The following is a 144,179-nucleotide window of genomic DNA, read 5'->3' as shown; positions in this document are numbered from 1 at the left end:
ACAAGCTCAAGAAACTAAAGGACAAACTGTGTTCATGGGTATGAAGACTTCATATTTCATGATGTCCATACTATCCAAAGCAATTTATGGATTCAACACAATCTCTATCAAAATTCCAAAAGCTTTGTTTTTTGAGAATTGAAAAAGATATTCAAATTAATTGGAAAGTACAAAAGATTGTGCAGAGCCAAGACAATTCTGCAAAAGCAGAAATAAGTCAGAGGATGAAAAATTCTATATTTCAGAACTCACTACAATTCTACATTAATGCAAACCTCACTTATTGGTTTAAGGATAGACATATTGGTGGTGGACTTGGCCCAGTGGTTAGGGCATCTGTCTACCACATGGGAGGTCCGCGGTTCAAACCCCGGGCCTCCTTGACCCATGTGGAGCTGGCCCATGTGCAGTGCTGATGCGCGCAAGGAGTGCCATGCCACGCAAGGGTGTCCCCACATAGGGGAGCCCCACACACAAGGAGTGCACCCCGTAAGGAGAGCCGCCCAGTGGGAAAGAAAGTGCAGCCTGCCTAAGAATGGCACCACCCACAAGGAGAGCTGACACAACAAGATGACACAACAAAAACAAACACAGATTCCCATGCTGCTGACAACAACAGAAGCGGACAAAGAAGATGCAGCAAATAGACAGAGAACAGACAACCGGGGTGGGGGTAGGGTGAACGGGAGAGAAATAAAAAAAAAAAAGGATAGACATATTGACCAAATGAATAGAATTGTTACTCTGTAAATAAACCCATACCTTGCTGAGTAATTGATATTTGAAAAGAATGTCAAATACATTCAATGGGAAGAAAACAATCTCTTTAAGACGTTATTGGACAACTGCAGTAGTACACAAAAGCTGTGAAACAAAATTAACTCATAATGAATCATTGACTTAAATATTTGACCTACATCCATAAAACTCTTAAAGGAAAACATAAGAATACATCTTAATGACCTTGTATTAGCAATGGATATAATACCCACAATACAAGCAACAGAAGAAAGCCTAGTTAAATGGGATGAGGAAGAAGACCAAATCTATTTTCTTGGGGAACAGAGACCTCAGCTCCAGCACAAATCAAAACAGGAATTCTGACTTCTGGAGAAGAACAGCCTTGGCCTCCTTCCAGAATGGCAAACATAGTCCATCCCAACGAGTATCTGGTGTTCCAGAGATGCTTATTTTGAGCTCAAAGTAAGGAGCAAATGAAGATGCTCTCACCTCATGTGGTGGCCAGAAGAGCCACTGATCAAAAAAAGAAAACATGTTAAGTGGCCAGGCTATTCTCACTAGACAGTCCATGGAGGAAGAACTTCATGAGCAACATGGAGCCCAAAAAGATGATGCAGGTGCCTGATACAAATATTTGTAAGTTGGACCCTAACAACAGTTTTGAGCTGCTTGGCATGTTCAGCAGTGAGCGATAGAGATGTGCAGATGCTGCAGCAGGATCACAGCTGCATTCAACTTTGAAGGATATCTGTACCTACATGGACTTCAAAAGCATTGTCTCCAAGGTATCCAAGAAGTTTCAGCTTTTGAAATTTGCATGGAATCACCTGGGAGACCAGAGGAGGTACTGCAGAACTTTGCTGCAGGTGGCCATCCACCTCCACATATGTCACTGAAGAGACTGGACTGCTGTGCTTCCCTTGGAGCTCTACTCCCCTCCCCTGCCTTTCTCCACCTTTTCTTCTGTTTATAGGAGAGTGGAGTTGATTCTTGAGAAATAAAGAGAATTTAAATGAGACCAGAGGCTGTTTATTTAAAGTTGGATATTGCAAGGGGGTCAGCAGCACCTATTGGTTTGGCAGAGACTCCAAGATATGCAAGACCACGGGAAAGGTTTATAGTGAACAGCAAGATGGCTCAGATGTACTCCCCAAGGAGGTTGTTTGCAGTGAAGCTTGAAGAGGGCTAACTAAAGGCAACTCATGTGATTGTTTAGGGAGATTATTTGGCTTCCCCTGGTAGGTCCTTATTTGGAAGAGTGGGTGAGAATTGGAGGTTAAAAAGATAGGGTACCTGGTTATCATGGACCAAATTCCTCCTCTCCCAGGCCTGATGTTTACAGAGGCTTTGCATCTCTTGCTTCTTTCCCTACACAGAAATTCCCCTCCCACTCTGTCCCCTACCGGGGTCCAAGGAAGTGGAGGAGTGAAAAGGCAGCAGGGCTCTCCCACAAAACAGGTTGCATAGAGAATTTCCTCTAAACAGAAAAATATAGATATAACAACAAAAATAAATTTCCATGGGCCACTTTTCCTCCTGCTCCAGGAGACTAGATCTCAGGAGTGTACCGTGTGGCTGGCTCATGGTGGAACACTCTCAGGTCTGCTGGTGGAGCTCCCTGTCAGCCATCCCCAGGCTCACTTAGGCCTGCAGACACTTGTGGCCAGGTGGCCACTCACCCCCACCTAATCCACTTCAGAGACTTGCCTTGCATGTTTCCCCTGGGGCCCTGCTACCCTTTCCAGCATTTCTCCAACTATTCCTGTTTCTAGGAGAGTGGAGTTGATTTTAGAGAAATGAAGAGAATTCAAATGAGACCAGAGTCTGTTGATTCAAAGCCAACTATAGCAATCAGATCTGCAATCACTTCTTGTGTTTGGCAGAGACCCCAAGGTGGGCAGAACCATGGGAAAGTTTCATAGTGAGCAGCAAGAAGGCTCAGGTGTGCTCTTAAGGAAGGTGACTGGCAATGAAGCTGGAGGAGGATTAATTAAAAGGTAACTTTTGAAATTGCTTGGGGAGCTTATTTGGCTTCCTGTGGTAGGTCCTTATTTGGAAGAGTGGGTGAGAGCTGGAGGGCAAAAACATCAGAAGGCTGGTTGTTATAGAACAAATTCCTCCCTTCCCAGGCCTGATCCTTACAGAGGTTTTGGGTCTCTCACTTCTTTCCCTGCCCAGACATTTCCTTCCCACCTTGTCCCCTGGAGGTATCCAAGGAGATGGAGAAGAGAAAGGATGACAGGACTGTCTCACAAAACAGTTTGCATAGAGAATTTCCTTTATGTATGTGTGTGTGTCTGTCTGTCTCTCTCTATATATATGGGCTGCAGAGGTAAGCATGAGGAGCTCTGACCATGCTTGATACTGACCTCTGTGCCCTGCCTCCTTCCCCAAAGTTGGGCATATTCTTCCTCAAGCTGCTGTGCATGGGGTCTTGTCCTCCAAAGAGCCTGTATCATCACCTTCCACACAGCCCTCCTTCAGTGAGCTGCAGGTTTGTTGGGTTCCTTCAGGCTGCTAGGAGGTGCTTGGGCTGTTCCTCTGCCTGTGACAGGACACTGAGCATTCTTCCTCAGAGGAGAGGCTTTGTTTGAAAGCACACCACCTGCCACTCCTCTTCTGAGGGGATGCCCTTCACTCTTATTGACCCAGCTCATTCCAGTGACTTCCTCACACTTCTACCCCAGTGCCCCTTCCTTGCCTTCCTCTCCTGACAGTGGTTGTCCTCCAGGGTCCACAATACATGCAGGAGGAGGAAGTAACTCCAGTCTGCTTCCTTCAAGGCCATTTTGGGAGCAGGTGGATATGGGCACTAAGCTAGGGGGAACCACTGCATCCTTACTTTTGTCTCTGATATTTTATTTATTTATTTCTCTCCCCTTCCTCCCCCCCCCCCCCCAGTTGTCTGTCTCTGTGTCCATTTGCCGTGTGTTCTTCTGGGACCACTTCTATCCTTATCAGTGGCACCAGGAATCTGTGTTTCTTTTTGTTGTGTCATCTTGCTGTGTCAGCTCTCTGTGTGTGTGGTGCCATTCCTGGGCAGGCTGCACTTTCTTTCACACTGGGTGGCTCTCCTTACCTGATGCACTCCTTGTGCTTGGGGCTCCCCTACACGGGGGACACCCCTGCATGGCACAGCACTCCTTGCATGCATCAGCACTGCGCATGGGCCAGCTCCACACGAGTCAAGGAGGCCCGGGGTTTGAATCATGGACCTCCCATGTGGTAGGCAGACACCCTATCCGGGTCAAGTCCACTTCCCTCTGATATTTTGTATTTGAGATATTGGTGAAGGAAGACATGTACAGAGGTGCTCCCACCCTTACCTGGGCTGTGCACTTTTTGTGAGGGGTTATTTTTTTACTTTATCAATTTTTTTGATTTACAATGAATTCCCACCCAATCACGAATTTCCCCTTCCCCTGAGGAAGGTCAAGGCCTTGGGAATGTGCAGGAGGCCGAGCCAACATCAGTCCTCAGGTCCTACTTCCCATAGGCCCCCTCCCTCCTCACTTCCCTCCTACATGTGGAACAGCCCAGATGCTCTGAGGGTCCGGGAGGACACAACTTGGCTCCTAAAGTGGGTGGTGACCATGGGCACACCACCAAGGTAGGCGCTGCCCATTTTCAACATGCCATCCTACTCTAGATTCTCCAAGTGATCAAACATATACACACAAAAGAATGTTTTGGAAGGAAAAGCCATGTGGGTCTTTAGGACTCATAAAGACTTTCATCTGAAAGAAATGTGGAGGCATTGAGGGTTTTGACTAATAACTGACGTAATCTGACATGTTTTAATGGGACCACTGCTTTGAGAATGTGTTAGGGGGACATGGGCAGAAGGAGGTTGATAGTAGGAAACATTGCCATTATCCAAGCACTGGATCACTGGTCATGTCATGGAAGGAGTGGCAGAGGAGTATGTCCCTGTGGCTGACAGCTTGACCATGATCTGGCCTGATTTACAATGGACCTCTCTCTGCCTCCCAGGCTCTATAAGGCCCTATGCCCTCTTCTCCCAACCTCTTCTTCCTGATCATGCTTCCAGCTCATACCAGAAGTTTCAAGTAACAGAGGCAAAAGACATAAAAAAGGCTTATGGCAATAAAGAACTATAGAAGAGAAAACATGAGGAAGAGAGAGTGATCAGTTCATGGGGCTTAGCTGCAAGTAACATAACCCAACTTAGATGGATTTCAGTAGGAAAGGAATTTATGATATTGTGTAGATGGAAAAATTGTGACTATGGATGGAAATCCAGGTTCCATTTAACAGGATAGGATTGATGCCCACAAACTCGTGGCATAACTCATTTAGTGATGACATCCCAGCCACCACAACCAAGCAAAGGAATCTACAGTTGTAGCACCAATACACCACTAGCTCTGGACACAATCACCTCTATTCCACTAGCACAACTTCTCTAGGAACTCAGTGCCAATGAAGGTTCCAGATCCCAGTCTCTGTGTCAATGGATTCTTCCAAGGCTCAATCTGATTAGTGAAATGTCCTCACTTGACTGTGCCCTCAGTGCAAGGGAGTCTAGGAAGACAAGTGTTCGTTGCTTTCATCCCCAATTAGGTGAAGCATTTTCTGCCTCTCACTTTGACTAATTAAGTAGAGAAATCCCAAACATACATGGGATTGCAGATGCTTATCAGACTAAAAATCACAAGTGCACCGGAAGAAAAATTATGTCAGATCCAGACTACTGATGTCCTAATGACTTTAAAATGCACACAATGTTTTCCTTTTATGGCTCTAATCTACACTGCCAGAAAGAAATTCTGAATGAAAAGTTACAAAATGTTTCTTTCTTTCATTCTATGAATTAGCCTGCTGAAGGAACTAAGTAAAATGATATTCTTGTTTGTTTAAATATTGTCAAAAGCAAGATATATTAATATGAAAAGTGATATTATATACCTATATACATACACACAAATACATATAAACATGCATGCATATTTATATAGAGAGCGAGAGAATGAGGAAACCCTAAAACCTTAAAAATATCTTTTGACACCCTGCCTTTAACTAGCTGTACCTAGAGCTAAAAAAAAAAAAAAAAAAAAGAAAGAAAGAAAAAAATCGTGGAAATTCCTGGTATTGAAAAAATTAATTAATTTCTGGGTTATATTTAGTTTGCCTTGAGTTTCTGTCCTTTGCATTTATGACAGGTGGGAATAAATTAATAACCAGATTGCATTCAGCATCCAGGTGGAATCTGAGCCTCCTCTTGACATAAAGGTGCAATGGACACAACCAATCCAGTGTCCACATAGAAGAGGTGGCATTGGATTGGGAAAAGTGGACATAATGGACAAAGGGTATGGGGAAAGGCAGGAAGAGATGAGAGGTGGAGGCGTCTTCGGGACATGGAGCTGCCCTGGATGGTGCTTCAGAGGTAATCACCGGACATTGTAAATCCTCACAGGGCCTACATGATGGAATAGAGGAGAGTATGGGCCATGATGTGAACCAATGTATATGAGGTGCAGAGGTGCCCAAAGATGTACTTACCAAATCCAATGGATGTGTCATGATGATGGGAACGAGTGTTGTTGGGGGGGGGGAGAGGGGGGGTGGGGGGGGTGGGGTTGAATGGGACCTCACATATATATTTTTAATGTAATATTATTACAAAGTCAATAAAAAATTAAAAAAAAAATTAATAACCATATGAATAAAATTGGCAGTTATCATTTGTTGATTCTATTTTTTGCATTACAGACATACACGGATATGTGAGAGCATTTGTATATATTATAAGGAAATAGGGGCTAAAAACTGAAATTATTTTATATGTACTTTTACAATCCTCTGTCAGAGGTATAAAAATCTTTACATTTAAAAATTTCCCTTAGTTTTGAAGGTTTATTTTTCTTCTACTATGTGATGATGGGAAGCAAACATGTTTGAGAAAAAGAAGTAGAGGTTTTTTTTTCTTTATTTTCTTTCAAATGTTACATTAAAAAATATGAGGTCCCCATATAATCCCCACCCCCTCACCCCATTCCTCCCACATCAACAACCTCTTCCATCATCGTGGCACATTCACTGCACCTGGTGAATACATTTTGGAGCACTACTGTACCACGTGGACAGTGGTCTACATTGTAGTCTGCACATTCCCCAGTCCACACACTGGGCCATGGCAGGACACACAATGTCCAACATCTGTCACTGCAGCACTACCCAGTACAACTCAAATCCTGAAAATGCCCCCACATCATATCTCTTCTTCCCTCTCCCTACCATCAGCAGCTGCCATGGCCACCTTCTCCACATCAACGCTACAATTTCTTCCATTACTAATCACAATAGTTCCACAGCAGAACACCAGTAAGTCCACTCTAATCCATACTCTATTCCTCCATCCTGTGGACCAGGGGATGGTTATATCCAATAACCCTCTACATTAAGAGAGGTCTTAGATTCCACATGGATGATGGATGCAATTCTCCTGCTTGGAGTTGTAGGCACTCTTGGATCCCTGGTGTGACAGTTGACCTTCTTCACCTCCCTGTTAGCTGGCCGGGGTAAGTCCAATAAACCAGAGGGTAGGAGTTGGAAGTCTGCTGAGGCTCAGGGCCTGGCTGTCACATGGATAGTCTGGAGATTCAGGTCTCCTTAGTATACACCAACCCCAATGCCAACCACAGGTCTGGTAAAAGTAACAGAAGAGGTATGTGTAGAAAGGTCATATCTGAGTCCAACTCCATCACACTCAGAAACACAAACTCCAAAGTAGGGCCAACTGACATGGTACTGAACTTCAGAGTCATCTGCCATGACCACAGAACATGTGGATCTCTGTAGCCCTCAGGAGAACCAGTACCTCGCTTTCTATCTACTTCGGCTGTCTCTGGTACCCTGCTGAGGCATGCATAAGGGTTACCCCTCTGATGACCACGTGACTCTTTTGTGGAGACTCATAGCCATATAAACTCATTTGTCCTTTCTATTTCCCCCTTTCATTCAAAGTCAAAAATCAGTTTTTAACACCAGATATTACATGTAGGCTGAGATATTCTGCTGATCTGAGTTGACCCCTTTATTCAAGGTCTTTTTCTAGTTACATCATCAGTTGGTGTTTGTTAGTAATCCCTTGGTACCAGAGAGGCTCATCCCCGGGGGCCATGTTCCATGCTGGGGAGAAGGTAATGCATTTACATGCTGAGTTGGGCTTAGAAAGTGGCCACACTTAAGCAACATGGAACCTCTAAGGAGCTAACTCTTAGGCACCCTGCGACTCTAGGCCTAGTTCATATTTCAGGCACAAAGGCTCATAATTGTAGCCTTCAGTATCAAGGGCTCATTGTTGGACCATCCATCTTTATTGGTCTTTGCCATTGCACTTGGGGGGTTGTTGCTGTTCCACTGGGAATGTGATAGAGCTTCCCTGACTAGGAACTCAGCAATCCCTCAGTTGTCATTTTTAACTGAAACCACTATGAAAACATCTAAACAATTTTATGTACCCTGTATACATGCCCTGGAGAACTCCCTCCCAACCATGTGCCCCTATCAATAATACCCCACACCAGTGTTCCTTCCTGCCATAGTTGAACCTCTAAGTAGTCCAAAACTTCTTTAAAAATGAAGCCTAATATATTGCCAGGTTCCATTAACAGTAAAATGGAATATAGTGATGGGTTTAAAGTTTAAATATAGAATACATAGTAATTCAGAAAAATTAAATAAAGGAAAACAAATTGGGGTATCAAAAAATGAAAAGATGGAAAATTTGTTTTTGATATTTTGCCTTTCATCACTGCTATAGGTGTTGTCCTGTATGTACAGTGGCAAGGCAATTTCTTCCATTTCTTCCTATCTACATCATTTCTTTTTTTTTCTTTCTAATTATTAAGCTTGTCTTCACATAAGTTTTAGATCACAGTAGTTGACATATACAATATATGGTACTCCCACATATCCAGCTTCAAATGCTTTGTCCCTTCCCAAACAATGATCTTTTTACATGTTCATATTATATTTGCTGAAGCTGTTGCACAAATATTGAAACAATAGCTTTCAAATGTGGTTTCATTTGGGTTTATATTGTGGTTTATATTTTAGACTATACAATTTTCTAAATTTTTAGTTACATTATGTTTTCCATTATGGCTTACATTTTAGCCTATAGACTTTTATACATTTTTGGTGTAATTTAACATGTCCTATATCCATCATTGCATGATCTTGTGGAACACTTCCATTGCCCCACAATTACACTGATTTCATCTATTCAATACCTCTTTCCCCCTCCCCTCAGGGCCCACAGTGACAATCTTCATTACTTGAAGGACCATATTCACAGATACTTGCAACAATGTTGAGGGTTTGACATACTCGACTGCCCTAACCCATTAGGAGCCACCAATTCTCTCAAGAGATACAATTCCCTCTGTTTGAGAACATCAGTTCTCCCAGGGATGTGGGTATACCTTCACTCTCATTGTATGGATCTCCACCCAATGATATAATCCACTATGACAAAATGAGCACCACACACTCCCTAGAAGCTTGCCCTGTGTCAGATGCCTCCCCTTAAGCATCTTAAACCCATAACCTTCTGTATTATATTTTCTAAAGACTTTTCTCTACATTATAATTTCAATCACATACCTGACAATCTCCTATGTCCAAATGTTCCTCCCCCCCTCCCCCCCCCCAATTTCTTGGGCCATCTGACCCATCCTCCCATCCCTAGGCCCCCTCAGGTCCACAAAGCCCCACCCAAAGATATCCCTATGCCCCCATTTTATCTCATCCCTGTACAAATACTTACCTCCAGCTTATCATAGATTTCACCCATGTAGGTGTCAGCTCACAACTTTCCTCTATCCCCAACTTCCTTTAAGCCTATCACCTAGTCTCTAGCTCTCTGAGGCAGCTTGGTTTACTTATTTCATATCAGAGAGGTCATGTAGTATTTGTCCTTCAATGCCTGGGTTGCTTCACTCAACATAAGGTTCTAAAGATTCATCCATGTTATCACATGTGTTTGTACTGTATTTGTTCTTATAGACGAATAGTACTCCATTGTACGTATATACCACATTTTATTTATCCATTCACCTGTTGATGGGCATTTGGGTTGATTCCAACTTTTTGCAATAGTGAATAGTGCTTCTATGAACATTGGTGTGCGTATATTGGTTTGTGTCCTTGGTTTCATTTCAACTGGGTATATACCCAGCAGTGGAATTCCTGGGTCATATGGCAAATCTATAGCTAGTTTTTTGAGAAACTGCCAAACTGTCCTCCAGAATGGCTGTGTCCTTCTGCATTCCAGCCAGCAGTGCATGAGTCTTCCCATTCCTCCACATCCTCTCCAGCACTTGTAGTCTTCTGATTTTTTGATAGATGCCAGTCTTATGGGAGTAAGATGGTATCTCATTGTTGTTTTGATGTATATTTCCCTAATACCTAGTGATTTTGAGCATTTTTATGTGTTTTTTTACCCATTTGTATATCTTCTTTGGAGAAGTATGTGTTCAAATCTTTTTCCCATTTTTTAAATGGGCTGTTTGTCTTTTTATTATTGAGATATAGGAGTTCTTTAAATATGCAGGATATAAGTCTCCTATCAGATACATGGTTACCAAATATGTTCTCCCATTGTGTAGACTCTCTTTTCATTTTCTTGACAAATTCCTTTGAGATGCAGAAGGCTTTAATTTTGAGGAAGTCCCATTTATCTATTTGTTCTTTTGCTGCTCATGCTTTTGTTGTGAAGTTCATGAAGCCATTTCCTATTACAAGGTCCTGCAGATGCTTCCCTACACTGCTTTCCAGGGTCTTTATGGTATTGGTTCTTATATTTAGGTCTTTGAGCCACCTTGAGTTGATTTTTGTATAAAGTAATCCTCTTACATTCTTTTACATATGGATATTCAGTTCTCCAGGCACCATTTGTTGAAGAGGTCATTCTCTTTCAGTTGAGAGGATTTGGTGGTCTTGTTGAATACCATATGGCTGTATATATGAGGATCTATATCAGAATTCTCAAATTGGTTCCATTGATCAGTGTGTCTATCTTTGTGCCAATACCATGCCATTTTCACTACTGTAGCTTTGTAGTATGTTTTGAAGTCAGGTATTGTGATTCCTCCAATTTCATTTTTCTTTTTCAATATGTCTTTGGCTATCTGGGTCTCTTTCCTTTCCAAATAAATTTTGTAGTTAGTTTTTCTAGTTCATTAAAGAATACTGTGTTGATTTTTATTGGGATTGCATCGAATGTGTAGATCAGTTTTGGTAGGATGGACATCTTAATAATAATATTTAGTCTTCCTATCCCTGAACAGGGAGTATTCTTCCACTTATTTAGGTCTTTGATTTCCTTGAACAGTGTTATGTAGTTTCCTGTGTATAAGTCTTTTACATCTTTAGTTAAATTTATTCCTCATTATTTGATTTTTTAATTTATATTGTAAATTGTATTTGTTTCTTAATTTCCTCCTCAGATTGCTCATTATTGGTGTACAGAAATGCTGACTTTTGTGCATTGATCTTGTAACCTGCGACTTTACTGAACTGATTTACAAGTTCTAGAAGCTTTATTGTAGACTTCTCTGGGTTTTCTATGTATAGGATCATATCTGCAAATAGTGAAATTTTGACTTCTTCTTTTCCAATTTGGATGCATTTAGGTCTGATTCTTGCCTCAGTGCTTGAGCAAGTACTTCTAAGATTATGTTAAATAGAAGGGGTGATAGTGGGCATCCCTATCTTCTTCCTGATCTTAGAAGGAAAGATTTTAGGATTTCACCATTGTAAGTGATGCTAGCCATGGGTTTTTCATATGTACTCTTTTTCATGTTCAGAAAGTTTCCTTCTATTCCGATCTTTTACAGGTTTTTATCAAGCAAGGGTGCTGTATTTTGTCAAATGCTTTTTCTGCATCTATAGATATAATCATGTGATTTTTTTTCCCTTCAATCTGTTTAAATGGTGTATTACATTGATTGATTTTCTTATGTTGAACCATCCTGGCATATGAGGAATGAATCCCACTTGGTCATGGTGTATAATTCGATTAATGTGTTGTTGAATACGATTAGCAAGTATTTTATTGAGGGTTTTCGCATCTAGGTTCATTAGAGAGATTGGTCTGTAATTTTCCTTTCTTGTGGTGTCTTTGGCTTTGGTACTAGAGTAATGTTGGCATCATAGAATGAGTTAGGCAATGTTCCTTCTGTTTCAATTTTTTGGAAGAGTTTAAGCAAGACTGGTGTTAGTTCTTTCCAGAATGTTTGGTAGAATTCAACTATGAAGCCGTCTAGCCAGGGCTCTTCTTAGTGGGGTGGTTTTTAATGACTGATTCTATCTATTGTGAATGGTTCATTGAGATCATCAATTTCTTCTTTTATCAATGTAGGCTGCTTATGTGTTTCTAGGAATTTGTCCATTTCTTCTAAATTATCCTACTTGTTGGAATATAGTTTTTCAAAGTATCCTCTTATGATAGTCTTTATTTCTGTGGGGTCATTGGTGATATCTCCTTTCTCATTTCTTATATTGTGTATTTGCATCTTCTCTCTTTTTTTCTTTGCTGGTCTAGCTAAGGGTTTGTCAATTTTATTGATCTTCTCAAAGAACCAGCTCTTGGTTTTGTTTATTTTTTCAAGTGCTTTCTTATGTCCTATTTCACTTAGTTCTGCTCTTATCTTTGTTCTTTCTTTCTTTCTTCTTCCTTTGGGGTTAGTTTGTTGTTGTTGTTTTTTACTAATTCCTCCAAGTGTGCAATTAGTTCAATTTTAGCTCTTTCTTCTTTTTTTGATGTATGAATTTATGGCTATAAATTTACCTCTCAGTACTGCTTTTGCTGCATCCCATAAGTTTGGATATGTTGTGTTATCATTTTCATTAGTTTTGAGGTAGTTATTAATTTCTTTTGAGATTTCCTCCTTGACCCACTGTTTTTCTAAGAGTGTATTGTTTAACTTCCAAATCTTGGTGCCAAATCTGGGTCTCTGGCCCTTGCAGATTTCCAGCTTCATTCTACTGTGGTCAGAGAAATTATTTTGTATGATTTCAATCTTTCTGAATTCATTGAGACTCTTCCTGTGTCCTAGCATGTGATCTATCTTGGAGAATGATTCATATGCTGTTGAGAAGAATGTATGTCCTGATGTATTTGGGTGTAATGTTCTGTATATGTCTATTAGGTCCAGCTCCTCTAATATATTGTTCAAAGTCTTTGTTTCTTTATTGATCCTCTTTTGAGATGTTCTGTCCATAGCTGATAGTGGTATATTAAAGTCCCCCACTATAATTTTAGAGGTATTTATTCCTTCACTTAGTTTTTCCAGTGTTTGCCTCACATATTGGAGGCACCTTTGTTAGGAGCATAAATGTTTATGATTGTTCTTTCTTCTTGAGAGATTATCCCTTTCATTAATATGTAGTGTCCATCTTTGTCTCTCACAATTGTTTTGCATTTAAAGTCTATTTTCTCTCATATTACTATAGCTATTCCTGCCCATTTTTGGTTATTGTTTGCTTTTAAGATGGTTTTCCAGTCATTCACTTTCAACCTCTTTGAATCCCTGAGTCTAAAATGTGTTTCTTGGAGACAGCATATAGATGGGTCATATTTCCTTATCCAATCTTCCAGTCTGAGTCTCTTGACAGGTGAGTTTAATTCACTCACATTCAGTATTATTACTTTCAAGGAATTACTTATATCAACCATATTTTCTTTGGATGTCATTTTGTTTGATTTTTTTTCTGTTTTGTCTTTTTAGTTACTCTTACACTCTCCTCCAACTCTATCTCTCCTTTTTTATCTTTTTTTTTTCCTACAGAACTCACTTTCATATTTCTTGAAGGGCAGGATTCTTGTTGGCATATTCTCTTAGTTTCTGTTTATCTGTGAATAATTTTGAACTCTCCATCATTTTTGAATGCTAACTTTGCTGGATAGAGTATTCTTATTTGGAAAATTCTTTTAGTACCTTGACTATGTTATACCGCTGTCTTCTAGCCTCCATGGTTTCAGATGAGAAATCAGCACTTAATCTTATGGAGCCTCCTTTGTATGTGATGGTTCTCTTTTCTCTTCCTGCTTTTAGTATTTTCTCTGTCTTGAGCATTGGATAATTTGACAACTATATGTCTTGGGTAGGCCTGTTGGGATTTATGCTGTTTGGGGTGTGTTATGCTTCCTGGACATAAACATCCATTTCCCCACATAGGTTTGGGAAGTTTTCAACCATTATTTTCTCCAACATCCCTTCTGTCCCCTTTCCCTTCTCTTCTCCTCTGGATACCTCTAATGCATAGGTTTGTGCATTCTGCATTGTTGTTCAGGTCCTTATGTCCCTGCTGGATTTTTTTTTGTATCTTTTTATCGATCAGTTCTACTATCTGTTTGATTTCAGGTGTACTGTCTTCCACATCACTAGTTCTTTCCTCTCTCTTTGATTCTGCTGTTATTTGCTGAGAGTGTATTTTTTATTTCTTGAATTGTGCTGTTCCTCACCAGCATATCCGTGATCTTTTTGCGTATGACTGCAGTTTCTTCTGTATTCTCTCCAAGTGTTTTTTTAAAAGATTTATTTATTTCTCTCCCCTTTCCCCCCCACCCTGGTTGTCTGTTCTCTGTGTCTATTTGCTGCATCTTCTTCTTTGTCTGCTTCTGTTGTTGTCAGCAGCATGGGAATCTGTGTTTCTTTTTGTTGCATCATCTTGTTGTGTCAGCTGTCCGTGTGTGCAGCACCATTCCTGGGCAGGCTGCACTTTCTTTCACACTGGGTGGCTCTCCTTATGGGGTGTGCTCCTTGCACGTGGGGCTCCCCTACATGGGGGACACCCCTGCATGGCACGGCACTTCTTGTGTGCATCAGCACAGCACACGGGCCAGCTTCACACGGGTCAAGGAGGCCTGGGGTTTGAACTGCGGACTCCCATGTGGTAGACAGATGCCCACACTGGGCCAGGTCCACTGCCTCTCTCCAAGTGTTTTCTTCATATTCTTAATCTCTTCCTTCACTTCATCAAATTGGTCCCTAATATATGTTTTGAGAGCTTTAATTCCTTGTTCAATGTTCTGCTCCTCTTCCTGGTTTTTAGTCTGTTCATTGGATTGGGGCATGTTTTCCTGATTATTGGTTTGGTTTGTATTTTTTTGTTGCTGAGTGGTAATCATTTTATCTTGATGGGTTTAATCAGTTGTTTAGCTTCTTTGTCTAGTTTGGGGTTTAATTAGTTGTTTCTGTATGTGTGTTAAGTCTTCTGTTTGTCACTTTGTTGTTCTTATTCTATTTCCTTGTTGTTGGCTAAGTTCACTTGAAGGAAAATATTAGGGCCAGAGAAAGTAAAAGGAGTATGAAAATAAAATGAATAATAGTAGTATTGATAGTAAATATTAACAGAGGAACCATGTGAGATCTAGGAGAATAGATATTAGACTCATGTAAGGTATGTAGAGTTATAACAGTAAGAAAAGTAGAGTACATATAATGAGACAGTAACCTGAATATGGGGAGGAATATAGTGTGAATTAAAAGTCCAGTGTGTTCAGGAGAGAGGGAAAGAGAAAAGAAAGGACAATAATACAAAGAGTGAATATAAGACAGAAATCAGAATAAGGGTATTAGAAATAAAAGTCAGAAAAATGGGGCAAACAAACAGAGATGTAATGTAAGAGAAACAATAAATGATGGAGGATAGAAAATGTAGAGGAAAGAGGATAGTGTTGGTGGCTCAAATCAATACACACAGAAAAGAAGAAATGGTGGATGAGGAAATACAGCAAATGTGAAGTGCTCCCTGCAGTACCTAATATAAAAAAATAAATAAAAAAGAAGAGAAAGAAAAAAGAGGGGGACAAAAGGGAGCAGGAAAGCAAGCAAGAAAAAGAAAGACAGAAAAAAAGAAAACTGGGGGGAAAAAAGGGCCTTGGGGGGATAAAGAGGAAGGAAAAACAAGAAGACAAACCAACAAAATACTGGACAAAGTTTCAAGCAAGGAATACTCTTTGCAGTTAAATAAAATGCTTAGGAATCTGATGTTCCCCCTTTCTCCCTTCCTCACTTCTCTCTCTCCCAGGGCAGCAGGAAAGCTGCCTAGAGGTCTGGTAGGAGATTCAAGTGGGTCCTTGTTGAACCAGCTCTGCACAGTAAACAATGACATAATTCTCAGAGAGCACCCACACCTTGCCAGGAAGCCAAGTATGCTATTGGAAGTTTGGAAAGCACCTCCTACAGTCCCTCTCCTTTATGTGTGCTACCAGAGGGCTAGTTGATTTTCTGACTCCACCTTCTCCCAGACCAAGTTTCCTATCCCAGGGTTTTTAGGTAAATTGGGCTCTCTCAGCAGATTCGCCACTCCTTTCTTCCCAGGCTCTCCCCAAGCCAGCTGGTATGCTCCTCCAAGGGCAAAAAAAAAAAAGGAGGGGGGGACTAGAAAATTGAACCAGCACTTGCCCAGCTCCTCAGCTGCACCTCCCACCAAATCCCTCCCAAACACGGAGTCAGTCCAAAATTGGAGTGCTAGGACAATTCCAGACCTCCAGGAGCACTGGACTCAGGAAAGGGAAGTCTGGGACACTCCAGACTCAGGTATGTAGGTCTGTGGAATGCAGGCTATGGGGGCTTAGAGGACATGGACCTGGGGACCATGCATCTGAGGATCATGGGCCTGGGAACACTGCTGCACAACTGACAGTTCTCAGGGAACAATGCAGCTGCCAGCCCTAGTGGGAAGCTCCCCACAGCTTCCAACCTCTGTGCTTGTAACCTGCAATTCTACCTTTAGCAAGCCCTACTTTTGTCAGGCTCTCCAAATCTACATCCATACACCTTCTGCCTTGCAAGGCCCCGAAACAGCCCACTCTGGCAAGACTCCCACCCCACTCAGCCACTTCTTTGCAGGAAAGACTGTGAGGTGCACTCAATCAGACACCATCTTGCTCTGCCTTTCCTAGAGTTCTCATAATATTTAGGAAAAATATTTTTTAAGTTTCAATTTAAACTGTTTCTACTCATTCCTTGACAGTATGCTTGCTTTGACAAAGATTTAATGTTATTCGCAAAAGAAAGATCTTACAGGCATGCGATGTGTGGAGGGATAATGGAGAGTTTTGCTCCTTTCCCCAGGTCTGCTTTTGGTCCAAGATGCCAGCCCAGTATCTGCTGCTACCATGGAGTGCAGGTGGAGACCATCTCCTCTGGAGTGCACAGAACTGTGTGGTGCACTACACGGGAATGCTTGAAAATAGGAATGGGATTACTCCTGGGACAGAAACAAACTCTTTGAGTGTATGCTAAGCAAGCAGAAGGTGATAGGAGGCTGGGAAGAAAGGGCTGCCCAGATAAGTGTAGGTCAGAGAACCAAACTGAATATCTCCCCAGACTACACCTAAGGTGCCACTGAGCATCTGGTCATTATCCCACTGAATGCCACTCTCCTCTTTGATTTGGAGCTTCTAAAACTGGAGAGACTGAAATGGCCTCCTCCTTCCACTCCCTGCACTTGGATCTGCCATGGAGGGGTCTGGCATCCCCAGGCACATGCACGTGACTTCTTTTGAAACTTTCTCCAATATTCACTACACCCTTTGTATAAACTTCACTAGAGTGAATGTGTAATCACTCAGCTTTGATAACATCTCCCATTCCCTTTTCCCTTTTCTCCTCCTATATGTGTTAACTTAAACAGTATGCCATAATCCTCAAATTATTCATTTTTGTTTTGGTTTTGGGATGGTGATTCAGTTTCAGTCTTTTGGGTTCAGGTTTCCAGTTAAGTAAGACCAGGCATTAATAGCACAAAAAATGAGTTAACTAGAATAGGAATTGGTGTTTGCAAGAATCTTTATTTTAATATTATTTTTGGGTGAAATTCTTTTCTATTATATATTGCACATTCTTGCTTCTATGTTACAAAGCCAGAGCAGATTTGAGGCACTGTTGAGGGTTGAATCACTCTCCCAAGTTAGAGATGTCCTTGGGTTGAATTAAAATTGCTACTCAAAACTGAAATGGGTTCATATGTATAATAAAAATACTTTAAAAATTCTTTTTAAAAAAACTGAACTGGGAAAGGGGGAAGCCGTTTTCTCCACCAGCATGACCCCTCGAGCCCTCTGGCTTTTTAAAGCAGGTAGTTTTCACTGTGGTGTTGGACACTGCAGGGGTTCGTCCTCAGGCCAGCAGGGATCTCTGAAGACTTTCTTGTAGCTTATTGTTTTTTCCATCCTGTTGCTTTTCTAATACATTTTCAGGACTTTTGTACTCTTCTCATAGCTGTCAAATCACTATTTCCTAAATTTTAAGAACGCTTAGTTGAACGTTTAAATTGAAGGTGCTGTTTGCGTACACTTAAAACCCAGTGCAAGCCCAGCCATCTAACAAATCTTTGAGTGTTCCATTAAGAAAATGATCTCAGCTTCAGCATCTCCTGTTGTTTTTGATACTCAGATCCCCTGCTGATCTGAGTTTCCTGGTTTATCCTTCCCCCTTTACCCCTTTGCTGAACTCTGTAGTGATTTGGCAGAGAAATTGTTGTTGCCCAACCTTCCCATTACCCACAACACATGTGAGTTTGGAATTATTATTGCAATAAAAGTATATTTTGCTGGCTTTCTTCAAAAAAATAAAAATCTTACATCTTAAGCAACTTTAAAATATGAAGGCAAAAGAATAATGAAAATTATATTTGGGATTAAATATTTTACAAGCATAAATTTAGGCTCTACTAAGCACCTCATGCCAGTGCAGACACTCTTATCTTCAGTGCACACACATACACTACTTTTCTCTAAGGGTTTTAGAACCCTAGATTAAACAGTATTTGTAAATTAGTATAAGAACTTTATGAGACCCTTCCTAGTAATCACTAAACAATGAACATGGGCATTTACCTCCACTCTTTAACATAACTTCACTGAAATGATAGTAAACTGGAAGAAAAGATATGGTGTGGGGGCAGTTTCAGGATTTGGAGTTGTCCTGGGTGTTGCTGCAGGGACGGATGCTGGACGTTGTATGTCCTGTCATAGCCCACTGGGTGGACTGCGGGAGAGTGTGGACTACAATGTGGACCACTGTCCATGTGCTGCAGCAGTTCTCTAGAATGTATTCGCTGGGTGCAGTGGATGTGCCACAATGATGGAAGAGTTTGTTGATGGGGAGGGGTGGTGTGAGTGGGGTGCGGGGTATATGGGGACCTCATATTTTTTGAATGTTACATTTAAAAGAAAATAAAGAAAAAAACAAAACAAAAGGTTGAACCACAAAGATAAATAAAAGAGACTGAGAGGAAAGAACAATCAAATTTTGAAAGCCAGAATGCAAATCTATGACTAATAACTTGCAAACACTAGAAAACACAAACTCGAAACAGCAATGCAGAAGCACAAGCATGCTGATTTATGAAGCTAATCCCTGCAGTGCTCTGAACTGGAAATATCAGGTACCATGTGGTGGAACAGGTGGGGTGAAACATAGTAGAATTACATGGGAGTCTGAGAACCGTTAGAAGCCCATATCTCCTCCCCATTAGGGAAGACTGGAGGATTCTTCTCCGAAGATGTTGATTCAGTGAATCCCTGACTTTAAGCAGCCAAATGCCCCCTTACCACACTAATGCAAAAGTGTTAATAATACATGGGAATCCTGTATTTTTGCATGATTTTTCTGTACACTTATAAATTCTATAATTTAAAAAATTAAATTAAAAAGCCAAAGTAAAAGTTTATCGATAATCCAGGTTTGTATCATTTCTCTTATATATTTTCTTGCAGAAGGTTTATAGGTTTTCATTTTATGTTTAGGTAAACAATCCATTTGAGTTAATTTTTCTGCAGAATTTAAACATAAATTTCATTAATTCATTTTTACTCTGTTATTGTTAGTTTGGGTAATTTCCGATCTTTTCTCTGTTATCTAGGTCACTCAAGAGTTCATGGCATATATATATATATATATATATATATAGTGTTATTATCAGTGCTCACTCTAAAACTGCTTATTTTTCATGTAGATCTCTTTCAAATTGTGCTCTTTCTCACTTCTTCAGTTTGTATGCATGCTTTTTCATTGTATTAATAGTTGCATTTATTAAGTTACAGATGGCTCCCTTAGTCAACATCTCATTAATTGGAATTGTATGGACATGTTCCCTAGAGTCAGAGAATGTTGACAAGGAATTGTCTGCTTTCAAGTGCTATAAATAAAAATTGACATTTGCAGGTCAGAGTTAACTCATTTTGCTTGGAAAAACATATCTCTCTTGATGTGCTGTTCTGCCCACCTCTCTTCTTTACTTGGGAATCTGCAGCCACTTGGCCTCTAATGGTAAACTGCCCTCTGCCAGACTTTTAGATCACTCTTTTTGCTAATGAGGGAGTGGCAGCAATCTGTAGGTCAGAATCGCATAAGCTCAGTGTCCAGATATATGTGCTGCTAGTTCTGCTGTAATATGAATTCCATGGCTCCTCAATTCCGATTTTATCTTGTCTTTCTCTTTCCTCTGATGACTGGAATCTTAGTCTAGAGTTTTCCAATCCTTTTCATGTCATGGCACAAGTTGGAATCCTCTGGATTTGTGGTGTGTTATCAGCAAAATATCCTTTATCTTCTACCTCTTTTTTCCCTCCATTTAAAAAAAAATGTTATTTTGTACATTTAATAATTGAAAATACAAACAATTTAAAAATAAAAATAAAACAGTTGAATAAAAACATACATTTTTGAATTAAATGTACTGGATACATATAAATTTTTTTGAATCACGCAATATGTTACACAATATATTTGATTCATAGTAACACGATATGCAGTGTTTGCCCTTTTATATCTGGCTTCTTTCACTCAACAAAATGTCCTCCAGGTTCATCCATGTTGTCATATACTTTATGATTTTATTTCTTCTTACAGCTGCATAATATCCCATCCTGTGAATATATTACTGTTTATCCATCATTTGATGCACACCTGGGTTATTTCCAACTTTTGGCTATCATGAATAATGCCTCTAAGAACATCAGTGTGCAGATGTCTGTTCATGTCACTGCTCTCAGTTCTGGGTATATACCCAGGAATGGTATTGCAGGGTAGTCCTCCACAGTGGCTGTACCATCCTGCATTCCCACCAACAGTGAATACGTGTTCCTAACTCTCTACATCCTCTCCAACACTTGTAGGTCTCTGTCTTTTTTAATAGTGGCCATGCTGATAGGTGTGAAATGATAGCTCATTATAGTTTTGATTTGCATTTCCCTAATCATTAGTGATGCTGAGCATTTCTTCGTGTGTTTTTTTTTTTCCTGCCATTTGTATTTCTTCTTTGGACAAATATCTATTCAAGTCTTTTGCCCATACTTCTTTGAATGTTCCATCACCATTTTGTTCTAAGGAAGTATAATACTTCTCAACTAAGGGCAATTTTGCCCCCAAAGACACATTTGTGTATTTCTGGAGGCATTTTTAGTTGACGATATGCTGGGTTGGTGGGATGAGATGCTACTGGTATCTAGTGGGTAGATGGAGGTCAGGAATGCTGCTAAACATCTTACAGTGCTCAGCACAACTGGAAATGTACTGGCCCAGGATACCAACAGTGCTGAGAATAAGAAAGTCTACTCTAAGGGTAACACAACTCTGCTTGCAGGCCCTGCATCCATTGCAATTGATGGCTGTTGTTTTCCCACACACTCTCCTGTTACTGATCTAAAGGTGGTGTATGTCTACCTTGATCCTCACTATTGCTTTCAGACAGTCATTCCTCTTTCCTAAACAGAAAACAAACTCAGGTTAGAATCTCATGTCATCAGATGATATCACCCACTGCTCTCACTTGCTGATGACTGCAGGACCCTGTTATGGGCCCTCATTTCTTGACAGTTTCCACTACTGGCCCTCAGTCATTGTCTTCAATATTACTCACAGCTCATTTCTTGGAGGTTTCAGTATACATGTCCATGACCTGCCAATATCTAGTCCTGTCAGTTCTTTGACTTCTCTCCACCTGTGATCCTATTTACAAACTTTGCAGCCACCTACCACCATGAACCTCTCTCAGATCCCCTCATTACCAATAGCTGCAGACTCTCTAAAATACCACTTGCAAGCATCCTACTCTCAGACCACCTTCTCACATGAACTATCACCTTAGAGTTTGGAGCATGCACCTCAAGTATTCTCAAGTCTGTTTACTCTCCTAGAAACTTTCACATCTCCTTTCCCAGAAGAAACCAAGAGAGAGCGGGGGTTGTTAAATTAATTGCATTTTAAATAGACTTTAAGTAAGGAACTGTTAAGAGGGACAAGTATAGTCATTATATACTGATAAAGAGTGTAAGTAATTGGACTTGGCCCAGTGGACAGGGAATCTGCCTACCACATGGGAGGTCTGTGGTTCAAACCCCAGGCCTCCTTGACCCATGTGGAGCTGGCCCACATGCAGAAGCTGATGCACACAAGGAGTGCCGCCCCATGCAGGGGTGTCCCCCATGTAAGGGAGCCCCACATGCAAGGAGTGCACCCTGTAAAGAGAGCCACCCCACGTGAAAGAAAGTGCAGCCTGCCCAGGAATGGCACCACACACACGGAAAGCTGATGCAGCAAGATGATGCAACAAAAAGAAACACAGATTCCCATGCCACTGACAACAACAGAAGCGGACAAAAAGAAGAACACGCAGCAAATAGACACAGAGAACAGACAACTGGGGTGGGGGGAAAGAGAGAGAAATAGATAAAATGAATCTTTAAAAAAAAGATAAAGAGTGTAAGTCAACATGGAGAGATAATAATTATAAATCTACATAGGCACCTAACAGCAGAGCCTCAAAATATATAAAGCAGATACTGATAGATTTGAAGGAAGAAATGAACAGGTGTATCTATAGTAGACATTAATAAACCACTTTCAACAATTAATGGAACATTTATACAGATCGGTATGGGAATAAAACTTTGAGCAATAAAATTTATATAGCAGGGGTCCCAATTACTCAAAGATTTATTGAAAAAGAAAAAAAGAAGTTGATTGATTCCCACTCCCCTATCTAAAACTATTGCAAAGCCACAGTAATCAAAACAGTGTGCCATTATCACAAGGGCAGGCACATAGAAAAATGTAATAAAATTGAGAGTCTAGAAATTAATCCTCATATTTATGGCCAACTGATTTTTGACAAGGAGGTAAATACTGCTTAATTGGGAAAGAAAAGTCTTCTCAAAATTCTGATGGAAAAACCATATCTCCATATACAAAAGAAAGGAGGTAGAACCCTACTTTATGCCACATAGGAAAATAATGAAGCAATACCTGAATATAAGAGCCATTAACTATAAAATTCCTAGAACTATATGTAGGGAAACATTTTCAGGACCTTTTGTTAGGCAATGATTTCTTAGACTTCACCCCCAAAGCACAAGCAACGAAAGAAAAAAATAGATAAAGGGGAACTCATCAAAACTTTTGTGCATCAAAGGACTTTATCACGAAAGTAAAGCAACAATTTAGACAATGAGAGAAAATATTTGGAAGTCCTACATACAGTGAGGATTTAACATCAAGAATATATAAATTCTTCAACTCAATGACAAAAAGACAAATGAACCAATTAAATTAATTTAGCAAGAGACTTGAATAGATATCTCTTCAAAGAAAATATACAAATGGCCAAAAAAGATCATGGAAAGATGCTCAACATAACATCATTAGCCATCAGGAAAATGGAAATCAAACTCACCATTTCCTGCCCAGTAGTGTTAAAAAACAATATATTGTTAAAAAAACAAACAAAACGCCACAGAAAACTAGGGGAGCAGGTACAGATTCTGCAACAGAATGTCTGGTTTGCATCTTAGCTCCGTCATTAAATGTGTTTTTTAGTTAATGTAAATGCTAGCTGTTATAGTAAGAATATGTAAATGAAGAATAGATCAAATGCTGAAGAAGTTTCTAATATAAAGATCCAAGTGATGTATCTGGTTTATAACTTGCTTTCCTCTGATTTGTGGTTCAGGGGTTCAGAATCCTATTTTATGGGTCCACCATTTTCACAGTGTGGTTTTCAAGGTTTTTATACTTGTCAGCAAGAAGTAGGAAAAATGGGCAGAGCATGGAGGAATGCTCATGGGTAGTTTCCATAGGTTAGTTCCAGGACACATAATTCCTTTTATTTCATTGGTTCAAACTGTGTTGCATAGCAACACCAAACTTTAAGGGACATTGGAAAATATAGTCTGTCTGTGTTCCCAGCAAAAGAGAAAGTGAGTGTGCTGAGCAGGTTGCCAGTCTCACCTCATTCTGATTTTCTGATTTCCAAATATATGCTTCATTTCTCTCCTTTCAAACATTCATCCTGTCTCTGAGCCAACTCAGAGTTCTCTTCATTTACAATCTGCAGCTCCATGTCCAAGTCTCAGGTGATATGCATTCTTCTCCAGTAGATTTGTTGTGGCCCTTTGTAGACTGGGTAACCTGTCAACTAAAAAGACAAGTATCTGTTTGACCTCCCAAGTCCAACTGAATATATCTGGAGGAACACAGACCCATCAACAGCATGGAACCAACAACAGAAATAAGGAAAAGGAAGAAGAAATACTCAGCAGTACATACAATTTAAAAATCCCAGTGGGCATGCATTAGGAAGGCACTTACCTTGAGGTGAGAGAAGTTCCCTGATTAAACCTCCATTCTGCTCACTGGAAGAAATATTTTGGTACATTCTTCTCATGGTTGATGGATCTACTATATGTGGGGTACTTAATCATGTATTATCTTCCAGCAATGGTTTGAATTAGGTAATGGTGAGTTTCCTTTACTTGCAGGGTGTACAGCTTTCAAGTCCACATTCCACTTACAAGTTTGAGAGCTGTGAGGTGTATTTAAAAACAAAAATAGTGAAAGACTTTTTTTTTGACCCAGCTCATTTTTTCTTTGGCAATATAATTCCTTCAAAGATTTGTGAATTTCTAACTTATTTCTTTATAACCTGTTTCATGTGCCATTATCCATTTCTAATTTTTTTTTACTGGACTCATCTCAGACATCAGGACATAACCAGGTTGAAAGTAAAAGTTTGGAAAAAGATACTCTATGCAAATAGTAACCAAAAAAGAGCTGTAGTAGTGATGCTATATTGGACAAAATAAATTTTAAATGCAAAGCTGTTATAAGAGAGGAAGAAGGGCACTATATATTAATTAAAAGGAAATTCACCAAAAAGAAATAACTATAATAAATATTTATGCACGTAATCTGGGTGCCCCAAGGTACATGAGGCATACATGGCCAAAACCGAAGTAAGAAATAGACATCTCTAGAGTATTAGTTGGCGATCACTCTCAGCACTGGATAGGCCATCTGGACAAAACAAAAATAGGGAAACAGAGATTAAATAATATGATAAATGAAATAGATGTAAGAGACATTTCTAGAGCATTACTCCCCAAAAGAGGAAAACGTGTTCTTTTCAAAAGGTAATAGATCTTTCTCCATGAAAAAACATATGTTGGGCCACAAGGCATGTCTCAATAAATTTTTAAAAATTGAAGTTATACAATAATAATGGGATTAAGGTGGAAATCAATAACAGGCAGAAAAAGAAAAAATTCACAAATATATGGATGTTAAACAAATCACTCTTAAATAGTGAGTCAAAGAAGAAATTGTAAGAGAAATCAGTAAATATCTTGAGATGAATGCAAATGAAAATGCAATATATCAAAGTATATGGGATACAGCAAAGACAGTGCTGAGAGAAAAATTTATAGCCTGTTGGAAACTGAGGCACAGTGGCCTCACAAGGAGAGATGTGCTGTCTCCATGGCTACGCTTGCAACCTAAGGAATGTAGTAATTAAGAGTTCCCAGCAAATGGGATGAAGCTGTTAAAGGCTGAAAGAAAAGATGAGCACATGTCTTTCGTAGTAAATAGAACACTTAGACTTTGTACCTTGAGATAAGATTTTTTGAGTTCCTTAGATTTCCTTAGTAATGCTAATAGTTAACTGCATGTTGCTGCTTGATGTCATGTAGGCTGCATGTTGCTGCTTGTTGTCATGTAGACTGGGGTATATAGAGAGCCCCTTGTAAACAATAAAGTTGTCTGATGAGTCTCTACTTGCAGACCCCCTGATCCCAGCTCTCTCTCTCTCTCTCTCTTTCTCTTTCTTTCACTCTCCTTTCTCTCTTTCTCTCATTCCTGATACCCTTCAGGTCCAAATCTCCAACAATAGCCCACAATGCTTACATTAAAAAAAAAGAAGAAAGAGTGAAAACTGAAGACCTAATTGTACACTGGGAGGAAATAGAAAAACTAAAGCAAACTAATCCTGTACAACCAGAAGGAAAGAAATAATAAAGATTCAAACAGAAATAAATGAAATTAAGAACAAGAAAAACAATAGAATCAACAAAACCAAAAATTGGTCCTTTGAAAAGATCACAATCAACAAACACTTAGCTAGACTAAAAAGAAAAAAGAAAGAATATGCAAATAAATAAAATCAGAAATGAGATGGGGGAACATTACCACTGCTCCCACAGAAATAAGAGAGATCATAAGAGGATAATATGGACAACTGTCTATCAAAAAACTAGATAACTTAAAGGAAATGGGCAGATTCCTAGAAATACACGAACAATTTACACTGACCCTAGAAAAAATAGAAGATATCAACAAACCAACCACAATTAAAGAGATTGAAACAGTCCACATAACCCTCCAAAGATGAAAAGCCTAGGACCAGATGGTTTCACAGATTAATTATAATAACCTTTTAAAGATGATTGAATACCAGTCTTGCACAAGCTCTTCAAAAAAATAAAGAGATTGAACAGGAACACTACCAAACTCATTCTATGAAGCTAACATCTTCCTCATACCAAAACCAAATAAAGATAATAGGAAAAAAGAAAATTACAAATTTATTTAATGAATATAGGTGCAAAAATACTCAACAAAATTCTTGCAAACTGAATCCAAAAGCACATTAAAGTAATTATACAACATGATCAAGTGGGTTGTATCCCAGGTATGAAAGTGTTTTTCAACACAAGAAATCAATTAGTATATTAAATCACATTGATAAATTGAAGGAAAATCACATGAAGAACCTCTAGTGTACAAGGAGAGTGTCAAAGGAAGGGGAAAAGACCAACACACCAGGCCCTTGGTATTGAACCTTGTTCTTGTGAAATTTAAACTTAGCCTAGTAATATATATTGCTTAAGAATAACCTGTAAAAGCCTCCTTGTTACTCAAATGTGGCCTCTCTCTAAGCCAAACACAGCATATAAATTCACTACCTTCTCCCCAGTGTGAGGAAAGACTTCCAGGGATGAGCCTCCCTGGCAATGATGTATTAATACCAAACACCAATTAACAATGCATTTGGAAAAGGATCTAGACCAAAAGGGGGAAATATTAAATAGAAATGAATTTTTATGGCTAGGGGATTTCAGAGTGAGTCAGGAGGTCATTTGAGAGGTTATGCATATGAATTTCTATGGAGGATCTCACTGACTGCTCAGTAAACAGTGCCTCAAGTAGGGATGTTCCTGAGGGCACTAGAGACTTTTAGACACCTTAGGCAGGGCATACAACCCAGGAAATTGACACACCATTTGTGGACCTTACCTTGGAATTTATGACAACCTATCTTCCCAATGTATCAGAGTTAGACTCAGTTATAATTTTTCTACACATGGCTCTTATGCCCCTTTTATTTGAATCTATAATTATCACTTTTCCCATTAAATATGTGTCCCAGTCTTAAATCTTTGGTCTGTTCATATGCCACTTGAGCCTTGAATATCAGCAGAGTTGCAGGCAATACATATTCTTCAGTTCATCAGACTCACCCAGATAACTAATAAAAGGATGATGATGGACAATGTCCATCCCCCAAAATAGAGAGTATCTACATCTGTAAGGAATACAGTTCCATTCATCTTCCCCATGGGATCTAATTCCCCTATTAATTGGATGTAGAGTGGGCTTCACCACCCCCAAAATCCTCAAGATTGAGGAAAAAATAAACATAAGGAGGGTATGCAACTATGGACTAAAGTATACTTACTCTAGTATTGGAAGAATTTTAAAAATTGATATAAAGACAGTGGTCATAGATGTTCTGAGGAAAGGGAGAGGGAAGAATTAACATAATATAGGGCATTTTTAGGAAACTGGCATTGTTCTGCATGATATTTCAATATGTATACAAGACACTATACATGTCAAAACCTATAAAATTGTGTGGTGCAAAGTGTAAACCATGTTAACTATAGACATAGTCCATGCTTAGTAGCAATGTTTCAATATGTGTTCACCAATTGTAACAAATGTAGCACACTAATGAAAAATGTTGTGAATGGGGGAAAGTGGGAAAGGGAAAGGGGTGGGGTATATGGGAATCCCCTATGTATTTGATGTAACATTTATGTAATGTATAGCTCCTTTAAAGATAAAGAAAATACTAGCATTGTACACAATGGCAAAAGACTGAAAGCTTTTCCAATGAGATTAGGGAAAAGACAAGGATGCCCACTGCCACCACTGTTACTCAATATTGTGCTAGAAGTTCTAACTAGAGCAATAGGCTAGATAAAGAAATATAAGGTACCCAAAATGGAAAGGAAAAAGTCTAACTTTTGCTGTTCACTGATATGTTCCTATATCTAAATAATCCCCTAAAATCTCCAACAAAGCTACTAGAACCAATAGATGAGTTCAGCAAAGTGGAAAAATACAAGGTAAACATATAAAATCTGTAGAATTTCTACAAATTACTGATGAGAAATCTGAGGAAGTCAGAAAAATTGCATTAATAATAGTGATTAAAAGAATAAACTATTTATGAATGAATTTAACCAAGGACATAAAGGACCTATATTCAGAAAACTAAAACATTGCTAAAAGAAACCAAAGAAGACATAAATAAATGGAAGTACATTCTTGTTCAAGGATTGGAAGGCTAAATATCAATAAGATATCAATTTTACTGAAACGGATTTACAGATCCAATGCAATTCCAATAAAAATCCCAACAACCTTTTTAATTTTCTTTCAGAAATAGAAAATCAATTATCAAATTTATTTGGAAAGGTAAGTGGTCCCAAATAGCAAACAAAGCCCTAAAAAGGAAGAATGAAGTTGGAGGCTCTCAATTCCTGACTTTAAAGTATATGGCATCAGAGTAGGTAGGCTGGGCTCAGTTTTCTCACAAAAACAATGGAGGAAGGGCAACACAGTTATTCAGGGAAGATGCTTTAGGGATCTGTAGACCAGGAAAGTGTTGTGTATCATCCAGGAGGGAGAAGGACAGAGAGGAAGAGGCCAAAATGGAAACCATGAGTTACTCACCGCATGACTGGGAATGGCATATATCCCCCCACTCAAGGTGAATAGCCTAGTTAAAACCCCTAGCTCACTGCAGCCATCTAAGAGGAAAGGAGGTCCTCCTTCCTGGGAGGAAGAAGGGTCTGGTAGAGAGCAGAAAGTGGTTTCTCTTTAGTGAGTTTGCCCAGCTGAGCCTGCTTGGAATCTTGGTTTTAGCCAGCCCAGCAAGTGGAGGTTGAAAAAGCCACTTCCATGGGGGAGTTGCAGGGAAAATAGCTGTGAGACTATACCCAGCAAACTCAGAGGGAGAGAGGTGTAGGGGGTAGGGGAGACAGGGTGTGTAGAACAGAGGAAAAAAGATGTCAGCCAGCACTGAAGTGGCTTCAGGGAGAGGGAAGAGATGCGCTGATCAGACAGGCTGTCATACCCACCCACCCTGGGAGAGACAGGAACTGGGTCAGTGAAGGGTTGGTCCAACAGGCACCTAACATCCCAAGAGAGATAGCCAGCAAATTCACAGAAGTCCACCTGGCCTGAGGGAAAATGGGGTGGGGAGAGGCAGATGAAACCTGCGGAAGCCTACCTAACTAGTGGAGTGGGTGTAGCTCAGTGGTTGAAAACCTGCCTCACAAATAAGTGGTCACTGATTCAATGCCCCATACCCCCCTAAAAAAAGCCTAGCCAGCCTAATGGATAGGAGGTAAAGAGAGGCAGCCCAGGCTCTGTAAGATGACTAACAAGCCCTGAAAAGAAGGGATCAAGAGAGCAACCCAGAGGGTTGTCAGGCACCCAGTCAGCACATCATGTCAGGGAATTAATAGAATGAAGCATTTATTTTTTTAGGGTTTCATTTATTATATATTTGTTTATTCTTTATTTTTCCTCTAAAACAGGGTACCCTGACTTTGAAGGGTGGGCTGCAGAATGATTGATAGGGGAGCACTGGCAGCCTGAGGGAGTTGCTAGTGGTCTGCGACAGAAGCCTGTTTTTCCTCATTTTGGTGTTTTATTTCATTACTTCCTTTTTTTTTGCTTTTCCTCCTTTCCCCTTTTTTTCTTTAGTTTATTTATTTTCTTCCCTTGAAATTTCCCCTTCTCCATTTCTTTTCTTTCACTGAAACTTCTCTTGCCTTGTCTTCATTTTCTTTCATTTCTTCTCATCTTTCTGGTCTTTTGTTTTATTCAATATTTTCTTGTTGATTTTATTCCACCTTTTCATTCTCATTCCTTTTTATTTCTTATGCTTTTTCACTTTTACTACTTATTTTTCCTTGTATTTTTATGATTCCTTTTTGTCCAGGCTAGCATTGGTTCCTATGATACAGATAATCCCCAAAAAACCCCAAAAACCCTGTTATCCTGCATATAGGACACAGTGGTCCAAAGCTTTAGACAGTATAACTTTCCACAGATCTTTTCTAGATAATTGCACATACAATCCTGACTTGCACAGAAATCACTGACTGCTCCCATGTTCAGTTAAAACTCTCAAATGGAGCACTATTCTCTGGAGGCTTGTATTTCAGAAGCTCTGGGTTTTCTGAACTATCAGTTTCTGGATTCTTTGTGCCCAAGAGTTCAATTCTCAGCTTATCCCCTTCCTCTTGGATTTTTTTTTAGATTTATTTATTTTTTATTTCTCTCCCCCCACCCCCACCCCCACCCCAGTTGTCTGTTCTGTGTGTCTATTTGCTGCATCTTCTTTGTCTGCTTCTGCTGTCAGTGGAACAGGAATCTGTTTCTTTTTTGTTGTTGTTGTGTCATCTTGTTGTGCAGCACCATTCCTGGGCAGGCTGCACTTTCTTTCATGCTGGGTGGTTCTTACAGGGCACACTCCTTGCACGTGGGGCTCCCCTACACAGGGGACACCCCTACATGGCATGGCACTCCTTGCGTGCACCAGCACTGCACATGGGCCAGCTCCACATGGGTCAAGGAGGCCCGGGGTTTGAACTGCGAACCTCCCATGTGGTAGACAGATGCCCTAACCACTGGGCCAAGTCCGCTGCCCTCTCAGATTTTAATATAAGCTGCAAGGAGAAACAAGGCTGCATTTTCCACATTTAATACCAAAATCTCCTTAAATATCCAACTTCATCTCTTTCAAATTGTCTTCCATCTAAAATCAGGACTCAATTTTTACAAGTTCTCTGCCACTTTTTAAAACTAGGATCACCTTTCTTCCAGTTTCCAATAACACAGTCTTCATTTCTGCCTATGACCTCATCAGAAGTACCAATAGTATACATATTTCTACCAATAATCTCTTCAAAGCATTCTAGGCCTTTTATATCAAGTTTCTCAAAGTTCTTCCAGATTCTACCCAGTAACCAATTTCAAAAATGTTTTCACATTTTGGGTATTTGCAATAACAACACCCCACTCTCCTGATAAATAAATCTGTTTATGTTTCCTATGCTGCTCCACCAAATACCACGAAATGGATTGACTTAGACAATGGTACATTTTCCACTAACAATAAGTTTACAGAAATACGTCCAAATCACTGCATCAAGGAGATGCTTTCTTCTCCAAGGCTTACTGCTTGTGGACCTTGGCTCTTTTGCCACATGGCAAGGCACATGGTGGCATCTGTAGGAATCTCCCTTCTCTTCCACATTTTGTTTAGCTGAACATGGAACAAGTCAGTAATTTCCATGCAAGACAGGATTGGAAATGCTTTTATCCAGAAGGGGCTTGGAGAAAATTTTTTTGACTGACAGGAATTCTTACTGCATGGAAAGCCAACAAGCTTTTTGCAAGACCTCTATGAGCAGAACCACTGCTAGCCTGAGCTAAAAGGGATAATGTGAAGGAAAAATCACTTTGAGGGCAAATGTGATGGTTAGGTTAATGTGTCAACTCAGCTTCTGACCCATTGTTTGGTGAAGCAAACATTGGGCTATTTTAATACAAGGACATTTATGGACTTTAGTCATCAATGAGTTTACTGAATAGATGATTACATTTGCAATCAACTGGCGAGATTGCTGTCAGCAATGAGTGATGTTTTATCCAATCAGTTGAATGCCTTAAAAGGGGAAGTGATTTCAGCATTCAGAGAGAATTTCCCAGCTTGTCTTTGGACAGCCAACGTCTCTGAGGAACTTATAAAGGCCCTTCATCAGACTTTCACCAGAGTCCCTGGTTTGCAACCTGCCTGCAGAATTTGGACTTGTGCATCCCCATGGTCACATGAGAGAATTTTTATAAAATCTCATACTATTTACAGATATCTCATGTTGATTCTGTTTCCACAGAGAACACTGACTAATACAGCTAGATTGTGGAAGCTGAGGTCTGGACCAAATATTTTCTCAGGCCTATAGAGCAAGCCCACCCGTGTGTGTGGAAATGCTACTTATGCCCTGGCATTTGGAGGTGGACCTTCTGCCCCCCTTTTCAGGAAGTGTGCTGCCTCTCCCTCCTTTGTATATTGGAAGCAGGCAACTTATATTATGGTTTCACAGGCTGACAGTTGAAGTGGAATTATGCTTCTGGATGGACCACACCTATAATTGATTCTGATGACATTTTGTGCTTAGCGTGGTTACTGAAGTGTTTTAAGGCTTTTGGGATATGATGTAATGAATGTATTTTCATATGGAAAGAGCATGTCTTTTGGAAATCCAGAGAGGTGTGATGGTTGGGACTGTGTACCCTAGAAAATTATGTTCTTAAAGTTAATCCATTCCTGTGAATGTAAACCCATTGCAAGTAGGATCTTTTAATAAGACTACTTTAGTTAATGGGGGCCAATTTCAATTTGATTAGGGTCCCAACTGTGACAGGATGTCTTCTCTCATCTTCCCTCATTTCCTATACTAGCCTGCATCAACTTGACATCTCAGAGAGTTTACACCCTTATTCTTAAGGGGAAACTGAAGGATAATGGTCGTTCTTCTGTAGCTTCTTCCTGCTGGTTAGGGGCAGTAGTCCCTGCTTGACAGGGTGAAAATTTTCTGGCTATTGTATTGAGGTTGAGGGAAAACAGATCCAGCACCATTGTTGAAACTGGATGAAATCCTCAAGTGACTAATACCTTGTTCTGGAAGACATTGATTCTGAAAGAAACAAAGTTAGAGTTTTGAAGATACACAGCCCCACTAAAAGGATAAAGAAGATGGTGGTAAGTGGGCCCCAAAAGGGGCCAGTCATGACATACTGGGCCATGAGAGTGAGAAAGGACAGATGCCTCCAGGACTGCATCCTACCCAAGTTGAAGGACTTCATCATGTAGGTTTTGAGTCCTGTCTAGGACTATTCCAGAGCAATTTACACAGAAACAGCATCCTTCCTTGAGGAAGAGACAGGTTCTCCCTGTGCTGCTGTTAGCATGTTTAGGGCTCTGCAATTTTGCAGCACCACAGTGGCAAGGGAGTTTGTTTGCTGTTTAAGGAGTATTGTTAAAGGGAATAGCACACAATTGATATATTGGCTTGGACACAGACACCACTTAACTTTGTATCTTGAAGAGGTACTTCAGACCATCCAATTGCTGGCACTCGAACATCTCATCAGGTGCTTCTAGCAAGTTGGCTCTTCCTTGGACAGCATGCTTACTGAGGATGTTCATCCAACTGGCAAATCCTTTAATTTTAACAGCTGTGGGAATGATCAGACCCACAGATTAAGATCCTTTCCATTTTGGCTCTAATTGGGAATGAGGTCTGTTCTCTTGCCAGGTTTTGATCAGAACCTGATCTCCAGATTTAACTTTACGTAGAGGTAACACACAGTGGGGCTAGGGAGGATTTTGTTTCCAAGCTCCTGGATAATTTGTTGAGTTTTTCATAGGTTTATAAAATATTTGGTGAGTTCCTGGTTCTCCTAATCAAGTACCAGGTCCTGGGTGAGGAAAGGTAACCCATAGACCATTTCACAGGGGTTAAGCTGAAATGAGTCTTTTGGAGCTATATGCTTCGTCAGCAAAGCAACAGGTAGATTAGTGACCCAAGGTGATATAGTTTCTTGACAAAGTTTGGCCATAATTTGTTTCAAGATTCAGTTGGCTTTTTCTATTTTCCCTGAGCAGTGGGGTCTCCAGGAACTATGAAGTTATTTAATTCTGAGGCCAGCCAGTAGACATTGGGTGATTTTGGTAGTAATGGTTGGCCCACTGTTGCTTTGGAAAGACTTAGGCAGTATGAATCTGGGGACAATTTCCTTTAGGAGGGCCTTAGTCACCTGGTTTGCTGTATCCCTTCTAGTGGGAAACACTTCCACCCATCTAGTAAAAGTACTAGTACCAAGAGGTACTTATATCCCTGGCAAGATGGCATATGGGTAAAATCTATCTGTCAGACCTCCCCAGGGTATGATAGGGGGGTTTAAGGGATGTTTGTTAAACTTCCTGTTGTTTGGGTCATTATTTGCACATAAAGAGCAATTTCTAATGACCTCCTTGATTGTTTTTGCCAGGTCCTATCCCTCAAAAACACATTTGGCTAAGCCACTCAGGGCATCCCTCCCTAGATGAGTGGCTTAGTGGAGTCTGTGAAGGACATTCCACTGCACTGCTGGCAGGTAGGCTTAAGTTTTCTTAACAAGCCACCCACTAACTTCCAGGGTCAACCTGAGGCCAGCCACTTTGGCTTTCTCATCCTGGGTATAATCTGGAGCTTCAGGTAGTGGGATAGCTTCTGGTAGGAGGGCTGGAGAGAGGCTTGGGTTTGCACTGCAGCTTTAGCTGCTGTGTCTTCTTGGGTATTTCCCCTAGCTATAGCAGAGTCTGTTTTCTGGTGCCCTGGGAAATCCATAACTATTTCTTGGGCAACAAAACAGCCTCTAGAACAGGAGTTCTTTTTTTGTTCCATGGACCCCTTTGCCAGTCAGGTCAAAACCACAGATCCCTTACTAAGGCTACACTATACTCTGTATTTAATATTTCACACCTGCACCATGTCCCCAAAATAAAATTTTTTTTTGTATTTAAATTTGAGCTCATTGACCCCTTGTTAAGAACCACTGCTCTAGTAAGTCCAGGATTTCTTGCTTGTGCTTAATAAACAACCCACAGTTAGTAAGCAAGTTTCATTCCAGTCACACAGCAGAGTGGGAGTGGAGGATGAGGAATGAATACTTGGAATATGTGTGTAGATGTTAGGTCTTTTGCCAGCAGCTAGTATTAAGCCTCAGGTTAGAGCAATTGGCTCTGCCCTCTGGGCTGACATCCCTGGGGGAATGGCTTGTGCTTGTATATAGTTTTAAATTGAGAGACTACAAAGGCTGCTATTTTAATTCCTTTCCTGACAAAACTGCTTTCATCCTTGAGCACTCAAAGTCTGGGTTTGTTAGAGGCTCATCTTTTAAATCTGGCCTGCTTGAGTAGTTTGGTTAAAAGTTTAAAGGCAGGAGTGGAGGAGGGTCCCCTCAGGACCTGACCTTGGGCATTATGCCAGGACCTGGGTGACAGGGTTGAGGATTTGACACACCCTTATCTGCATATCAGAGGACTCTAGTAATTGAGCCTAGTATTTAATTAATTGGCTACCTGTGAACCATTGATGGTTCCTTGCTTCAAGTTATTTCTTTCCCTGGTGTGGGGTGAAGACTGAGAGTTTGCCCCCCAGGTTAATTTGGTGGCCTGTTCTATTAAAAGGGCATTTGCCTCTACTGCTCTCAGGCAACTTGACCATCCCTGTGTTGTTTAGCCAGGGGTTTAGAGAAATAAGCTACTCATTAAGAAATCTCATCCAGTTTCTGGACTAACACTCCTAGAGTCATTCCTTCTCAGTTACATACAGAAGGCCTTGTTTAGGCTAGGGATTCCTGAGGCTGGAGGGCTAATACCTGTTTAAAGGCATGAAAAGCAGTTTCCTGGTTCATTCCACATTCTAAGAGTTGGTTACTAGCCTCTGTGGTAGCACTGTACAGTGGCTGGGCTATTTCACCAAACCTGGATATCCACACTCTACAGTGACTAGCCATTCCTAGGAAAGCGTAAGTTGCTATTTGGGGCTGAGGAATACTAGTGATCGCTTGAACTCTTTCTGAGAGCCCTTTCCACTGGGGTAGGAAGAAATCCTAAATAGGAGACTTTCTCCTGAGAGCTTTATGCACTGGATGCCAATACTCTGTGGCCCCTATTGACTAAGAAATTAAGGGCTAAAATTGAATTGGCACTGGAAATTTCCTTTGTCAGATTACAAAGCAACACGAATCATCCACATATGGTAAGAGAGCTCTGAGGCAAGTGGCGATCAGCTACGTTCTTGTGGCAACATGGTCCACATAAGCTGGACTGGAGGTTTAAAGTTGGACTCCTGCCATTCAAATGCAAAAAGGAAGTGGGAGTCCAGGTGGAGTAGATGCAGAAAACGGCATTCTTTTAAGTCAAGAACAGTAAACCAAGCCATGGTTTTGGGGACCTGACTTAGCAAAGTATAAATGCTGGGTATGACTGGATGGATTGGTTCCACCCGCATTTCTGGCGCCCAACGTGGCGCAGGTAAGGACCCCCGTCCGTCCCTTGAGCTCCTAACCGCTCGAGGCAGGACTCTCGCCATCCCACCCCCTCAGGCCGGACTCCCGTCCCCCTCTTTTTGAGGTGCGGACTCCCGCCGCTGGATTTTACAAACCGGACTCCCCGCGTCTGCCTACTAGGCTAGGCTGCGGCACGTCTCCTTTCCCCTAACGCTTACTAATCCTTGCTCCCGTCATGGGGGGCCTTCCTTTCCCGTAAGCAAACCCCCCAAGTATGGGCCCTGCCCCCCGCCGCCGCTACTCCTCCCGCCACCGCCTTCGCTTGCGAAGGGGTAGCCCCGCACGTGGCGCCGACGGTAACATTTCCCTCCTCTACATGTTAGGGAGTGCACCCCTGCCCCGCTGCCCCCAGGAGCCCCACCTAACCTGCCTTTCGCGCCGCCTCCACCCGCGGCTCAAGATGGCGAGCTTCCGCCTTCTTCTCGGCCAGAAAAGGGGAAGCCGCCGGCATACCCGGAACTTCCCGAATATGACGCAGTGTTCGCCCCCCCTCCGCTGCGAATAGGAAAGTCCCAAAAACGAAAGTCGCTCCTAGCAACCCATTTGCTCAGGCAGCCGCCGCATGCCTAGGGACCCCAGCCCTATCCGACCCCTCCGTTGCCACCTGCCCCCACCCCTGGCAACCGCCAGGCCCCTCTGCGCCCGCCTCCTTCCCCTCCGCACGTTTCCAAATGCTGTGCCACCAGCTGCCGGCTAACGACCCCCCGCCTGGCCCCCAGCTCTACCCCCTCAATCTCACACGTACTCAACAGCGCCCCCTCTCTTGGTACCCACATGACCATGGCGATATTAAGCGCCTTAGACGGGCTGTTAAAGAGGACGGTCTCCATAGTCCATATGTCTGGCAATTGCTGGATGACCTCTCCCTCCATCTGAATCTGCCCTATGATTGGATTTCTGTTGCTCGCACTGTCCTAAACCCCGGTCAATTTGTTGACTGGCGAGCCCATTTCCAAGATCAGGCCGAGCAGCAGGCGGCCGCCAGCCAGCGCAACAACGTCCCCTTTCCCCTCGAGGCTTTCTTGGGCACCGGCCCTTTTTCCAACCCTGCGGTTTACGTCCGCTCACCTGCTCAATTCTGGGACCAAAGCCGCACGGTCGCCCTGCGAGCTTTCCAAAATTGTTCTGCCGGCAAGGCCGACAGCCTTGCCAAACTTATTCAAAAGGGGGATAAGGACTTCGCCTCCTTTGTCTCGTGGGTCCAAGAGGCTTGCGAGCGCAAGGTCGAGGATAGCCAGGCCCGTCGCACCCTAGCAAGAGAGCTCATCCTCGAGGGGGCAAGCTCTGCCTGTAAACAGGCCCTGCTGCCCATCCGAGACAAAGACCTCCATAATTGGATACTAGCCTGTAAGGACTTAAACCCCTCTGCCCAGGCCCTGGCCACCTCTTTGGCGCAAGCCCTTGCCCTTAACAGCGGCTGCTTTAAGTGCGGCGAGTCAGGACGTTTTGCGCGTGACTGCACCCAGAACCCTCCGCCCTCTAGCGGAGGCCGCAAACTGGATAAACCCGCCACGCCTTGCCCCAGGTGTGGGTGTGGCTATCATTGGGCCAGGGATTGTCGCGCACACTCGACAAAACTGGGAAGCCTTTAAACTCCTCCAGGGGCAAGCCTCAGCCCCACGCCCAAGAGGCTACCCGGGGCCACCCAAAGCCTTGATGTGGTCCCTCCCCATAACCCGAGGTAAGCCCTCCCTCGCCCTAAGAGTCGACGGTCACTGGTTCCACAGCATAGTTGACTCTGGGGCAAAGCTGTCTTGCTTCCCCATTTGCTATGCAAAGAACTGGGAAGTCTGCAACGGGCCGCCCGTCCAGGGGGCCACCAGGGAGGCGTCTTCGCGCCAGGCATGCCGCCGGCTTTCGTGGCAAGATGAGGACGGACGCTCGGGCTCCTTCCGGCCTCTCTTTATGCCGGCCCTCACCACCATCCTTTGGGGGCGAGACGTCCTTGCACAGAGTGGAGCCTCCATTACTACGGGGCCCCCCCAATAGATTACACCACTGCTCGCATTACACCCCCCGCGCCCACTCCTCTGCAATGGGACACCGAGGAGCCTATCTGGGCGGAGCAGTGGCCCCTGCCGTCCCACAAGCTTGCTGCCCTCCAAGCGCTCGTCCAGGAGCAGCTTGAGGCAGGGCATATGGAGCCATCCACCAGCCCTTACAACTCTCCTGTATTTGTTATCCAGAAGAAGGCCACTAACACCTACCGGTTCCTTCATGACCTCCGGGAAATCAATCAGCACATCCTCCCCATGGGGTCTGCCCAGCCAGGGTTGCCACACCCCATGGCAATTCCTAACCATCGTCACATTATTGTCCTGGACGTTAAGGATTGTTTCTTCTCCATTCCCCTCCACCCCAAGGACCACCACCGGTTTGCCTTTACAGTTCCCCTCAGGAACCACCAGGGGGCTAACCCCGCTACCAGTGGAAGGTCCTCCCACAGGGAATGAAGAACAGCCCCACCCTCTGCCAAAACTATGTTAATGTTGCCATTCAACCCCTTAGACACCTGGCCTTCATCATTCATTACATGGACGATATCCTCATAGCACATGAGAATATCCGCAAACTGGAGGATGTATTCATCCTCCTTAAACAAAACTTGCTGCATATTGGGCTGCACGTCAAACCAGAAAAGGTGCAACACATCCCCCCCTTTACCTTCCTCGGCTTCCGTATTACATCCCATGTACAGCCGATCACCCCACAGCTGCAGGTTCCTAAGCGCCTCACGCTCACCGAGCTTCCACAGCTCTGCGGCAACATTAATTGGATAAGGTCAGCCATCCCTATCACCACGGCACAGCTCCAACCACTCTTTACCTTGCTCCAAACGCCGGATGGCCCTGCCGCCGCAGCCGCCAGCACCGTCACTATTACGCCTCAGGCGCAGGCTGCCATCAAAACTGTTAATGACTATCTTAAAAAGTGTTCTCTGCAGCGCCACGACCCAGCTCAACCCATCCAGGCTCTCGTCCTGGCCATGCCAGGCACTCCTACCGGGGTGCTCTGGCAAGGAGGGCCACTCCAATGGCTACACCCCTCCAAAAGCAGGCTCCCAAAGATCTGCCCCGCCATACACTTATGGATCCAGCTGGCCTCAGATTTACTCACCCTGAGCCTGCACACATACAACACCTCGCCCGAGGTCATTGTCTGGCCGCTCCCCGCCAAGGACACCAGCCTCCTCATACAGGAGAACTACTCCATGCAAGTTCTCATGGAACGCTTTCACGGGTCCTTTGATAACTACTATCCTTCCCACGCACTGCTTCAGGGCCTCATCCGGCTCCCCCTTGCCAGCCAGCACCACCCCTTCCCAAACTCCACCCCGTTCCCTAACTGCACCACCATCTTCACGGATGCGTCCAAGAGTAAGTTCGCGTACGTAGCCTACCAGCCAGCTTGCAAGCAGCCTCTTACAGTCACTCACATCAACCCATACTCCGTCCAGACGGGGGAGCTCCTGGCAGTCTACACTGCCATACAAGCTTTCCCGGATGAGCCAATTAACATCTTCACTGACAGCCACTATACCCTACAGGTATGCGCTGTCCTAGCTCATGCCACATTTTTCCCCGGGAGACGCCCCTCGATCAGGCGCTACGTGCCCCCAAGAAACTGCTGGAGGGCCAGGCTGCCCCGTGGTACATTACACACATCCGCAGCCATATGGCACTGCCAGGGCCCCTTGCCATGGGCAACGCTCACGCTGATCAGGCAGTCTCCGCTCATGCCTTAACCATCGCGGGGGACATTATTAATCAGGCCAAATCACTCCATTCCAGGTTCCACTTCTCGGCAGCCTCGCTCAAGCACCTGCTGCCTGATCTTCCCATTGAGACCTGCAAGCACCTAGTACGCGCCTGTAAGACTTGCGCGCCGTTCCTGCCCCTGGGCCCGCTCCAACCCCAGGGGGTTAACCCCCGCGGGCTCAAGCCCAACTCCAGATGGCAGGCCGATATCACGCACATCTCTTCCTTTGGTCGGTTAAAGTATGTGCATGTCTTTGCAGACACATTTTCCAGTCTCTGCTACGCTGTCCCTCTCGCCGGAGAGACAGCCAAGCATTGCATCAAGGCGCTGCGACAGGCCATCCTCTTCATGGGGGTCCTGTGGGACCTAAAAACCGATACCGGGCCAGCCTATCGCAGCGCCTCCTTCAGCCAATTTCTTCGCTTTTATAACATCACACATCACTTTGGCATCCCATATAATCCTCAGGGCCAAAGCATAGTCGAGAGCCTGCACCGCCGCCTAAAGGTTTGGGTGCAAAAGGAGCGGGCCCTCTGCCCCTCGAGCACCCCTGGTGATGTCATCACCTCCTGCCTCATTCATCTCAACATCCTCACCTTTGACAAGGACGGCCTCTCGCCCATTCACAGACACTGGGGGCCTTCCCCAGGGCCCACACCTGCGCCCCTAGTATACTGGAAAGATCCTGAAAACAATCAATGGAAGGGGCCCTCCCCCCTCTTAACCCAAGGGAGAGGATTTGCTTGTGTCTTTCCAGATGATGTCCCCCAGCCCATCTGGATCCCAGGCCGGAACATCAGGCCAGCCACTGGGACAACCGAGGATGACGCGGAGAGAGCGCCGCCGCTTGAGAGCCCTGCGGCATCAGATGAGCCAACTCTCCCTGACCGCGGACAATCCTGAGGAAATACAGAACCTGCTACGCCTATACCGCTCCGCAAAACGCGACCATCCCAATCCTTTTCCATCTACTACTGCTATGCTCCTCGCCATGCTCACCCTAGCCACCACCGCGCACTCCGCCGAAGTGTGGGGGGCTATTCGCCAACCCCCAGGCTTCCTCTACCTCACCCCTGAGAGCCCTACCTATCCCCACATGTACGTCTCCAACTGCTCACTTGCCTTACCCTGCTTACCCTCCTTCCCAAACACCCTCATAATCACCCCCTCCCCGCAAGGCAACTTTTACCCCCTGCGAGATTCAGCCCACAACAACCACTCGGGCACATTCATTATTCGACCTGCACCACAAACAAGCTCTCATGGCCACTGCTACCCTTGCCTTAAATAAAAAACAAGGGGGAGATGAGGCAGGGCACGCGGCCGTTTGGTTAAAACAATTGGCAAACTCTGTGCCTTGAGATGTCTCGTCTCACACTGAGTGAGTACATGGAGCGGGTAGTCTTTCGCCCCCCTGTTGCTCCCACCTCCCACGGCTGCCTCCCTTCTCACTTCCCCTGTTCTGCAAGGCCGCAGAGGTTTCGGTTCCCCTCCTCCCACGGCTCGCTTGCACGCGCAGCACCAGACCCCCTCCCCCTTCAGCTCGCACGCACAACCCCCGACCTCCCCCTGGTCCCCCATAACCAATCAGCAACCTTCCTCCCGTTCACTGCCTTATATGGTAAAACCCTGTACCAGCTATCACCTTAGCCTATATAAGCTCTTGTAACCCTGAATAAATTGGACTTGCGCCATCCGCCTTGCTCTCCGCGGTTGTCCTTCGCCTCGCCGTGCGTCCTCAGCTCCTGCTCCGCCACTCCGCTGACCCTCCGTGCTGGGAGACTTCCACCCGCAGATTGGTATAACAAAACTATTAACTGCCCTTCAGTCTTGAACCAGTGGTAAGCACTGGGCTTTTTTTACAGGAAGAATAGGCATGTTGCAGGGAAACTGACATATTTTCTGGGGTTCAAAAAACTTCAAAAGTCACAGAAATTTTAGGAAATGATCTAGGTATGTTTTAAAAATTAACATTTGGAAATTTAGGGCTAACTGGAATTTGGCTTGGCTTTTAACTATTGGCAAGATCCCTTAATGCAATATTTTCTACTTTTTACTGAATGTGCTTATTTCATTATTCATAAAAAACTTTCATATTATGTCACATCATTTTTAACTTGTATCAGGGAAAACAGTTTCACACAAGTGTGGATTTTCTATTCTCATTTTGATAATAAATAATAAGATTTTTCCATCACTGCTCATATAGTCATCTGTAGGAGATGGATGCTAAAATGCTACTCTGGCTATTAATTTTAAGAATATCAATAAGGAACATTTTCCCTCATGTAGATGCCCGGTGTTACTTTTGTATCTGTATATTTATATAAAGTACAGGACTATTCAATTGGGATAACATCTCAGTCTATTCAAATTCCTTTTTTTATTTTTTAAACTTTTTGTTTTCAAATGCTTTCAAACTTACAGAATTTACAAAAATAATACAAACCCCATACAAAGAACTTCAATGTACCTCTAGCCTGCAAGTCATGCATTTCCACCAATTTTTACACTTTCCCATATTTTCTGTATCATTCTATCTACCTATCCATCAACCTATCAATCCACCTATTTAAGAATCCATTTTCTGAACACTTGAATATAGGTTGGATATATCATCCTCCTTGAACCTTAATACTCCCATGTACATTTCCTAAGAACAAGGATATTTGCTTATGTAAGTACCTTAAGTGCAGCTGTCAAGTTCAAGAAATTTAATATTGATATAAAGCTTACATCCTATTCCCAATGTCTGTGTAGGCCTTCTTTCCTCCTTGTTAGAGCTCACCTAGGATTATGTATTGCATTTTTAAATTTATTTTTATTTAATTTTTAAATTTACCTCTCTCCTTCCCCTCCCACCCCATTTGTCTGCTCTCTGTGTCCATTCACTGGGTGTTCTTCTGTTTGCTTGCATTCCTGTCAGCAGTACCAGGAATCTGTGTCTCTTTTTGTTGCATCATCTTGCTGCATCAACTCTCCATGTGTGTGGTGCCACTCCTGGGCAGGCTGTGCTCTTTTTGTGCAGGGCAGCTCATCCTTGTGGGGTGCAATCCTTGTGCATTTGGCTCCCCTACATGGCAGACATCCCTACATGGTACAGTACTCCTTGCACGCACCAGCACTATGCATGGACCACCTCACCACACAGGTCAGGAGGCCCTGGGTTTGAACCCTAGGCTCTATCAGTTGAACCAAATCTGCTTCCCATGTATTGCATTTAATTGCCATTGTCTCTTCAGTTGCCTTTTTCTTTATGGGTGTGGGAAAACATATACAGCGTAAGTTTTCCCTTTCAACAACTTCCAAACATACCACTCAGTGGGACTGATCACATTCACTATGTTGTGTTATCCCTATGATCTTCAATTACTAAACTTTCCCATCTCCTCAAACAGAAATCCTACATCCTTTTTGCATTGACTCCCTGTCTTAATTTGCTTAATACTGCCATTGCAAAAATACCACAAATGGGTTGGCTTTCATAATTGGAATTTATTTGGGGTGAAAGCTTACAGTTCCAAGACTGCAAAAGCATCCAAATTAAGGCATCATCAGAGATGCTCTCTCACCAAAGTCAGTTACTATCAGATCCTGTACTCCTGCCACATGACAAGACAAGATGGCCTGTCTGCTGGTCTTTTCTACTTTCTCCTCAAGCTCAGCTGAGGACAATCAGGCTTCTCTTACTGGGCTTTGTCTTCTTGAGCCTCTTGGGGCTTATCTGTCTTTCCGCAGGTGTAGGTGAACTTGGAGTTCCCTACTCTCATGTAGCAGGGTGAAGATGTCAGATCTCTTTCTTCTTTCTTTATGTGTTTCCTGTCCTTTCTATGTACCCTCAGTTTATATAAGGCCCAAGCAAGTGGGTGGAGATTTAACCTGGTCATACTTTACTGACATAGTCTAATCAAAAGCCCTAAAGTTATCTAGTAAAAATTGATCTAATTGAAGTTACCCTAAATGAATCTAATCAAAAGGCCCCATCTACACTGGCACAGGACTGGGTTAGCTTAAGAACATAATTTTTGGGGGTCCACAAAAGAGAAACCATGACACCACCCCCCACCCTGGGCAACCTCTACCCTACCTTTGTCACTATGAGCTTGCATATCCTTTGATATTTTATTTGTGATTATCATAGGGCTTATATTTAACATTGTAAACCAGTAACAATCTTGTTAGCTTAGATACCAACTTAAATTCTATGGTATATCTAGGAATTTGTCCATTTCCTCTATATTATCCATCTTGTTGACACACAAATTTTCAAAGTATCTTATGTTATTCTGTATTTCAATGAGGCCAATGGTGATATGCCCTTCCTTCTTATTTTATGTATTTGAATCTTCTCTCTTTTTTGTCAGTCAAGCTAAAGGTTTGTCAATTTCATTAATCTCAAAGAACCAGCCTTTAGTTTATTTTTTTTTCTAGTGCTTTTTAACTTTCAACTTCATTTAGTTCTGCTCTAATTTTTGTTATTTCTTTTGTTCTACTTCCTTTGGGGTTAGTTTGTTGTTCTTTTTCTAATTCCTCTAGGTATGCAGTTAGGTCTTCAATTTCAGCTCTTTCTTCTTTTTTGATATATGCATTTATGGCTATGAATTTCCCTCTTAATACAGCTTTTGCTGCATCCCATAGGTTTTGCTATGTTGTGTTGTCATTTCCATTAATTTCAAGGTAGTTACTGATTTCTTTTGAAATTTTCTCATTGACTTACTGTTTGTCTAAGACTGTGTTAACTTCCATATCTTTGTGACTAATCTGGTTCTCTGGCCCTTACTGACTGCCAGCTTCATTTCATTGTGGTCAGATAAATTACTGTATAGTTTCAATCTTTCTGAACTCATTGAGAGTTGTTCTGTGGACTAGTCTTTAGTCTATCCTGGGAAATGATCCACATGCACTCAAGAAGAATGTATATCCCACTGTATTTGGGTGTAATATTCTGTATATGTCTATTATGTCCAGATTCTCTAATGTATTATCCAAAGTCTTTCATATTCTCTGTTGAAGTGTTCTGTCTAATGGTGATAATGTGCAAGCAGCCTACATTGATGAAAGAAGTACTGATGAACACAACAGACTAATCACAAGTAATGAGATTGAATTATTCATCAAAAACCTCCCAACTAAGAAGAGTGTAGGACCAGATGGCTTCAGAGGTGAATTCTCCAAACATCCCAAAAAGAATACCAATTCTGCTTAAACTCTTCAAAAAACTAGAATGGAGAGAACATTGCCTGACAAATTTTATGATGCCAACATAACCCTAATACCAAAGCCAAAGATGCCATGAGAAAGGAAAACTATAGACCAAATTTCTCTAATGAACCTAGATGCTAAAATCCTCAACAAAACACTTGCTAATCATATTCAACAACATATCAAAAGAATTATACACTATGACCAATGGGCTTCAACTCTGGTATGCAAGGATGGTTCAACATAAGAATATCAATGTAACACACCACATATACAGATCGGGAAAAAATCACATGATAATCTCTATAGATGCAGAAAAATCATTTGACAAAATACAGCATCTTTTCCAGATAAAAAAAAAAAACACTGAAAAAAATAGGGATAGAGGGAAACTTCCTCAACATGATAAAAGGTATATATGAAAAACCCACAGCTAACATCATATTCAATGGTAAAATCCTAAAAGCTTTTCCACTAAGATCGGGAAAAAGACAAGGATGCCCACTATCACCGCTCTTATTTAACATTGTGTGAGAAGTACTTACTTGAGCACTTAGGCAAGAAAAAGATATAAAAGACATCCAAGTTGGAAAGGAAGAAGTCAAAATTCCACCATTTGCAGATGATATGATCCTATACCTCAAAAGCCCTGAGAAATCTACAATAAAGCTTCTACAGTGGATAAATGAGTTCAATAAAGTGTCAGGTTATAAGATTAATGGCAAAAATCAGTAGCATTTCTGTATACCAAATAATGAGCAATCTGAGGAATTCAAGAAAGAAATCCTATTTACAATAGCAAAAGAACAAAATACCTAGAAATAAATTTAACTAAAGATGTAAACAAGTTATGTGCAGAAAAATATACAACACTATTAAAGGAAATCAAAGAAGAATTAAATAAATGGAAGAATATTCCCTGTTCATGGATAGGAAGACTAAATATCATTAAGGTGTCTCTCCCACTCAAATTGATTTACAGATTTAATACAATCCCAATAAAAATTACCATAGCATTTCTTACTGAATTGGAAAAGCAAACTATGAAATGTATTTAGAAGGGCAAAAGTCCCTGAATAGTTAAAACATATTGAAAAAGAAAAATGAAATCAGAGGAATCACACTACCAACTTTAAAACATACTACAAAGCTACAGTGGTCAAAACTGCATGGTATTGGCACAAAATAGACATATTGACCAATGGAAATGAATTGAGAGTTCTGATATAGGTCCTTGCATACACTGTCAACTGATAATTGACAAAGCCATCAAGCCCATTCAAGTAGAATGGCCTCTTCAACAAATGATGGAGAACTGGATACTCATATCCAAAAGAATGAGAGAGGAACACCACCTCACACTTTATATAAAAACTAACTCAAGGTGGATCAAAGATCTAAATATAAAAGTCAAGACCATAAAGATCTTGGAAGATAATATAGGGAAGCATCTACAGGATCTAGTATTAGGAAATATTTCATGAACTTTACACCCAAAGTATGAGCAATGAAAGAAAAAAAATAAACAGGACTGCCTCAAGATTAAAAACTTTTGCACCTCAAAGGAGTTTGTCAAGAAAGTGAAAAGGCAGCCTATGCAATGGGAGCTATTTCATAGCTATATATCTGATAGGAGCCTAATATCCAGCATACATAAAGAAATCTTACACCTTGAAAATAAAAGGACAGACAACCCATTTAAAAATGGGCAAGAGTTTGAATAAACTCTTCTCTAAAGAAGAAATACAAATGGCTAAAAATCACATGAAAAAATGCTCAACATCACTAGCTATTAGGGAAATGCAAATAAAAAAACAATGAGATACCATCTTACACCCATTAGACTGGTGGCTATTAAAAAAAGAGGACTACAAGGGAAGTGGATTTGGCTCAACTGATAAGAGTGTCTGCCTATCATATGGGAGGTCCAGGGTTCAAACCCAGGGCCTCCTGACCTGTGTGGTGAGCTGGTCCACATGCAGTGCTGATGTGTGCAAGGAGTGCCATGCCATGCGGGGGTATCCCCTGTGTAGGGGACCCCCATGTGCAAGCAGTGTGCCCCCACGAGGGCCTCCCCATGCAAAAAAAAGCACAGCCTGCCCAGTAGTGGTGCTGCACACATGGAGAGCTGATGCAGCAAGATGATGCAACTAAAAAGAGACACAGATTCAAAGTGCCACTAACAAGAATGCAAGTGGGCACAGAAGCACACACAACGAATGGACCCAGAGAGCAGACAATGTGGGCGGGGGGGGGAGAGAAATAAAAAATAAATCTTTAAAGAACAAAAACAAAACCCACAGGACTACAATGTTGGTGAGGATGTGGAGGCATGGGAACCCTCATCCATGCTGGTGGGAATGTAGAATGGTGCAGCCAGTGTTGAGGACAGTTTGGCAGCTGCTCAGGGAGCGAACTATAGAACTGCCATATGACCCAGCAATCCCACTGCTGGGTATATACCCAGAAGAATTGAAAGCAGGGACATGAACAGATACTTGCACACTAATGTTCATAATGGCATTATTCACTATTGCCGAAATTGGAAACAACCCATGTGTCCATCAACAGATGGACAAATTGTGGTACATACATGCAATGGGATATTCCTCAGCTGTAAGAAGGAATGCAAGTATTAACAAACAGGTTAACACAGATGAATCCTGAAGACCTTATGTTGATTGAAGCAAGCCAGGCACTGGATTATCAATGGAACTGAGAGGAGGGTTGGGGGAGTGACCAGGTGAACACTGGAGATTTGAGGGTATGTGGTTGAAACTACATTGGGAATGTTCTTTTGACAATATGGCAGGGGAGGGTTCCTAGTTTAGGGTGTTGGATGTGGGGGGCATTTGGGACAGGGTGCACCTGTGGTATGCTTCTAGGGAGTGTGTGAATGTTCACCTTGTCAGTATGTTGTATCACTGGGTGGAGACCCACATATGAGTAGGAAGGTGTTGGACTCGCATCCTGAGGAGTCCTGTGATGTTCTCACATTGCAGGGCAGGAGTCCCTTGAGAGCGTAGGCAGTGACCAATAGGGGAGGACAGGCCAGTATTCAAGCCCTCAATGTTGCTGTAAGTAATGATGAATCTTGTTTTTCAAGGAGTTAAGCTTGGTGACTGCCATGGGTCCTGAGGGGAGGAGGATGGAGAAATAGAGATGGAACATGGGACATTTTTGGGGCAATGGAAGTGTTTTACGTGATCTTGCAATGATAGATACAGGCCATGTTAAATTTCACTAAAATTTATGAAAATGTATGGTTCAAAATGTAAACCATAATGTAAATCATTGGCCATGGTTAGTAGCAGTGTTTCAATATTTATACATCTACTGTAACAAATGTACCATCCATTGTAAAATGTTAATAGGGGAAAGAGGAAAAACATGAGTATGTTGGGTATGAATGATGGACCAGAGTAAGCTTAATGGTATTCTAGTATAGACTTATTGTGATTCTAGCAATGGAAGAACTTTTATCATTAAAGTGGAGGCTGTGGTCACTGGAGGTTCTGAGGGAGAGGGAAAAACAGGTGTAATATGGGGACATTTTCAGGACTTGGGAATTGTCCTGAAAGATATTGCAGTCACAGATACACGCCATTATATACTTGGTCATAACTTACAAAATTGTGTGGGGAGAATGTAAACTACAATTTAAACTATAATCCATGCTTAGTGCCAACTCTCCAAAATGTGTTCACCAGTTATAACTAATTGATCACATTAATGAAGGACGGTGTTAATGTGGGAAAATGTGGGAGGAATTGGGAGCAGGACATATGGGAATCCTCTTTTCTTATGTAACATTTATGTAGTCTAAGTATCTTTTAAAAATAATGAAAAAACTATATTAAAAAATTCAATGGTATACATAAACTATGTTCCTATACCCTTCCCCCCAACCTTTATGTATTTCTTGTCACAAATTTTGTATTTTGAGTGTAAAACTACTGATTTATCATTAGATTTTATGAATTTGCCTTTCAGAGGATTAGGAAGAAAAAAGTAAAATTACAAACAAACAAAATGCAGAAGTACTGGCATTTGTATGTACCCATGTCATTCCTCTTACCAGTAATCCTTGTTTCTTCAGGTGGCTTTAATCTATTGTCTAGTATCCTTTCCTTTCAATAAGCAGAGCCCTCATTAGCATGCCTTTTTGGGGCCAGTCTAGGGGTTACAAACTCCCTCAGCTTTGGTTTATCTTGGAATGACTCAGTCTCTTCTTTTTGAAAGAGTTTTGCCACATATAGAATTCTTGATTGACAATATTTTCTCTTCAGTACTTTGTCATATCACTGTTTTATTGCACACATTGTTTCTAATAAGAAATTAACAATGTAATCTTATTGAGGTTTCCTTGTTAACAACAGTTCTTAACAAAACAGAAATAAATTGGAAATGCATTGAATCTGTGGATGAACTGTGTTAGAACCAATGTCTTACTGGCATTGAGTCTTTAAACTCATGTGTGTGGTATAGCTATTCATATTTTTAGATCTGCTTTAAATTTTCTAAGTAATATTTTGTAATTTTCAGAACAGATTTTTACACATCTTTCAAATCATCCCCATATTTTATATTTTGATGCTGGTGTAAATGCCTCCAATATTTTTTTTTTATTCCCCCCTTGCAGCTTTTTGTGTGCTATCTGCTCTCTGTGTCCATTCACTGTATGTTCTTCTGTGTCTGTATTTATTTCCCCCTCCCTCCTTGCAGCTTGCTTGCTGTCTGCTCTCTGTGTCCATTTGCTGCAGGCTCTTTTGTGTTCTCACTTGTCTCCCTTCTTTTTGTTGCGTCACCTTGCTGAGTCAGCTCTCCGCAGCATCTGTGGGCTGGGCGGCACTCTATGGCACTTGTGGGCTGAGTAGTGCTCCCCAGCATGCGGGTGAGCCTGCCTTCACAAGGAGGCTCTGGGATGCAAACCAAGGGCCCACCATATGGTAGATGGGAGCTCATCTGATTGAGCCACAGCTGCTTCCCTTTAGTTTACTTTTGATAATTTCTAGTGCATAAAAAAAATTTGAATTTTATTTTTCTTTGCACAGTGACTGTACTAGCCCACGGGTACTGATGCAAAGTACCAGAACTCTGTTGGATGTTATAAAATGTATTTATTTGGGGTAAAAGCTTACAGTTATAAGGCCATAGAGTCGAACTCAAGGTTGCTTTCTTACCAACATCTGTTGTCACATGTTGAAGGGAGATGGCAGGCAATCTCTGCCTGGTCTCTCCTTCCTTCATCCTCTTAAGGCTCTTTGGTCCCAGCTTCTTCTGATCTCAGCTGTAGGCTGGCACAGGACTCACCTCTCTTCCTGGAGCTTTAGCTGTTTGAGCTTTCTTTCAGTTCATGGCAGGACCAAAATGACAAAGTTCTCTCCTCCTCCACGTCTATAGAGGTCCCTCTCATACTGTCTTCTTCAGTTGAGTGTCCATTTGTATCAGCCTACCAAGGAGCTGGGACTCAACCCTGAGTCATGTTCTACTGATGTTGTTGACTTAAAACCTTAATCTTGGGGAGTGGATGTGGCTCAAGTGGTTGGACACCTGCTTCCCCCATGGGAGGTCACAGGTTTGGTTCCCAGTGCCTCCTAAAAGAAAAAAGCAAACAAGCAAAAACAAACAAAAACAGCACAGGGGAGCTGATGTGGCTCAGTGGTTGAATGCTGGCTTCCTATATACAGGGACCCAGGTTCATTCCCTGGACCCCCATACCTCAAAAACAAAACAAAACAAAACCACCCTAATCTTACTGGTAATTTAATCAAAGACATCTCAGGTGAATCTACTACAATCAAAGGGACTCACACAGAGAGGAACAGACCAGTTTACAATCCTACTTTGGAATTAATGAATAATATCAAACTACTACAGTGACCTTACTACATTTACTAATTAACTCAATTTTTTGTAAATTTAGGTGTTTTCTATATACCCAATCACGTCATCTACAAACATATCTACTTTTCTTTCTCTTTTCCAAGTTTTCTGCTTTTTCTTTCTTGTCTTCACTTAGTACACTAAGTCCATTGTTGTACCTATATATAATGGAAGTAATCAGAGAAGATACCCTTTTCTTGGTATCTTATTAAAGTTATAACATTCATTCTTTCAACATTACATAAAATATTAGATCTGGTGTTGAAAATAGATATAATCTAATAGCCTCAGTATTAGTAGGAAAGCATTCAGCACTCTTTTAAAAATTATGTATGAAATTACCTGAAAGTTTTAAATATATGCATGTTCTGGATCATAATTTTTCCAATATTCAAGTCCAGGACTGGATTTCCACAACTAGTTCTTCGGAATGGCATTACCTATGGGTTTTTATATCTTTTGGAATCTGTTATATGTTTGATTATTAAAAAGACGATTCCTGAAGTGGGCCATTAGGGAGGGGCAATGGGAAATACCTGTGTGCTTTGCTCAGTGAACTGGCAAGTACAGGACCCTCTCACCAACCGGTAAGGATACTAGTCAACTAGATGAAGTATTGTTTTCTCTAAAATCAGAAATAAAACAACATATTTGTACTTACCCTTCAGATGTTTAATCACTGACCTCAAAAATGTGCACCACTGACCCACTAGAGGCAACCACAGAACTATATTCATTCACCTAGAAGACTCCCAAATCACAGATTTCACGCATCCTATTACCATACCTTAGCATTTACACCACTGATCTCCAGAACTCAAACTTCAGATACCCAAATATTTTCCCAAACTCTTCAAATACTATCCCTCACAGAGTCACAATACGTTATGCCCACAAACACCCCAATCTCTGCACATGAAAGCTTATGTTTGGCTGAATGATTACAGCAATTGCAGATCTAGTGTTTCATTCCTGTAGAGTTCACTCATTTTATTTAAAGGATACAGTATAAACTAAGACATTTCCACATTGAGTAGTTTCTCCACATATCGTTTCTCTGATTTGCTTATCACTGAGTGGTGAATGAGGACTGTTCACTTCAATTATGTTATATTGTGAGTATTCTCATGTGTTATATCATCAGACCATTTACTAAGGGCCTTGATACATAGATGAGATTCATATGGATTCTCTCCAAAGTCAATTAACTTAGATGACCTTAAGTAGTATGGAAGACTAAAGGAACTTCCACACTGATTACAAACATACTGTCTTTTTCAGTATATGAGTTCTTGGGCAGGTTTAAAGGTTAAATCTATGACTGAACACTCTTCCACATAACCAGTATTTTTATTGTGAGTTCTCTTATTTAAATTAGGGCCAGAATATTGACTGACTGCTTTTCTACATAGATGACTTTCATAAGGTTTCTCTCCAGTTTGAATAGGCTCATGTGGTCTAATGTTAGAAAAATTAGGTTTTTCCTGCATAGAAAATATTCTATGGTTTCTCCCCAATGTGAGTTTTCTCATGTTTTCTAAGACTAGAACACTGAGTGAAGGCTTTACCACATAGATGACATTCATAGGGTTTCTCTCCAGTATGGGTTCTCTCATGTTTTCTAAGAGCATAATATTGACAGAAGGCTTTCCCACATAGATTACACTGATGGGGTTTCTCTCCAGTGTGAGTTCTCTCATGTTGCCTAAGATTAGAACAAAGAGTGAAGGCTTTACCACATAGATGACATTCATAGGGCTTCTCTCCAGTGTGAGTTCTCTCATGTTGTATAAGAGCGGCATATCTACTGAAGGCTTTCCCACATAAATGACATAAATGGGGCTTCTCTCCACTGTGAATTCTCTCATGTTGTCTAAGATGAGAACACTGAGTGAAGGCTTTACCACATAGAAGACACTGATAAGGTTTTTCTCCAGTGTGAGTTCTCTCATGTTGTTTAAGGTGAAAAATTTTCAGGAAAGCTTTTCCACAAAGATGACACTGATGGGGTTTCTCTCCACTGTGAATTCTCCTATGTTGTTTAAGATCAGAATACTGACTGAACGCTTTCCCACATAGATGACATTCATGAGGTTTCTCTCCAGTGTGAGTTCTCTTATGCTGTCTAAGACTAGTACAATGAGCGAAGGCTTTACCACATTGATAACATTCATATGGCTTCTCTCCAGTGTGAGTTCTCTCATGTTTTCTAACATCAGCATATTGACTAAAGGCTTTCCCACATAGATGACACTGATGGGGCTTCTCTCCAGTGTGTGTTCTGTCATGTTGTCTAAGATTAGAATAATGAGTGAAGGCTTTACCACATAGATGACATTCATAAGGCTTCTCTCCAGTGTGAGTTCTCTCATGTTCTCTAAGATGAGAATACCGACTGAAGGATTTCCCACATAGTTGACATTCATGGCATTTCTCTCCAAAGTGAGTTCCACTGTAGTGTCTGAGGCCAGAGCATTTCATAAAAGCTTTAGCACTCTGATGAAATCCATATGATTTACTTCCAGTGGGAATTTGTTTAAGTAGATTAAAAGATGACTGGTCACTGAGGACTTTTACAAATCGTTTGCTGAAATACGGTTTCTGTGTGATGTGAGCTAATACATATGATGTCACTGTGGAACTCTGACTGGAATCTTCTTGCAAATTGCATTTAAAGGAATTCTTTTGAGTGCAGGTTCTCTGCTGTGGGAAATTACATAATACACTGTAAAATAACTGTTCACATTCATAAATTTCATTTCTCTACATATGCATTCTAGACTAATCCTTCATTGATAATTTCCAATTAAAATCTTTCTCATGTTTCTTTCTTGTATCCACACACAAACATAAAATGCTCCTTTCTGCATAGAATTTTTCTCTATTTTTGCATCACAACTTCAGACCTGTCTGGTCCAATTTGAATTTCATGATATTTCAAAGATCATGAATATGAGCCATTTTAATCAATTATCTATTTATGAGAGCTCAGTTTAGAGTTTTGTGTTCAGATTATAATTTTTCCCTAAATTCAAACTATCACAAATTTTTGCTGGGTTAGCATTTAATCCCAACATTGATGCTAGTTAGGTGATTCTACTGAATTCTACTGATTCTACTGAATCCTTCCCCAGATATTTAAGAGGTTTACACCCATGAAACTTACCAATGACAGGATGTTAGGTGTGTTTATCCTGAAGATAGGTGGCATGAATATCATTTCTTGTTTTTTAAAGGAATTGCCTCTGCCTGTCATAATTGAAAAAAAAAAACACAAAATAAACTATTAAAGTAAAAACAAGGGAATAAAAATGTTGGAAAGTCCCAAATATCTCTGACAGTATGTTTCAAACATTGACACTTAACTGGGAAAAAATATCAAATTAATCAATATCCCAATAGGAGAAAATATTATAGGACATTTCAATCAGAAAAGTTTTTCAGGATTGAAATATAAGAAATATGAAAAGAATCAGGGAAGTCAAGGAGGTAAATAAAGGGGAAAATCTTCTAAATGTAGGACTAGGACAAGGATCATTATGTGAAAGTTTATTTCCAATAGCACATGAATATCCCTTTCCCCAAATCAAAGATACTTGAATAAAGCTTAAGAACATAGAATAATGACTACATATGTACAAAATTTTCCCAATATTATCACCAACATTTCAGAAAATGTAACATATGGGTACCAGAAATTTATATTTCCAAGCACCTATTACTAACACACCAGGACACTCTTCTACTGAAGCACAGGTTCCTAAAACTCACCTGGACTTTGATTTTGGAGAATTCTTAATCCTTCTCTCCATAGTTCATCTCCTTGCGCCAACTGGGAAAGCACATCTGATTTGCAGACCTGATATCCTGTTTGTAGGATAAAAAGATACCTGGATTTTGAGTTAATTGTTCATAACATTGCACTATCATCAAGTCCATGGCAGGCTACCAAAGAAGAAAAGATAAGCATTAAAAGTCGGCAAGGGGAAAGTACTTTGAACACAGAATATTGACAATCCTTCACCAGCAAAGGGATAACTATTTACCCTGTACCCAAATTGAGTGGGACTCTGTTTAATGCTGCCTATGCTCAAGATCAAAAAGAGTAATTAAATAGGAATAATTTGATGTTTCCACAGTTGAGTATAATTTTCAAAAATAAATAAATACAAACTCTGTCCAAACAATCTAAATTCTATCCTGAAAGAGATATCCTGGTATACTTTCTTCTATGGTCTGAAACTTCTGCATACTCAGAGCAGAATAATTATTTCAAAATAATTTTTCCCTCAGTTATCTATCAAAATATTATTCACTGCATTCCCAGAACTGCTCTGATTGTTGGAGATTGAGTTTCAAGAAAGATCTGTAATCAGGCAGATTACATATCTTTAGGGATCAAAATAAAGAAGTAAAAAATAAAACTAATAACATTCAGGCAGTTGAATGTGTTATAAAATAATATAAATGTTTTAAAATACAAAAATATAAAAAGACTATATAATATGGAGCTGATCTAGATGAATAAAAAATAGATGATAGTAGCCAGAAAGATTACATAGATGAGACTAATATATATCAATAATAAGATAAATTTTGAGAGACTTACCCACTGAGACCAGATGATTGATATTCTCCAGCAACACTTCTCTGAACAGCTCTCTCTGGGATGTGTCTAGCAGGGCCCACTCCTCCTGGGTAAATTCTACAGCTACATCCTTGAAGGTCACTAACTCCTAAAGCATCAAAGAAATTTGGGTTCACACAGGGCCATCCTTACCAATGATCTGAATGTGATCCTCAAATAATAGCACTAAGGAAACAGAGACTGTACATATAAAGCTTAAAATGTGTTTGGAGTTCAAGTCAGAACATTCTCAGTCCTTAACTGCCATCTGCCTTTCAGATACACTCACAGACTAATACACACTCTGAATACATGAAACTCCCTTGTAAAGGAATATATGTGGTGTGATAAATACCTGGAAATTTCCCAATAAACATTTTTAAAAAATATTTATTTTTATTTATATATCTCCCCTTATACCCCCCCGCCCTCCCACTGTCTGCTCTCTGGGTCCATTTGCTGTGTGTTCTTCTGTGTCCACTTGCATTCTTGCCAGCGGCACCAGAAATCTTTGTCTCTTTTTGTTGCATCATCTTGTTGTGTCAGCTGTGTGTGCGGTGTCACTCCTGGGCAGGCTGTGTATTTTTCGTGCAGGGCGGCTCTCCTTGCAGGGTGCACTCCTTATTCATGAGGCTCCCCTGTGTGGTATGGCGCTCCTACTCCTTGTGGGCATCAGCACTGCGTGTGGGCCAGCTCATCACACAGGTCAGGAGGCCCTGGGTTTGATAGGTTGCCTATTAGTTACAACCCGCTTTCCCCAATAAACTTTTTTTTTTTTTTTTTAATTTTTAATTTTTTTATTTTTTATTGACTTTGTAATAATATTACATTAAAAATATATATGTGAGGTCCCATTCAACCCCACCCCCCCACCCCCCCTCTCCCCCCCCCCCCCAACAACACTCGTTCCCATCATCATGACACATCCATTGGATTTGGTAAGTACATCTTTGGGCACCTCTGCACCTCATATACATTGGTTCACATCATGGCCCATACTCTCCTCTATTCCATCATGTAGGCCCTGTGAGGATTTACAATGTCCGGTGATTACCTCTGAAGCACCATCCAGGGCAGCTCCATGTCCCGAAGACGCCTCCACCTCTCATCTCTTCCTGCCTTTCCCCATACCCTTTGTCCATTATGTCCACTTTTCCCAATCCAATGCCACCTCTTCTATGTGGACACTGGATTGGTTGTGTCCATTGCACCTTTATGTCAAGAGGAGGCTCAGATTCCACCTGGATGCTGGATGCAATCCTCCCATTTTCAGTTGTAATCACTCTAGGCTCCATGGTGTGGTGGTTGTCCTTCTTCACCTCCATCTTAGCTGAGTGTGGTAAGTCCAATAAATCAGATTGTAGGTGCTGGAGTCTGTTGAGGCTCAGGATCTGGCTATCACATTGTCAGTCCAGAGATTCAAATCCCCTAAATATATCTTAAACCCCAACATTAACTGCACCTCCAGCACATTAGCATGAAAGTCTTATGAAGGGAGATCCCATCTGAGTCCAGATTCATCACACATAAACACCATTTCCAAAGAGGGGCCATCTGCCCTGGTAGTTAACCCCATCGGCCATGACCATAACTCCCATGGGTCTCTTTAGCCCTCGAAGGAACCAATATCTGGGGGTTGTATCTGCTTTATCTGTCTCTCTGACTCTGCTCAGTTGTGCATGAGGGCAAACCTTCTGCCAGCCTCCAGACTCTTTTTTAGAAACTCGTAGCCATATAAACTCATTTCTCCTTTCCATTTCCCCCTTACTTTAGGTCAAACAGCATTTTAAAGTCATGGTATTTTATGTAGACATGGATATTCTGCTGATCCGCATTGAACCTTCCGTATAAGGTCATTTTCCAGTTGCATCATCAGTTGGTAGTTGATAGTGGTCCCTCGTTGCCAGGGAGGCTCATCCCCGGGTGTCATGTCCCACGCTGGGGGGAAGGCCCCAATAAACTTTTAATTATGATTTCCTGATGTTGATTATAAAATTTACACTCAAGCATTCATAACTAAAACACTTTTTCTCCAATTTCAAGTAAAGCTACAAACTCTCAAAAGGCAAGCAATCCATTATAAGTCATTTTGCAAAAAGGACTATAATTAGATTATTAATCTAGAAAAATGACCTCATTTTCCTGTCTATAAAACTGTTCAACAACATGTTATACATTATACATGCTCAAAGATCCAATGTGGTAATGTATAACGTGCTTTCTATGTAAATTCAATATATAGGTCTATTTTTCATTAAAATGGAAGAGATCTTTGAATCAAAATCCACAATTTTGCAGAACTGAAAAAGTTTCATACAGTACTCAGGATCAACGAGTGTTATGTCTTTCAACTCTATGTATCTCAGGTGTTCTTCATAAAGTGCAGGTGGTTCAGGATCACAGGCCAGGGACACCCGAGACTACTGTGCAGAAAGAGGCTTTAATCTGACCAATCCTCTGATAGGAGAACTCCCATTCTCAAAATTTTCTGGGACTTAAAGACACCAATTTCTCTTCTATCTTCATCTCATCTTTCTATTCATGAGAGAAAGAAGCCCTTTTATTGCTTCTGTTCCCTCCAATTATGCAAAAATTTACACACAGTCATAAATTTTATTCTACCTACCATACCGCTCCTGAATACACAGCCAAAATTAAGGAAACAGTAATACTTATACATTGCATGAATTAAATTTGAATAAATTTTATTTAAAAAATAAAAATTTGTTAATTGGGAACAACCATGGTAAGGAGAATTTTAGTTTATAAATTTTTTTGAAATAAATAAATATATTCCATCAAAAATTTAAGAAATTTAAAATTGGGGAAAATAAATGATTCCCCATTTTCTTTTCTTGCTTAGCCTTCCTTTTTGCATACTCAGCCTTCTTTTTGCAACTCTCAACAATGCATAGCCACATATCCCAGCACCTGTAATACTCGATTGATTGAATGCACCTACTAAAACATCAGCATCCCTGTGATTATAAAATTCTGCTCTTACTCATCTTTAGCACCTATGTGCACCACATGTTTAAGAAAATTTTAGGCACTAATGTGATCCACGCATGTATTATTTCTCCAATGAGGCCTTGGGTTGGATGATATAAAGAAACCATCTCTCCTCTCTTCTGAAAATACAATCTCAATGTAAGTTGAGACAAACTTGTGATTTGGGGAGGATATTACTTATTGATCCTTCAGTAGTTCTTGAGTACACTTGGAAGTTCGATCCCAATAGGAGGAACCTATCCATCTGCTGGCAAAAGAGCTGTAATTTCAATTAAAGAAGAATTTCTTACTCACCTGTAGTTGCATTGTCAAAGCTCAGATGACAACTGTCTTCCTCTGGATTTTCACTCAAAACTAGACACACTGTAGGTTAGCAAAGCTGAGAACGGAGAAAGAAGACTTCAGGCTCAAGTCTTGGGACACAATTTCTGGATCCACCTGTCCTGAATCCCAAACTCTTCACCTGGCAGTTATACCAGCCCAATCAATAGGAACATGAATGAGGTGTGTTTGAAGAGAAATAGGGGGAGGACTTTCTTCTCCCAGTGTTAAAAGTTATGAGGCCTTGGCTTCTCTGGCTAAAAAAGAAGATATTAAAAATATGGGTATAATTGAATTATATATATAATTTAATAAGAAGATATTAAAAATATGGATATATTTGAATTATATGTATTAACTAGCCAACTGTGTTCAGAGATTTTCAAACCCCTCTCTGATTTCAACATAGGACTCCCAGTCATGTCACATCTGGAATTAGGTCTCCACCAGAGAAAGCAACCTGGAATTGCTAAGATATAATTATTCTTTTTTTATGGACTAGCATTATTTTCACAACATACATTCCTGTTCTCTGGACTCTCCCTTCTTGCTCTACCCTGCACCTGACCTTCTGGGTACACTTGTCTTAAATCATCTCCATTCTTTCACATGGGTACCCAACAATGAAATTCTCTCAACCCCAAGTTCTAGATCTCACTCCAAGCAACCAATAAACTTAGGAATATATTTTATGATAGGGTTGAACAATTCAAGGTCTTGATCAATTAGGAAGAATCAAAGTCTCAAATCATGCTACTCTGGTCATGAAAGTCCCATGCATCAGACAATCACAGAATAACATGGGTCATAATGTCATTGTCATGTCCCACAATCCTCATAGGATCAGGAGGCACAGAAGTTATAGAATGAAGGAATTTGGAAGAAAATTTATTTGTTCAATATGATATTTTAGTGAAGTGGTGGTTGAAATCTTGTCTGATATTAATTATAATCAGCTGCAACATCCCTATATTTCATTATAATATATGGGCAAGGAACTGAATATTGTAGATTCTCTAAAACATCATTACTAATTATATTAATTTCAAGGAAAACTAATGATAAAGGGTCATAACATAGTTAGGGTCAATTTACCCACTTGTACCTGACCACCAGAAAAAATTAGTTTTATTAAACTGTACAACTCTGTGATAGAAGTGACAGCCACTGAGCATAAACTTTGAAACTTACTATTCGTTGATAATTGACTCATTCTTCTAATTCCTTAATCACTTCAAGTCCCATAATTTTGAATCTCACAATCCACCTTACTTTCAGCAGATAGGATTACCTCATAATAATCAGATAAACACTGTCATTTGACAAATCACCTCAGTTTAGCAACATAATCTCTACATTACTACATTCATACCCAGTAATTATTCCTTCTCTCTCAATGAAGGGTCATGGTACCTATGATTACAGTGAGTGTCTCCAATTGATTCCCTGCCTTTCCTGTTTGTTCAAAAATAATATTGACTAAAATTGCAACCTTTACCAGAAAACTCTCCCTTGTCATAATCTATCCATATATCATTTAGACTCATTTCTCTTCAATTATGAAATGAAATGTCCCCTGTACCAATTTCCTCCCCTGTACTTGATCTTCCGTTTTTCCTTTCACAATCAGACTGCATGGACATTTTTACATTTTCCTTACACTGCTTCAAATGTTAATTTAGTAATATCACTAATGACTTCCTTTAAATAATGAGCTCTCCACAAATAAATTCAGTGTGTGTCAGTCTCTACGTTGGAACCAAAGAAGGATTAGGTCATGACCTCCTTTTGAGAAATTTTCCTTGACTTCTCTGACATCTCAGTCCCGTGTTCAACCTATTCTAGTCACTCTTTCCCCTTGTTTTCAGAATGGTACTCTGCAAACAGTACTATTAGAACATATCAAGACTCACTTCTAGGCTCTCTTTCTCTTCCACTTAATATACTGTCATGAAAATCTCAAGCATTTATTCAATTGTCATCTCTAAAATGATAGTGTACATCTCTAGTTTTTTTACACAGAGGCACACACAAAAAAACCAAAACCCAAAACAGATAAAACTGAAGAAATTATCTCTCCTCCCGCTCCTGCAGGAAATCTGAAAATTTTACCTCCTCTAGAGATTACTATCTGATTAACCTGGATGTCAATCAAGACAAACATAATTAAGGTATGACACTTTAACAAAATATTTTTGTTCAATTTTAGTAAAATTCAGGTATGAGTCCAGCAGGAATCTAAGGAATGAACTTGATATTGGTGCTCAGAAACACACAAATACTTTAAAAGCAGATATTATTTCAGCACTCACCAATATAATCATCCTTCATTTCCATCACAATCTCCTCACTTTCCCACATTACACTTATGCTTTTTTCAGTGGCTTGTTTCTCGTTTCCTTAGAGATACTACCATCACTTACCCCCTACCTGAGATAACCTTCTCCCTGTATCCTTCATTAGAACTTTGCTATTTCTTCAGGTTGCTCATATAGTTTTTTAATACACATATTTGTTTGTTTATTCATTCACATAGCTTGCAAACATATAGGAAGTGGGGCCAGAAAAATCCAAGAGACATTGTGATATAGGAGATCAGGACAGATGAATTCTAGAAGGAGGAAATCAGGAAGTTTGTTGAGGAATCTTACAGGATTAAGAGGCATTTAATGGAGCTAACCAGCCTCTTAGGGGTAATGCATTTAAGCGGAGAAGGTTAAACCACATTAGAATTCATTAAGGAGGGAGATGGACTTGGCCCAGTGGTTAGGGCGTCCGTCTACCACATGGGAGGTCTGTGGTTCAAACCCCGGGCTTCCTTGACCTATGTGGAGCTGGCCCATGCGCAATGCTGATGCGCGCAAGGAATGCCGTGCCATGCAGGGGTGTCCCCCGCGTAGGGGAGCCCCACACGCAAAGAATGTGCCCCGCAAAGAAAGCTGCCCAGTGCGAAAGAAAGTGCAGCCTGCCCAGGAATGGCGCCACACACACGGAGAGCTGACATGACAGGATGATGAAACAAGAGGAAACGCGTCTTCCCGGTGCCGCTGATAAGGACAGAAGCGGTCACAGAGGAGCACACAGTGAATGGACACAGAGAGCAGACAACTTGGGGGAGGGGGAAATAAATAAAAATTCTTAAAAAAAAAAAAGAATTCATTAAGGAGTGAGGAAGAGGTGAGGATAACCCATTAATTGCTGCTTTTTGAAAAAGTTAACCTTTATTGACAAGAGAGTTGAAGTAACTGGGAAAGTAAAAAGCCATATATCAAAAAAGTTTAAATGTTTTATGATACTACTTTGATAGAAACAATGAATGGAAACTGACAGTCTTAAAAAAATGATAATGGGGAAAGACCATCTCACATCTCATTGGACAACTCTGGAGGATCAAAAGATAAGGGACATTGAGGTCAACTCAATTCTTTTTTTTTTTTTTAAAGATTTATTTATTATTTCTCTCCCCATCCCCCCACCCTGGTTGGCTGTTCTCTGTGTCTATTTGCTGCATCTTTGTCCGCTTCTGCTGTCGTCAGTGGCACGGGAATCTGTGTTTCTTTTTGTTGCGTCATCTTGTTGTGTCAGTTCTCCGTGTGTGCGGCACCATTCCTGGGCAGGCTGCACTTTCTTTCACGCTGAGGGGCTCTCCTTACGGGGCGCACTCCTTGCGAGTGGGGCTCCCCTATGCGGGGACACCGCTGTGTGGCAGGGCACTCCTTGCACGCATCAGCACTGCTCTTGGGCCAGCTGCACACGGGTCAAGGAGGCCCGGGGTTTAAACCGCGGACCTCCCATGTGGTAGACGGATGCCCTAACCACTGGGCCAAGTCCGCCGCCCAAGGTCAATGCAATTCTGAGGCAAGTTCCACAGACAAGGAACCTTTGCTTTTCACCCAAGGTAGTTAAATGTTAAGCTTCTTTTCCTATCAGAAAATGTAACCTGTTTACATTTTCCCTGTATAGGGCAAAACATTTAATAAATGTAATAAGTGATTCATTGCAGGGAACAAACACTGATTGCACAGACTCTGAACCAATTAAGGGATTCACTCCTCAGGACACATCCTGTTTATTTTGATTGGATTTACAAGAAAATGGAAAAGATAAAGTCATTTATAAAATTTTGGGGGGAAAAAGAGAGAAAGCCACCAAGAAGGATAAATTTCAAGGTGGATTAACTCAATAAATAATTTGCAGCTCATTCTCTTGAATAAGAAATATTCAGTGTTTGTGAGATGTAACAGAGGACCAGATATGTTAGATTGATATGGACAAAGAAATAGAATTCACTGGAGGAAGGTTGAGATTAAAAATAAATGGAAGCTTGGGGCAAGATGGCATAAAGTACAGAGCTTCAAGAGTCAGCCCATCCTATAAGGTAGTTAGTAATTACCCAGAGCTATCTAAAGCAGTTTGGGGGGAACTCATGGGAGCAGAAGAGCATATTGCAACACGCCTGAAAGAAAGGGAGGAGGAGATTGCCCATTCAGTGAAAATTTGTGAGTAGAGTATGCCATGCTGCAGAGGCCAGTGTCATCCTCCACTGGTGGCACAAGCCACTTCAAGAGCTATTCAGTGGCTGGAGTTAGAAGCTCCATTTCCCAAAAATGGGGGAGGAAGAGATGGTCAGGCATTAACTTTAGCTACTGATTGCTGGCTGAAGTATAATCCTAAAAACAGCTAAAGTTTGAACCTATCCAAGTCAGAAAGAAGCTGATAGCTGCCATTTTAACTCTGCCCCTGGCATGAGGGGAAGTAGGGCTGACTGAAAATCAGTGTTGGTAGGGACAGGTGTCTTTCCACCCAGACCAGACTGCAGCATTAGCCTAGGCTCCAGCACCACCGCTGGCAAGGAGGAACCTGGGAGGACCTGCACCAGCCACTCTGGGCAACTGCAGGCACTTTTTGCCAGCACAGAAGGGATAGTCAGAAACCTTGGGCTCCATCCGTGCCCTCCAATAGGATAGGAGGGGAGTTGTGTTTCCTCAGCCTCTCTGGGTAACTGCAGGTGCTTTAGACCTAAATGGACTGGTTTGTTGAGCACCTTTGGTTCTATCCCTGCCCAAATGATAGGAGGTGCTGGCCTCTTTAATAAATGGTGCTGGGAGAACTGGATATCCATATCCAAAACAATGTCTGAAGATCACCATCTTATGCCCTAAACAAAAATTAACTCAAGGTGGACCAAATATTTAAATATAAGAGCTAAGATTAGTAAGTTCTTAGAAGATAATGTAGGGAAGTATCTATGAGATCTTGTATTTAGGAAATGTCTTCGTAAAAACTTTACACCCAAAGTACAAGTGATGAAGGAAAAAAATAGATAAATGGGACATCCTTAAAATGCAAAACTTCTGTACTTCAAAGGTGCTTGTCAAGAAAGTGAAAAGGTAGCCTATTCAATGGGAGAAAATATTTGGTAACCATTTATCCAATAAAGGACTCCAATAAAGGACTCATATCTAGCATATAAAAAGAAGACCTACAAATTCAAAATAAGACAACCCATTTAAAAAATGGGCAAATGACTTGAACACAACCTTTTCCACAGAAGAAATACAAATAGCTAAAAAGCACATGAAAAGATGCTCAACATCACTAGCTATTAAGGAAATGCAAATCAAAACCACAATGAGAAATAATCTTACACTTATTAAACTGGTGGCTATTAAAAAGAGAAACTAAAAATGGAGAGAATGTGGAGGAAAGGGAAACTTTATCCACTGCTGGTGGAAATATGGAATTGTGCAGCCAACGTGGAGGACAGTTTGGCAGTTTCTCAGGAAGTTAACTGTAGACCTGCCATATGATCAGTCCAACCCCACTGCTGGGTATGTACCTAGAAGAATGGAAAGCAGGGACACAAACAGATATATGCACATCAATGTTTATAGCTGCCTTATTCACAATTGCCAAAAGCTGCAAGTAAACCAAATATCCGTCAACAGATGAATGGAAAAGCAAATTGTGGCATATACATACAATGGAATATTACTCAGATATAAAAAGGAATGAAGCACTAACACATGGGACAACATGGCTGACTCTTGAAGACCTTATGTTGAGTGAAGTAAGGCAGTCATGGATAAATAAATATTGCATAATCACTGCTATGACTGAAATAAACTGAGCAGAAATCAGGAGACAGAAAGGAAGTACAGCACGGTGAGCAGTTGCTCAATATGGGCAAAACCTATGATAAGGTGCAAGGGGGAGGTTTGGCAGGGGATATGGGTCATAGTGGTGCAGGGATATGAGTGCAGGAATGTGTGAGTAGGGTCAGGGGGTTGGGTTGGAATATCCATGGAAATGGTGGGAGGGTTGGAGGAAGAGACAGGTGAAATATGGAGATGTATTGGTCTGTGGTTAAAACTACAATGGTGAGACTGTTCTTTTGGCTAATATGGCAGGGAAGGGTTACTGGTGCAGGGTGTCGGGAGTGTTGTAATGTTGGATAAGACACAGATGGGGCATGCTCCTATGGAATATGAATGTGTTCATCTTGTCATAGCGTGTTACCTCAGTAGATGGAGACCCACAGAATAAATAAGAAAATACTAAGCTCCCATCCTGTGGAGTAGTGCTATGGTCTCAATTAGTGGGGAAGAAGAATCTCTTGAGGACATGGGCAGTGCTAATAAAAGAAAATAGACCAGGGAAGCAGACTTGGTCCAATGGATAGGGAATCCACCTACCACATGGGAGGTCCACAGTTCAAACCCCAGGCCTCCTTGGCCCATGTGGAGCTGGCCCATGCGCAGTGCTGATGCGCACAAGGAGTGCCGTGCCACGCAGGGGTGTCCCCTGCATAGGGGAGCCCCACACGCAAGGAGTGCACCCCATAAGGAAAGCCACCCAGCGTGAAAAAAAGTGCAGCCTGCCCAGGAATGGCGCTGCACACACGGAGTGCTGACACAATGAAGATGATGCAAAAAAAAGAAACACAGATTTCCGGTGCCGTTGATAAGGATAGAAGCGGTCACAGAAGAACACACAGTGAATGGACAGAGAGCAGACAACTGGGGGGGGGGAAGGGTAGAGAATTGAAAAAAAAAAAAAAAAGAGAATAGACCAATATGTCAAGCCATCAATATTAATGCACATAATTATGAAACTTATTCTTCAAAAAGAATTAAGTTTTTTTGGAACTTTACTGGTTGCCATTGGTTTTGAGGGGAGGGAGAGGAATGAATAGATGGAACATAGGGCATTTTTAGGGCATTCAAATTGTTATGCATGATTTTGCAATGATGGATACAGGACATTATATATTATGTTAAAACCTGTAATAGTGTGTAGTACAAAACGTAAACCAAAAGGTAAACCATTGAACACGGTTAGCAGTAATGTTTCAAAATATTTGTTCATCAATTATAATGAACAACTGTACACCAACAAACTAGACAATGTAGATGAAATGGAAAAATTCCTAGTAATGTACAAACAACCTACACTGACTAAAGAAAAAAATAAAAGATCAATCATAAGTAAAGAGATTGAACAGTCATCAAACAACTCCCCAAAATGAAAAGCCCAGGACTAGATGGTTTCACAGGTGGATATGACAAAGCACATAAAGATTTACTACTAATCTTAATTAAAACCCTTCTAAAAAATTGAACAAGAAGGAATGCTACCAAAAACATTCTTGAAGCCAAAATTACCCTAATACCAAAACCACATAATGATATTACAAAGAAAGAAAATGACAGGCCCATTCCCCTAATGAATACAGATGCAAAAATCCCCAACAAAATACTTTCTAATTGAATTCAACAACACATTAAAGAATTACTCATCATCATGAAGTGGGTTTTATACCAGGCATGCAGGAGCAGTTCAACACAAGAAATCAATTAATATAATACACCACATTAAATAATCAAAGAAGAGAGATCACATGATCCTATAGATTGATGCACAAAAGGCATTTAATAAAATACAGTATCCTTTCTTGATTAAAAAAACTACAAAAGATGGAGTTGAAGGAAATTTTCTCAAAATGATAATGGTCATATATGAAAAACCCATAGCTAACACTGCACTCAATGGTGAAAGACTGAAGGCTTTCCTGGTGAGACTGGGAACTAGACAAGGATGCCCACTGTCACCACTGTTGTTCAATATAGTGCTAGAATTTCTACCTAGAGCAATCAGGCAAGAAAAAGAAATAAAATCATACAAATTGGAAAGTAAGGAGTAAAGGTTCTGCTATTCACAAATGATATATTGTACCTAGAAAGTCCTGGAAAATCTACTTGAACTAATAAATGGTTTCAGCAAAGTGGAAGAATATAAGATTAAAATGCAAAAACCAGCAGTGTTTCTAGACACTAATAATGTGCAATCTGAGGAGAAATTCAGGAAAAAATCCATTTACAATAGTGACTAAAAAATAAAATATTTAGAAATAAACTTAACCAAGGATGTAAAGCACTTGTATTCAGAAAACTACAACGCACTGATAAAAGAAATTTTTAAAAGACTTCAATAAATGGAAGAACCTTCCATGCTCATGGATTGGAAGACTAAATATCATTAAGATGTCAATTCTACCCAAATTGATACATAGATTCAATGCAGTCCCATAAAAATTCCAAGGCAATTTTTAAAAAGAAATGGAAAATACAATTATCAAATTTATTTGGAAGGGGAAGGGGCACTAAAATAGCCAGAAACATCATAAAAAGGAAGAGAGAAGTTGGAGGACTCTTACGTCCAGGCTTTAAATCATACTGCTTAACTGCAGTGGTAAAAACAGCATGGTATTGGCATAAAGATAGACGCATAGATCAATGGGTCCATATTGATGGTTCAGAAACAGACCCTCACATCTATGGTCAAGTGATATTTGACAAACCTTTCAAACCCACCCACCTGGGCAGAACAGTTTATTCAACAAATGGTGCTGGAAGATCTGGATAACGACAACCAAAAGAAAGAAAGAGGACCCCTATCTCATACCTTACACAAAAATTAACTCAAAATGGACCAAAGACCTAAACATAAACATTAAAATGATAAAGCTCCTAGATAAAAATGTAGGGAAACATCTTTAAGACATGGTGGTAGGGTGGTGGATTCTTAAATCTTACACAGCAGAAGCAATGAAAGAAAACACAGATAAATGGAACTCTTCAAAGTTAAACATTTTTGTGATTCAAAGGACTTCATCAAGAGAGTGAAAAGACAGTCCACTCAATGGGAGAAAATATTTGGAAATCACATATCTAACAAGCATTTGATTTCCATTCTATATAAAGAGATCATACAACTCAAGAACAGAGCAAGCAATCCAAGTAAAACAAATCAGTGGAAGACTTAAATAGACATTTCTTCAAAGAGGAAATAAAAATGGCCAAACGCTCATGAAAAAATGTTCCGTATCACTAGCTATTAGGGAAATGCAAATAAAAATGACAATGAGAGATCATCTCACACTGCATAAAGTGGCCATTATTTAAAAAACTGAAAACATTAAGTGCTGGAGAGGATGTGGAGAAATAGGAACACTCCTTCTCTATTGGTGAGAATGTAAAATGATGCAGCCTCTGTGGAACACAGTTTGGTAGATCCTTGGGAAGCTAAATATAAACTGCCATATGATCCAGCAATTCCTCTACTAGGAAAATAACTAGAAGAACAGAAAACTGACATGAACAGACATTTGCACACTTGTTGGAGGTTTCTCCCTTACAAGGTTTATAATGATGAACTGATCACAAGGTTAAAATGGTTAACAAAGGTGACTCGTGTTCCCATGACAGAGCAGTTCCCCATCCATATAACCTATGTGATTGATTGAACAAGTTACAGCCTATGTGCTTAGATACAGCTCATTTCCTCATAAGAATAGACAAAGGAACCACATGGCACCACCAACCCCTCCTGCATTCCTAGAATTCACTAACCTTAGCCCACCACATCCTAGCCATACAAGGCAAAAATTCACCTCTACAGGTCCCTATTGGCTGTTGGGTCTTACCCAAGCCCCAACCCCTTCCCAGTGACCTAACATTTTCCTGCCTATAGATGTACTGTATAAATTCATGACTGCCTCTGCCAGGGGCCAGCTGAAGTTTATTCTTCAGACTCCCATCGGTCTTTCTGCCTGCAATCATCAGTCTCCATATGCCAGTGAGAACTGTTTTTCTCCTCCACTTGGTGCCAAAAGCCTGGACTGGGGTGGGTTGAGCCTGATGAATCTCTGCCCTGCCACTGCCGAGATCCATCCAACACCAGACACTGAATTATAGCTTGGTGAGTCAAGGATTTCTCCACCAGAGGATCTTGCTCTCTCTTTTTCCATTGTCCAGCACAACCCACCAAAATCCTAGTGCTAGCGTTACCCTCAAAATAGGGCCTTGATGGATAACCAGAGCTGGCATGAAGAAAACTTCAACACGAGAGTTAGGCAAACTCACATTTATTACGTCTGCAGAGGTAAGGAGCCAAGGCCAGTCCAAAGTGACTCAGATGCGACTCCCCGTGTTGCAGTTTCACTCTTGTTTAAATACCCAAGTTACTACTTAGAATTTGCTTTGATTATGCATAGTTTTTATGCATATGGATGAACACACATAGCTAGTTATATAATTGCATGATTAGTATGTTCAGGAAATCACTCTTGCACATACACTGCATGATCAAGAAAGGGGCAGACAACTCCACCCCTGGGTGGGAATTTTACTGTTAATTAAGCAAGTTGAAGTGAGGACAGCAAGGGGCTGCTTCTGTGCAGGTCCGGCCAACTGGTTGAAGCTGGATATTCTTGACCACCCAAAAGCGGATTTTGGCCCAAAGAGAGGGTTGCATTTCATTACCTTCTGATTTACATACAATTCTTTTCTTTGTATCCTAGCAACAAGGAGAGAAACAAGTTACTTTCAGGTATTCGGTCATCTTACGTCCATCACGAGGTCAGTGATCCTCACCATCCCTGAGGGCCACTGTGAGTAGGAAACCTGAATCATCATGGAAAGAGACCCTTGGCTCCAGAGATGTCTGGATTCAAGAATAGTCTCCCATTTCCTTGGGTAATTTCTGACTGATTCAAGGATGCCTGCCTCACTCGGAATCTCCCCTGCTTATTTTCTAGAAATCCTTAGTCTTGCCCACACCACCTAAAATGGGAAATTCAATTTCAAACCCCTCCTCAAAAACCTTGACTCTCTGCTGTCTCCTTTGTAATCTTAAAACTCTATACCAGGAAGGAAACATCAAACCTAAAAAACTCATTTTCTATTCAACCTGTGTGGCCGCAATACAAATTAAACAATGAAAGTTAATGGCCAGAAAATGGCACTTTCAATTTCCAAGTTCTCTAAAACTTAGAGAACTTTATCCAGAGCATGGCAAATGGTCCAAAGTTCCTTACATTCAGGCTCTTTTTCCTTTATTTCTACCTGCAATCATTAGTCTCTGCATCCTAGCGAGCAAATTGCCCCTCCCTCAGCCAATCCTGTTCTTACCAAATTCTTCTTTTACACCAGAAACCATCTCAAAAACTTATACCTCCCTCTCACCCACCTCCCAAGTCTCCTGAAAATCTCAACTTTAATCCAGCAAACCAAGACCCTCCTACACCTGCTCTGTATGTACCTCCAACTTCATCTCCACTCTCGCCCTCACCACCACCTTCTGCCCCTCAGCTGTCTGCCATGCCATATTCTGCCCCTTCCTTCTCCCCTCCTCATACTCATTTGTGAGAACTACATCCTTCCCACCTCCTCACCATCCTCTTCGACCTCTGTAAACACAAAAGCTAACCCCTTCACCTCTTAATTCTACACAAACATCAACACCCCTCTTACCTCTCACAGAAGTAGCAGAAATTGAAGAAATAGTTAAGGTGCACATTCTATTCTCTCTGAGATTTAAGTCAGATAGAAAACTGGTTAGACTCATTCTCTGAAAATCCTGTCACATACATCAAAAAATTCCAACACCTCACCCATTCTTATGTTCTCACATATCAGAACACGTTATTCTTACTTCTTCAACTACACCTGCAGAAAAAAACACATTTGAGCGGCTGCTACTGCTTTCACAAACTCCATGCACACTCAAAACCCCAATGGACACACAGCAGGCCACACCACAGTTCCAAGCACTGTCTATCAGCCAGAGTCTGCTGACCTTCCCCACATGGCCTACATTTTAACCTGTACAACAGAAGCATGAAAAAGGCTGCCTTAAGGCAGTTAGTTATGATAAAATTAAAGAGATTTCACAAGGGCTTGATGAAAATCTGGCCACTTTTATGAATAGATTAACTGAGTCCCTCTTTAAATACACCAATTTAGATCCTGAGTCAGACGCTGGTCCACTATACCTATATACCCACTTTATCACACAATCTTATCCAGATATTTGAACAAGTTACAGAAAATAGAATAAGGTCCTCAAATCCCTCAAAAAACCCTGTTTAAAGCCGCATTCAATAGAGAAGAGGAAGCCAAATTAGAAAAACAGAAATGAGATTGACTAAAGCTCCCCTCATAGCTGCTGCCCTCAGGTTTGAGGTGCAAAAACCTAATCTCCCTTCTTCTTTGTGGCTGCCTCCTAGATCCTACTTTAAGTGCAGAAAAATGGGCACTAAGTACATTCCTCCCTGATCCCAGGCCTCCACCAGAGATTGCCTGGTATGTCATCATAAAGATCATTGGAAGGTGGACTGTCTTGGAATTCCTCTAGCACACTCTACCAACCTGGAGCCAGGATCTTCCTTTCCAGGCCTCCTCAGATTAACACTAAACAACTGATGAGTCTCTGGTTCAAGATGGCCCCACGTCTCCATCAGTATGTCTGCACTGAACGTTAGCATCAAGGTTGGAGGTAAGCTGATCTCCTTTTTTTTTTCTTCTTATTTTCTTTTAAATGTTACATTAAAAAAATATGAAGTCCCCATATACCCTCCCCACCCCACCCACGCCACCCCTCCCACATCAACAAACTCTTCCATCATTGTGGCACATCCACTGCACCTGGCAAATACATTCTGGAGAACCACTGCAGCACATAGCAGCCACATATTCAGTCCTCCTAGAATATTCAGAACCTTTATCTACTTCCTCAATCTTTATTGTGGGAGTTAATGGCATCCCCTCTTCTCCTTTAATCACCAAATCACTTATATGCTCATTAGAGAATTTCACATGTTTACATCAGTTCCTTGTAATCCCTACTTGCCCTTCACCTCTTCTAGGCTGTGACATATTGTCCAAATTTCAATCCTCTGTGTTACTTTACTCTCCCATTCTCTCAAACCAACTTCCTTCTCCTTTTATCCAACACACCCATACCTTTCCCTCTTCCTTCTGACATCCTCCCATATTGCAGTCAGAAGTATGTTCCCATGTCTGGAATACCAGTTTACCTCCAATTGTGACAAACCACCCCTCTGTCAAAATAATCTTTAAAAAGAAAAAAACCTTCCTGTTTCACAAACATTCCTCAAAACCCTCTTTCTTTAGCGCCCAGCAAGGCCTAAAACCCACTATCTACAAACTCGCCGTGAGCCTCCTACAACCAATGAATTTACCTTTTAACATCCCAATTTTGGCAGTGAAAAAAAACGAATTGAAGCTATTGGCTCAGTAAAGACCTTAAATCCATTAATAAAGCCACATAGTCCATCATTGCTTTAGTTTCTAACCCATAGTCTTTTGTCCCACATACCCCCCAAACTACACATTACACTGTAATAGATTTCAAAGACAACTTTTTCACTATCCCCCTAGATGAAACCTCCCAAGACATCTTTGCTTTTACATGGTCAAACCCTGAAAACCCCTTGAACTCCCAACAACTAACGTGGACAGTCCCTCCCCAGGCTGTGGAGACAGTCCTCACATTTTTGGACAGGACTTGCACCAAGGTCTCTCTGACTTCCAGCTCCCCTTTAGTACCCTCCTCCAATATATTGAAAACTTACTTCTTTGTAGCCCCTCTTTACAAACCTCTATAGCCCACACTATCATTCTGCTTAATTTTCTTGGAGATAAGGGATATTACATCACCCCAAAGAAAGGCCAATTTTTCAAAACTAAAGTAACCTCTCTAGGTCTCCATCTCTCTCCTTCACATAAGCATCTAAGAGCAGATCGAATCCAATAAATCAGAAACTATCCTCTCTCACAAACAAAAGCAGACCTCCTTCCCTTCTTAGGGCTTGTCAACTTTTTCCATCTCTGGATCCCCAAACTTTGGCTCTCTTTCTAAACCTCTCCACCAAGCCACTTCTGGCAACCTACATTTGCCACTCTATCACTCAAACATTCCTTCTGTAAACTTAAAAAAGCCTTAGTGACTGCACCTGCCCTAGCCTTTCCTAACCTCACAAAGTCCAAATCCCTCACAAAGTCCAAATCCCTCACAAAGTCCAAATGAAATGCTCTAGGGAAACGGACTTGGCCCAGTGGTTAGGGCGTCCGTCTACCACATGGGAGGTCCACGGTTCAAACCCCGGGCCTCCTTGACCCGTGTGGAGCTGGCCCATGTGCAGTGCTGATGCGCACAAGGAGTGCCCTGCCACGCAGGGGTGTCTCTCGCATAGGGGAGCCCCACGTGCAAGGAGTGCACCCTGTAAGGAGAGCTGCCCAGCACGAAAGAAAGTGCAAGCTGCCCAGGAATGGCGCCGCACACACGGAGAGCTGACGCAGCAAGAAGACACAACAAAAAGAGACACAGATTCCCCTGCCTCTGACAACAACAGAAGTGGACAAAGAAATAAGACGCAGCAAATAGACACAGAGAACAGACAACCACGGTGGGGGGGGGGGAAGGGGAGAGAAATAAATAAATAAATAAATAAATCTTTAAAAAAAGAAAATGCTCTAAGAATCCTAATGCACCCTTACAGCCCTGATAACTGAGTTATTGCCTATTTCCCCAGTTAGATCTTGTCATACTTGGCTGGCCTACTTACCTTAAAATCCTCACCACTGTCACAAGAACCACCTGTGCAATCATAAATGAAACCTGTTGCTTCTATATTAACAGAACAAGACAAGTAGAGAAAAATCTCAAAATTTTAAAAGAAAATATAAAAATCATCCAGAGGACCCAAGATAACAGCTATGGAAATCAATTGTGCCTATCCCCATTTCTTTCTTATTTCTTCTCACCCCTGAAATCAGTCTTTTTACCCCTGATATTATTGTTGCTTCTTTAGCCCTTGTCTTATAGTTCCTTGTCTGATTCATATGCCAAAATATACTATCAACAACTCAGGAATATGTGAACGGCATCTTTCTGCTGTGTGAATGCCAATGCCAGGCTCTTCAGAGCCAGAAATCACAACCCATTGGGCAGAATGGAAGGGAACCCCTCACCACCCCTTGGCAGCAGGAAGTAGCTAAATGGAGTCAATGCCCCAAACTCCTCACCTTTCCATCCACCCAGCACCTTACACTCCTACTTAAATCCCTTACCATATATACATATTTAACCAAAAAGTTAGGAATGTTAGAGATTTCTCCTTTACAAGGTTTATAATGATTAACTGATCACAAGGTTTAAAATGGTTAATAGTGACTTGCATTCCTATGACATATAGCAGCCCCCATCCAAAACCTATGTGATTGGTTGAATGAGCCATAGCCTATGTGCTCAGATACAGCTTATTTCCTCACAAGAATAGACAAAGGAGCCACATGGCACCACCAATTCCTCCTGCATTCCTAGAATCCAATACCCTTAGTTACCAACCCCTAGCCATACAAGAAAAAAATTCACCTCTACAGTTCCCATTGGCCCTCAGATCTTACCCAGGCCCCAACCCCTTCCCACTTACTAAACATTTTCCCACCTATAGATGTACTGTATAAATTCATGACTGCCTCTGCCAGGGGTGGGCTGAAGTCTATTCTTCAGACCCCCTCCATTAGGAGAGCTTCCCCATAAACTTTCTGTCTGCACTCATCAGTCTCTGTGTCCCAGTGAACATCATTTTTCTCCTGCAACACTGATGTTCATAGTAGCATCATTCACAATTGTCAAAAGATGGAAGCAATCCAAATGTCTATCAACCAGTGAAGGGACGAATTGTGTGTGTGTGTGTGTGTGTATATATATATATATATATATATACACACATATCATTTTATATATATATATATATATATCACCACAATGCAGTATTACTCAGCTCTACAAACTGTATTGTCAGGGTTCTCTATAGGGAAACAGAATCAACAGTCAATAGGATGCAGTTTTGAGTCTCTCACGTGACTGTGGGGAAGCACAAGCCCAGGTTCTACAGGCAAGCTGCTAACCATGGCTCCAGTGAAAACTCCAGTGGAGGTCCTTGATGAGTTTCCAGGAGACAATGGCTATCCAAAGACAAGCTGGCAATTCTACCCGAATGCTAAAATCACTTCCCCTTTTAAGGCATTCAACTGATTGGATAAACCATCACTCATTGCTTATGGCAATCTCCCAGACTGATGTAGATGTAATCAGCTATCTATGCAGTAAAGTCACTGGTCAATAGAGTCCATAAATGTCCTTGTATTACAATTAGCCCAGTGCTTGCTTAACCAAACAACTGGGCATAATTACCTGGCTGAGTTGACACATTACCCTAACCATCACACGAACAAATGGAAATTTTGATGCATTCAACATGGATGTCCTTTGAGGACATTATGCTAAGGGAAATAAACCAGACACAAAAGGACAAATGCTGCATGAGCTCACCGACATGAATCAATTATAATAAGCAAACTCATAAATAAATATAGAATCTAGAATATAAGTTTCCAGGGGATAGATTGAATGTAGAGAATTGGGAGTACATGCTTAATTTGTACAGAATTTCAATTTAGGTTGATTATAACGGTTTGCGAATAGATGGCAGTGATGATGGCACATTACTGTTAGTGTAATTAACAGCACTGAAATTTGCTTGTGAATGTGGTTAAAGGGGAAGTTTTGGCACTAGAAGGAAACTTAGAAACTAAAACATGGGACTGTGTAACACAGTGATCCCTGTTGTGGACAATGGACAGGGGTTAATAGTACAAGAATGTTCTTCCATGAGTTTTAAGAAATATACAATACTAATATAAGCTGGTAACAACAGGGTGGTATATAGCACAATATACCTAATGTACACTATCAATTCTAGCTAAGAGTACTATTTTAATATCCTTTTATCAACTGTAACCAATGTTCTGCAGTAATGCAAAGTGTCAACAAGAGAGGTATTTGAATGCTGTGTTTTTTACATGATTTTTCTGTAGTACTACACCTTCTCTAATAAGATACAACATTAAAATGAAGAGAAGATGAAGAAATATGAAATTTTCTAATGGTCATAAATGTGACAAAAAAGAACAAGTTACTGAGACAAAGGATGGAGAAGGGCCATGGTAGGGCAGAGGCAACAATGTACTCTCTAGGATATGTTAAAGATGTTAGTAACTTTCCTATGATAAAATGGGAAGTCTCATTTATAACTTTGATCTTTCAGGAAGAAAAGTTAAAATTTAAGTACCCTACAGTGTACCATATAACTTCACTATTTTCTAACTAAGAATTTGAATTTATATTTGAGTGGGATTCAAGGGTTTCACTTTAATTCCCTAATTTTAGTGGATTTAAAAAATCTGAATATGGTAGCAAATATCACTAAACACTGAGTTATCTAAGCTCATGCAGATATATATGCAAATAATTTTCCTTTTATTAATATACACAATTGTGTTCATAATTATTTGCATATTTATATAAATGTTCCCTTACTGCATCACATATTCTAAGGGCATGGAACTCAATAGACTATGTACACTGAAATATCTTGGAAGCTTTAGCAAATTCTAATGCCTGGGTCTTATCATCAGAGATTCTGATTTAATTGTTCCTGGGTATAGTCTGGGTGTTCAGAGTTTGAATAGCCCAGATGTGATTCCAAAAGTCTTCCAAGTTTGAAAACAACTTCTCTAAGGAACCTGACACCCCAAACAGGGCCTTGGTACTCATAGAGTATGGTAGGTGGATCTGCATTATTAGCATGTCTGAGAACTTGGTAGAAAAGTAGTATCAAAGGCCCCACCACAGACCTATGGAAGCAGCATCTGCATTTTAACAAGATTTCAGGGGATTCATACATACACTGAAGAACTGGAGCACTGGATCACAATCCACAATGTTGATCACAAGAGCACTTCCAAATAAATATCTTCCACAATATACAACATGTCAGAATCAGCTTTCTGGGAACCTAACCTGTGACAGGAGAAAAAAGTGTCTTGGTAAAAGAGGGCTTCATATGCAGGAATAAAATTCTGCTCAAGTTGAAAGAAGACAAAGACTGATAAAATTTCAAGAGATTTTTATTTGATGAGAATATTAGCACTGTTCCCAAGGATGATGCACAAGAATTGGACTGAAACCCCAGTTGATATAGGGTGAAAATAGAATATGTTGAGAAGGAATGCTAATGAGTGGACTCTGATCTCAACTTGAATTGAAAGGAGATGAGAGGGCAGCAGGTGTAAATAAGAGCTCAAAATAACTTTTTAAAACTTTTAAATTGCAAATAAATACAATCTTAGAGGACAGTTGCAAAAGCAATTTAGACCCTATACAAAGAACTCAAACCTACTATTCACCCAGGTAACCAGATCCACCAACTAGTAATGTTTTGCCATATTTGCTTTATCATCTTCTCTCTCTCTCTCCGTTTACCTATCCATCTATCTTTGTATTTTCCAAACATTTGAGAGAATGATGCATATACATCATCCTTCCTGAACACCTAATATTTCCACGTATATTTATTAATAAGAATATTCACTTATATAATCAGTTTAAGAGCAGTTATGTATTTCATGAAATTTAACATTGATATAAAACTTAGAGTCTATAGTCTGGTTTTCTCATAGGTCCCAATAATGTTCTTTTGGGCATTTTTCTCCTCCAATTTTAAATAGTCTGAGAGTATGTATTGTCTTTACGTATGGTCTCTTTTATCTCTCTCTGTGTTCCTTTCCTTCTTTTGTTTTTCATTGTGAAACATATATGCAAGATGAACATTCACATCTCAACCACTCCAAAACATGCAATTTTGGGGGGACTGTTCATATTCTCAATGCTGTGTCTCCCTCACCATCATCCATTACCAAAACTTCCCCATCACCTGAAACAGAAACTCTGTACTTGCATTAAACCCCACCTCTCCCCCTTCTCCCTTTCCCCTGCAACCTGTACTCTACTTTCTGTCTCTATGAATTTGGCTCCAACAATGTACCAATATACCCATTTCTCTGTATCCTCAGTGGCACTTATTTCTTTCCTTTTTTATAATAAAAATTATTCTAGTGGGTGTGACATGATATCTCATTGTGGCTTTGATTTACATCTCCCCAATATACAATGATATTGAACATCTTTTCGTGTACTTTTAAAATCATATATCCTCCTTTGACCTATTCAAGTCGTTTGCCCATTTATATAGTGAACACTTAAGAAATCCTTCTCATTTTCTGTATAAAATTTTCAACTTTTTTCTTTCTGTTTACTATGGGACTTAAATTTTTTCCCCTCTCTATTCTTCTTTTAATGTTACGTTAAAAAAATATAAGAGGTTCCCATATACCCCCCCCCACCCTCCTCACCCCACTCCTCCCACATCAACAACCTCTTTAATCATCGTGGGACATTCATTGTATCTGATGAATATATTGTGGAGCACTGCTGCACCATGTGGATAATGGTTTATGTTGTAGTTTACACTCTCCCCCAGTCCACCCAGTGGGCCATGGCAGAACATACAATGTCCAGCATCTGTCCCTGCAGTACCACCCAGACAACTCCAAGTCCTGAAAATGCCCCCACATCGTATCTCTTCTTCCCTCTACCTATCTTCAGCAGCTACCATGGCTATTTTCTCCACATCAATGCTACAATTTTTTCCATTACTAATCACAATAGTTCCATAGTAGTCCACTCGAATCCATACTCTATTCCTCCATCCTGTGGACCCTGAGATGGTTATGTCCACTCCACTTCTATATCGAGGGGGGGTTAGATTCCACATGGATGATGGATACAATTCTCCTGCTTGCAGTTGTAGGCACTCTTGGCTCCCTGGTGTGGTGGTTGACCTTCTTCACCTCCCTGTTAGCTGGCCAGGGTAAGTCTGATAACCCAGAGGGTAAGAGTTGCAAGTCTGCTGAGGCTCAGGGCCTGGCTATCACATGGACAGTCCAGAGATTCAGGTCTTCTAAGTATATACCAACTCCAGTGCCAACGACAGGTCCAGTAAAAGTGACAGAAGAGGAATGCAAAAAAAGGTCACATCTGAGTCCAACTCCATCACACTCAGGAACACAAACTCCAAAGTAGGGCCAACTGACATGGCACTGAACTCCAGAGCCATCTGCCATGACCATAGAACCTGTGGCGCTCTGTAGCCCTCAGGAGGACCATTACCTGGGGTTGTATCTACTTTGGCTGTCTCTGGGACCCTGCTGAGGTGTGCGTAAGCGCGACCCCTTTGATGACCTCCTGACTCTTTTTGGAGACTCATAGCCATATAAACTCATTTGTCCTTTCCATTTCCCCCTTTTATTCAAGGTAAAAAAGCAGTTTTTAACACCTAATATTACATGTCAGCTGAGATACTCTGCTGGTCTGAGCTGACCCTTTTATCCAAGGTCTTTTTCTAGTTACATCATCAGCTGGTGCTTGGTAGTAATCCCTTGGTGCCAGGAAGGCTCATCCCTGGGAGTCATGTCCCATGCTGCGGGGAAGGTTATGCATTTATATACTGAGTTTGGCTTAGAGAGTGGCACCATTTGAGCAACATGGAAGCTCTCAGGAGGTAACTCTTAGGCACCCTGCAGCTCGAGGCCTAGTAAATACTTCAGACGTACAAGCTCATAAGCATAGTTATCAGAGTCAAGGGCTCATTGTTGGACCATCATTCTTTACTGGTCTTTGCCATTGCATTTGGGGGACTGTTGCTGTTCCACTGGGGAATGTGATAGAGCTCCCCTGCCTAGGAACTCAGCACTCCCTCAGTTGTCATTTCTAACTGTAACTATTATGAAAATATCCAAACATTTTTATGTACCCTGTATACATGCCCTGGCGAACTCCCAACCATGTGCTCCACATCAATAACACCCCACACCAGTGTGTTCTTCCCCTGTCATAGTTGAACCTCTCTGTGGTCCAAAACTTCTTCAAAAATGAGGCCTAACATATTGCCAAGTTTCATTAATAGTAAAATGTAATATAGTGATGGGTTTAAAGGTTAGATATAGAATACATACTAATTTAGAAAAATTAAGAAAAAATAAATTGGGGTGTCAAAAAATAACAAAATGAAAAAGCTTTGTTTTTGAAGTTTTGCCTTTCATCACTGCAATAGGTGCTGCCTGGTAGGTACAGTGGCAAGGCAATTTCTTTCATTTCTTCCTCAGGGTCTACATCCTTTTTTTTTTTTTTTTTTCTAATTATTAAGTTTGTCTTCACAAAAATTTTAGATCACAGTAATTCACATATACAATATAGGGTACTCCCACATATCCAACATCAAATACTTTGTCCCTTCCCAGCAATGATGTTTTTACATGTTCATATTATATTTGCTGCAGCTGATGTACAGACATTGAAACATAGCTTTCAAACATGGTTTCTTTTGGGTTTATATTATGGTTTATATTTTGGATTATACAATTTTCGTTATCTTATGTTTTATATTATGGTTTACATTTTACCCTAGAGACTTTTATACATTTTTGTTGTAATTTAACATGTCCTATATCCAACATTGCATGATCTTGCGGAACACTTCCACTGCCCCCACAGTTACACTGATTCCATCTATTCAATATCTCTTTCCCCTTCCCCTCAGGGCCCATAGTGACAACCAATCTTCATTACTTGAAGGACCATATTCACAGATACTTGCAACAATGGTGAGGGCTTAACATACTCGACTACACTAACCCTTTGGGAGCCACCAATTCTCTTGAGATACAATTCCCTCTGTTTGAGAACATCAGTCCTCCCCAGGATGTGGGTATACCTTCACTTTCATTGTATGGGTCTCCACCCAATGATATAACCCACTATGACAAAATGAGCACTCACACACTCCCTAGAAGCTTGCCCTGTGTCAGATGTGCCCCCTTAAGCATCTTAAACAGGTAACCTTCCTTATTATATTTTCTAAAGAGTTTTCCCAACATTATAGTTTCAACTACATATCTGACAATCTTCTATGTTCAAATGTTCCCCACACCCTCCCCCCAATTTCTTGTGCTATCTGACCCATCCTCCCATCCCTGGCCTGCCTCAAGCCTGCAAAGCCCCACCTAAAGATATCCCCATATCCCCATTTTATCTCTTCCCTGTACAAATACTTACCTCCAGCTTATCATAGACTTCACCCATGTAGATGTCAGCTCACAACCTTCTTCCCCCTTCAACTTCCTTTAAGCCTATCATCCAGTCTCTAGCTCTCTGAAACAGCTTGGTTTACTTATTTCTTATCAGAGAGGTCATGTAGTATTTGTCCTTCAATGCCTGGGTTGCTTCACTTAACATAAGGTCCTCAAGGCTCATCCATGTTATCACATGTGTCTGTACTGTATTCATACTTACAGCTGAGTAGTATTCCATTGTATGTATATACCACATTTTATTTATACATTCATCTGTTGATGGGCATTTGGGTTGTTTCCAACTTTTGGCAATGAATAGTGTTGCTATGAACATTGGTGTACATATATCGGTTTGTGTCCTTGTTTTCAATTGTACTTGGTATATACCCAGTAGTGGAATTGCTGGGTCATATGGCAAATTTATAGCTAGTTTTTTTGAGAAACCACCAAACTGTCCTCTAGAATGGCTGGATCCTTCTGCATTCTCACCAGCAGTGGATGAGTGTTCTATGGGACTTAAATTTAAGAACCTAAATCTGTAACAATCTTACTTGTTTTTATATCAACTTAACTTCAGTATCATATACATGCTATGTTCCTATACCCTCCATCCCCCCATTGTCATGAAGTTATTATCACAAACTACCTATGTGTATACTCTTAGTCCAAAATAATTTATTACTAATTTTCATATATTTAGATTTTAGGTACTGTAGTATAAAAAAGTGGAAGAATAATCCCAATAAAAACAATATTACCCATAGTAGTGCTATATGATTATACCAAATACCACTGATTGTACACTCTGGATTATATGCTTTATTAATATATTTAATAAATTTGATTTAAAAAACAATATTAACATCATTTATATTTTCCATGATGTTTTATTTATTGGAGATCTTTATTTCTTCATGTAAGGTCAATCTATTGTCTACTGTCCTTTCCTTTCAACCTGAATAACTTTCTTTCGGATTTCTTACAGAGCTGGTACAGGGAAGTAGTGAAAACTATTTCAGCTTTAATTTATGTCGGAATATGTCTTAACTCTCATTTTTGTCAATTTAATTTTTAAAATTGATGTTATTTTTTAGAGTAGTTCTGCTTTTAAAGAACAGCAATGCACAAAATACAGGATTCTCAAATACCACACTATTAATCACAATATGCATTGGTGTGGCACATTTTTTATAACTGAAGAAAGCATATTTTTATACTTGAACTATTAGCTAAGCTCATGGTTTAACTTACAGTTTACTCTTTGTGATGTGTACTTCCACGAATTTTTTATTCCTTTTTATACTATATATAATATCTAAAATTTCTCCTTTTAACCACATCAAATATATAATTCACTGCTATTAATTATATTCAGTGATGTGTTACCATCCACAACATCCATTACCAAAATAAATATTCCATAATCCAAAATAGAAACTCTGTGCATTTTAAGCATTAAGTCCCTATTGCCTACACCCACCCTAGTCCCTGGTAACCTATATTCTAAATTTTTACTCTATGAGTTTGTTATTCTAATTATTTCATATCAGTGAAATCATACAGTATTTGTCTTTTTTCTGTCTGGCTTATTTTGCTAATATGTTTTTAAGGTTCATCCTCATTGTAACATGTATCAGAACTTCACTTTTATGGCTGAATAATATTCCATTGTGTTGTGCATGCATGGCATTTTCTTTATGTTATTTATTGGACAATGGGATTCATTCCATCTTATGACAGTTGTGAATAAAGCTGCTATGAACATCAGTGCACAAATATCTGTTCAAGTCCCTGCTTTCGAATCTTTTGGGTATATAGGCATGGGATTGCCAGATCATATGGTATATTAGTTTGCAAATACTGCAATGAAAAAACACCAGAAATGTGTTACCTTTTATACAGGCAATTTGTTAGGGTAAAAGCTTAGAGTCTGTGAAAATGTCAAAGGCTGTGAAAATGTCAAAATCAAGGCTTCACCACAGATGCTTTCTCATCAAAGGTTGGCTGCTAGTTGGATCCTAGAGTCCTACACACAGCAAGGCCTGATGGCAGCTCTCCATCTGGGTCTCTGCCTTCTCCTTGAGCTTAGCTGTGGGCAATCAAACACATGGCAGGGCTCATCTCTAAAGCTTTGAGCTGCTCTGTGGGCCTAGCCTCTTGGGGCTTCTCTGGCTTTCTGCAGCTGTAGGTGCCCCAGACCCCTCTCACATCGCAGGGTGAAAACTGCAGCTGTCTTTCTCTGTGTGTTTCTACCTTCAGTGCTCAGTTATTATAGACCCCACAAAGTTCAACCTGAAAAAAACAGATAATACACTTGATTTTAGCCAAAAGGTTGAGAAGTGAGTCATCTAGAAGCTTTGCTTATGAACCTCATTTATTTTCCTTCAAAGTATATTAATTTTGAAAACTTCTTCCTTTCTCAAATGTAGGGAAACACACCAGCTTAAAAGCATTGTGCTATTTTTCTAAGAAGGGAAATAATGCTGAATTAGTTTAAATGAGTCCTGATTATCGTGAACAGCAGAGCTGGTGACAAGTCCACTTCCATTCAGCTGAGTATTCGACAGAAAAGACCATCCTTCTAAATTGGGTGAGGTGAGGTGAGTCTGGGATGAGAATGCCATGGCCAGATGCACTTTTTGTGGCTCCTGTAGTGGAGAGGAGACAGGGCTCACTCTCTCCAGGTCACTATAGTCCCTGCATTTCCTTCGGTCCCAGCGCCAGCCCATTCCCTCATTCATGTCACTTTCTGGGTCCCTATAGATATCCACATTTGCAATTCAATAGACATCAAGTTTGAGGTCCCACTGTCTAGAGAGTGGGGACCTGATTTTATGTTCTCTGCTTGTTTCTATACTCCACATTTAAACTCAAATGAAGCTACCAGACCTACTGAGGTAACTATGGAAATGAGGCAGGTCAGGCAACTTCCTGAAATTCGACTTTTTGTCATTAGCTTTGTGCCTTCTTGTTGTTAATCATTCATTACCAAAGTTTGCCTGTAACATAGCCTTGTTCTATTGCCATCATTTTACGTTATTTTCCTCTGGGAATTAGCAAATTGGCTTGTCATCATATCCATATTCTTTTGGCTTGGAATTGATTGCCCAGTTTGCATAACGTTTCTTTTGTTTATGGGTTATCAGTAGCCCAAGAACATATACCTAAATGTGTCTAAAAGTCACCAAGAGCTGCCATCAAGTGACAACAGAGTGATAAGCTCTTCCCATATATCCTCTTGGAGTACATCTCCAACAAGTGAAAGAGTAGGTAAGCACTCTTATTTATTTTGAACGTCTATAGTTGGACAGAAAAACTGAGCATTCCACACATGCTCTGCAGCTCTGATCATTTACCATCCCCGTTCAATCTGAGTTTTGTAGACAAGATGTCCCTCTCTCAGTAGGCATGTATCAGAGCTTTTTCTTATTTTTTGATTCTTTGTCAGGTCATGTTTCTCCATTTTCAAATCAGTCATCTTCCCCATTCTTTATGTGAGAAAAGTTCTAGAAACTGTGGACATTTTAATGACTGATTTGGCAACAATGATTTTATGACAGGAAATATTTTGTGTGCAGTTTTCCTTGAGGAGAATGTAATTACTGATATCCTAGGACGTGAAATATTTTAGTGGACAGTATGTACATTTTGAAGAAAATTATGATTAATCTGTTAATTTTTGTAAGTTTATATTTATAATGTATCTGGAATGCAAAAATTACGTAAATTAATCCCTGGGGGAAAAAAAACAGCAAGAGAGCAGAGTCACAACCTGGGTCACACACCTCACCACTAGTCCAATCAAAGGTACTAAAGCAATCTAATCAAATGTGGATCTAATCAAGTTCCCTTCACTGAATTTAGGGCAATCAAATCTCACACCCAAAGGAACAGATTTACGGAAGAACATAATCTTTTCTGGGATTCACAAAAAACTTCAATCTGTCATATATGGTAAAATTATACTTTCTGAGGAACCGCCAAAATGTCTTCCATAGCAGCTGCACCATTTTATATTCCCAAAAGTAATGAAAGCATGTTCCTATTTCTCCATATTCTCTCCAACAATAATAATTTTCCATTTCTCAATAGTAGTCATTCTAGTAGGTGTGAAATGGTTTCTCACTGCAGCAATTTTTCTTTCAGCAGCTTAAATATATCTGTAAACATTTAGAGCTATAAATTTCCCTCTCAACACTGGCTTTGCTTCATCTCATAAGGCTTGGAATGCTGCATTTTCATTTTCACTCACCTGAAGTTATTTCCTAATTTCCCTTGTGATTTCTTCTTTAACTCATTCATTGTTTAAGAATATTTTAATTTCCTTATATTTGTGAAGTTTCCATTTCCTCCTGTTAGTGATCTCTAGCTTCATTCCAATTTGTTCAGAAAACACACATTGTCTGTTTCAGTATTTCTTCAATTATTGAGATTAGTTCTGTGATCTATAGTATGGGCTAATCTGGAGAATGATCTATGTCCACTCAAGAAGAATGTGTATTCTGAAATTGATGTGTGAAGTGTTGTATATGTATCTGTTAGGTCAAGATGTTTATAGAGTATTTTCCAAGTCTTATGTTTCCCCATTGATCTTCTGTCTAGATATTCTATCAATTATTGAAGGTGGTATAATAAAGCCTCCTACCATTAATGTAGAACTGTCAATTTCTTCCTTCACATCTGTTATAATTTCCTTCATATATTTTGGAATTCTGCTATTTCAGGAGCATATATATTTATAATAATTATGTGTTCCAGTCAAATTGACTCCTTTATCAGTATATAATGACCATCTATGTCCCACATAACTGTTTCTGACTCAATGTCTATTTTACCTCCCATTAGTATAGTTATTCCAGGACTCCTTTGCTTACTACTTGCTTGGTGTATATTTTTTTATATACTTTCTTTTTCTCACTACTTATGTCTTTGATTTTAAGTATCTTGTAGAGGGCATATAGTTTGGTCATGTATTTTCTTCCTTTTCTGCCAATATCTGCCATTAAATATCTAGTTTAATACATTTGCATTTAAAGTCATTATTGATAATGCAGGAATTTATAACAACATTTTGCTATTTAGTATTTGTGAACATTATATATTTTTCACTCCCAATTCTTCCAATAAAGTCTAGATTCATATTTACTGGAATTTTCTGAGTTACAACCCATTGTGCTCCATCTCATTTCTATCTGGATATATCCTTAATACATTTTCCTCATAGATACCATGGAAGTAAAATTTATGATACTCAATATATAATACTTGTTTGGTATCAACTTGCTTTCAATAGCATATACATAAAGAGTTCCTATACCTCATTGTACCCCACCATTTTTTGTACTGATTACCAGTTATAACACTGTATATTGAATGTCCAAAATCATATGTTTTTCCATGCTTTTTATGCATTTGGAAAATAAGAAGTAGAGTTACATATCAAAAAATGCAATACACAGCATGGTATTAATGGTAAAATTTAACCAGAGGTCTTTATTTGTTTTTGCCACCTTGAACCAATGCCTAGTCTTTTTCTTTTAGTTAGAGAAACTCCCTTTAATGATGTTTGTAGGGCAGGTCTAGAGCTGATGAACTTCCTCAGCTTTTATATAGGAATGTCTTAATCTCTACCTCATTTTTTAAAAAGTCTCAAGAGATATAAAATTCTTGATTGGCAGTTGTTTTCTTTCAAAGCTTTAAATATTTCAACCCACTACCTTCTGGATTACATAGTTTTCTTATAAGAAACAGCACTTAATCTAATTGGCATTCCTTTGTACAAAACATGTGCTTTTCTCTTGGAGCTTTTAGAACTTTTTCATTTTTGACACATTGCTCAATATGTCACAGAGCATAGATTTCAAGTTTATCCTGTTTTGTGTTCTCTGCACTTCTTGAATGTGCATATTCATGTCTTTTTCTAAGTTTAAGAAGTTTCTGTCACTATTTCTTCTAATCTTTCTTATGCCCCTGCTGTCTTACTTTAGCTTTTGGGACTCCCATACAGCATATATTTATAGGCTTGGTGGTATCTCAGAGTTCTCGGACTATTTTTGCTTTTTAAAATTCATTTATCTGTCTGCTCCTCAGTCTAATTTCAATTGTCTTGATCTTGCTGATTCTTTCTGCCAGCTCCAATCTGAGGTTGTAATCCTCCTGGGAATTTCTCTCTTTAGTTATTATGGTGTTCGACTCCAAAGATCTTTTTGGTTTCTCTGCAAAATTTCTATCTCTTTCTTGAAGTTTTCTTATTGTTCATTGTTTTCCCTATATATTTTAGTTCTTTCTGTGTATTTACCTTTATCTCCTTTAGCATACTGAATATCATTTATTTTTAATTTAAAAAATTTTTATATCAATGTTACCAGTCACCCAATAAACACAAGAAAAATAGCTACAATAAATCTGCTTTGGGCAGTGGTTAAAATCCCCATTTTTGTTTGTTCCTCAAACATGAGGACTATGGGACAATGTCTATGCCAAATGCTTTAGGGAGATAAGGGATACAGACATTAAGGGGCAATGGAAGTTGTTTTACTTGCAGTTGATATATACATCTTGCACCTCATTTTTGGGTTGGAGCTGATCCATCCTCATTGTTTTGTTAGTTGTTCAGGGCAGGCCTAAAGAACTAGAGAGTAGGAGTTGACCATATATTTGCTGGGTTTCAGGACCCAAACAGCATACAAACACTCCAAAGACTTTAGTTTCTGAGAAATATACTTATTGGGTAAATTGAAAATTATAGATTCAGATAAAGGAGTAGAAGAATCATGATTAGGGAAATTATAAATGCATATAACTGTTATATTTCACCAACTGTTATATTGGGGAAATAGACTTATACAATATCCAAATATGGCCCACTGAGGGGGTGTTGTAAATTTATTTTTTAGTCTTTGTCAAGTTTATCTACAGTCTTGTCTTCTTCCATTGTGGGTTTTTTTTTTTGTTTTTTTTTTTTACCTTTTGCTTTTTGGGTAGACCTTCATTTCCTGCTTCTTTGTCTTTTAATCTTTTCTTGCACACTGTACATTTTAATATTTTAAAAATATTATCTCTGATTTATTCACTGAGCTGTCACTTTCTTGATCTTTAATGAGCCGGTGATATGACAGAAGTTTTCTTGAATGTAATCCCTCCTTTAAGGAATATGTGCCCTAGATGAATACAAGGTGCAGAGTCCTCCATCTTTTTGAAACTTTGTCTTGTTCTTGGCTTGTACATGATAGAGGCTTAGTGGTTCTCATATTTACTGTCCCTGTGAATGCTGTACAGTGCACTACTAGACTCCTGAGTTTCAAATAGTTGATTCAATCAGTTCTTATATATTTAATAAGTTGTTCTGGTGTAGAGAGTGATTCCTGAGTTCCTACTCTGCGGTCACCCCTCGGGCTGAAGTGTGGTTTGCTGGCCCGGCGGGGAAGCAGCCGCGGTAGGCCAAGCTGCTGCCCCCATACTAGGGTGGCTGGTCGAACTCACCGCCACCCCTGAAGGAAGCTCGGCATGGGCGCAGAGTGCCCTCGGGTCTCCCCTTCTCGGCAGCCATGCTTCCGCAGCCGCCCCTCCTCCCAGATGGCGCCACCCGATGCCTTGTGAGGCGGCACCCTTCTTCTTCCTTCTCCCTGTGCAGGCGCAGGGCAGAAAATTCCAGTCTGCCCTTTTCCCCTCCCCCGACAGCAGCAACAGCCAGGCGTGGGCGGGAAACTCAAGTCTGCCCTCCACCCCAGCAACAGCAGCCACCAATCCCTAAACCCTGCCCCTTCCCCCAGCAACAGCGACAGCCAATCCCTAACCACCACCCCTCCCCCGTCCAGTACCGCCCACTGACCTTTCGCCGGCAACCAATCAGAACAGGGCGTGGCTTCGACCAATCAGCCTTCCCCAGCCCCTATAAAACTGTTGCCTCTCCCTCAGTAAAGTGGACTTGCGTGTTTACCTTGTCTCCGCGGTGGTTCTTCTGCCGTGCGCCCTCCAGTCCTGAGAGCCCCCGACAAGGGCCTGGCCTCCCTTGTCCCCAGTTCGTCGCCTGCTTCTCCGGGCGACCCCTTCGTCGCCGGCTTCGCCGGGCGACCCCTTCGTCGCCGGCTTCTCCGGGCGACCCCTTCGTCGCCGGCTTCGCCGGGCGACCCCTTCGTCGCCGGCTTCGCCGGGCGACCCCGTCAGCCGAACCGCGCCACCCCTTGTGAGACCGATCCCTCGTCTGCTGCCGGACCGACCCCTCGTCCCAAGTGGGACCGACCCCTCGTCTCAAGCGGGACCGACCCCTCGTCCAGAGCTGGACCGACCCCTCGTCCGCAGCCAGACCCCACCTCTACCGACCGAGCAAGCCGCAGCAGTTGGCGCCCAACGTGGGGCAAGGCAACCCCACCACAGCACAACGTGGGGCAAGGCAACTCCACCACAGCCTCACTCCATAACCTGACGCCCCCCCCCTCCTCTCTTCTCACCGTGGGACTTCTCTCGTGCAACATTGCTGCTACCTGAGCCTTGGCTACCTCATACGATCCACGGCGGTCTGGGAGAATCGCTGGATGGCTTTCTCCTTCCATGTCGGGGGCTTATACCGACCCGCTATGATTAAGAGGAGCCTTGGATTTCTCGGGAGCGTGCGCTTGCACGTCTGAAGTAATCCTACCACAGCCCTACCCCCTCCTCTCTTCTCACCTTGGGACTTCTCTCGTGCAACATTGCTGCTACCTGAGCCTTGGCTACCTCATATGATCCACGGCGGTCTGGGAGAATCGCTGGATGGCTTTCTCCTTCCATGTCGGGGGCTTATACCGACCCGCTATGATTAAGAGGAGCCTTGGATTTCTCGGGAGCGTGCGCTTGCACGTCTGAAGTAACCCTACCACAGCCCTACGCCCTCCTTTCTTCTCACCCCTATCTTTTCACTCTGCATTGCTGCTCCTGAACCTTGGTGACCTCATATGATCCACGGCGGTCTGGGAGAATCGCTGGATGGCTTTCTCCTTCCATGTCGGGGGCTTATACCGACCCGCTATGATTAAGAGGCGCCAATAAAACTCAGGAGCGCGTGCCTGAGCACCTCCACCCCTGCCTTCACCTCTGCCTCCTCCCCTCCACGCTTGCTCCCCTTTGCCTTGCTCCACTGCTCGTCGTCCCGCCCTCCCCTCGTCGGGGCCTTCTCTTGGCCCGCGACCACCGTTGGAGCCCCACTGGCTCTGACCCCTCGTCTCACCGCGCACCTCGGCTCCCATCGCCACGCTCTCAAGGTAAGGGCCCCTTTTCTTATCGGCTCCAAAAGGCCATTAGCGATGGGTAACATCCTATCTGCTAAGCAAGCCCCACAAGTTCGGGCCCTCGCCGGTCTCCTAGACACTCACCGGTGTAAGATCTCTCTGAAACAGCCCCAAGTCTTCTGTAACCGCGGCCCCCCATGCCGCCATCGCTCTCAAGCAGCTCCAGCCCCACTAAACAGCCCGCAACCCACTTTCCCCGGCCCGCGGCCTGCTTTCTAACATCCAATAACGCTTCTGCTCTTGCCTCCCCATACTTCTGCGGAGCTTCCTCCTGTCTCGACCTCACTCCTCTTCTCAGCCATCCAAAGCGTCCTTTCTCGTCCACCGCCCCCCTCCTTTTTTGCTTGAACCCCCATTACATTGCAGATTGGGCCGCCCCATGTCGGCCCGCCCCATTAACATTGGCCTCTCTCGCGCCCGTGAAGACTTTGGCCTTCTTATTGTCCTCACCTACGTCTCCACCACTCCCGACGCTGCCGCCACCACCGTCGCTGGTGCCCTGACGCGACTTGTCCTCACCACTGCGATCCTCCAGACCATCACACAGTCTGCCTCTGCCGCTCTTCGCCGCCAAGAAGAGATCAACTACCTGTAACGCGCTGTCACCCTGGACTTTTAACAAGCAGATGGACCTTATAGCCACCGAGATCAACGAGAATTGGACATTGGCCACCCTTGCTTGCAACGGCAAGATACCGCCCCCCAAATTGTACATTTATATCCCCGGCATACTCACCTCCCTCTTCAGCCCAGCTTCCCTCATTGCTTGCTGTCTCTTGGGCCTCGGCTACTTGCTACTGCTGCCATCCTGGCCCTTATTTGAAAAGAAGGGGGAAATGCGGTCACCCCTCGGGCTGAAGTGTGGTTTGCTGGCCCGGCGGGGAAGCAGCCGCGGTAGGCCAAGCTGCTGCCCCCATACTAGGGTGGCTGGTCGAACTCACCGCCACCCCTGAAGGAAGCTCGGCATGGGCGCAGAGTGCCCTCGGGTCTCCCCTTCTCGGCAGCCATGCTTCCGCAGCCGCCCCTCCTCCCAGATGGCGCCACCCGATGCCTTGTGAGGCGGCACCCTTCTTCTTCCTTCTCCCTGTGCAGGCGCAGGGCAGAAAATTCCAGTCTGCCCTTTTCCCCTCCCCCGACAGCAGCAACAGCCAGGCGTGGGCGGGAAACTCAAGTCTGCCCTCCACCCCAGCAACAGCAGCCACCAATCCCTAAACCCTGCCCCTTCCCCCAGCAACAGCGACAGCCAATCCCTAACCACCACCCCTCCCCCGTCCAGTACCGCCCACTGACCTTTCGCCGGCAACCAATCAGAACAGGGCGTGGCTTCGACCAATCAGCCTTCCCCAGCCCCTATAAAACTGTTGCCTCTCCCTCAGTAAAGTGGACTTGCGTGTTTACCTTGTCTCCGCGGTGGTTCTTCTGCCGTGCGCCCTCCAGTCCTGAGAGCCCCCGACAAGGGCCTGGCCTCCCTTGTCCCCAGTTCGTCGCCTGCTTCTCCGGGCGACCCCTTCGTCGCCGGCTTCGCCGGGCGACCCCTTCGTCGCCGGCTTCTCCGGGCGACCCCTTCGTCGCCGGCTTCGCCGGGCGACCCCTTCGTCGCCGGCTTCGCCGGGCGACCCCGTCAGCCGAACCGCGCCACCCCTTGTGAGACCGATCCCTCGTCTGCTGCCGGACCGACCCCTCGTCCCAAGTGGGACCGACCCCTCGTCTCAAGCGGGACCGACCCCTCGTCCAGAGCTGGACCGACCCCTCGTCCGCAGCCAGACCCCACCTCTACCGACCGAGCAAGCCGCAGCACTACTCTACCATCTTCCCACAATCCTCTCTGACCTCTTCAATCTCTCCCTCATTTTTAAAAGAAAGTTTTGCTAGATAAAGAATTCTTGGTTGGCAATAATTTGCTCTCAGCATTTTAAATATCTCACTGCCTTATAGCTCTAAGGTTTTCTTTGAGAAATCAGCACTTAGTTTTACTGAGGTTCCTTGTACATGTTGCTTCTTTATTCTGGCTTTCAGAATTCAATTTATCTTGACCATTTGTCAGTTTGATTATCATAAGTCTTGTTGTTGTTCTATTTGGATTTATCCTGTTAGGAGTTTGTTGAGCATCTTCCATGTGTATACACATGACTTTTGTTAAATGTGGGAAGCTTTCAGTCATTATTCCTTTGAATATTTTTTCTGCACCTTGATTCCATTTTTCTCCCTCTGGGGCTCCCGTGATATGTATATTGCATTCCTTAATGGTGACACACAGATCTCTCAGACTTTCTTCACCATTCTCCATTATTTTTTCTTCTTTTCCTCAAAGTGAATAATTTCAATTGTCTTTATCTTCTAAATCACTGGTTTAATTTTCTGCCAACTGCAATCTGCTGTTGAAACCTTTAAGGGAATTTTTAATTTATAGTGTTTTTTTTTTTTTTTTTCCAGCTCTGCTTAGTTTCTTTTCATGATTTCTATTTCATTATCAACACTCTCTTTGTGTTCATACATTATTTTACAAATTTACTTAAGTTTTTCAGCCACATCTGCCTTCAGCTCTTTGAACATAGAAAGGACTATTTATTAAACTCTTCACCTGGTGTATTCCAGGGTTGGTCCTCTTCATTTATGGTTTCTATTGCTTTATTTTTTTCCTTTCCTTGGACCATCATTTCCTTTTTCTTTGTATGTTTAGTAATATTTTTTTGCAACCTAGATATTTTGATATTTAATATATTATCTATGAAATTAAAACTCTGAGGTGTCTGCTCCTTCAGTTTGTATTTAGCTAGTGTATGACAGATTTCCTTAAATTACAGGAGTGAACAAAGAAAGAGAAAAAAGAAACAATAAAGCTACTTTTTACAATCTTTGCAGATTGGTCTTGGCATGTGCTCTCCTTCAAAGCTTAGCTGTCTTAAAAATATTTTAGGGAATAGCCCAAGGAACAAGTCTAGGGTCCATCATGGACTTTTCTGCACATATGCTTTGTCCTTAGAATACATGAATGCCTATTCGAATTCCTCTGTTTACTGTCATCTGAATTTACCTATTCCTTAAGAAATAGATTCCTTACATACCAGGTACTGCACTGCAGGTCTCACAGCCTGCAAATCTTAGCCCCAGCTACAATTTAATTGTTATTCTACAGTTTTCTGTTAGAGATCTCTGTGAGCTGCCATTACATGCAATGCAATTTCTGGGATGACAAGATTGTGATAAGTGCCTTTGTTCAGTCTTTCAAGTTGTCACTACACAGACTGGCACAAACCTACATTCTTCCAATATATGCACAGTAGCTATTCTGCTTCCTCTGGAAATGGGACCAGGGACTCACCCTGGGAGCACAGGCTGGCTACTTGCTAAGCCAGTAAAGGGATGGGTAAGGGGCCAGCCAAAGCACTGTAATTGCTTCCCATTTTGAAGTTGCCTTTTCCTTGATTAGGTACTTTCTCTCATACTGTAAGATTTAACTCCTTTCTGTAGTTTTGAGAAAAATGATACTGCCAGCTCTTGTTTATTATTTAAAGCTTCGTTGGGAGGACAGAGCCCAGGAAGAACTCACCTCACCACCTTGATGACTGCCAAAAGTGTTTTAAATTTTTATTCAAATTTCAGGATGACAGAAACCAGAACATAATTAAATTCTAAGAAGATGAATCATATTGACAGGGAGTATTTTAAGATATATTCTATAATTACTAATAATATACTATTACTAATACTGTAAGAAAGAATGACACTAAACACAAAGTTATAGATAAGGAACATAGCCGGCATTAAAGATAATGCTTTGCCTGTTATGGGAGATGCCAGTCTAGAAACACTTTGAAATGTAATGGTCATAAACACCTATCTCCAAAGGTGTCTACTTTGAAATAGGTTTGAACCTATTTTGAAATAGGTTTCAAACCATATCCTGAATGTGAGAGGAAGGTCAAGGTTGTGGTGATTCAAAGGTTATGGCAGAGGTTTAAAATAATATTTATCAAGCAAATATTAGAAAATGATCTGCAAGCCCTAATAAAATTGCCTGGAATTTATTAGAAATGACCCAAATAGGCTGTTGACATAGGCTCAGATCCAGTGAAATACTTTTGAACCCTTGTAGAAGTGTTTCCTCCTGGTACTCAAGTGTTTTTATTCACTAGGATCTATCTCTGCAGGAACAATTGTTTCTTTCGGGCCTTTACATAAGCTGCTCTAGCCTAGAAAACTGCAATAGGCATTTTTGGAACCCACAGCAGTAGGTAACTGTTGCAGGGTCACAGAGGTCATCTAATTCTTAGATGTACCAGAAATAGCCATGCTTCCAGAAAGCAAAGGGACTTGAAGGTTCACAGTGCATGAAGGTTGGGATTAGATATAAAGATTCCTGAGGCCAAATATTCCTGATATTTGTAAACTTCCAGTATATACCCGAGCAACATTTATATATGATCTGTGTATCCCAGGTGTTAATATTTCCTAGCTACTAAAATGAATGTCAAACAATGGGATGGATTCAATAATGGGAATTTCTTTGCTCATGGCTTTGAGGCTACAATGCTTGTATCCTCTGGGACTATCTTCGCAGTGGTCAGCAATCTTTGGGGTTCCTTGGAGTTTCCATTACATAGCAAAGCATATGGTAGTATCTTCTCTTCTCTTCTGGTTTCTATTAACTTCCAGTTCTTGATGCTTCTCTTCATGGCTTCTCCTCCTGTGCCAAATGTCCTTTGCTTTTAAGAATTTATTGGATTAAGGCCCACTCTTCGTCAATTTGGAAATACCTTAACTAATAACATCTTCAAAGGTCCTAATTACAAATGGGTTCATACCCACAGGACAAGAGGTTAGGACCTGAACATGCCCTTTGTTGGGGACATGATTCAATCCCTAAACATGAGAGAAGGTGAATTTCCATCTCTGTCTTAATTTCTTCATCTATAAATTGTGGGTGATATATTAACAAACTCATGTTCTGAGTGATAAAATAAATTGATACATGTAGAGTGATTTTAAATAAGGTTTATAAACTAATTAACATTGTTAGTCAAAATGATAACAAAATATTATTTTATCATTATTTAGTTTTCAGTTGCAGGACCTCATTCTGAGCCTAGGGTGTGATCATTCATGCCCATCCTATGAGAACTATGAAATTTTAGCACTAAGATATTTGGTGAAGTTAGAAAAATTTGTATGCATGTTGACTAGAATTATACAGAAATGTTTGACTAGCAATTAATACAATCATAGACAGAAAGCCACTCCTTAAAGAGGAAGGGGGCATTCTTCACAATTTCTCAAATTTTCTATATCATATCAAAAGTCTCCAAGTCAATGATTTACAACTAGAAGAAATAATTATAACAAGATAAAAAACCCAGGAAGATGAATAAGTTTTATGGATAAATTTCCATCTTCAATCTTAGAATATCTGAATTTGTTATTAAAACAGCTAGAATCTGTATTTTAAAAAAAGATGTCATAATTTTAACTAAGTAATCCAACAAATATACTTCATGAATTAGATATGAAATAAAGTATGAAAACAATTTTAACAAAATGAAAAAGGGAAACCTTTGAAATCATTTAACTGACCCCTAAAGAACATAATATACAATATATATTCTATATACTTGTCTACAAAAATTGACATCCTCATGGAGATGCACTGTCTTTGTTCTTGATAAAAAATTGTTTTAATGCTTTTTAACCTGAAAACAAAGCGTCGATGGATTCATAAATTTAAACACTTTGGATTACATGTTCTCCCTTTTCTTCCCCATCATGAGCCATCTCACTTAAAGTTTTTCTGAAAGGATTTCGGTCAGTGAACACTGATGCCTTTTATTTAACGATACTTGAAACTGAGTCAGGTAGCACCAAACACATTAAAATTAATCTCCAGCATTCCTTGACTGGACACTGACTTCATACCTCTTCAAATGATTCCTTCAGGAGTGGTGTCCTTCACCATTAATCCAAGAACTTGGGTTTTTATACATAACAAATGCCCTTATCAGTGTCTGTCTTTCTGTCAAAGTTCCTAAGCCTCTTCATATGTCAAAATCCAGTGTTGATAGATGAGTCACACAGACCTGACAACTGACCTTCTGGTGTTCACTAGGGGAGGAGGCAGTCAAGAAAGCATATTATTAGTGGTACATACTTTCTTAGAAATATAGGTTTTGGTGAACTTTGAACAGACACCAACTAGCTGAATATTCAAGGAAGGCTCCCAAATAATTGATACCTAGGCCAGGATATGTAAGAAGGTCATGCTGGATGTTGTTGCAAGGTGTTTTAGGAATAGGGAACTTCATGGGAAATTAACTAAATGGAATTTTAGTTGTAGGAATCTCTTTGATGCATCACATATCCAAAGGCCATGTCAAGGGAAGCGGACTTAGCCCAATGGTTAGGGCATCTGTCTACCACATAGGAGGTCCGCGGTTCAAACCCTGGATCTCCCTGACCCATGTGGACCTGGCCCACATGCGGTGCTAATGCGCTCAGGGCATGCCGTGCCACGCAGGGGTGTCCCCCAAGTAGGGGAGCCCCATGCGCAAGGAGTGTGTCCTGTAAGGAGAGCCATCCAGCGTGAAAGAAAGTTCAGCCTGCCCAGGAATGGCGCTGCACACAGGAGAACTGACACAACAAGATGACGCAATAACAACAACAAAAGAAACACAGATTCCCGTGCCACTGACAACAATAGAAGCGGACAAAGAACACACAGCAAAAATAGACACAGAGAACAGACAACTGGGGGGGGGGAGAGGGAAGGGGAGAGACATTTAAAAAAACAAAAAACAAAGGCCATGGCAATGAATAACACAAAAAAATCAGAGACATATATAAGACACAGAGACATATATAAGACACTCCACATAAAAGTAGCAGAATACACATTCTTCTCAAGTGCACACAGGACATTCTCCAGCATAGACCATATGTCTGGTCACAAAACAAGTCTAAAATTTTTTAAAAGATTAAAATCACACAAAGTATCTCTTCCAACCAAAATGGAATGAAATTAAAAATCAATAGAAAGAAACCTGGAAAATTCACAAAAAGGTGGAAATTAAATAATACATTTATACGCAAACAAGGAGCCAAAAATAAATCACAAGGGACATTAGACTATACATTGAGATGAATGAAAGCCATAATATAAAACACACCAAAACCTCTTGGATGAAATGAAACAAGTGCTCAGAGGGAAATTTATAGGTGTAAATACCTATTTTAATAAAGAATAAAACTAAAACATTAACTTTAAACATAACTCTACATCTTGAGGAAATATAAAAATAAAGACAAACCAAACCCAATGATATGAGAAGGAAGGAATTGATAAAGATTAGAATGGACATAAATGGAATAGGGAAGGGAGAAAATAATAGAGGAGATACAAAAACACAAAAGTTCATTTTCTTAAAAGATCAACAAAATTTCCAACCCTTTTTCTAGACTACCAAGGGTAAAAAAGAGTGAAAACATGAATAAAATCATAAATTAAATTATTGACAATGCTACTGAAAAGATTTTAAAATGATCCTGTAAACCAATTGAACATCAACAAATTTGATAATTTAAAAGAAATAGAAATACTGAAACACAAAAAATTTTAAAACTGACCCAAGATGTGATGAAATTTATAGCCACTGAGTGTACACGTTGGGTGGATATGAGAATGTTTTCTCATTAACTATAAAAAGTATACAATACTAATACATGGTGTTAATATTAGGATGGCTTACGGGAAAAGTACAACAAATATATGCTATGAATTATACAGGGCAGTAATATTATAATGATATTCTTTTATCATTTGTAACAAATGTGTCACAATAATGTAAGTTGGTGGTGGTAGATCAATGCATGGGAATCCTCTATGGTATGCAGGATTATTTGGTAAACTCAAAATTTCACTAAAAAAGAAAGGAGAACACCTACCTCATACCTTACACAAAAATTAACAGAAAATGAATTAAAGATTCAGAACTGTCAAACTCTTAGAAGAAAACATTTGGAAAGCATCTTCAAGAACTTGAGTTTGGCAATGGTTTAATTATTAGGCTTTATACAAAAGCTCAAGCAACAAAGGAAAAAATACATAAATGGAACTTTTTCAATATTAAAATCTTTTCAGTTTCAAAGGACTTTATCACAAAAATAAAATGGCAATACACACAATGGGAGAAAACATTTGGAAACTACATTTCTGATAAAAGTTTTAATATCCAGAATGTATAAAAAGATGCTGTTAACAAGAAAGAGACAAACTAGCCAATTTAAAAATTGGCAAAAAAAGGGACTTGAATGAATATCTCTCCAAAGAAGATATACAAATAGCCAGAAAACACATGAAAAGATGATCCATATTATTAGCCATCAGGAAAATGCAAATCAAAACCACAATGAAATAATATTTCATACCCATTTGAATGGCTGATACGAAAAAATAAAACACAACAAAAACCAGAAAATAACACATGGAGAGAAAGCAGAGAATAGGAACACTCATTCCTTGCTGGGTAGCAATAAACTATGGGGTATCTGCTGTCAAAGATAGTTTGGTGGCTCCTGAGAAAGTTAAGCATAAACTACCATATGGCTCTCAACAATCCACTACTCAATCATAAGACAAAAGTATTGAAACTTAAACTGATGTTTGCACATCAATCAATGTTCATTGTGACATTATTCACCATTACCAAACGATGGAAACAACACCACTGTCCAACAACCAATTAATGGGTAAATAAGATATATACATACAATATATTTTTTTCGACCATAAAAAGGAATAAGTGGTGATACAGGCAACTACATGGATGATCCTTGAAGACAACATGTTGAATGAAACAGCCAGACACAAAAGGAGAAATATTTCATGATCTCACTAATTTGAAACAATTAAAATAAGCAAACTCAGAATCAGAATCTAGGACATTGGATACCAGGGTAGAGGGTGAGGATAGGTAATGGGAAGTTCAGGCTTAAAATGTACAAGTTTCCTATATGAAATATCGGAGATATTTTGGTAGTGGATGGTGGTGATGATATCACAACATTGTGAATGCAGATAAGAGCTCTGAAATATATATATCTGAATTTGATTAAATAGGGGAATGCTAGATTGTACATATGAGAGAATTAAAAAAATTTAAATCCACAGAACTGCATTACACAGTGAAACATACATTAAACCATAGACGACAGGTAATCCAATTATTAAAATGTGCTATCAATTGTAATAAATATTACACACAAATGTAACAAGTTATATAACCAATAAGAGTTTTACTAGTAAAAGTTGTAAACTTACAAGACAAACATACCATCATACAGCACTCCCATATATGACCCTACCAAAAACACCTTGCATTATTGTGAGACATTTATTACAAATTATGAAAGAGAACCATCAAAATATTATGACTAACTACAGCCTATCTTTTATATTTGGTGTATCTTTCCCCCAATCCGATTATTAACACCCTGTAATAGTATATTTGTTATAGTTCATGAGAGAACATTCTCATATTTGTTCTGTTAACTAGAGTCCATCTTCCACCACAGAATTCACTGTTGTACAGTTCTATCCTTTATATTTCACAGAATTAGCAGATGACCTGGTATGATCAGGCTCGTGGATCTGGATCTTGGATATTTTTCCACTTATAAATGATTATTTTTTTTGCTTCTTTCCATATCTTTTCCCACAAGATGTTTTATTATATTTCTTTTAATTTCCTAAATTAGATACTTATATTTATTTGTTTTTGACAATATATGGTCATGGATTTCCCTGAGAATATAAATTTAGCTTTGCAGCTAGGAAAATTTTATATAATGTATTCAAGTATTACTATTATTTTATAATGTAATTTTTAAAATTGTTCCAAAGTTATTTTGACCATTTCCTCCTTAATTTTCAGTTCATAGATTATATTTTCTATATTTGTCATTTCTTTCATTTATCTCAAGATATTTACAGAATTTTCTTGCAGTTTCTTATTTGAGTCACTGATTATTTGAGTGTGTTGTTTTGTTTAGCCTCCATATCTTTGTGAATTTTCCCCTTCTTCACCTATTGATTTCTAGCTTCATTCCATTATAATCAGAGATAGTGCTTTGTATAATTTCAATCTTTTAAAATTTATTGGGTCTTGTTTTATGACACAACTATGACATATCCAGGAGAAAGATCCATGCAAACTTGAAAAGAATGTATATACTGATGTTTTGGTGTGCAATGTCCTATATATACCTGTGAGGGCCAGTTCATTTATCATATTATTCAAATTCTGTTTTCCTATTGATTCTTTCTCAAGTTGTTCCATCCAAAGATGAGAACACTATATTGAAGTCTCCAACTATTATTAAGGTCAATTATACCCAAACTGATTGACAGATTCAATGGAATCCCAATAGCCTTTTGCAGAAATAGAAAAGCCAATTATCAAATTTATTTGGAAGGGTAAGGGGCCTCTCATAGCCAAAAATGTCTTAAAAAGAACAAAGTTAGAGAACTGTCACTTCCTGACTTTTACAGTAGTAAAAACAGCATGGTAGTGGCATAAAGATAGAGAATGACCAATGGAACCAAATAAAGAAGTCAGAAACAGACTTTACATCTATAGTCAAGTGATTTTTGACAAGGTTATCAAGCCTTCCCACCTGGGTCAAAACAGTCTATTCAAAAAATGGTGCTGGGAAGCAGACTTGGCCCAATGGATAGGGCACCAGTCTACCACATGGGAGGTTCCCGGTTCAAACCCCAGGCCTCCTTGACCCGTATGGAGCTGGCCCACGCACAGTGCGGATGCGCGCAACGAGTGCCGTGGCACGCAGGGGTGTCCCCCTCGTAGTAGGGGAGCCCCATGTGCAAAGAGTGCGCCCTGTAAGGAGAGCCACCCAGTGCGAAAGAAAGTTCAGCCTGCCCAGGAATGGTGTCACACACATGGAGAGCTGACGCAGCAAGAAGATACAACAAAAAGAGACACAGATTCCCATGCCAGTGACAACAACGAAAGCGGACAAAGAAGAACAAACAGCAAAATGGACACAGAGAACAGACAACTGGGGTGGGAGGCGGGGAAGGGGAGAGAAATAAATAAAATAAATCTTTAAAAAAAAATGGTGCTGAAGGAACTGGATAGCCATATCCAAATGAAGGAAAGAAGACATTGCTATCTCACACATTATACAAAAATTAACTCAAAATGAATCAAGGACTTAAATATAAAATTGACATCCATCAAATTCCTAGAAGAAAATATAGGAAAACTATTTCAAGGTCTTGTGGTAGGTGGTAGTTTCTTAACCTCACACCCAAAGCAACAAAATGAAAAATAGATAAATGGGAACTCCTCAAATTTATAGACTTTGCACCTCAAAGGACTTTGTCAAAAGGATGAAAAGACAGCCAACTCAATGGGAGAAAATATTTGGCAATCACATATCTGATAAGGGTTTAATAGCCATTATATATAAAGAGATAATGCAACTCAACAATAAAAAGACTACCCAATTAAAAAATGGGCAAAAGACTTGAAAGGACAAATTGTCTAAAAAAGAAATACAAATGGTGAAAAAACACATGAAAATACGTTTAATATCACTAGTGAACAGGGAAATGCAAATCAAAACTACAATGAGATATCATTTCACACTTATTAGATGGGTTGCTATTAAAAAGTTGAAAACTGTAAGTGTTGGAGAAGACATGGAGAGACAGGAATGCTTATTCACTATGGGAATGTAGATTGCTACAGTCACTGTGGAAGTCTGGTGGTTCCTAATGAAGTTGGATATAGATATGCCATGTGACCTGCCAATACCACATACTATGTACATACCCAGAAGAGCTGAAAGAAGGTACATTAACAGACACCTGGCATTATTCACAATTGCTAAAAGATGGAAACAACACAGGTTTCCATTAACTACTGAGTGGATAAGCAAACTGTGGTATATACATATGATAGAATATTAATCAGCTGTAAGAAAAAATGAATTGTGATGTATATGACAACATGGATAAACCTGGAGGACATTATTTAGGGTGAAGCAGGTCAGACACAAAAGGACAAATATTGTAAGATTTTGCCTTTAAAAATTAAATTTAATGAGCAAACTCATGGATTTAATAGCTATTATAAAAGTCAATAGAGAAGAGAATGTTTTTAGAGAATGCAAAGCTGAGGATTAATCTGTGCAGAATTGATAAAAAGTTGTTTGTAAATGTTTGAAAATGAATTGAAATTGTGAAGGCATATAATAGGCTTTGTAATTAGTAGTGCTAATTTATGGATATTACAGTGGTTGAAAGTGAAAGTCCAAGGACATGTATAACACTAGAATGATAACTAAAAAATGAAACACTGGACTGTATAGCATAGCAAATCTTACTGTGAAAAATGAAGATGGATAATAGTACATCCATAAGAATGCTTTTCTCTGAAACAGAACAAATGTATATTAATGTTACAAAAGGTTACTACCAGGGTGATATTTGGACAAAAATACAATCAAAACAATGGACAATAGTTTATAGTAATATATTAATAATCCTCAATCCACAGAAAATAAAAAAAGCAAGGAAGCATGCTAAGTGGATGAAACTAGACAAAATATACTACATATGGTTTGACTACATTAATACAAAATAAACATACAAATAAATTACAGAGTTAGAACTAGATTAACAGTTATGTATGGCAGTGGAAGGAGAGAATGATTAGAAACAACTACTAAATGGTATAGGTTTTTGTGTTTATTTGTGTTTTTGTTGTTTTTTGAGTAATGCACATGTTCTAATATTTACTGAAGTAGCAAATGAACATGCCTATGATTATACCAAATGTCACTGATAGTACCCTTTAGATAAATTGAATGGTTTATGAATAAAAAATTAATAGTGCATGTTGAGGAAAGTATAGCAAATATAAGAGATTGACTATAGTTAGTAGTAATGTATTGATGCTTTTTCATAATTTGTAACAAGTATTTCAAAACAATGCAAAGTGTTGGTGTTGGGTGATGTATGGAAGCCCTGCATGATGTTACGTATGTTAGTGTTGTATGTTCACTTTTACTATATACTTATTGTTTATGTATGTTCATATATGAAGATATACTTCAATAATTTTTTACATTAGAAAAAAATGAGGTATCAAGGCATTTAAAACATGGAGGAAACTTAAATGCATCATGCTAAGTCAAAGAAGCCAGTCTGAAAAGGTCACATACTATATGATTTCAGCTATATGATATTCTGAAAAAGACAAAACTTTAGAGACCATAAAGTGATCAGTGGTCACCAGGGGGCAGGGGGTTTGAAGAGGTTGAGGTGTAGCTCAGTTCATTTTTAGGGCAGCAAAAACTATTCTTTATGATCCCATATTGGAGGATAAAGGAGAGCATGCATTTGTTAAAACCCATAGACCTGTACACAGGAAGACTGAAACCTAAAAGGAAACTGTGAAGTTAATAAATGTATGAATATTGGTTCATCCAATGCAAATATATCACAATAATGTGAAACATTAATGGGGGAAACTGTATGTGGGGAAGGAGTGAGGAACATAGGAACTCAGTACTGTCTGAATAATTTTTTTGTAAACCTAAAACTGCTCTAAAATTAAAAAGGAAAAAAAAAAACCAGAAATTATTGGGATCAATGGCACAATAGCAGAGATTTAAAATAAACTAGAGGCATACAACATCAGATCTGAACAGGCAGAAGAACAAATCAGTGAACTAGAAGATAGGACAATAAAAATCATAGTTAGAAAAAAACAAAAAAGAAAAGAAAAATTAAGCATTTTATCAGGGATTTGAGTGACAGCATCAAGTACACACACACACACACATAATGGGTGTCTCAGGAGGAGAAGAGAATGGAAAAGAGGTAGAAAGAATATTTGAGGCAATAATGGCTGAAAATTTCCTACTCTTATGAAAGACAAATATACATGTCCAAGAACGACAACATATTCCAAGCAGAATACATTAATACATTGCTTACTCCAAGACACAAACTAATCAGAAAGCCAAATGCCAAAGATGAAGAGAGAATTCTGAAAGCAACAAGAGTAAAGTGATTAAGTACATACAAGGGATCCTCAATAAGACTAAGTGCTGATTTCTTACCAGAAAGCATGGAGGTGAGAAGGCATTTGTAGGATGTATTTAAGTATGGAAAGAGAAAAAACTCCTAGCCTAGAATTCTTTATCCAGTAAAACTTTCCTTCAAAAGAGAGTTTAAAATATTCACAGGTGACCAGAAACTGAAAGGGTTTGTTAACAAAAGGCCTGTCTTAAAAAAATTACTAAGGGAATTCTGCAAGTTGAAAGGAAAAGAGGGGGAAGAGGCAGCTGGGCACCCCTGGAGGTTCTCCGGGACCAGGCTTTTTCAGGATTTTTTCAGGGCAGGAAGTGTCTGGACATCGATTTGGTGGGAAGGTAACGGAAAGGACTGGTCTATAAGATATAAATTGGGACTTTTCGGGAGGGGGAGGCAAGATGGCGGCTGAGTGAACTTCCCGGTTACTAGCTCCTGGGGGGAATTGGCTGGGAGGCGTCGGAGACTCTTTGGGACCGGCTGTTTCGGGATTTTTCCTGGTCCAGAGGTGTCTGGACATCGATTTGGAGGGAAGGTAACAGAGAGGATCCATCTGTGAAATATACACGGAGATCCCAGCTACGTGTGGAGGATTCCCTCCTTGGGTAGGTGGAGCCGAGGCAGCTAGCACCACGCGGAGCCCCGGCGGGCGGCGGCCAGGGTAGCCGAGTCCTGCCGAGCCCGGCTGAGCCGCGGCGGTCGGAGGGGCGGAGCCCAGCTGAGCTCGGCCGAGCCCAGCCGCGCCGCGCCGGGCGGCGAGCGGGAGAGCCGAGCCCAGCCAGGCCCAGCCGAGCCCAGCCGAGCCAAGGCGGGCGGCGGGCGGGGGACCGGAGCCCAGCTGAGCCCAGCCGAGCCTGGCGGCGGGGTTTCTGTTCTTTGGGTTTTTTTTTGTGTTTTTTTTTTTATTTTTTGTTGTTGTTGTTCTTGTTGTTCTTTTTTTTTCTTTTTCAATCCTCTCTTTCTTGTCCCCAATATTCTTCTTATACTATTTTACCTTAACAATACAATAGGTCCTACAGGAAATACCTCACATTTGCTGGGTTTCCTCACCCTCCACTGCCTCATTTCTCTGTGAATAGATTTAGCCTATCTACACTATCCCCTTTCCCCTACAACTTGATATCCTCCACCATCTGCTATCTCTCCTATATTCCATCTCCCTTTCTTTGATCCACAAAGTGTCTAACTCTTAATTTCTAATACCTTTGTTAGTTTTCCATCTGATATTCGTCCCTGAAACTATTACCTTTCTTTTCTCTTTCCCTCTCTCATGAAAACAATAGCCTCTTAGTACGTACCACATTCCTCCCATATTCAGTCGTCTACCTCATTATAGGTACTTTCCTACTACTATAACTCTACACAATTTACATGATCTAACCTCCATCCTCCCAGAAGTCATATTGTTGCTTTGTAAACATATATCACCAATACTACTTCACACTTTTTCCTTCCTTACACAATTGACTTTCCCCAGCACTAATACTTTCCTTTAAACTGAGCTTAACTAGCAATAAGAAATTGGAATAAGAAGAACAAAGTGACAAAGAGAAGATATAACACTTATGCAAAAACAACAGCTAATTAATCTCCAAGACTAGACAAAGAAGCTAAGGAACTGATTAAACCCGTCAAGAAAAAATGTTGACAAGACAGCAACAAAAATCTACAAACCAAACCAGTAATCAGGAAAACATGGCTGAATCCAATCAACAAACTGAAAATCAGGAAGGGGGGCAGGACTTCGCACAAGCAATGAAAGATCTCAGAACATTTATCACCGACAAATGTGATGAAGTAATGAAAGAGGTTAACAGCGTGAAGACAACACTCGGAGGGGAAATTGCACACATGCGCAAAAAAATAACAGATATGATGGGAATGAACACCACAGTTCAAGAAATCAAAAATACACTTGCAGCAAATATCAGCAGACTAGAAGAGGCAGAGCAGAGAATTAGTGATGTGGAAGACAGTGCATCGGAAATCAAACAGATAGTAGAAGTGGTCAATAAAAAGGTAGAAAAAATCCAGATAGGACTTAGGGACCTGAATGATAATGCAAAACGCTCAAACATACGTATTATAGGCATTCCAGAAGGAGAAGAGAAGGGAAAGGGGTCAGAAGGAGTGTTGCAGGAAATAATGAATGAAAACTTCCCAAATCTACTGAAAGAGACAGATGTACATATCCAAGAAGCACAGCGCACTCCACTGGTCATAAACCCCAACAGGCCCACCCCAAGACATATACTTGTCAAATTATCCAATGCTCAAGACAAAGAAAAAATTCTAAAAGCAGCAAGAGAAAAGAAAACCATCACATACAAGGGAAACTCCATAAGATTAAGTGCTGATTTCTCATCTGAAACCATGGAGGCAAGAAGGCAGTGGTATGATATAGTCAAGGTACTAAAGGAAAAAAATTTCCAACCAAGAATACTCTATCCAGCTAAACTAGCATTCAAAAATGATGGAGAGTTCAAAATATTCACAGATAAACAGAAACTGAAAGAGTATATCAACAAGAAACCTCCCCTTCAAGAAATTCTTAAGGGAATTCTGCAGGAAGAAAGGAAAAAACAGGACAGTCAGAGATGGAGGAGAGTGTAAAAGCAACAAGAAAGACAAAAATAGAAGGGGAAAATAAAATAATACAAACAAAATATAACAAACACAAATCCAACCAAAATATGGCTACCATAAATAACTCTCTAAACGTAATAACACTGAATGTCAACGGATTAAACTCACCTATCAAAAGATTCAGACTGGGACACTGGATAAGGAAATACGACCCATCTATATGCTGCCTACAAGAGACACATCTTAGACCCAGAGACTCATGGAGGTTGAAAGTGAATGGCTGGAAAACAATCATACAAGCAAACAACAACCAAAAAAAGGCAGGAGTAGCTATATTAATATCAGACAAAATAGACTTTAAATGCGAAACAATTGTGAGAGACAAAGAAGGATATTATATTTTAGTGAAAGGGACAATTTGTCAAGAAGATCGAACAATCATAAATATTTATGCTCCTAACAAGGGCGCCTCTAAATATGTGAGGCAAACGCTGGAAAAACTAAGTTAAAGAATAGATGCATCTACAATTATAGTGGGGGATTTTAATACACCACTATCAACTCTGGACAGAACATCTCAAAAGAGAATCACTAAAGAAACAAAACATTTGAACAGTATATTAGAAGAGCTGGATCTAATAGACATATATAGATCATTACACCCAAACACAGCAGGATATACATTTTTCTCAAGCGCACATGGAACATTCTCCAAGATTGACCATATGCTAGGCCACAAAGAAAGGCTTAATGAATTCAGAAAGATCGAAATCATACAAAACAATATCTCTGACCACAGTGGAGTCAAGCTGGAAATTTGCAAGGGACAGAGACCCAGACTTCACACGACAATTTGGAAATTAAACAGCACACTCTTAGAAAAACAGTGGGTCAAAGAGGAAATCTCAAAAGAAATCAATGACTACCTTGAAACAAATGATAATGATAACACAACATACCAAAATTTATGGGATGCAGCAAAAGCGGTACTGAGAGGGAAATTTATAGCCATAAATTCATATATCAAAAAAGAAGAGCAGAAACTGAAGAATTAACTGCACATTTGAAGGAATTAGAAAAACAACAACAAAGTAACCCAACAGGAAGAAGAAGGAAGGAAATAACAAAGATAAGAGCAGAACTAAATGAAATAGAAAATAAGAAAGCACTTGAAAAAATAAACAAGACCAAGAGCTGGTTTTTTGAGAAGATCAACAAAATTGACAAACCTTTAGCGAGACTAACAAAGAAAAAAAGAGAAAAGATGCAAATACACAAAATAAGAAATGAGAAAGGTGATATCACCACTGACCCCACAGAAATAAAGACTATCATAAGAGGATACTTTGAAAAGCTGTATTCCAACAAAAATGACAATTTAGAGTAAATGGACAAATTCCTAGAAACTCATAAGCAGCCCATACTGATGAAAGAAGAAATTGATGATCTTAACAAACCAATCACAAGCAAAGAGATAGAATCAGTCATTAAAAATCTCCCAACTAAGAAGAGCCCAGGGCCAGACAGCTTCACAGGTGAATTCTACAAAACATTCTGGAAAGAACTAACACCAATCCTGTTGAAACTATTCCAAAAAATCGAAACAGAAGGAACACTGCCTAATTCCTTCTATGATGCCAACATTACGCTAGTACCAAAGCCAAACAAAGACACCACAAGAAAGGAAAATTACAGACCAATTTCTCTAATGAACCTAGACGCAAAAATACTTAACAAAATACTTGCTAATCGTATTCAACAACACATTAAACGAATTATACACCATGACCAAGTGGGATTTATTCCAGGTATGCAAGGATGGTTCAACATAAGAAAATCAATCAATGTAATACACCATATAAACAGATTGAGAGAAAAAAACCACATGATTATATCTATAGATGCAGAAAAGGCATTTGACAAAATACAGCACCCCTTCCTGATAAAAACACTCCAAAAGATCGGAATACAAGGAAACTTTCTGAACATGATAAAGAGTATATATGAAAAACCTAAAGCCAACATTGTTTACAATGGCGAAATCCTGAAATCCTTCCCTCTAAAATCAGGAACAAGACAAGGATGCCCATTGTCTCCGCTCCTATTTAACATTGTCTTGGAAGTACTGGCTCGAGCACTGAGACAAGAACCAGATATAAAAGGCATTCAAATTGGAAGGGAAGAAGTCAAAATTTCATTATTTGCAGATGACATGATCCTATATATAGAAAACCCTGAGAGATCTACAACAAAGCTCCTAGAACTCATAAATGAGTTTAGCAAAGTCGCAGGTTATAAGATCAATGCGCAAAAATCAGTAGCATTTCTATACACCAATAATGAGCAAGATCAGGAGGAAATCAAGAAACAAATACCATTCACAATAGTAAATAAAAAAATCAAATACTTAGGAATAAATTTAACTAAAGAGGTAAAAAACTTATACATCGAGAACTATACAAGATTGTTCAAGGAAATCAAAGAAGACCTAAATAAATGGAAGAATATTCCCTGTACATGGATAGGAAGACTGAATATTATTAAGATGTCTATCCTACCAAAACTGATCTACACATTCAATGCAATCCCAATAAAAATCAACACAGCCTTCTTTAAGGAACTAGAAAAACTAACTATGGAATTTATTTGGAATAAAAAGAGGCCCCGAATAGCCAAAGACATATTGAAAAAGAAAAACGAAATAGGAGGAATCACACTTCCTGACTTCAAAACATACTACAAAGCTACAGTAGTGAAAACAGCATGGTACTGGCATAAGGAGAGACACACAGACCAATGGAATCGAATTGAAAGTTCAGATATAGAACCTCATGTATATAGCCATATAATATTCGATAAAGCCACCAAACCCTCACAACTGGTGCCTGGAGAACTGGATAGCTATATGTAGAAGAATGAAAGAGGATTACCATCTCACACCTTATACAAAGATCAACTCAAGATGGATCAAAGACCTAAATATAAGAGCCAAGACCATAAAGACCTTAGAAAGCAGTGTAGGGAAACATCTACAGGACCTTGTAATAGGAAATGGCTTCATGAATATCACACCAAAAGCACGAGCAGCAAAAGAACAAATAGATAAATGGGACTACCTCAAAATTAAAGCCTTCTGCACCTCAAAGGAGTTTGTCAAGAAAGTAAAAAGGGAACCCACACAATGGGAGAAAATATTTGGCAACCACATATCTGATAAGAGACTTATAACTTGCATATATAAAGAACTCATAGATCTCGAAAACAAAAAGATAAACAACCCATTTAAAAAATGGGAAAAAGATTTAAACAGACACTTCTCCAAAGAAGAAATACAAATGGCTAAAAAGCACATGAAAAAATGCTCCAAATCCCTAGCTATCAGGGAAATGTAAATCAAAACTACAATGAGATACCATCTTACTCCCATAAGATTGGCAGCCATGAAAAAAACAGTAGAATACAAATGCTGGAGAGGATGTGAAGAAAGGGGAACACTCATCCATTGCTGGTGGGAATGCAGAAGGATCCAACCATTCTGGAGGACAGTTTGGCAGTTTCTGAAAAAATTATCCATAGATTTGCCATATGACCCAGCAATACCACTGCTGGGTATATACCCATCAGATCTGAAAACAAGGACACAAACCGATATATGTACACCAATGTTCATAGCAGCATTGTTCACCATCGCCAAAAGTTCGAATCAATCCAAAAGTCCATCAACAGATGAGTGGATCAATAAAATGTGGTATATACACACAATGGAATACTACTCAGCTGTAAGAACCAATACACTACAATCGCACGTGATAACATGGATGAACCTTGAGAATCTTATGTTGAGTGAAGCAACCCAGGCATTGAAGGACAAATACTATATGACCTCAATGATATGAAATAAGTTAACTGCCTCAGAGAGCTAGAGTCTGGAAAAGTGGCTTACTGGAAATCGGGGGGTGGAGGAAGGCTGTGAGTTAATGTCTGTAGGGGTGGAATCTGTGATGAGCTGGGGGTAAGTATGAGCACAAAGAAGGGACAAAATGGGGGCAAGGGGTTACCTTCAGGTGGGGTTTTCTGGGTTTGAGGGGGGCTGGGGATGGGAAAAGGGGTAATATGGTCCAAGAAATAGGTGGGAGGGAGGGGCAACATACAAACATGGGAGAGTGCCAGAAGTTCATTGAGAACTAAATGTTGAGTAAAACGTATCAAAGTATAAGTAGGAGGGTTACCTGGTTAGGACGCTCAGGGGGTATGGTCTGATGCGGGACGGACTCCGGAGGGAATAGCTGAAGGCTCATTTTGCCAAGGTGGGTTCTACCATTGGGTGGGGTGGACCCATATCCTGGGGAAGACTAATGCCGTCGAATAGAGAGAACTGTATCTCTCGTGAGAAAGGACGGCTCCCAGGGCATTAGATTGGCAGGCGTTGTGGGCCCTAAGGGGAGGGGAAAATGGACGTGCAATGGATGGAACAAATGTAAATAAGGGGGCAAAAGAGGAGTTATGTGAGAGTACACGAGGATGAATATAAAACAGCTAATATTACACCAAAAACATATAGGGGACGACAGACTAATAATGAAAACCATAAGACAAAACATAGGATAACTAAAAAATTTAGAAAACTGTACAACCTAAAGTATGGACCACATAGTAAGCACAAATGTTACCTTGTTTGAAAACTATAGTTTCGGAATCTGTACATCAGTTTCAGGAAATATGATATGAATAAGTTAAAAGATTATTGCTGTGGAAGGGAAAAGGTTTTATGGTGGATCTGGGGAAATACTGTATATTGTATATATGAATTTTGGTGATCTAAGACTCTTCTGAAGCTGACATTATGTTGGGATTCACTTTACGGGAAGTTTTGGATCACAGAGTGGTTCAACAATGGCAGCAGAGGAATACTGATATGGGATGTTATTGACAGGATATATATGGTTGACACGGAGTTATACAGGGCATATGCCCAGGGTATATGGTAATGTCTATATATACTCATAGTGGAAACAATTAAAAACAACAGCTGGGGGGGTACTGGGCTCCTGGCCGGGGGGTCACTGTTGTGGGCCCTGGGAGAGCAGCGGCAATCCTCCAGGTGCAACGGCAAGAACCAGGAAGGAAGGAGGGCCCAACAGTGGGCTCTTGATACTAATGGCTACACTTTTGAGCCTATGCACCTGCAATAAGAACAAGGCCTAGAGTAGCATTGTGCCTGGGGGTTTCCTCCTGACAGCCTTCATGTTACTCAAATGTGGCCACTCTCAGCCAAACTCAGCGTGTAGATGTGATACATTCCCCCCAGCGTGGGACACGACACCCGGGGATGAGCCTCCCTGGCACCGAGGGATCACTACCACATACCAGCTTAAGAAGCAACTAGAAAATGACCTTGAATTAAAGATTCAATGCGGAACAGCAGAATATACCTGTCTACATATAATAACATGACTTCGGGAAGCGGTGTGACCTAATGTAAGGGGGAAATGGGAAGGAGAAATGAGATTATAAGGCTGTGAGTCTCTAAAAAAGAGTCTGGAGGTTGTCAGAAGGAATACCCCTATGTACAACTGAACAGAGTCTAAGAGACAGATAAGGTAGATACAACCCCAGGTATTGGTTCTTTTGAGGGATAAAGAGACCCACGGGTTCTATGGTCATGGCAGAAGGGGTTCACTGCCATGACAGATGGCCCTTCTTTGGAGCTGGTGTTTCTGCGTGATGGAAATGGACTCAGAGGGGATCTCTTTTCACAAGACTTGCATGCTACTTTATTGGAATTGTAGTTGGTGCTGGGTTTAAGATATATGTAGGGGATTTGAATCTCTGGACTGATAATATGACACCCAGGCCCAGAGCCTCAACAGACTTCAGCTCCTACACTTTGACTTATTGGACTTACTCCACTCAGCTAACATGGAGTTGAAGAAGGTCAACCACCACAACATGGAGCCTAGAGTGTCTACAACTAGAAGCGGGAAGAGTGCATCCAGTACCCATGTGCAATCTAAGCCCTCACTTGACATAGGTGTGCAATGGACACAACCAATCCAATGTCCACAGAGAAAATGTGGAATGGGTGTGGGAACTGTAGCCATGGGGGCTGCTGGGTGTGGGGAACGGGAGGAAGAGATGAGATGTGGAGGCGTTTTCGGGACGTGGAGTTGTCCTGGATAGTGCTTCACGGACAATTACGGGACACTGTAGATCCCCCCAGGGCCCACTGGATGGAACGTGAGAGAGTCTGGGCTATGATGTGGACCATTACTATGGGGTGCAGTGATGCTCAGAGATGAACTTACCAGGTGCAATGGATGTATCACGATGATGGGAGAGAGTGTTGCTGTGGGGGGAGTGGGGGGCGGGGGCGGTGGGGTTGAATGGGACCTCATATATTTTTTTTAATGTAATTAAAAATAAATAAATAAATATTAAAAAAAAAAAAGAAAGGAAAAGACAGCAGAGAGTAACTTTGAGTAGTGTGAAGAAATGAAGTTTCAGAGAATATCTATATTATTCATGCTAAGTTGGTATCTTTTTAAATTTGTAGGTTATTGATGTACGGTGTACGTATAAACCCCAGGGTAATAAAGAAAAAGTATTTTTAAAACATACAGAAACAGAAGTGAGAAAGGATCAGTCAGAAGCATCATAAAAAAACAACTCTGTAGAAAGAACTTTTCAATGAAGGAAAAGAGCAGGAAAAAAAAGATAGGACATTGTCTTGGTTTGTCAAAGAGCTGCCGATGCAAAGTACCAGAAATGGGTTGACTTTTTTGAAGATTTATTTGGGATAAAAGCTTACAGTTCTGAGACTAGGAAATGTCCAAATCAAGGCACCATCAGAAATGCTTTCTCACCAAAGCCAGCTGCCAAGTGGTGAAGTAAGATGGCCACCAATTTCTGCCAAGGTCTCTGTTTTCCCCTCCAGAATCTGCCATCTCCCAGAGTTCAACTGTGGCCAACCAGGCATAGGGCTTATCTCTTTCTGGGCCTCCTCTCTCATTCTCTTGGGGCTTCTCTCCCTTACTGCAGCTGTAGGAAAACCTGGAGTCCGTGCTTTCTCTACTCTCTACTTTCTCTCATATGACAGGCTAAAAAATGGTGGCTCCCTTTCCCTGTGGGTCTGCCTCTCTCCGTGACTCTATCAACTCCTTTAGGAGGGTGAAAACTCAATTTGAGTCATGCCCCACTGACACAGTCCAATCAAAAAGGGCCTCACACCCTTTTTGAATGAATTAGTTCACAAACATAATCTCTTTTTTTAAGATTCATAAAAGAACTTCATACTATCACAGATATAAAAAACAAGGGACAAAATAGTTGAAATAGGTACTGCCTTTACCGTAGTAACACTGAATATTTATCGATTAAGCTCCCCAGTCGAAAGACAAAAGATTGCCAGAATGAGCATGAGCCAACTATATGCTGTTTGCAAAGTGACTTAACTTACACACAAAGACATAACCAGGTTGAAATTTAAAGTTGAAGAAAGATATTCCATGCAAATAACAACCAAAAAAGACCTGGAAATAGGTTTATGAATATAGGACAGAATATACTTTAAATCAAAAGTTGTGGTAAGAGGCAAAGAATGACATTATATGTTAATAAAAGGGGCAATCCTTTAAGAAGAAATAACAGTCATAAATATTTTTACAGCTAACTATGGTGCCACAAAATACCTAAGGCAAGGACTGACAAAACTGAAGGGAGAAATAGACACTTCAAAATAACAGTTGGCTACCTCCATACCACTCTCATCAATAGATAAAACATCTACGTAAGAGATCAACAAGGAACAGAAAGCTTGAATAAGAGAAATCAACAAGACCTAACATATACAGAACACTGCACCCAGAAGATCATGATATATATTCTTCTCAAGAGCACATGGATCACTCTCAAGAATAGATGTTGGGGTCACAAAACAAGTTTCAATAAATTTTAAAAGATTGAAACCATATAAAGCCTCTTCTCTGACCACAATGGAATGAAGTTGCAAATAACAGGAGGAGAATTGGAAAATCAACAGATATATAGAAGTTAAATAATGCACTCTTAACTAATCAGTGGATCAAAGAAGAAATTTCAAGGGAAATCAGTAAACATCTTGAAACAGAAAAATGAGAACCTAACATGCCAAAACTTAGGGGAAGCAGTGAAGGCAGTCCTACAGGGGAAATATATCACCCTAAATGCTTACCAAATAAGAAAACAGAAGAACTAAGATCAAAGACCTAACTTCATAACTGGAAGAACTATCAAAAGAATGGTAAATTAATCTCAAAACAAGCAGAAGGAAAGAAATAACAAAAATTAGAACAAAAATAAATGAAATTGGGAATAAAAGCAATAGAGAGCATTAACAATACCACAAGTTGGTTCTTCGAAATGATCAGTAAAATTGACGGACCCTTTGCTAGATTGACAAAGAGAGATGATGCAAATAAGTAAAATCAGAAATGAGAGAGGGGATATCACCACTGACTACACAGAAATAAAGAGAATTATAAGAGGATACTTTGAAAAATTTTATGTCAACAACATGGACAACTTAGATGAAATGACTGAATTTCTAGAAACATACAACTAACCTACACTGACAAAGGAAGAAACAGAAGAACGTAAGAGACCATGCATAACTATTGAGATTGAACTAGTCATCAAAAACCTACCAACCAAGAAAAGTCCTGGACCAGATGTCTTCATTTCAAAAAGAACTAATATCAATCCTGCTCAAAATCTTCCAAAAACTGAAGTGGAGGGAACACTATCTAACTGATTCTATGTGGCTATAATCACCCTAACACTAAAGCACAATAAAGATAATAAAAGAAAAGAAAATTACAAGCCAATTGTATTTATGAATATAGACGCAAAAATCCACAACTAAATACTTGCAAATTAAATTAAACAATGTGGAGAAGTAGGAGCCTGTGACCACCCCCACCCGAGAGGAAAATTCCACAGCCCCCTAACCGCATATATCTTGCTTATGTAACAAGCTTGCCCGACTGTAAAACCTTATCTCAAAGCCTCCTCCTGTAGAAAATCTCATCAGCCCCTGCCAAAAGACCAATCTGACCCAGACCCTTGTAAATAAAAACTCCCCAACCGCTTGTCTCCCCTGATAGAATCCCCAGCACTTAATTAACCGCAACATCTGCTTCTGTACGTGCTTGCTTGCTGAGCTATTGCCCTCAACCCTGCCCTGAACCTAAAGGCCTATAAAAAAGCTCTCTCCTCTGCATAGGATGGGGCAGTCGCTGCGTGGCTAATAAAGCTCTCAACTGGAACTTTATTCAAAGTCTGAGTCTGGTCGATATCGCTGGTCTATAACAACAACACATTAAAAGAATGATACACCATGATCCCCAGATATGCAAGGATTGTTCAACGTAAGGAAATAAATTAATGTGGTACACCACATTAACAAAATGAAGGGAGAAAAGTGACATGATCTTCTCAATTGATGAAAAAAGGCATTTGACAACTCCACCATCCTTTCTTGATAAAACCACTGAAAAAAAGGACTAAAGGAAACTTCCTCAACATGATAAAGGGCACATATGGAAAACCCACAGATAACATCACACTCAACAGTAGAGGACTGAAAGATTTCCCTCTAGACTGGTAACAAGACAAGATGCTCACTGTCACCACTATTCAACATTTTACTGGAAGTTCTAGCCACTGCATTTATGAAAGAAAAAGAAATAAAGGCAGTCAAATTGGAAAGAAAGAGGGAAAACATTCACTATTTGCAGATGACCTGATTCCATATATGGAAAGTAACAAAAAATAACCAAAATCCTGTGAGAATAAATTATTTCAGCAAAGTGACAGGATATAAAATTAGCATGCAAAAATCAGTAGTGTTTCTATGCCCACATAAAGAGCAATCTAAGGAGGAAATCAAGGGAAAATTCAACTTGCAATAACAAACTAACAATCAAACATATAGGAATAAATTTCACTGAGGATGTAAAGGAACAGTATACAGGAAAAAAAGCAAAACATTGCTAAAAGAAATGAAAGAATACCTAAATAAATGGAAAGACATTCAGTGTTCATGGATTGGAAGACTAAGTATTGTTAAAATGTCAATTCTATGCAATATGATTTAGAGATTCCATGCAATTCTCATAAAAATTCCAACAACGTACTTTGCAGAAATGCAAAAACCAAAGATCAAAGTTAATTGGAAGGAAAATGGGCCCCGAATATTCACAAGTATCTTGAAAAAGAATAATGAAGTCAGAGGACTCAAATTTCCCGGCTTTTAAACATATTACAGACCTACAGTGTTCAAAAAAGCTGGGTACGAGGATAGATTAACCAATGGAATTGATCAGAGAGTAAAGACCGTGACATGTAAGACCAATTGAGTTTTGACAAGATGCCAAGTCCACTCAATGAGGCAAAAATAGTCCCTTCAACTAATTGTGCTTTGAGAACTGGAGCTTCATATGCAAAAGAATGAATGAAGAGGAGAGGCAGGATCGCAGCAGAATAAGGAACTCCCAAAGCAGCTTGTCCTAATTCCATTTACAATAGCAACTAAAAGAATCGAATATTTAGTAATAAACTTAACCAAGGATATAAAGGACATGCATTCAAAAAACTACAATACATTGTTAAAAGAAATTTTAAAAGACCTGAATAAATGGAAAAAACATTTCATGCTCATGGACTGGAAGACTAAATGTCATTAAGATGTCAATTCTACCCAAATTGATATACAGATTATATGCAATTCCAATAAAAATTCCACCATCATATTTTAAATAAATGGAAAACACAATTATCCAATTTATTTGGAAGTGTATGGGGCACCAAATAGCCAGTAACCTCTTAAAAAGGAAAAGTGAAGTTAGAAGATTCTCACTTCCAGACTTTAAATCCTATTACCTAGCTACAGTGGTAAAAATAGTATGGTACTGGCATAAAGATAGACACACAGATCAATAGAACCAAACTGATGCTTCAGAAATGGGCCCTCACATCTATGATCAAGTGATTCTTGACAAGCCTGAAACCCATTCAGCTGGGGCAGAACATTCTATTCAACAATGGTGCTGGTAGAACTGGATATCCATAGCTAAAAGAAGGAAAGAGGACCCCCATCTCACACCTTATACAAAAAATAACTCAAAATGGATCAAAGACCTAAATACAAAAGCAAGAACCATACAGGTCCTAGAAGAAAATTTAGGGAAACATCTTCAAGACCTGGTGGTAGGTGGGGGATTTTTAAAACTTACAGTGAAAACTCGAACAATGGAAGAAAACATGTATAAATGGGATCTCTTCAAACACTTTTGTCATTCAAATGACTTCATCAAGAAGGTGAAAAGGCAGCCCACTCAATGGGAGAAAACATTTGGAAACCACATATCCAATAAAGGACTGATTTCCATTCTATATGAAGAGATCATACAACTCAATAATAAAAGAGCAAGCAATCCAATTAAAAAATGGGCAAAATATTTAAATAGACATTTCTCCATAGAGGAAATACAAGTGGCCAAAAAGCACAAGAAAAAAAATGTTCCATACAACTAGCTATTAGGGAAATGCAAATAAAAAACAACAGTGGGATATCATCTCACACCACACAGAATGGCCATTATTTAAAAAAAAAAAAACAAAGCAAAAATGCTGGAGAGGATGTGGAGAAATAGGAACACCTTCACTGTTGGTGGGATTGTAAAATGATGCAGTCTCTGTGGAAGACAATTTAGTGGTTCCCCGGGAACCTAAGTATAGAACTGCCATATGATCCGTCAATTTCTCTACTAGGAATATATCCAAAAGAATTGATAACTGTTGACATGAACAGACATCTTCACTGATGTTCACATTGGCATTATTCATAACTGCCAAAAGATGGAAACCACTCAAGTGTCCATCAACTGATGAATGAATAAACAAAATGTAGTATATACATATGATGGAATACTATGCTGCTATAAGAAGAAAGGAACTTGGGACACATATGATAACATGGATGAACCTTGAAGACATTATGCTAAGTGAAGTAAGTCAAACACAAAAGAACAAATATTGTATGGTCTTATTAATATGAACTAAATATGAAGAAAAACACATGGAGTTAAAACGTAGAGAACAGGTTATCAGGAGATAAGAGGAGAGATGAGAAGGACTACTCATGTTTAATTAACTTGATTGTAAAAGTGTGGAAATGGACAGAGTTGATGGTAACACATTACAGTGAGTAGCAGCTGGTTTATAAATGGGACTGTGGCTGAAAAGGGTAGTCTAGGGATGAAAATGTCTACTGAAAGAAACGTAGGGAATAATCTAGGAACTGAGTAACACAGTGATTCCAGAGGTAGACACAATTGTGGTTGAGGGTACAGCTGCAAGAGTGTCCTTCTGTGAGCTAGAGCAGAGTACATCACTATTGCAGAATGTGGAGAAGCATGGGAAAAATACAATCAGTGTGATCAATGGACTGTGGTTAACAGCAATACTGTAATATTCTTGCATCAATGCTAAAGATGTACTGTTTGATAATGTGGGGGTATGGAAAAAGTATGTCAAATGTACACCATGGAACCATGGTTAGTTGTAATAGTCTGATGGTATTAGCTCATATCTGTAACAAATATTGCACCACGGTATGGTGTGTTTGTGAAGGGGTACTGTATCGTAACATGTGCATGATTATTTTTTAAGTTTACAACCTGTGTAATAAAAATATATTTTAAAAAGAATAAGGTTGCTTTGGGCAAAAATATATCAAATGTAAGATATGAACTACAGTTGATAGTAATATTTTGACTATGCCCTTGCATGTTTGTAACGTGTTTTACAATAATGCAAGATGTTGGTGGTGGGGTGATATATCAGACCACTGTTTGTATGATGTTATGCATGTTTATTTTGTAAGTGCACAACTTTTACTATACACACTGTTTACATATGTTCACGTATTAATGATATACTTCAAAAAATTTTTTTAAAAAAATGAATGAGTACTCCTAACTCAGAACATATACAAAATTTAACTCAAAATTAATCAAAGACCTAAATATAGAACCAGGACTATTAAACTCCTAAAAGAAAATGTAGGGAAGCATCTTCAAGATGTTCTGTGAGGCAATGGTTTCTTAGACTTTATACCAAGAGCACAATGAAAGAAAAAATAGATAAATTGGGCTTCACACAAAATTAAAAACTTTTATGTATCAAAGGACTTTGTCACAAAAATGAAAAGACAAACTACTTTCCTTTCCCTTAGGCAGACATATCTTGTACATCTTACATTTTAAGTTATCCGAAAGATCTTAGAAACTGTCATCAAGCTAACATACTTCAAAACACAATTGTCTTTAAATATAAATTTAAATTTTTTATCTTAAAGATCTAATAGATTTAATGCTAGCTGATTTGATTGGCAATCCTGTATAAATTTAGGAAGAACACACCCGAGTAGAATGAAATCATATCTTATAATGTATTCAAATTGATAATTCTAAGGACATAACTATTTTTCATTTGACTATTAATATTAAATTAGCCTTATGTGCCAAAGGTTTATCTGCAGATAAGTGCTCTGCACTTAAGAAGTTATAAAAGGTTTCATTTAACCATCTGAGTAACCTGATTAGAAGCAAATATTATGTATCATCAAAATAATCTCCTATGCTTTATATTGACTTTATCATCCTTTACTGCTTAAGTGAACAAGTCTTCTCACTTTTGAAATAATTATGTATCTTTAACAATCATGCAATCTCCTCTCTTTACTTTTAAAGTCATTTATTGTCATTTTAGGCTCACAGTTAACCATGATCCTGGTACACAAAATGTGAAAACCTGGTAGCTTTTGACATATGCCTTCCCACAATCAAACCTAAATGATGACTTCTTGAAATCATACTGTCATTGGGATTTTCAAGGGAGCTTCTGGAAAATCATCTTATATAAAGAGAAGTGATCTTTCACCATATAAAAAGGGAAGTGCTAAAAAATAAAAGATGTGCTAAATCTAGTTAGGTTTACTTGATATGTTATCAGTTGTATGGGAAGCGCTACCAAATTAAAAATGATTTTCTAACCTGTTAATTTTATAGGAAAAATGTTATTAATATAAACATTTTAGAAGTTATATAAAGTTCTTAGAGATGTCAATATCCTCACTGTCCACAGGATGTCCAAATACTTACGACAGCCTGACATTGGAAACAATAGTAGTATTGTTCATAAGCTCAATTAATCTTAAAATAATGATTAATGAACTCTAATCAGATATTCATTTCTGTAAAACAGCAGTATATTAACCATGGCCATTTGAAGTTTTGTCATCTACAGATAATTTTTATTCTCTTGCTTCACTGAAAACACAATTAGCTATTGGCTGGTATGCCTGAACTTCAACAAAAAGTATTTTGGAAAAGACTATTCCCCGTTCTCTGAGGCACTGGGTTCTAATGACATTGATTTAATAACTTTAAAAGCATACCACTGAATTGAGTCATGATCTCCAGAATGGTAGTGAAGAAGCTGCTGGGTTTAAAATATTGCTAAGACAAGAGCAAGTGAAACAAGAATTACCTAGAACTAAATGAACTGGTAAAGAGTGATTATAGTCTTGTTTGGATCATTGTTAATGTTTTACTGTTCTCTTTTCTAGATACAACGAATCCCTTACTGGTTTCCCTTAAGCTATTATTCATAAAACATTCATCTTTATCTTCCTGTCTGATCCCCCCAGATTTTGGGTATTCTTATTGAATGTTATATTTTCATGGCAATATAATTATTCACAGAGGTTTAATCAGAATTTGTCCTCTTTGATAACAGGAAATAATTATAGACACTGAGTGTATAACCAAGCCTTAAGAATGGTAACTCAAGAATACAGAGGAAATTTCAAACTTATTTCTTTTTAGCAGTTGCCTGTGCTTACTCAAATTGTGTAATACTAGCAGAAGCTGCCAAATATGTTTCAGCACACTTAACTCTGAGCAGACCCAATATTTTTACTCCAGAAAACTGAATTCTTATGATAACCTTCTGCTTTTCCTTCTCTTCATCTAAAGTGTTTCAATGTTCTTAAACCTACTGCTCTGCTACCTTTAACCAATGTGGGGGAACCCCATGATTGTAAACTGGTAAGTTCACAATTAATAACCCTATACATACTCCTTTAACCAATCCAGACATCATTTTATTTGCTAATGGCTTTTATGACAGAAACTCTGATGGTAAATTACAAGCAAGCTATGTGGTTACCACTTACTAAAAATGGATTGAATGAGGTAGACTTCCACAAGTTTCTTCTGCCTAGAGGACGACCTCTATGCTCTTACCTGAGCCTGCTTACTATTTGAAGGAAAATCTGTTCACATCTATACTGATAACAGATATGCTTTTGATGTAACCCATGATTTCAGCCTGCTATGTAAACAAAGAGGCTTCCTCATTTGTTCTGATACTACAATTAAAAATGGAAAAATAATAATCTCCTTTCTGCCACTTCACTCCCATCTATGGTTGTCATCATTAAGATAGAGGCTCGCACAAAAAGAACTGGGCCTGAATATTAAAAAATGCACTTGCAGATTTTCTTGGAATATATTAAACCATTGAGATTATATCAAAAAATAAAACTAAGTTAACTGAAAAACTGTCCTTCACTGGCCCAAATTTTACCTTTGGCCCCAGTGATCATTTATAACACTCCTTTTGGGAAACACAAACTTTTTCCATATGAAATTCTTACTGGCAGAACTATATCTCTGAGAAAAAATTGACAGCTGATCACTTATTGATATACCATGACATGACCGAATTTAGAAATTCTTAATTATGCTAAAGATTACTCCAACAGGTAAAGGATACCTTTCCCAACCCACAACAGACACCCCATTAATTATAATCCAGTACAAGGAGACTGGATCTACAGAAAATGACACCAATAAAGACAATCCTAAAACCTCATTAAAAAGATGCTACCAAGTGCTCCTTTCTGACACTGGAACTAAATTACAGGGTGTTGGAACCTTGGGCCCACATCTCTCAGCTAAAAAAGGCTCGACCAGAGTCCTGGACTTGTTCTACCTCCAGAAACTAAAAAAATCAAACTAGCCAGGAAGTCAAGTAGGCAATATTATGAGGTTGCCCACTTTTTCATAAGATGTCAGATCAAGTCCTTACATAGACTTTATCTTACTAATTTTGTAATGCACAAAGTCCTCTCTATTTCCCTATGCTTTCTTGCAGAGAAAGAAATTCTACAAGTAAACAATAAAAAGACAGTCTAATTAAAAGCAACACCAGTGTCTGCTTTCCCCAGAATATTTCAAAGAGAAGTATCATCACAGAATACTGAATTTGTTACCATATATCCCAATCTCTGCACAATGCAGATGTCCCCAATGTTCTACCCATAACATATTTTTCTTGTCCAAATTGTTTCAGTCTCTGGATCAAACTGCACAATTTCTTCCATATCAAATACAAATAACAGACATAAGATCATCTTTACTCCACTTTAAAGTTTCTTGGACCTGTACCTGCACTATAGACAGAACTGGTCTAGAGAACAATGCAAATATCATAGAAGAAGAGTTGGAGACCTTACAGTAAGAGGCCACATGTCTTCACAAACTACAAGGTACCTTAACAATGCATATCCACTTTCATGTTTAAGACTCTGGCTCTGCAATAGATTCACAACACAATTTTTAGCCAACTCTTTATTTGTATTCCTAATACCACAGACCTGTGGTTAATAAGGACAAATGACAGAATTTCTGGTAATGGATCTATAAGCATCACCTTACTATTGTTACCTTGTTCTACCGGGCTGTATTTTCATTTATGGACACTTTCATAAGGTATTTGCCTAGGCCCTAAATTGCCTTAATAGCTGGTAAATGTCAGGGCAATGTCCACTTGGTCTCCTCTTTGCCCCTATAACCAATATGAAACATCATACTGGACTAGTCCCCTCAATCTACATTTTCAGGCAAAATGGGATTTTCCCAGGAAACTTGTGATTCTGGATTTACCTATTTGAGCAGATTGGTGCTTCCTTGACTTGGTGTTAACACAAATGAAAACACAATTAGAAATCTAACAATCACAATAGAAAAGTTTCTGACTCTACTGCTAGAGCTATAGTTGCACAACAGTCACTAGATTCATTAGCTAAACTTGTTTAGCATTGCTGTACTTGATTGCTTACTAGCTGAACAAGGAGACATTTTTGCCATTGCCAACACCAACTGTTATAGTTGGATAAACACTTCTGGAAAATTGAGACACAATTGCATAAAATAATTAAACAAGGCACATGGTTTAAATACCTAAGGCCTTTCTCAGAGCCCTGATTTGATCACTTTGATTTCAGCTGGTTCAAATCATGGGGGCATAATATGATGTGGGTATTCTATCTCTTTATAAAACCCATTTCAGTCCCCCTGATGCGCTGTTTTCTCTCAAGAGTTTTCAGTGTGTATCCCTAGCTGCTTGTGAACCAGCAAATGATTTCTTTATGTCTCATGACAAATGATGATCAAGGAAAAATTGACAACATCATGACAATCTATGGGCCCAACATGAAAACTACCAGCAAGTACTACTCCAAGACCTTAGGCAATAATTGAAAATTGGCCCAACACCTTAAATTCTGATCACAACTCTCAAAAGCTGAGAGATAAAAAATGGGGGAAAGTGTTAAATAAATTAGGTAGGTCCCAGGTAGAGTGCCTCATGCTAAGCCCTACATCAGCAATCTGAAGCTTAACAAGGTTCCTAGCTCTTTTAAGTACTAAATTTTCCTAGAAACTGAAACCTGAGAATACTCTGCAATAACTTGTAAGTTTCCTTTCTTCTCTGGGAATCTTAATCTATTCTGTTTGTTTTTGTGCAGAGTTTTCTCCCAAGCTCCTACCTAGGATTTGTTTAAATTCTCACCCTCACTCAGTTTTCCTTACACTTTTCAGTTCCGGGATACTCTGGTCTGACAGCAATTCAGTTTAACCTTTCCCCATTTTTTTCTGTTAGGCCTTTCTGCCAGTGGTTTTTTTCCCTATCAGGTTGTCCATTACTGGGGAGTCAGAAAAGTGGGGCACTCAGGAAAGTCCATTCCGCATTTCGGGAGTCCCACCGACAGGAACCGCTGGGTGGTTGCCGTTCTGCTGCAGTTTCCCTCTCCCCGCAACCTTGTTTCCAGCCCTGGAGCTCAGCGGGCGTGGGCTCCCGGACATGCGTGGAGTTCTAACTCCTGTGAGTCCCTGTCAAGTCTGTGTTCCCTGCGTGAGGGCCCTGGACCCCTCGCCGCCTCTGGAGAACTCCCCAGCTTTTCTGGAACGCAGTGAAGGGGAAGGGGACGGGGTCTGATCTGGGATAGGCGTGTCCTACCTGGTAATTTTTCTCTTTCTTCAAGTCAGCATTTGTGGAGTCCTTCTGTTTCTACCATCCTCTAGGGCTCTAAGAAGAATCGGTCCTTACATTCACTGACTCTCCGGCGAGGGTTTTCCGGAGACTGTCTTCCGGCGCCGTGTTGATGACGTCACCCTCTCCGAAGCGTCTTGTTTCGTGCGTTTCACTTTTTCGTTTTTTCTTTTTTTTCTTTTGCGTTTCACTTTTGCCCAAGCTTTAATTTCTCTTAATTTCAGACCTTTGTGAAGACTTACAGTATGTACCAATTTTTACAAACTTTCTCGTTGTCCTTTTCTGTATTTAAAGGGAACCTGTCTCACCTTCATGTTTATGAGGTCGTGTGTACAGGAAACCCTTCAATAATCTCTTCACGTGAACATGGATTTTCTATCTGTAACTGAGCGTTAGGAATTAACAAATGATTGTGCTAATGAATCATTACATAGATGCATTTTTTCCCGTTATTTTCCAGTATATTATAAAATAGCTAAAATCTAATATCTGAATTACTGAAACTGGCTAGATTTGCCCCACCATTGTTAACAGTTATTTTAAAACTAGGCCAACCCGTGTGTATACTTACTATTTTGATAGTAACCACTCCACCCTGCCCTGTTTAAATCCATAAAAACCATATTCTCATCAAAATCAGCTTAGGCAGATTTGAGACAATCAGCCTCCTGCCCAACGAAAAAGAGCGAATCCTACTACTTTGCTCTTCCACTGCCCCAAGTCACAAACAGTATTTGGACTGTCCTGGGGCTTCCCAGTTTTTTAAATGTTAATCATTCTTCCCACATCCTAGCCAAACATCATTGACACGCCACAGTCCTAGCTATAATATTGATATTTGCAATGCTTTGAGAATGGCTGCAGGCACCACTGCTCTAACCAAACTCTCAAAACTCATTGACATCTAATTATGAATATCTACAAGTCTAGTGTTTCAAATTTTGAAAAGATAAAAAATATTCAGCCAGTTAAATCAAGGCAGATAACCCTTGAAAAATGTTTTTTGATGTTAGATTGCCCCTTGATTAAGCATTAATCAAGAAGTAATTTGTAATGTTAATACTTATTGTATGTGGATTAACAGCACTGGTCACGAGGCCACTCTAACTAAATACCTGGACCACAAAACCCTCACCAGAGAAAGCATAAACCGTACCTTTGGCACACTCCATAATTCAATCAAGAATATTACTAGAAGTCACTGCTACACAGGATTTTATTCTTGTTGCTAATGCTAAACAAGTGGGAAATATTTCTGCAAGCAGCCTCCAGGGACTTCTCGTGTTTCTACTTGGTTCTTCCTTTTTACAATTATAATAATACACCTTCTATGCTGTTTAGATCAAGTTGTGATTTATTTTCTGAGAGTCAACTATTTTGACCTCTCAACTATCCCAAATAATCAAGCTCAAAACTGAGGTTAACACATCAAGGGGTCAATTGTAACATAGTTTCTTTGAAATTCTATCTTGACTCAGTTTTGAGATCCTGGTTAGAGGCCTCTCAGTTCCCCCTCTTGAGCAAATACATATACCAGCCACCTCTCTTTTCAGGCTTTTTATCTGGGGCCCCTTTTTATCCACCCTAATCTCCCCAGAGACCAAGTAACTATGTGCAGACCCTGGAGACATGAACTGGGTCATTGCAGGAATAGGAACTTATTTTGGCCCAGGTTTTGCTTACCCTGTGATAGGTGGAAGAACTCAAAATACTACTTTGTCTTTGTCATTGGACAGGATGATCATAAAGTGTCTTTATGTGGCTCTCTTTCCCTTTATTTTACTTGGCATTCATACAGCAACTTAGATTTGTATATTCATGCCTTCCATTTGGGCATGAATATGGGAAGTGTGCTGTCATTGTTTCTTTAATTATTTTCTGGGCCCTTATCTCTCTCTTCTTCTTTTGAGACTCCTATATATATATTGGTACCCTTGATTGTGTCCCAGTCAGATATTACAAACTGTCAAAGTATGCAAAGCCTCAAGCAACAATGTTCATCAGAATCCCAAGGATATCTGGACCTCCATAAACAAACCACAAGATAAAGAACTCAGTAAAATATTCACCTGAAAGACATTTGGAGCACCCCAAATATCCACCAATCACACATAGCTTTTGTAATCTTCTTTCTCTTTCAAAACCCTTGCCTGAAAATGCCAAGATAAGGTTTAATTGGGATTGTTATCTAAATCCATGCTCACCAAATTGCAATTCTAAGGCCCCAAATAAATGCCTTTGTTGCCTTGCAGCTCAGTTTATTTCTTGGTAGACACATTATCAAGAATCAAGCTGTCAGGCACAGAATGGCAGAGCAGGAAGTTTTACAAAGAGTTCCCTACACTAGAAAAATAAAAACTGAAAAAAGAGAATGGAATTAACTAGATGGCTCACCTGAAACCAGAATGGATTTTTAGAACAACAGGAGTGCCAGGAGAAACATGGGACTGCAGAGTTCAGCTTTTGAAAGTGAAAGCAAGAACCAGTGAACTGTGACAGGACTAGGCCCCATCCCTAGCCAGTCCCATCCCTAGCCAGTCCCATCCCTAGCCGGCATAACAGCTACAACTTGCAGAAGCTGCAAGTTTATTACTAACCTGCCCCATTGTGGAAGGGTGACCAGCCATTTACTCAGAAGGAGCCACATCCTGTGACATAGAACAGCCCTCCATCCTGAGCCTAGGTGTCCAGATACAGTTCATTTCCTCACAAGAATAGACAAAGGAGCCACATGACCCTACCAACCCCTTCTGTACCCCTAGAATTCACTGCCCCTAGCCTACCACCCCTTAGCCATCCCTATAGGCCCTTGGGTCTTACCTAAACCCAAATCCACTCCAACTAACTATGTTCCCACCTACAGCAGTACTGAGTAAATTCATAACTGCCTCTGCCAGGAGAGGGCTGAAGTTTCTCTTCAGACCCCCTCCATTGGGAGAGCTTCCCAATAAATCCTTGTCTGCAATCACTGATCTCCACATCCCAACTGTCTCACTCCAACATCTAACAAGCCACACATTGCTCAGTCCTGCAGCAGCAGCTGCAGAAATGGTGGTTGCTACTGTGGGTCAGTCCAGCACCTGGGAGCAGCTGCGTGGGTGAGGACTGGCAGAGGAGACCTGCTCTATTAAACATTAGGGTTGAGGGTCAAGGTCACTTTGGTGGATCTGTGAGGGACCAGTGAGTGGAAGCTGGCCCCAGTTTCTGCCCTCTGGGCTGAGGCACTGACAGTCTTCCACCAGTATCCACCTGATTATGAGGAGATTTTGTGGGTTTTTTTTTCCTTCTGTATGTGGGCATTTCCTGCTATGAAATGGTATAGACTCTGACCTTGGGTTCAGCCCTATCAGCAGCAGATGTTTCTGGCCTTAGAGCAGCATCTACCAGGTCTTAAAGACCCAGTGCACACACACACACAAAAAAGACCCAGTGCACTTTCTCAATGGATTTCTCTTTCTTGTGTTGTTTATTCTGGCATATCCTAAGTGTCCAGTGCAAATGCTAGCCTCAGTTTCACTCAGAAGCAGGAGCTTCTGTCATTACACCTGCAATTACTCTACTAGGAAATTATGCTGAGTGAAAGGACAGACACCACAAGGGGCCACTTGGAGAAGCTGCAGGCAGCTTTTATCATCCCAAACCATATAGAGATGCAGGCCCTGCTAATTGTGGTTACCTGCAGGGAAAGGCTAGCTGGGGTGGCTGCTTAAAAGGGGAACTTATAAGTAAGCCAGGCAAGATGATGAGGCACAAAATAGAAATTCTTTTTTTGCCATTACACTTGTATTTTTATTTTAACTTTTTTTTTTACAAAATTAGAAATTTTAATAACATCAACTTTATTGCTTTGTTTCTATTATGTTTTGTAAATATTGCATGTTATTTTGGGACTCTTCCTTGATCTGATGTCCTAAAGATGTGATTCTATATTTTCTTCTAAAAATTTGTAAAATCTTACTTTTCATGTAAGATGTTACGCAAATTACAAAGAAGAGCCAAATGGAAATTTGGGATCTCAAAACTGAAATGAAAAATTCAATAGTAGATTGAATTATAATTAAAGTTCAGATTGGAGGAGGCAGAAGAAAGAATCAGCAAGCCTAAAGATAAAATAATTGAAATTGTAAGGAACCAGGCTTTGACAATGGAAGAAATGTCATACTAATATTAAGGCCATCTGCTTCAGCTATTTTGTTTGAAAAATACGGTTAAGACTAGAGACCTGGATGACCCAATCAGTATTTTTTGCTTTACCACACCATTTTATTGTTTAAAGAACTAGAGTTGAAATTATAAGTTGTTATGATTAGTTTTTGGCAATAAGAAAGTTTTGTTTTATTGGTACATGCCAGCATGCTATAAATATGTTGAATGCATGCATGAATGAGTATAAATAAAACCCAAAAATATTCAAACAAAAAAAGAAGATTGACAAAATGAACAGAACCTATGGAACCTGTGGAACCCCATCAAATGTAACAATATATACATAATAGGAGTCTCAGAAGGAGAAAAGAGAGAAAAAGGGTCAGAAAAAATTTAAAGCAACAATGACAGAGAACTTTCCAAATCCATGATGTTCTAAGAGTGCCAAGAAATAAAGGCAAAGTGCTCTTCAAAACCAAGTCCATTGTAAGTGTCTTTTCTTGCAATGACATATATCTTGCCTCCAGGGTCTACTGGCATCAGTTTAGTTTACCAAAAATGTGTGGAGTCTTCCCCCAACAAATCTGTCCTATAGCTATCAGTAGTTTCTCACTTGTTGGCAGATAGAACCCTTCTTAATTGGCACTATGTGTTTCAGAAGGTGCAAGAGGATTATGTCTAAGTTCAGCCAATTTCTACAAACTTCAGCCCCCCAATGTCCTCATGAGTGTGGTACATTTGTTACAATTGATGAACAAATAATGAACCATTGCCACTAATCATGATATATAGTTTACATTATGGTTTACTCCTTGCACTTTACAGTTTTATAGGTTTTGATAAAATGCATAATAATATGTATCCATCACTGCAATATCATGCAGAACAATTCCAATGCCCTGAAAATGTTCTACAGTCCAACTCTTCCTCTATCCTCTTCCCCTCTTCCCCTCTTCCCCTCAGAACCAGTATCTTTATATCAATGTTACAAGTTATTCTGTTACTACAATAATAATAGTCTACTTTGGTCCATGATCACATTACCCCTCCTTATGCTTGTTCATTTCTAAGTCTTGAGGATTTTGGAATGGTAATGCCTCCTCTGCTTCAGATAGAGAGGGGGCTTAGATCCCATGGGGCAGATGGAAGGAATTGTTTTACTTACAGTTGTAGATACTTTGCATTTTGAGATGGGGTTGCCCATCACCGTCATCATTTTGTTAGTTGTTCTGGGCAAGTTTGATGAACTGGAAAGTAGGTGTTGTGTTCAACTCTTGACATTCAGAGCAAAGCCAGCACTACTGATTTTTGTGTAGTAATCATGTATCCTGTCACTTTGCTGAAGTCATCTATTAGTTCTAGTAGCTTTATTGTGAATTTTTTTGGAATGTTCTAGATATAGGATCATATCCTTAGAGAATAGCAAAAGTTTAACTTCTTTCTTTCCTATTTGGATGACTTTCATTTATTTTCCTTTCCTAATTGCTATCACTAGAAATTCTAGCATGACATTGAATAAAAGTGGTGAGAGTGGGCATCCTTGTCATGTTCCTTATCTTAGTTGGAAAGCTTTTCAGTCTTTCATCATTGGGTACATTGCTAGCTATTGGGTTTTCATATGCACACTCTACCATGTTAAGAGAGCTTTCTTCTATTCCTATCTTTTGGAGGTTTTCATCAAGAAAGAATGCTGTATTTTGTCAAAAGCCTTTTCTGCATCAATTGAGAGAATGGAGAATGATGTGGGTTTTTTTTTTCAATTTACTGATGGTTTATTACATTAATTGCTTTTCTTGTCTTGAATCACCCTTGAATATTTGGAATAAAACACACCTGAGCATGGTCCATAATATTTTTTAAAGATTTATTTTATTTATTTATCTCTCCCCTCCCCCTTGTTGTTTGCACTTGCTTTGTCTGTCCATCTTTTTTGTTTCTTAAGGAGGCACTGGATGCTGAAAACAGGACCTCTGATGTGGAAGGAAGGTGCCTAATCACTTAAACCCCCTCTGTTCCCTGCTTTGTTGAGCCTCTTATTGTGTTTTTCCTCTTGTGTCTCTTGTTGCATCATCTTGTTGCATCAGTTTGCTGCACCTGGCCATTGTGCCAGCTCACTGTCCTGATCATCCTCTTTAGGATCATCCTGCTTTTGTTGTGTCTCTCATTATTTTTTTTCTTGTGTCTCTTGCTGCATCAGTTGTTGTGTCAGCTTGCTGCACCTGCCCATTGCACCAGCTCCCTATCTTCTTTTGGAGGCATGGGGAACTGAACCATGGACCTCCCATGTGGTAGGCAGGAGCCCAACACTTGAGCCATATCTGCTTCCCATGGTCCATAATTTTTTAGTGTGCTTTTGGATTCTTTTTAACAAATATTTTGTTGAGTATTTTTGAACCTGTATTCATGGGAGAAATTGGTAGCTTCCTTTTTTCATAGTATCTTTATCTGGCTTTTGTATTATGGTGATGTTGGCTTCATAGAAGGAGGTTGGTATCCCTTCTTCCTGTTCATTTTTTTGGAAGAGTTTGAGCAATATTGGTTTTCAATCATCTCTGAATGACTGGCAGAATTCACCTGTGAAGCCATATGTTTGTGGACTTTGCACTTTGGGGAGGTTTTTGATAACTGCTTTAGACTTTTACTCGTGATTCCTTTGTTGAAGTTTCTCTTTCTGCTAGGGTCAGTGTATGTTATTCATGTGCTTCTAGGAATTTGTCTATTTCATCTATGTTGTTTAGCTTGGTGAATAGTTGATCATATTTCTTATGATCTGCTTCATTTCTGTGGGGTTAGTGGCAATGCACCCCCCTCATTTATTGATTTTATTTATTTGCATTTTCTCTCTGTTTAAAATTTTTAGTCTAATTATGGGTTTATCAATATTATTGATCTTTGAAAAGAATCACATTTTTTAATGCTTCCAATTCCATTTATTTCTCTCCTGATCTGCATTATTTATTCCCTTCTACTTGATTTGGGGTTAGTTTGTTATTCTTTTTATAGTCCTTGCAGGTGTGTAGTTAGGTCTTTGATTTTAGCTCTTTCCTATTTTTAAATCAATTTTATAGATATATAATATTAAATAATATAATCCACACAAAGTGTACAATCAATGGTATTTGGTATAACCACATAATTTTACATTTATCAATTCAATCATTATTAGAACATTTTCATTATTGCAATAATAATAATGATGATTAGAAAAACAGACAAAAACTCTACCCCTTAGTCATCACCTTTCAATCTCTCTCCTTCCTGTTATTCTGTTTCCATCTCTCTAATTAATTTGTATTTATATTTTGTATATATGGAGTCAAACAATATGTAGTGCATTTTGTCTCATTTCTTTCACTTAGTATATTTCCTTTGTAAAGCAGTTTGAGCGAGATATATCTGCACACCATACAATCAATCCAAAGTGTACAATAAATGGCTTTTAGTATAGTCACAGTGTTGTGCATTCATCATCATAAAAAATTTTAGAACAATTTCATTACTCCAAAAAGAAGAACTCCACAACCCTTAGCAGTCACCTCTCAATCCCTCTATCGTTGCCCAGCCCTACATAATGACTAATCTAATTTCATCTTTATAAATCAATTTATATTTACATTTTGTATAATGGGAATATACAATATGTAACATTTTGTGCCTGGTTTCATTCATGTAACATAATGATTTTTGTCTGATATTAACATCTTGTTACATTAGCATACCTTTGTTCAGTTTCAAAGAAAAACAGCATTATATATGCAATATTACCCATATACATATTTCACATGAGCTTTTACTATGCTAGACAGCCTCATGTTATATATTTTAACTTTTCTTTTAGTAATTACATGACCTTAAACTTTTCCTTTCATCCACGGTCATACCCATATGTCCGATCCTGCGGGGGCGAGTCCAGGAGCCTTTGGGAAGAAGCGGGGGAGGGGGCAGGAGAGGAGAAGAATGGAGGCAAGACAGGATTCTGATCAAGCCTCGTTTATTAGGGGTAGGGCAGTACAATTTATACTGAGGGTAGGGAACATGTACATAGGTGATAGGCTGGTCTTGCGGGTGGCAGGCGTCCAAGGAGGGGATTGGCTGAAAGTTCGTGCCAGGTCTGCAGAGTTTCGTGCCTTGCGCATGCGTATTGCTGTGGTCACCAGAATTGTGGCGGGAAGGGGAGAACAAAGAAACAAAGAGGAAGAAGAAGAAGGAAATGGCGGGGCAGGGCTGTAGTAATTATGAAATCCGCCATGTTGTTGGAGGCTGTAAACAGACCTCACAGCGGGTGGCTCCTCACACCCATATAATAGCAGCACTGGTTACAAACATTATGTTCTGTTTTCACCTTCTCTATTCATTGCCTTATATTAATGCACATCCCTTTTACTAATTCTGCACAAGTTAACCCTCAGCTTTCCATTCTCCAACCTCATTCTATTTTCTGGTGACCCACATTCAGTTTATTAACTCCATGACATATTTATTCACAACATGTTTAGTTCATAATAGCACACTCATACCATATTTGTCTTTTTTGTCTGGCCTACCTCACTTAACATAATGTCTTCCAGAGTCATTCATGTTGTCATATGGCTCACAACTTCATTTCTTCTTACTCTTGAATAATGTTCCATTATGTGTATACACCACTGTTTATCCATTCATCAGTTGATGGATACCTGGGTTGTTTCCATCTTTTGACAATTGTGAATAACCCTGCTGTTAACATTGGTTTGCAGATGTCTATTGTTACCGCTCTCAGTTCTTCTGGGTATATACCCAGCAGTGGTATTATTGGGTTACATGGCAAGTCTATCTTCAACTTTAAGAATGCCAAACAGTTTTCCATAGTAGATGCACAATTCTACATTCCCAACAATAGTGAATAAGTGTTCCTGTCTCTTTACATCACAAGTTTTGTGTTAATTCTTCTTGAAAAGCTTGGTATAATTCACCTTTGAAGCCATCTGGTCCTGGACTTTTATTTGTTGGGAGGTTTTTATAACTGATTCAAACTCTAAGTGTGATTGGCTTGCTAAGTTCTTGTATTTCATGTAGTATCAATGTAGTTTTTTTGTACATTTCTAAGAATTTGTCCATTTCATCTAGCTGTCTCATTTGTTGGCCTATAGTTGCTCATAATATCCTCTTATTAAGCTTTTTATTTCTATGGGGTCAGTTGAAACTTCCCCCCTTTAATTTCTGATTTTATTTATCTGTATCTTATTTCTTTTCTCCTTTGTTATTCTAGCTAAGGGTTTGTCAATTTTATTGATCTTCTCAAAGAACCAGATTTTGAGGGTTTTTTTTTTGGTTTTCTCTATTGTTTTTTCCTTTCTGAATTTCATTTATTTTTGCTGTAATCTTTATTTCTTCCCTTCTGCTTGCTTGCACCAGCAGATTTTTTTCTCAGCCTAGGGACTGTGCATTCATGCCATCCTGTGGAATTTTAGTTCTAAGATATTTTATCAATTTAGAAAAATTTGCTTGCAAATTGTACAAAAATATCTAGAAATATTTAAGTACTGATTTTAATATACCAGTCATAGAAATCAGAGACAATTCTTAAAAAGGGAAGGTGCATTATACACAATATTCTTAATCTTCTAAATATCAAACATCCTCACATTTATGACTGATTCCTGGAAAATAAATTCCAACAACAGTAAAAACAGGATGAATTGAGAAAACAGAAAATTTTATGGAAAGATTTATATCTTCAATATTAGAAAACTTGCTCGTATTAAAATAGGTAAAACAGACACCATAATTTCAACTAAGTAATCCAACAAATATTCTTCATGAATTAGATATGAAGCATGAAAATGACTCTGATAAAATGGAAAAAGGAAACTTTTTAATAAACCTAATGGACCCCAAAAGAGCATAAGCCAAAAATATGTTTGTCTACAAGCAAAGTCTTCCTGATTGTATTAGTCAGGGTTTTCTAGGGAAACAGAATCAACAAGGGCTATCCATCAATAGTAAGAGATTTATCAGAGTCTCTCACACAGCTGTGGGGATGCACAAGTCCACGTTCTACAGTCAGGATGAAACCAGGAACTCCAATGTAAGTCCAGTGAAGACTCTTGATGAATTCTGGGAGATGTTGGCTGTCCAAAGACTAGCTGGGAATTTGTCTCTCAATGCTGGAATCACTTCCCCTTTTAAGGGATTCAACTGATTAGGTTAAGCATCACTCACTGCTGATGGCAATCTTCCTGACTGATGTAATTATAACGAGCTATCTATGATTTACTGCTGCAGTAAAGTCAATGGTGACTGAAGTCCATAAATGTCCTTGTATTACAGTTAGCCCAGTGCTTGCTTGACCAGACAACTGGGCACAATTACCTGGCTGAGTTAGCATAATAGCTCCATCATGGTTACATCATGGTCCACCCCTTGTCAACTCAGCAACCATACACATTGCCTTTAACCATACTTAGTTTCTAAGTAAAAACAATAACAGACATGCATATATATAATGTTCAACTCACCTGCATACAACCAGAAATGCATTAATTCCACCAGAAGAAGGTGTGAGTTCTTCACTTTCAAACTTGACATCCTCAAATATTATGACATGAAATGTATACAACTTGTATGATAAGGGGAAAGTTTGGGGAAGAAGACAAGGAAATTCATTTTGTGCACATAAACAATCATCATCATAATGAAACAAGGAAGAAAGATTCATGATCATCATAGCCCTCATTTCTGTAATTGCTCATGTGGTGGAAGTTCATATTTATCACTACCTTCTTCTACTACCCAGTCCATGTTTCCATTACTCTGAGCAAGAACTTCAGCTGGCAGTGGTTCTTTGCCTGGTAGAGTGACCCAAACTTTCATTCTGGGTCATTGTTAGTCCTGCTAGGATTGGGTTGTTGCAATTTTCCATTGACTTTAATTATAGGACATGGCAGTACTAGGAGATGCCCTAGAGGATCTCCTGTATTCCAGGCAAACTCTTCTTTACCCCCCTTATGTAGATGCAGTCCTATTTCCCCTTGATAGTCAGGATCAATCACCCCAGCCAGTACAGTAATTCCCTTCTTTCACTGTTGATCAGAGAGGTAAGAGGAGCCCAAAGTGGCAAGGTGGCAGTTTTAACATCCAGTTCAGTGGAATCATTGTTGTGTTCCCTGGTGACAGCACTCCTCCTTTTGGGATTAAAACCTGTAGACCAGCAGAGTTTGAGTTTGCAAAAATTTTCCTAGTGGGTCACTAAGGGTGATGATAGTGAGTGGTGCCACTCCCATTTCCACCCCTTGATTCCTGGACCCATGAATCATGGTTATGGGAGAAACAGCACCCCAGAGTGGACACTGATTTAGAGCATATACAGCTTCCTGGTACAGAATTTGGTACTGAGGAGAGCGGAAGTGCTTTTGCAATTACCAAAATGCTGCAACAGTTCTATAAATGCGTAAGGGGTATTTTTTGGAGGATTTGTGAGATGCTTGATGGAAAAGGCCTAGAATGCTTTGAAGAGACTGTTGATAGCAATATGGATGCTAAAGAGACTTTTTATAATGCCTTAGAAGTAAATGATGAAACTATTATTGGAAACTAGAGGAAAGACAATCCATGTTTTAAAGTTGCAGAGAACTTAGCAAGATTAACTCCTGGTGTTGTATGGAAAGTAAAATTTGAAAATGGTGAGCCTGGGCATTTAGCTGAAGAAATTTCCAAAGTAAACCCAGAGAATGTGGCTCGGCATCTGCTTGCAGCTTATAGCAAAATGCTAGATGAGAGAGATCAGCTAAGGAATGAACTGTTTGCCAAAAGGAAAACAGAAACTGATTCCAGAAATTCCAAGTCTTTGGAAATCAAGCTCCCAGATGAAAGTGCCCCATATGAGGCCTCACTAAACTTGGAACTGGTAAATCAAGATTGAAGATGCAGTTATCTAAGAAAGTCTTGTGGAAAGTCTTACTGTTTGATGGCTTGGACCCCTGCTTCCTTCATGCTAAACCAACAGACTTTTTGAAAGAACTATATGAACAAAACCACTGTCAGACTGGAACAAAAGGGACATGGAAAGGAAAGATTGAAGGAGAAAGAGCTTTAAGAGGAAAACCATGGAAGCTGAGATCTGGAATTAGGACATCACCTTGAGCTAAGAGAGGAACCCCACCCATGGGTACAGAGAGGGTGAGTTTGCCCCAGCAGTAGATGCTCCTGTCCAATGTTCTGGGAAAGTTTTGCTGCCCCAGGCTACAGAGAGGGTGGAGCACATTCCCCAAGAATTAGAGTGGTTAAGGTCAGCCCCCCACAGGTCCGAGAGGGGTGGACCTGTCCCCCAAAGGTTAGGGTAGGCCAGGAGGTCAACTCATTGCTCTGGGAGGGTTGAGCCTACATGCCAAAGGTTAAGGTTAGGGGGAATTTTGTCTTCACATCACTGTGCTAGGGGGGTTAAGATTCTAACCCAAAGATTGGGTAAAGTGTGGCAATCTTCCAACAATTTTGGAGGGAAAGATCTGGAGCTTGGTGACATCCAAATGCTTAATGAGGGTGGAACCAAGAAAATGGCTGTTGGGCAAGACTGTGGAAAGTGTGGGTTCCCATATGGCCCCAAGGGGAAGAAATCATCACCTTGAGAATGACTCTCAGACGGAAATCAAATGGAGGATGCCCTGCAGGTTTACTGAACTGTAGAGGACCCATGACTCATGTTTCCTTCCCAATTTCTCCTTATTGTAATAAAAATGTTTATCCTATGTCTGTCCATTTGTGTATTGGAAACATATAAATTGTTTTGTAAGTTTCAGAGATCTATAGCAGACAGGGCTTTGCCCCAAGACAAACTGTATTTCTTTAAGTAGATTATGATATGATTTAGTACTTGCATTGTAACTGATTTAAGGCTTTTTTGAATATTGTAATGTCTTTTTGGAATTCAGAGGGTGGAGTGTAGCAGTATGATGTAATTGATGAATTCCAAAAAGAAGTATTGGCTTCTGCTTGTAATCTGACCTGTACCTGGGCATGATTGAGTTATGATTAGGGCATTGATTCCCCACCCCTTGGTGAGTGGGGACTCACAGACAAAAGGTATGGCAAAGAACAGAGTTTAGGATTTCTGATGTTGGAGTTTTGATATTGGAATTTGATGCTGAAGACTTAAACTGGAGCCCTGGGAAGTCAGCATGAAGAAGAAAGACAAACCAGCCCCTGGAAGAAAGGAACCTTAAACCCAGAGAAAAGCAAGCCCCAGGAACATAGGAACCCAGGAAGCCTGAACCCTCACAGATGTCGGCAGCCATCTTGCTCCAAATAGACTTTGATGGGGGAAGTTACTTATGCTTTATGGCCTGGTATCTATAAGCTCCTACCCCAAATAAATACCCTTTATAAAAACCAACCAATTTCTGGTATTTTGCATCAGCACCCCTTTGGCCGACTAATACACTGATGAAAATTTACTGTCTTTGCTATTGATTAAATTACTTATTAAATTATTTTTACCATGAAAATAAGGAGTTTGAAGATTCATAAATTTATACAGTTTTATTATATGCTCTTTTTTGTCCCATCATTAGTCATCTCAGTTCAGTTTTCTCTGAAAGGGTTTGGGTGGGTCAAGTTTGATGGTGCTTATTTAATCATCCTTGACACTGATTCAGGTCATGCCCATATACATCCAAATTAATCCACAGTGTTCCTAGGATGTTCACTAACTTCTTTACAGCTCTTCAGTTACTTCCCTCACAAGTGGTTTTCTTAAGCATTAATCCCCAAACTTGGGCTTTAACGAGTAACCAATACCCAAATCAGTGTCTGTTATCATAGCAATACAATTTCTGAGCCTCTTCATATACCAAACTCTGATGTTCAAAGATAAGAGACAGGACTGATACCTATATCTCTGAGTTCATTGTCTGAGGGAGGAGGCAGTCAAGAAAAGTATATTATTAGAGGTACAGAATTTGGTAGAAAGAAAGAGGTTTTTAAAGTTTGTGTAGGCACCAACACTGGACTTTAACATTCAAGGAGGGCCCCCAGATTGTTGATACTCTGGCCTGTATTGGAAAGAAGGCCATCTTGGATGTTGTTGCAAGTTATTCCAGCAATAAGAGACTTCAAAGTCAAGTCACTAATAAATTTTTAAAGGTAGGAATATACTATGATTCCTCACAAATCATAAGGTAATGGAATTGAACAACACTACAAGCCACTTAGACCAGCAGACATATACAGGACAATCTATACAATAGCAATAGAATATACCTTCTTCTCAAGTGCACATGGGATATTGTTCAATGTATACCATATGTCTAGTCAAAAAAAGTCTAAACATTTTTGAAAGATTAAATATCTTCTCCAACCATAATGGGATGACAGTAAATATCAATACCATAAGGAAACTTGGAAAATTCAAAAATAATGGAAATTACCAACACATTTAAGCAACCAAGGTGTCAAAAGATAAATCACAAGGGAATTAGAAAATTCTTTAAGATGAGTAAAAACCATAACACAATACACCAAAACTTATGGGTTGAAATGACAGGAGTGTTCAGAGGAAATTTTTACAGTTTAATCAATTACTTTAAATAAAGAGGAAAAACCTTAAAGCAATAACTAAAAACCTAATCATTTATCTTAAGGAACTATAAAAGAAGAGCAAACTAAACCCATAGTTAGGAGAAGGAAGGAAATAATGATTCAAGTGGGCATACATGGAATAGGAAAGAGAGAACACAATAGAGAAAATCAATAAAACCAGAAAAGTTCTTTGAAAAGATCAATAAAATTACCAAACCTTTAGCTTGGCTGACAAGGAAAAAAAGAGAGAAAAATGTTAATAACTAAAGTCAGAAAAGAAATTGTATACATTACTAATGACTATAGAAATTAAAAGATTTTAAGTTGATAATATGAACAATCGAACACTTTCAAGTTAAATAACTTAGATGAAATGAAAACATTCCTGAAATGCACAAACTATAATACCAAAACTGACTCAAGAAAAAATAGAAAATCTTAGAACAATAATAAGCAAAAAGAGTAACCAGGAATAAAAAATTCCACTTGTGGACCCTGGGGGAGCAGCGGCAGTCCCCCAGGTGCAACGGCAAGAACCAGGAAGGAAGGAGGGCCCAACAGTGGGCTCCTGATACTAATGGCTATGCTTTTGAGCCTATACACCTGCAATAAGAATAAGGCCTAGAGTAGCACTGTGCCTGGGAGTTTCCTCCTGACAGCCTTCATGTTACTCAAATGTGGCCACTCTCACAGCCAAACTCAGCATGTAGATGCAGTGCATTCCCCCCAGCGTGGCACATGACACCCGGGGATGAGCCTCCCTGGCACCAAGGGATCACTACCACATACCAGCTGAAGATGCAACTAGAAAAGGACCTTGAGTTAAAGGTTCAATACGGATCAGCAGAATATCCCTGTCTACATATAATAACATGACTTCAAAATGCTGTTTGACCTAATGTAAGGGGGAAATGGAAAGGAGAAATGAGACTATAAGGCTATGAGTCTCTAAAAAAGAGTCTGGAGGTTGTCAGAAGGAATGCCCTTATGCACAACTGAGCAGAGTCTAAGAGACAGATAAAGTAGATACAACCCCAGGTATTGGTTCTTTTGAGGAATAAAGAGACCCACGGGTTCTATGGTCATGGCAGATGGGGTTCACTGCCATGGCAGATGGCCCTTCTTTGGAGCTGGTGTTTCTGCGTGATGGAATTGGACTCAGAGGGGATCTCTTTTCACAAGACTTGCATGCTACTTTATTGGAATTGTAGTTGGTGCTGGGGTTTTAGATATATTTAGGGGATTTGAATCTCTGGACTGATAATATGACACCCAGGCCCAGAGCCTCAACAGACTTCACCTCCTACACTTTGATTTATTGGACTTACCCCTCTCAGCTAACATCGAGTTGAAGAAGGTCAACCACCACACCATGGAGCCTAGAGTGTCTACAACTGAAAGCAGAAGGAGTGTATCCAGTATCCATGTGGAATCTAAGCCCCCACTTGACATAGATGTGCAATGGACACAACCAATCCAATGTCCACAGAGAAAATGTGGAATGGGTGTGGGAAGGGTAGCCATGGTGGCTGCTGGGTTTGGGGAATGGGAGGAAGAGATGAGATGTGGAGGCGTTTTCGGGACATGGAGCTGTCCTGGGTGGTGCTTCACGGACAATTACGGGACATTGTAGATCCCCCCAGGGCCCACTGGATGGAACGTGGGAGAGTGTGGGCTATGATGTGGACCATTGACTATGGGGTGCAGTGATGCTCAGAGATGTACTTACCAGGTGCAATGGATGTGTCACGATGATGGGAGAGAGTGTTGCTGTGGGGGGAGTGGGGGGTGGGGGCGGTGGGGTTGAATGGGACCTCATATTTTTTTAATGTAATTTTAAAAAATAAATAATTTAATAATAATAAAAAAAATTCCACTTGTGTTCCTGATTGTGATGGAGTTGGACTCAGATGTGACCTTCTATACATGCCTCTTCTGTCCCTTTTTTTGAACCTGTGATTGGTGCTGGGGTTTGTGTATGCTCAGGATACTTGATTCTCTGGACTGTCCATGTGCCAGTTGGGCCCTGAGCCTCAGCAGAGTTACAACACCTACTCTCTGGGTCATTGAACTTACCCAGTCAACTGATGGGGAGGTGAGGATGGTCAACCACCACACCAGGGAACTGAGAATGTCTACAACTGCAAGCAGAAGAATTGCATCCCTAAGTTATGTGAGATCTAAGTCCTTTCTCAGTTTAGAGGTGAAGTAGACATTGCCATCCTAGTGTCCACAGGATGGAGGAATAAAATATGGATCAGACTGGACTTACTGGTATTCTACTATAGAACTGTTGTGACTCTAGCAATGGAAGAAATTGTATCATTGTTGTGGAGACAGTGGTCACAGGAGTTTCTGAGGGCTGTGAAAGGGAGGAAGAGGTGTGATATGGGGCATTTTCAGGACTTGGAGTTGTCCTGAATGATATCGCAGGGACAGATGCAGGGCATTATATATCCTGCCATAACCTACTGGATGGACTGAGGAGAGTATGAACTACTATATAAACTATGGTCCATGTGGTGAGGCAATGCTCCAGGGCGTATTCACCAAATGCAATGAATGATCCTTACTGATGAAAGTGGATATTGATGTGGGAGGGGGCGGAGTGGGGTATATGGAAACTCTCATGTGTTTTAGTGTTACATTTTGTGTAATCTATTTATGTTTTTTTTTTAAAAAAAGACAATTAAAAAAAGAAATAAAAGATTCCAAACAAATAAAACTCAGGAAAAGATGACTTCAATGTTGAAATCTATGAAATATTTACATAAGAATTAGGACCAAATAGAAGAGTAGGGAATACTTCCTAACCAATTATGTAAGTCCAGCATTGTTTTCCTATGAAAGTCAGACAAAAGCATCAAAACTACAGACAATTACCCTTCATGAATATAGACACCAAAATTCTTAACAAAATACTAGCTGACCAAATCCAGCAGACTGCTGATAGGATTACAAAACATGACCATGTGGAATTTAACTTAAGAATGCAAGGGATGTGTCAACATATAGAAATCAACCAATGTAATACTCCTCATTAGATTGAATAAAAGTGAGATCATCTAATTTGCTGCAGAAAAAGCATTTGATAAAACCCAACATTGTTTCATGATGAGGGACGAAACGGGGTCCCTGTTATGGGACGAGCGGTGTCCCTGTTGCGGGACGAGTGGGGTCCCGTTGTGGGACGAGCGGGGTCCCTGTTGCGGGACGAGTGGAGTCCCGTTGTGGGACGAGCGGGGTCCCTGTTAAGGGACGAGTGGGGTCCCGTTGTGGGACGAGCGGGGTCCCTGGCATGGGGAAGAAAGCCTCGTATGGCCGCTGAGGCTT

General features: G+C 40.0%; 1 protein-coding gene across 6 annotated transcripts; it reads right to left on the bottom strand.

Moving 5' to 3' along the window:
• Positions 1-23,184: 23,184 nt before the first annotated feature.
• Positions 23,185-126,257, bottom strand: LOC101434341 (zinc finger protein 596-like). Of its 6 annotated transcripts, none has more exons than XR_011648171.1 (9): positions 126,117-126,257; positions 77,467-77,580; positions 59,323-59,606; positions 55,999-56,125; positions 55,161-55,256; positions 54,556-54,638; positions 50,687-54,092; positions 24,375-24,588; positions 23,185-24,201 (listed from the first exon to the last, which is right to left on the bottom strand). XR_011648171.1 is itself a non-coding variant. In XM_058292490.2 (7 exons), the coding sequence occupies exons 3-7, from the start codon at positions 59,332-59,334 to the stop codon at positions 52,890-52,892; spliced, it is 1,521 nt and encodes a 506-aa protein (XP_058148473.1). In that variant the 5' UTR covers positions 59,335-59,606; positions 77,467-77,580; positions 126,117-126,257; the 3' UTR covers positions 50,604-52,889. The 6 variants fall into 6 exon arrangements, 1 of the variants encoding a protein (XP_058148473.1); XR_011648173.1 differs by having other exon boundaries at positions 53,126-54,092; XR_011648174.1 differs by lacking the exon at positions 77,467-77,580 and having other exon boundaries at positions 50,687-52,014; positions 53,126-54,092; positions 59,323-59,407.
• Positions 126,258-144,179: the final 17,922 nt, after the last annotated feature.

The sequence above is a fragment of the Dasypus novemcinctus genome, unplaced genomic scaffold (genome assembly GCF_030445035.2).
Source record: "Dasypus novemcinctus isolate mDasNov1 unplaced genomic scaffold, mDasNov1.1.hap2 H_1, whole genome shotgun sequence".
NCBI lineage: Eukaryota > Metazoa > Chordata > Mammalia > Cingulata > Dasypodidae > Dasypus > Dasypus novemcinctus.
Note: the sequence above shows the minus strand (reverse complement) of the source record. Positions and strands in the feature narration are given on the sequence as shown.

Coding starts and splice junctions, on each gene's coding strand:
- LOC101434341 (XM_058292490.2), bottom strand. Junction 55,257..55,998: donor CAATCATCTGGTCTCAGTGG/GTAAGTCTCTCA, acceptor TCCTACAAACAG/GATATCAGGTCTGCAAATCA. Junction 54,639..55,160: donor TCTCCAAAATCAAAGTCCAG/GTGAGTTTTAGG, acceptor CAATTATGACAG/GCAGAGGCAATTCCTTTAAA.